This window comes from Chionomys nivalis, chromosome 16, assembly GCF_950005125.1.
Source record: "Chionomys nivalis chromosome 16, mChiNiv1.1, whole genome shotgun sequence".
NCBI lineage: Eukaryota > Metazoa > Chordata > Mammalia > Rodentia > Cricetidae > Chionomys > Chionomys nivalis.
This window is the reverse complement of record NC_080101.1, coordinates 8,166,302-8,310,480: the sequence shown is the minus strand read 5'-3', so window position 1 is coordinate 8,310,480 and position 144,179 is coordinate 8,166,302. Positions and strand designations below refer to the sequence as shown.

Below are 144,179 nucleotides of genomic sequence, written 5' to 3'. Positions count from 1 at the left end.
TCTCTCTCTGTGTGTGTGTGTGTGTGTGTGTTATACATGCTACAACCATATTCAAGAGACTCAGTGGAAATGTGGTCATGTTAAACAGTATTCTTGTGATTGCCACATCATCTCAATCGCAAGAGCACTGCTCCTGTGAGGTATGTCTTCTTGGGTCTTCTTTTGGGTCTCACTTCTGAATGTTTTGCCCCTGCCCATGCTTAGTTTCGCACTCCAGCTCCGCCTCAATCACCAGTGCATATCCAGTCTCCCTGGAAACCCTTCACCGTCCCCTCCCTTTCCTCATTTCGCTATTCTTTGCATAACTTTGTTGTCTCACTTATCAAATATCATTCTCTTGAGTTTCTTCCAAAGCATAATTTTAGATACTTAAGGCCTAGTAATGTAACTCCCACAGGAGTACTTCACGACCTCGCAATAGCATATAAATGACTCTTAAAACCAAGCTAAGTGTGTTCTTTCTCATGGTCTGTCAATGCTAAAAATATAAATCCATCATATGCATAAAACATAGCATAAAACTTAAATCATAAAAAAACTTAAATCATTGTTTTCTAATAGAATTTTCTTTTACTTGTGAAGAAATTGCACACAAGGCCCTAGATTTACCTAAACAACCAATCACAATCAAAAAGTTCACTGGCTCATTCAGGTGCCAAAATCATCCATCAGTAACTATCAGAGGTTGAAATATTACTTAAATAAAGAAATAAGTGATTCCATCTGTGCTTCCAAAGATTACATCATCTTTAACCAAGCCACACAAGCTGTTATATGACTGAATTGATACCAAGAGATTTTATTTTATTTTTTTTTTCTCATTGAAAGTACATAGAATTTTCTAAAATCCGTAGGCTGGGCTATCTACAAGAAATCCTTACAAAAGTAAAAAATAAAGTCCAAACGCATTTTTAACAAAAATGGAATAGTGATTCTCTTGCAAGATGTTAAGGGAGGCTTCACTCGAGAGTCTCCTGGGTGACTTCAGCTAAAGGCTTTGGTATAAGAGGATTTAAAATAACAGGAAATGAAACTGTCCAAGAAGAGCATATAGCTCAGGTCACCAGGAAGGGGTGGGACTTTGTGCCTATCTCTCTCCTCCACATGGAGCAGGGAACTTAGACCTCTTCTCTTTCTCTAGGTCTTATACATGCTGACACAACTGCCGTGCATTCACATGTGCGACTGGTCTAGTGTGTCCAGCACACAGTTTCCTGGTCACCTACTGCCTCAGCCTGTTCCACTGTTTCTACCCCTTCTTCCACAATGATCCTAGAGGTCTGAGAATTCCATGGTCTCTTATTCTCTGCCCACCAACCAGCTGTGGGTCTCTGACTTTATAGACTTCTAGGACAGAAAGAAGCTTCTCAGATGACATCTGAGAGCTGCATTAATCTACAGATACAATAAGTAACTAGGAGTCAGTTTAACATTGTGGCCACTTAGCAGAGTGGTAGTTTCTCTCAGCAACAAGTTCATGGCCCTGAAAATATCATCAAGCACAGGTTTCATCTTGTAGAGCAGGTCTTGAATCCAATCAGAAAGTGGTTGATCACTTCCCTGACATTTGTGCTTCTGTTTGCGGGTGGGTAAGTCTTGCTGGGCTTGGCCTACTAACAGCTCTGAGAGTTCGCAACTGGGAAAGCTGATGATTACTTTCCCCCCTCTGAGAGCAAGCGTAGCACCTTCCCGCCCAAACGTTGGACACCAGATAAAGGAGTAAGTCACAAAACAACCCCACACCAGTTTGGAATTATGATTAATAAAAGGGCTATTTATTTAAAGGGAAAAACTTACAAAAATTAAAAAAAAACTTTTGCAACAGTAAAGTTTTAACTAGTCTATATAAAATTCTTTCGATTTTTTTCTGTGCTTAAAATTTATAAAAATAAAATGTTTGGAGGATAGTTTTTTCTTTCTGTGTGGCTTTGTTCTTTTCTTATGTTTTGATTCTAGTTTGTGCATCTTCAAGATCAAGCTGATCCTGTAAGTTCTATCCAGATCATAGTTATGTGAGCTAATTCATCTCTTCACGTCTCATCTTTACACTCAAACATAACCTTTCACATTTATGGTGTAATAGTCAAATAAATCTTAGCTTCCATTTTAATTGAGAAGACTTCCAAGGATTCCCAACTGTTCTGATGTCTCCTCTTCCATGTAAGAATGGCCCTAAACCCCAACGACTTCTTTACCAAGGTTGCCAGAGTCTCTTGATTTATGCTACTGTTTGCTTAGCCTTACAGATTTACCTAACTCTACTGTAAGTTGCAGAATTTCTGGGCTATGACTACAAGAAGTTAGTATGCTTTTAATACCTCACATTTTCATAACCTGAAGCTACACATTGCTGTGGACATGTGGCCTCAGACTGTGTCTGATTTGTGGGAGCAGCTTACACAGCATATAATCAATAAATGCTCATTGAGTTGATGATTTTCATTTCAAATTGAATTGTTTAAAAATTATAAATTAGACATCAAAAATAATATTAACATTTGAGATTTAGTTATCATGACAAATTGTGAGTTATATCATAGTCTAATTTACACACCAAAAAATTTAGGCTTAATGAAGCTAAATAAATTTCCCAAGGTCAGACATCTGTCAAACAGTAGATTTGAGTCTCAAACAGATAGTTCTTTGATTCTAGAATTCACATTACCATAAAAATTATTAAAATGAACTAAAAATGAATGGACTGAATAAATGAATAATTAAGATTTAAATCAAAGCTAATGCTTTCAAATGCCTTAGTAACAACTTCCAAAGAATATGTTTTTATTCTGTATGTTTAATTGAGCAAAAATGTTTCCAGCAAATTTCAGACTCAGGGAAAATATATTGACTATATAAAGAATTCATAATTGGTGTGGGAAGTCCATCTGTATATGTGTTGTTTTTATTGGTTAATAAATAAAGAAACTGCTTTGAGTCTATAGCAGGGCAGAACAGAATTAGGTGGGGAAAACTAAACTGAATGTTAGGAGAAAGAAGGCAGAGTCAGAGGGATGCCATGTAGATGCCGCCAGGGACAGAAGTGCCAGAACCTTGCCAGTAAGCCATGCCATGTGGCAATACACAGATTAATAGAAATGGGTTAAATTAAGATTTAAGAGCTAGCCAATAAGAAGTTAGAGCTAATAGGCCAAGCAGTGATTTAATTAATACAGTTTCTGTGTGGTTATTTCAAGGATGAGCAGCTGGGACCAAACAAGCAACCACTTAGTACATATAATGATAATCCCACAGATTCAAGGAGAATGACCACTGACCCAATTCATGACAACTTAACTAAAGAAAGCAACTAATTAAAGCAAGCAATTAATTAAAGCGAGCTTTTTTTATTCATGTGCACAGGCCATCTTTCCCTAAAGGTGGGGTTAAAAAAATTCAGCATTGGATTTGGTTAAGATAAAGGTTTTTATAGTTCAGAAGCAGGGCTTTCCAAATGGGAGATTTGGCAGACAAACAGTAGAGTTATAGAAGTAGGACATAAACATAGCAAATTAGTCATAACAACCTCCTAAAACAAAGACATGTTTGCAAGGTAGTTATAATAAGGTGGTCATAACAAGATAGACATAATCGCTTTTTTAAAACAAAGACATGATTGGCGTTTTCTAGAACAGGCAGAACAGAACAATTTCTAGTTCAGGCTGCAGGTGGAGTATGGCCCAATCCATGAAAAACAGATTTAATCATAAACAGGCATGAATCTAGTTTAATTTTATCTCATTAGGCTTTCACACCTAAGATGTAGGCATGCTGGCTTATCATTCCTTCCTTGACTTATGTTTCCCTGTCAAATCCTTGATAGAATCTTAGCATTCTTTATCTAGGAGAAAACTAAAGTTCAATGGATCAAAAGAGTCATGTCCTATGTTAGAGATTTAGTCCATTATCGTCATGGTGAGAAGCATGGCAGTGTACAGACAGACATGGTGCTAGAGAAGGAGCTGAGAGGTCTGCATCATGTTCTGCATGCAGTGGGAGGAGACTAAGTACTGCACACTGAGCATAATTTGAGCATGCAAGACCTCAGAGCCTGTCCCCACACTGATATACTTCCTTCAAAAAGGCCACACCCCCTAATAGTGCCACTTTCTCTAGACCAAGCTTTCAAATACATGAGTCTCTTGGGGCCATTCCTGTTCAAAGCACCACAGGCCCTATAATCTTGGTATGCTAATAAATACTATAGATAGCCAGTTTGTTCCCTTTGACACAGATTTTCCTTTTGATCTAATATTCCAGCTTTCTGTTGAGGATAAGGACCAATGTATTCCCTTCTGTAACTGCTTCTCTGCTGAATTAGGATGTGGTTGGTAGGTCACAGGAAGGCTGGAACGTTAGCCGAAAGCTGGGAGTGGTTAGGGCAACGGGTTGCCACTAAGAGTGGACATTTATGTCATGGAAATCTTCTTTTCATTAAACATTTTAAAAGTCATACTCAGCAGATCACTGAAAGGTTTTGAGGACCATCTATCAAGTATACTTGATTTTAAATAAACATTACTTGTTTTTAATTATATGCTACTAATGTTAACATTCTATTCCAGAGGTCATCAAGTTCTTCAGGTACCACAAGTGCCCACATCCACTGACCAATATATGCACAACCATGATGGAGCACAGAGGATGCTGTGTTCCAATGCTATGTGTGCATCTTCTTCTAAACCTGGGGTCTGAGTTTTTTTCAATCACTAATGTATCTCCAGCATGTTCACACATAGAAAATATTTGCCTAATATAAAAAACAAATGCATGATTGTGGCATGATTCAAACAGTGGAGTCAAAGTAGTTGAAACCACTGATCATCCAGTTAGTCCCGTGCTCAGCAACCCAGGTTTGCAAGAATGGGGCCTTTAGGAGATATTCTTACTTTGAAGTGATGCTGTCAACCTGATGTATGGTTTAGAATCATTTTTACTTCAGAAAAGAAAAACCTGACAATACTCATTTTGATAAAATGTTTTATCCTTAGTGAAATGTCCTTCAAATAGTTTCTTGCCCCAAGATTCATATTTCATATTGATATTCATGTTTTCCAAACAACACCCAACTTGAAACAAAGCAAGGATTTGTATGGTCACATAGAACAATAGGCTGCTTCCTGTTCTCAGTCCTCAGGAATGGCATTCATGGTTCAGCTTGGGAAACCTAAGACCTTTTGCAGCATTTAGGCATTTACCTGAGGAATAACTGGGGTGGCAAAGGTGGCCTCGCACAGTGGACAACATTGGCACTCATCTCTGCTGCCCACTTTCCCTTACCCTCTTTTCTCCTTTTTATGCCATTCTCTTCTCCCTTGCTGTGTATAAAGTGTGCAAGGAATGTTCTACACACATTCCTCTGCATGTATAGGCTGAGTTACAAATAAAGTAACATGGAGAAAGCTCCCTAGTCTATTCTAACCCTTAGAAAAGCAACACTTTCATAGTTAAGATATGCTAAGGAGATGTGTAAAATGCCAGTACTAAAGTCTGTAAAAGAAGAATTGAAAATGTATTATTTTGTAATTACCTGAGACATGGCAAGGACCCTTCTAAAGTAAACAATTTCAAAGAAAATTCTTAAAGCAATTGCTCTTTTTCTTTTCTTTCTTGCCATCTTTTTTCTTTTTTAAAAAAGCACACTTACTAAATCAAAAGGATTCTACAAAAATGCTCCCAAGTAGCAAGATACCCAGGAAAATGTCCATCTGCAAGGTGATCAGAGTAAAGTGTCTCTTTCTTTAAGACAGCCCCACTGCACCAGGTTAAAGGTTGTCTGTAGGTGCCCTGGCAAGCCTCGCTCCCCTACAGAATCAGCACATCTCCCTAATCCATATTCAGGATTTTCAAAAATGGTAATTTCTCAGGCATATGAGAGTCTGCAATGTACTTTGTGCAATGAAATAAAACGTGTTTTTAATATTTGGCCAGGACTTAAATCCTCAAGAGCCAAGATTTCAGAACAAATATTTCCACATTAATTGAAAATTTTATTGTCAAATATATTTCATGGTTTATTCATGTGGAGTAGCAATTCTTGTCTCCCCCATTCATTCCAATGATTTCATGGAGAAGCCAGAGGCTATTTTAGAAATCGGGGTGACATTGAAAATCAGGGTGACACTGTTTTTCTCACATGCAAAAATAATCTCTTCCTTGATATGGAATATCTCCTCTACTGAGTGACCTGGCAAACAATAATGCTCTTCTGCCTAGTCCACAGAACAGCGAGGAAAATTCACAAAGATTTAACGTGTGAATCAGCTATATAAGCTGTAAAGAATTCAATTAATATTATAGATTGCTATCATTATTATTCATCAAAATAAGACTCGGGCTTTAAGGATTCATAGAGTCCTAAGAAGGAAATTAATTTAAAGTGGAGAAAGAAACAGAGAGTCAGAGACAGGCAGCCAGATGGATACACACACACACAGAGAGAGAGAGAGAGAGAGAGAGAGAGAGAGAGAGAGAGAGAGAGAGAGAGAGAGAGAGAGACTTCAGTTAAGGTATGATTATGGGATCCAATAGCATGTGTTCAAATATAGCTTCATGCATTGTTGTCTGTTTATTTTTTCAAAGTTAATTAAAACATAAGACTTAATACCTTTAACCTCCAAAATATGGAACACGAGGATATTTTTATCTGATATTCCTATTACTCAGTCATTCTTAAGTTTGCCACACAGTAAATGCTTATTTATTAGTGGTTGTTATTTCAATTCAGCGTGAGTCCACCCAAGGAAGGTTTCATCTTTTTCATGCATGTATTTAACATTCTTTACACAACTGCTTACTGTTAGGCTCTGTTCTATCCATGGAGTACACAGCACAGAGGCTAGACAATGTGTCTGCTCCCTAGACAACAAGCAAGCAATGGAAGTCACTTCAAGAAGAGACTAGTGTCCCCAAGAAACAGAGCAGAGTCACACAGAGCTGGATCATGGAGAGCTAAGAACATCTGTGTGTGCCTACCAGCATGCAAAGCTGTGAGAGAAGGAATTGGGGCCAAGAAATAACTCTTGAAGTGTAAATGGATAGATAGATAGATAGATAGATAGATAGATAGATAGATAGATAGATAAATAAATAAATAAATATATTGCATTATCTGTAACCAATAACCAAGATGTGGAAGCAACCTAAACACCCATTGAATGATGAACGGATGGATAGAGGATGTGCTGAAGAAACAGACAATGGGTAGTATCTTTTTCTTTGCTTTGTTTGTTTGTTTGTTTGTGTGCATGTGTTATCCTTGTGCACACACACATTATGTGCAGTTGCACTCATCCATAAATGAACATGTGGCAGCCAGAGTCCAGTGTTTGGTGTCTTCCTCTACCCCTCTGCACCTTATTTTTATATAGGGTTTCTCACTGAACCTGGAGCTCTGTCTTGACTTGGTTGGGCAGGATGCTCCTCCAGCACTGGATCACGGATATACAGGTGTAGATCTTCAAGCTTGCTCACCAAGCAATTTACCCACTGAGCTGTCTCCTCACCCCTTATGCCGTCCTCAAAAATAGGCAGGGGAGTTTGAAAAAGGTGAAAGGATTCAATCTTAAGGACATTACACTAAGCGAAATAAGCCAGTCACATGAAGGCAGATACCACTCTATATGAAGCATGTAAAATCATCAAACTCAGAGAGACAGCTTATAACAAAGAGCTGATTGCAAAGGACTGGGGGGTAGCCTTTATCCTTCTTTAGTTGAAGGCAGAAAATGCCATTTAAAATAACACACACACACACACACACACGAGGTTTGCCTTTAATGTATTATAGGTACTGGTTTTAAAATACATTGCATGTTCTCATGTGTCTTAGCCCCACCAAAAAATTGATATAAATAGGTAAACTAATAGTGATCTGTTTTTCCCCTTAAAGTTATGCTCTTACTTTTTACATTTATTTGAGGTTTTATATTTTCTCCTCCCTCCACCCATCCCAGATCCTGCCCACCTCCTGATCCACTCAACTTTATGTGACACCTACGGGCATCTCTCCTAGTTTGCCACTTGGCATTGGCGGGGACCTTGCTGTACTGTAGCAGTTTTAAATCTCTATGAACAACAGGTGCCCTTGCTATCTTCTGGCTAGTGTTTGGAGTTTATTTGGGGGATTTGTATAAAGCACATATCCAGCTGCCCCTTCCTTGAGGAACACTAAACTGAAATGCCCGTTAAAGCCATTCTTTTTTAATATTGCCACCAGACTTACAGTAGTAATAATACACCAATTTTTAAAATCTTTAAGTCAAAATGGTTGCTTTGCTGAAACTGGACAAGAATGGTCCTGTAGCTTTCCACTGTGCAGTCAAGGACTGAACTCGACGGAATTTCCGAGATGTCTTCGCCTGTTAAGACGGGAGGTCTTAACGCATGCAGGACAGTTTCGCTGAAGGCCTCGGCTCTTCTGAACCGGTGTGGTGTTGTTTCCTTTGGGGAGCTAAGGTCTGTCTGGAGATTTTTCATCCTCTGAGCTTCCCTGCCTGCTCTGTGGGAAGGACCTGCTGTATCAGTCAACCAGACTTGCTCGGCAAAGCCGGGCGATGAACATCCTCTGGTGGCCACAGCGGGGATTGCCAGTGTCTGGACCACGCCAGCTTCCAGCCAAGAGAAGACAGCCACGGGCTTCCCTCTGCTCTCCGTCTCCCCATGGGGCTTCTCGCCTCTGTTTTCTTGCTCAGAGGTAATCTGAGCACTGGACAAGGCGGGTCTGTTTTAGAGAGAGGCAAAGGCTCACGGGAGATGCCTCTTCCCAAACTTTAAAGAGGCTCAGATCACTTCGTGTTGACAGTTTGTCTAAAGAAGGCTGATGGAGACAATGGCAGGTTTAGAAACTGCAAGATGGGCTGCTTTCCTGGAAGTGCAGTCTTCAGGGCCTTGCTCCAAATCCATAAACCACACAGAAACACTTTGGGATGTCTTATTCCGAGGGATGGAGGACTGACCGTCGATTTTAAGACTCGGTAAACAGCAATCAGCTTTCTGCGATGGGAAGGCTGACGTGTCGGTTACAAATTAATTAAGCCTTTGTGACAAACCTGTGAATTAAATGTGAATCAGTATTCATTCATGCCAGTGACAAGCACTGTTGGAAGCGGGCCTCCTCCACAGGCCACATGTTCTTTCTGTTTTATTACATACCCCAGAATGAATTAAATCTAATGAGGCTGGCTTCTGTCGCTAATTTCTTTAATGATTGTGATTAATGTGAAGTTTAAAGGAGGCGACATATGAATATCTGTTGGATGTTATGCTAATTATAACATTTTAAAGTCACCTGGCTTCCAGAGACATCGGCTACAGGAATTATGACTTGGCAAATGCTTCCTTTAGGGTGTAAGGAAGGTAAATACGTGCACGCTTTCTGGATGACAACCGTAAAGTTAAGACCACAACTGTTTGAATACAGTAATACTATAATAGAGAAAGGAGTATCCTGAACCTTATTTGGAACTAAGTAGATGAACAGCACTTTGCCTGAGACAACAAACCCTCTCTACCCCTTACCTTTTTAACTAGTTGGTAGAGTCTTAAATTGCAAGAAAACCAAAGCCAAAGTGCCCCCATGAAGCATAGAGCAATATATGCTAAAAAGCACAGGGAAGCTCCCAATGCTCGAGGAGGGCTGAAGAACCCTGCTAGGGAAAGTCAAGTAGATGTACTAATAGTGCCCAGTGCTCCCCATCTTGATGCAAGGGGGGGAAGCAGTGATCGCTCAGGCTTCCCTCTGGGCAGAGCAGGTACCCAAACCACTGCCCCATCTTGGGGAGGTACACCTTGGCACAGGAGAAGAGAAGCATGTTTGTAAAGACAGATTGGATGAAGGACAGGACAGCAGATGCTGGATAGCCAGAAGGAATGACAGCTAACCATCACCTAGTCCTTGGCCTCCTGGCCATCCACTCACTTGATCATCAATTAGAAGCAATAGGAACTGTGGACCAGGTAACTTAATTTAAAATCCTTTTTGTGTAGACTTCAAATGTTTTTTACTCTTTTGATTTTTGTGTTTCCAAATCTTCCGTTTTGTTTCTGACACTTAAGTGGTACATGTCTTCTGAGGAGCTGGACACAATTTATAACTTGGGCTTGCTTTATTTTTCAGATATCCGCCAGAAATGGTAAGACTGAAATAACCTGGGAAAAACAATTATTAATTTCTACATGTCTGAAATCATACTTGTTTGCAGTAGGACAATGGTTTTTGTACTTTGAAAAGATTTGTCACTTGTATTTTAATAAAACACTGATTGGCCAATAGCCAGGCAAGAAGTATAGGCAGGGCAACCAGGCAGAAAGTAGAGGTGGGGTGATGAGAACAGGAGAATTCTGGGAAGAGAATAGAGTCAGTCTGTAATCATCACCCAGATGCAGAGGAAGCAAGATGAGTATGAGGAAAAAGGTACCAAGCCACGCAGCTAACATAGGCAAGAATAATGGATCAATTTAAGATGTAAGAATTAGTTAATAAAAAGCCTGAGCTAATAGGACAACCAGTTTATAATTAATATAGACCTCTATGTATTTCTTTGAGACTGAATGGCTGCAGGACTATGTGGGACAAAAACCTCGGTCAACACTTGTTACTCTCAGTACCACTTGCCAAAATGTATCAGTGAGCCTGATAATAACACACATCGATATCAGCGGTTATGGTTTACTTCAATTTTACTAGCTAACTGTTTTTCTAATTAAATAATAAAATATTTATATGTCCAAAAATCTTGAATACACTGTAAGGATATGAAGGTGAAGCTGCAAAATTTCTTACCTGTAGGGGCCCACAGTCTGACACTACAGGGGTATAACTGCAAGACCAAATATGACACAGTCAATAAGCAAAAATAGAAGAGGGACAGAGGGAAGGCAAATCTGTGTGCAAGATTATAATTGCAGAAACACTGAAGAAACCCCACAGATCTTGTATTTGGTAGGAAAACTTTCCTAATTATGTCCTCCGTGTGTTCACTGTCAATCACCCTTAAACATTACAAATAAGATGGGATTCTTTATTCCAGTAGATTCCAGGCTTTAGTTTGCACACAGATGCTTAAAGAGCTAACAAATACGCTATGGTTCCCCAGGTCCTAGCACCTTGTTCAGGGGCTACATTTGAACGTGTGCTCGATGTGATTTTGATGTTAGTCCTTAGCCGATATTTGGGAACTATTATTTAGACATCAATATTGTTCAGTGTTATCCAAAGATGTTTACCCTTTAAATGTTGCTGAAGTGATGGGATAAGCACTCAGAAGGATTCTGAACACTTTACAGCAATGATGCTTTTTCTCCCAAAAGCAGTCAAGCACCTGTACAATGACACCAGTGAACATACAAGCCACTCCTTGAGAAGCAGAAGAGTTGACATAAAAGACTCAAAGGAGACAAATATAGATTTCTTTCACTTCTTTGCATGGTACCTTATCACCACTAAATCAGAAAAGTTATCTCATTTGATGGCATTGGTTTTCTTTCAATAAATCATGCTGCCTATAGCTCAGTTATTTTTATTGAAAATTCATTATAGACCATAAAAATGAATTCCTAGAGTTAATGATCTAAAAATTACCATGAATTGAAGTATAGACATTTATTTCAATTAAATAATGTCACAATATTTAGCTTACCTCCAGTAGTTACCACCATAAAGCTAATCAATGGCATAATTTATACTGAAGAACAATTTGAGTAATTTAATAGACTGTATTTAATTCTAGTCATTAGATGAAACTGAAAATTCATATTAATATAAATACATCATGTGCTCTATTATTCTTTAATATGTTTATCTAATATTATATTACATATTATACTATTAACAAACAAAACTATCAAAAAAAACATTCCTTTTTTACCAAAGAACCTCAGAGAATATTGAAAAAGTTCAAGTTCCCTGGGCAAAATCTTCATTTTCTAAATAAACTCATAAAAATTATAGACTTTAAATTTAAATTTATTTATTTATGCTTATTAAATAAATCCCATTATATATATGTATACACACACACATATATATGTCTCTTTTGATGTCAATCAGGTCTTGCTTAAATATCATTTAACGTGTCCAAAATAAAAGTGAAAAGCAGATCTGTGAGTCCAAGTCCATGAATCATGTAACACTTCCTGTTTCAAAACTTCTCTTCCTCAATGATGAAACATCACCAAGTATCATGATAAAAATATCTATCTGTTACTGTTTGAGTCCAGGATGTCCCCCAAAGCCCACAAGCTAAAGACTTAGTCCTCAACTTGGTGCCATCAGGGGGTGCTGAAACCTATGGGAAGAACCCTACTGAAAAGCCTCGGAGCAGTGGGGCATCCTTGAAGAGGATCCCATTCTTTCTCCCTCTCTCATACCAGCCATGATCTGAATAGTCTCCTCCTACCACAAGCTCCGCCATGATGGAAGGCATACTACAAGCCTACAAGCCACAGAACTAACCGACCATAGGCTGTTAGCTATAAAACTATGAGCAAAATAAACCTCTCCTCTTTCTAAGTTGTCACAAGTGTTTTGTTGCAGTAAAGAAACAATAATATGAACCTCTTAAATGTTACTAATATAATAGTATTTTAATGTTATGATTTTCCCCAAATTACAACCCAGTAAAGCTGTGGGGGGAAAAATCAGACAATCCTACATTGAAGGCATGCGAATATTTCTGACTGTTGCTTGAGCTATCCACTTCATTCAAAACAAGGGAAGGCTTGTTCTTTAACTCTGGACTTAAGGTTTTTCCAGAAGAGAAAACCAAGTTAACACCACATTAAGAAATGGTTTGGCTGGAAGAGATCACTGTACATGCAAGTCTGCAGTGCTACGTGATCCAGGTTCACTGTACAATACACCACAGTATGTGTCTGAAGCATAGGTCTGTTCTGTTCTGCTAGCATTGAAAATTTAGATAGATACATAGTGTTTTGTGCCGTTTTGTAAATATATGCTAACTACCTACTATATGAGAAGTTACTATGGGCATTTCAATCTCTTAAAAGTAATGTCCTAAGATACAAATATAGGTGCTATGAAAATATTATTTAATCAAGAGGGAATATTCATGATAGGACCCACAGCACAGTATTTATACATATTTTTTATCTTTATTTTATGCCTAAAATCTTCAGGAGCTTATTCAGAATAGACAGATTCAGAAGGCATATAAGATTTTATTTCAGGTTTATAGCACCCCAGAGTACTAATGAGGAAAATGACAGTACCAAAGCAACATCAAAGAAAAGCCCTGTCTGAAGGATGCTATGTACCCCTGCTTGCCAAGGCTAAGCTACAGCTTGGGGTTTCCAGATGTTCTAGTGGCTTCCAGGCACTGGAACTATCATGAAAGTCAGAGTGAGCCAATGTTGGAGTCATAAGGGAACACTTTTAAAGTATCTATTATGATTGTGCTCAAAGAAATATCTTTGTAAATCAAAAGAAATTGAATGTTAGAAAAGAAGCACAAACCCTGAATAAGAACCAAAGACAAATTTTACAGCTGAAAAATGGAGTGCTAGAACTGGATATATTATTGAATATACTAAAAATAAGAATAAAAGCAACAAAAAATATTGCTTTCTCAATCTGAAAAAAAGAAAACAATTTTTTTATGAAGAGAACTTCTAAGAATGAAACACATTTTCCAAAGATCCGACACATTGGCACATGTAGTAAGATAATAGCAGAGGGGAGAAAAAAAAGCAGGAAATATTGACAAAAAAATCCCTCTCGGATTTTATAGAAATCACATAGGTGTGTATATACGTGTATGTTCAGGTATAGACTCAACAACCTCAACTACCAAGATAAATTCAGGAAATCAATATCCAACCCAACAAATCAAAATCAAATTAGTAAAAGGGTTACAAAAACGATAATCATGAAAAAAGCCAGAAACAGAGCCTGTGACAGAGGAGCAGTGACTGGGAGGGCCACCTAATTCTTATGTGGAAGACCATGGAAGTCTGCAAAACACTGAGCAAAAGAAAGATTTCTTCAAACCCCATCCATAATGTATCTGTATTTGCTCATTTGTTCTGACAAAGGTATTAAGGCAACATGAAGTGTTAACTCTGGGGGAAAACTGGGTAAGAATTTCAAAGAAACATATATATTTTCCTTAAATATTCTGCAAACTGAACACAGTTCTATATTTGATCTTGGCCAAAAGTTGGAGAAGCTATGAACATGATACTAAAATGATTTTTTTAAAAAGGGGGTGATAACTCAGGAGAAAAATTGCAAGATATAAACGAAGGATTAATATCAGTGTTAGCCTACAGATTCTTGGTTTTTAAAATTTATTTGAAAACTAGTGAAGCATGAAAAGCATCCAGATAGGCTGGAACATGTATAAAGTTCCAGTGAACAGGGACTGACTTGAAAGCTGAGAACTGATGAATGAGGCACAATGTTGACCTCCCAGCCAATGTGTCAGCAAATTAGAAACTGACCCCACTGGTCAGAACTAGAGAGTCCACACTGTCTGCGCTGCTGGCAAGGCTGACAGCGCAGTCTCTGCTGGAACCTCGTGAGTACTATACATTGAAATCATGCATGCTGACACTCAGCTATCTAAATGCTGTTCATCTCAGCCACTCTGGGCACCGGGAACACCCATTGTTGCACCGTCTGTTATAAGGAAAATTATACTATGCATACGTTTACAAATAGGGCAATTATTACAGGTGAGATACTGTGATATATGTGTGCACTACATACATACAATTGGTAGAATAGTGAGTATTGCATTAAAATGAGGAAAATTTATACATGCTAACATGGTCAATCCCCCAAGCATTCTTAGAGGAAAGAAATACAAGCTGTAACACAGTAAGTTTCTTCTTAATGCTTTAAAAAATAAAGAGGAAAAATACCGCAAAATCATTATGTGAACCAAAACATTTGTAAATATATGCGGTGATTTTTAAATAAAAATTAAATATGTAAATATACCACCAATTGTTATGTGCATGCATATTACGTAGAAAGTAATATGGATTGTAAGTACCACCTTGACAGCAGTAAGTAAACTCAAAGGCAGACAGTGAGTCAAGTTTTCTGATGCAGGAGGTTGAGTGACTGGCTGGCCCTTTAATATGTCAGCTGTCTTTTGAAGGGTAAATATACCCACCGTGGATGATTTCACGGCTCCAAACATTCCCAAAAATGTAACGCTCTCTCCAAAGCCTTACCCTTCCCTGTGTCTAGTCTATCTTCTTTCTTAAGTTGTATAGTTAAAATTTAAATGTGAAAATATCTAAATGATCCAAGGACACTCCAGAGGCAAAAATCAAAACATCATATTAAAGCATTTAAATCGCAAATAGTTCTCTAGAATCACCTAAAATATCTAAGTTAGCAAATGCCTGGCTAAGGTATTTGGATGATGGATAGTGTCTCCCTGACAATAGGTATAAATGATCTTAAAATAACTTGAAATGAATGCCTTATCTACTTCATCATAAGTTTCCTGGTCCCCAAATGAAGGGTGAGATTATTAAGGATACGGAATTAATTTTCTACCCTTGTGCAACAAATGAGCCCACACTTGGCAACTTGACACCATATGAATATATTATCTTTCGGTTCTGTAATTCACCAGTCTGAAATGGGTCTCACTGTGAAGCTGGAGAATAAGGCAGTGAGTGAGGTCCAAAGGCCTCACACAAAGGCTGTGTAATTAACATATGAAAGAAACCAGTTGGCAAAGAAGACTAGACTCTCCCATCCAAAGGCAGACAAGTAACAGTTAAGAGCATGCAGGAAAGCCTGCATTATGCAAATGATGCGTAAAAGTCCCAGACCTTTACAGAGCAGGCGCCATAACACTTTTAGCCTTCTTCCTACTTCAGCCCACTTCTCCCTCGAACGTGCCCGCGTTCTGAACCATCCATCCCTGCATCTACTGCAGCCCACATATCTCTGTCCAGAACCATGTCTGGGACTCAACAATTCGGAAATTCATGTACGTGCATACCCACTGAATCCCAATATCTGCCAAAGGTCCAGTGAGTAAAATCATGACACCAGGAGAATTACATTTCTTTCTGGCAGTTTTTGGGGGAGAATTCACTACTTCTCCATCTTCTAGAAGCTTCTCATATTCCTCTGTAGCCCTTTTTCCCTTGTTCAGCGCCAGAGCGGTGAACAGAGTAGGGTACCCCTCCATAGCTATATTTGAGATAGAATTTCCAAAGGAGCTTCTAAGCGCAAAGCTCATTCAATGCCTACTTGTTAACCTTCTCGCACGGCAGAGAGAAGACATGATGTTTACATGTGTAAGGACCAAAGGCAGGACGAGGCTATGACAACGGCAACCATGAGAACTGTTAAGTGTACTCAGAATGAACCAGGGAAAGAAGGCTGTGACTGGAGGTGCCCATCTGCTTTCAGGTCCCAGAGTGAGAGAGGAAGAAACACGGCCTTCAAGCATGACAAGCAGGATTCCCGAAGGCTGATCAAGAAAGGGAAAACAAAACAGTATTCCTTCCACAGAGTGGCAGGGTTCAGCATCTAAGAGGGCCTCTTGATCCTCCAGAAGCCAGTTACCACCCCCGTTAGCAGCTCACAACAGCCTGTAACTACTGTCCCAGGGGACTCAACACACATATTGAACAAAAAAAAAAATCTTTTTTTAAAGAAATTCTATAGATTTTAATTTTTATTGTAATTTTATGTGTATTAGTATTTTTTGCATGTATGCCTGTGTACCATGTGTGTGCCTCATACCCACAGAGACCAGCAGAGGGTGTCAGATCCCCTGGAATTGGTGTAACAGTTGTGAGCCACCATGTGGGTGCTGTGAACCCCAACCCAGGTCCTCTGGAAGAGCAGTCAGTGCTCTTAACCACTGAACCATCAATCCAGCCCTTAATGATGAGTCAACTGATTCAAACACCATAATAAAACTTAATCAAATTGATTAGACTCTTCCAAAACTCATTTGGAATCATAATGTTTGGTTAAAGTACTCAAAGAATTCCAAGTTAGTTGATTTTTAACCTGCCAAACAGGCCAGATCAAAAACTCCTGGAGTCAAAACAAGCACAACTTTGAGGCTCAGAACTCACCTAGTCCCCCGGTTCCTGAAATGTGGCTGCAGGTGAAATACCATCAAAATCCATACCAGGTCTTCTGTAGACAAAAATTCTATAAGGCCGTGGTGTCTAATAATCCCGTGTCCAGTATGGCTAAAGAGAGATGTCAGGTAACAAGGGAATAAAAAAAAAATCAGACACACAGAAAAGCTGGGTGGGGTGGATTGTACTCTTTGATGAAGAAACCTCAGTAGCCTTAATTTCTGTGTGTTTATCAGGATTAAAGAGAGAGGCCGGGTAACTACATACAGTGAACAAGTAGGCAGAATATGGCATACAGCAGCATCAAGGAGACAGACTTAGTAAATGAAGTAGAAGCAGGCTCCACATGGAAGCAGTCGTCTGACCATAAATAACTAGAGAAAAGAAAGCTTTAGTTTCTCTCTATGGTAGCCCAAAATATGATACATCTTGATATATTAATGAAAGAAAATTTTGTTTCTACTTGTACTGTCTCTGTTTTGTTTTGTTTTTTCCTAACAGAACGTCTTTAAGGAGAATGTAATTTGATGGGCTACAGAGCTGGAAAATAGGACAGAAGGTAACAGATTCAAAATAATTTTAATTCTCCTATGTAAGTATATTCTGCTTTTCTATCTAAATCCTGGGTATGATGTTTGTTCCCTGAGGTGAAGAAGAAATATATCTGGTGGTTCATTTACAAAGAGACAGTATTTTCTTCTGTGTTTCAAAAGAAATACATTTGAAGTAAGCTGATATGTATATTATTTGAGTAATGTTGTATATTCAATTCTGGAAGCATTTGGGGAGAAATAGTGTAATTCAAAGTCTCATTTTCCCCAACAGAACAATTTTATGATGAGATGGCTAACTGGAAAATGTTCATGCTAAGATACAATAAAGCTGAAGACAGCAAACTAGGATTGCAGTCTGGGCAGCAATGGAAGGAAGGAGGAAAGAGGGCTTCTTATGACCTACTGCGAGGTGGATTTCTCTTCTTAGTGGAATGAATATCAAATTCAAGGAGACACAGTTATAAGTTCTTAGACAAATATTATATTTCTATGCTCAATGACTAATATGCACATTTTAAAGGTAACTTTTAATATCTATTTTCTCTTATCTGAGGCTTTCAGTGGCATCAGAAGGAAGTCACAACAGAGCTCAAGACAATGTCACTGCAGTCAGCCACTGAATCTGGGAGATGTCAGCAATGTAATCAGGACAAATCACACAAAAAATCTGTACGGTTGTGCTTGTGAAAAAAAAGTGTTGTTGTTGTCCCGTAGTGGCACTTATATTATGTAAAGTAGTAGAAATAAAGAGACATCACACTTAGAACCACTTGAAAAGCAAACAAGTGTGGTTTTTAAATTCAAGCATATGGACATATTGATGAAAAAGTTTAAAGTTTACAGTAAAAATGTTAATATGTTGAACATTATATATAGACTTTTCTAGAGGCTTTAATGTTTAGCATGGAGCATAAAGAGTAAACAGAATATTTGCTAAAATCATTTTACTCAAATATGCAAAAGCCAAAACTATAAATGCCTAGTCCAAAGGTAGCTATTAGATCAAGGTAATTTCCTCAAGTTAAAAAATTTAATGATGTAAATAAATAAAAGTCACTCTGTATATACGTATCTCAACAAAACATTTGGAGCTCATTAATTTATAGCTCACTAATCATTTCGATAAAACTATAGTACCATTCAGCTTATAAGAAGCATGAAAATGCCGGGCGGTGGTGGCACACGCCTTTAATCCCAGCACTCAGGAGGCAGAGGCAGGCGGATCTCTGTGAGTTCGAGACCAGCCTGGTCTACAAGAGCTAGTTCCAGGACAGGCTCCAAAACCACAGAGAAACCATGTCTTGAAAAACCAAAAAAAATAAATAAATAAAAATATTGAAGAGATGATTACACCGGCTCTAATTTCTTATCCAGTGAGGGCAGAGGTAACCCAGGGCACAGAAAAATAGGAGTCTATGTAAAAGAATCAGAAGAAACCCTCACAAATTCTGCAGAATGAGCAGTTGCATGGTAGACTGCAAAACAACTCAAATTATTAACCTCGGAGGCAAAAGGAAAGCTTCAAATTCTCATTGATAAAATAGAAAGTGCTGAAAAGTAGAACCGGTGAGTTGGAGACCGTCCAAACATAAGGTGTAAAGTAGAAAATACAATAACTAAAATTAAGAGCTAAGTGGAACAGTTTAAACTACAACCAATTGAAAACCGCAAGATGTTTTATTAGGTAAGACTAGCTAAATGAAGTGTGGAGATGTGGAGAACCGAGAAGCTAATTAACATGTTGTTTTTTTTTTTTTTTAAATAAAAAGCAAAGACAGGCACATTGTGGTAAGAGCACATGACACAGCAGAACTGCCAACCTTACAGCTAGCTGGAAGAGGAGGGAACAACCAGCCTGCAATCATCTCAAAGGAGCACGTGCGTGCACATACACACACACACACACACACACACACACGAGGTTCGAGGGACTATGCACAAGCACACTCCTCCCTATCTCCCACTATGACTTAAAGAACTCTCAGGTAGTCCCACCCCTGACAGCATTTGTCTTGAAAAACCTCAACACTTGGGCCCATGGAGCCACTGGCAGTCTGCTCCACAGCCAGCTGCGGGGGTACACGTGTTGCCTAGCATTAAGAGGCAGCGAGAAGGTGGTGCCAAGTATGAGGCCAGCCTGGACTACACACTGTTATTCAAAACAAACAATAATAACAATATCAGCAAAACCTTCACACTATAGCATGTGCTTGTGAATACTAATTAATACAAACAACAAAATGTAAAAAATGCATGCATACCTGTACTTACAGTTGTAAAAGGGCAAAAAATTAAAACATATTTGCAAAAGAACCCATGAATAAAATGTTAACTATAAATGGCACATTTGAGTGACAGCTGAATAAACAAAAGTAAGAAAGATAGTTTCTCTTCATCTACAAATGTCTCTATTTTCCTTTATTTTTAACAATCTATTGATTATAGAACTTTGGCACCGATTTCTCAGATGTAAATGCTTCCATGAGACCACATAATAACGGTATCTCTAAAATTTTTACTTGGCCATTCTACCTTCTTTCTTCATTATTAAACCAATAGATTCACTCTTTTGAAATTATAAGTCTATTAGCAGCAGTGATTAACTTCCATTACCAAGGAAGGGTAAATTACTGCTGTAAGATGAAGGTAGAGGACTGTTCAGAATGAAAGGCATATGCCAGGACGTCAACTTCATATTGCTACAAGAAAATAGTTGAGACAAGTAACATAAGAAGAAAGCGTTGTTTAATTTACCACGTAGCCAATCAAGCCAAAGATTGCCGAGGCTCTAGATGAAAATGGCAGGGATGCATGGTAGGATGGAATGGCCTATCATCATAAGCCAGGAAACAGAGAATGCATCCAGGGTTCCACAGTCCCCTTCAGGGGTACACCCACAAAGAATTAAAATCTCTCCACATGGTCCCCTCCCTTAGAGGTTCTCAGCACCTCTCCATACTGCCAACTGGGGAACCACACCTTTACGATAGACCTTTGGAACTTGCCATCTGTGCCAACGTAATGACTTTCAGTGTTTTCAAAATTATAGCAGTAACTAGAATGGCCTCCAACCATCTGGGACTAAATCAATATTTATTCCCCAAATAAAGAACTGGCGAGGTTCCAACTGAAAGAGAAAGAAGAGGTACACAGTTGGAGAAAGACGTGAGCTTTAGCCACATGACCATCCAGGGAATTCACTGAGGCTGCAACAGTCTCCGAACTTCCTCTTTGTGTGTGCCTGTGTTTATCTCTCAGCCTAGCCACCCTCTTCCCAAAACACGTTATTAGAGGTTAACAAGTTTTACCTTTGTCTTAGTCATTGTCCTATTTCTGGGAAAAGACACCATGCCCAAGGGAACTCTTATAAAAGAAAACATTTAACTGGGAGCTTGTTCACAGCTCCAGAGGGAAACCCCTTATGATCATGACAAGGAGTGAGCCAACACTTAGCCTGGATTGAGCTTCTGAAAACTTAAAACCTTCCCTGGTAACCAAGGCTTCAAATCCATGAGCCGATGGGAGTCATTCTCCTTCAAACCATCATAACCCTTAAGTAGCAATGTATCCAGCGAGCCCATGACTAAGTTTGGGAAGGAATAACTATGTTAATAGGTATAATGATGGTGGATATTGTGTGTTGTTTTTTTATTGAAGGAATGCGGTTTCTTTCATGTTAATCAATCACATGTTTTGCTACTGTGTCAATGAGCACATTTAGCAGCTGAGTATTCATGGGGGGGTAGTTGCTGTGGGACAATGGTCTTGTACTCTGTAAAGATTTGTCACTTGTACTGGTATAATAAAATGCTAATTGGCCAGTAGCCAGGCAGGAAGTATAGGCAGGGCAACCAGAACAGGAGAATTCTGGGAAGAGGAAAGGCTCAGTCTGCAGTCATCACCCCGGCACAGAGGAAGCAAGATGAGAATGCCTCACTGATAAAAGACCTCTGTGTGTTTCTTTGGGACTGAACAGCTGTGGGACTGGGTGGGGCACAAATCTCTGTCAACAAATGGCACCAACGTGGACAACTGCATCCATATAAAACCTGAGAGAGCTTGGGAAGTAATTCTAGACACAAAAGAATAGAGGTAAGCCTGGCTTCTTGGTAGCAGCATTTTCTTGAGTGGCTCCATTTGAAGAGGAAGGAAGGAAGGAAGGAAGGAAGGAAGGAAGGAAGGAAGGAAGGAAGGAAGGAAGGAAGGAAGGAAGGAAGGAAGGAAGGGAAAGAAGGGAAGGAGGGAAGGAGAGAGAGAAAGAAAGAAAGAAAGAAAGAAAGAAAGAAAGAAAGAAAGAAAGAAAGAAAGAAAGAAAGAAAGCCTTTAATCTATTATAACTTTTAAAATAAAAAGGATTTTTTTTTTAACTGTGCTTTCAGAGTGGGGGTAAAAAGACAAACCAGAAAAGCATGAACATGGACTGGAACTTGTGTGTATTCTCTGACAGAAGGATTTCCCCAGTGTCCGTCAATGGAGAGTTTATATTTAAGCCGCCTGAGATTCTACCCAGGCTCCAGGATTCCATCCTGCCTCACTACAAAAGGGAAGGGAGGCCAGATCTTTTCTTATCATCTAGGATTCCTGGGGGAAGATTGAGGCGTCATTTCTGGCTTTGAGGTACATGTGTGGCTTTCATTAGCATTAATGGGAGCACTTCACATAGAAAGAACACACTCCAGGTTTTTAAATGTTTGAATGATGATCTACACAAAGCCGGAAGAGCCTTTCTGATTTCTGCAGCTATGCTCCCAGTGGCCGCACTTGGATTATGCAGCACAGTAGGTTGCCCTTTAAGAGGCTCCATCCATCCAGTCACTTCAGAATGCTGGGGCAGAGGACAGTTCTGGAAATGCCTCAGCCGGCACTGACTGTCGCTCCAGCATGGAGGGGGAAAGCTTTCAGGCAGCCCTCTTGTTCGAACCTTTTTTGTGACAAGAGAGACTCTGCTAATTGAAAAAGCGACTTGAGGCTCTGTCTTCTTGACTGGTAGCTTCAAAGCAAAAGCAAAATAACAGTCCTGCTCTTGTGTCTGTAAAGAGAAAACCCACTGAACTATGTGGACCCAACAAGTTGGTCTGGTCTGAGTAGACGTCTCTCCTATATTTAACCACACACAGAAAAAAGAATTAATCTCTCTTTCTCTTTCTCTCTGTCTCTGTCTCTCTGTCTCTCTGTCTCTGTCTCTCTCTCTGTCTCTCTCTCTCTCTCTCTCTGTGTGAGAGAGAGAGAGCTTTCATATTTATGTGTGTGCACACATAAAGACACCAAACCTTGACACGTCATTGGCAGGTGCTATTCACCTTGGCTTTTGCCAAAGGGTCTCCCATGGGCCAGGGTCTCATCCATCAAGCTGAGATGGCTAAGCAGTGATCCCCAGGGATCTACTCATCTGTACCTTTCTAGTGATGGGGTTATGAGTGTGCACCTTCAGCGATGGGGTTCTGAGTGTGCTCACACAGTCAGCTTGTTCCAGAGCAGAGCTTTTTTCAGCCTATGGTTCTCAGCCTTTGGGACTGAACGAGCCTTTTGCAGGGCTCACATAGCCTGCATATCAGATATTTACAATATGATTCATAACAGTAGCAAAACTATAGTTATGAAGTAGCAATAAAATAATTTTGCTGTTGGTATAGGGAACCTCAAAGTCAGCTCAATACACCCCAAGACCAAGTTCTCAGCACAAATGAGATTTATTTCCCACAAAGGGACAGAGGACAGAGATAAGGAACAAAGATAGAAGACAAATAAAGTCAGGGGCAGGAACAAGGTAGAGAGGGAAAGGGTTCTGTCCAGGGGGATTTGGGGGGACTGCCTCTAGACAGAGAGGAGACAGACCTGGCTCATAGGAAAATGGCAGTTTATAAAGGTAAAGGGGGAATCCTGTGTTAGGATGAGGTATTTAATTTTAATTGGACATGTTAATTAGGTGAGGCAAAGGGGGCTTTTGTTTGCCAGACTTCAGTACTTTGATAGCTGAACCTTGGTAGTCAACCTCAGGAGAAGGATGTGGCCAAAGAAGGGAATAGTCCTTAGGATGTACCTTTAGGAATATAATCTAACCATTTTTAACAAGGCAGAAGGCATTGGGGAGACAGGCAAGGCCTGCCAGAGCCCTGTTTGCCAGGCCCAGGCTGGCTAGAGTCGCTTCAGCTGGGGGTCACCCCGACAGGAGGAATTAATTATGTTAAAGGGTTGCAGCATTAGGAAGGCTGAGAACAACCTCTGGAGAGGGATCTGGGAGTCAGACTCGGCTCTTATGTTTGCAAGGCAAACTCTTTACCCACTAAGCCTTCTTCCCAGCCCCCAAATGTGGGTCAGGTGAAGGTGGAGGCCTGGGCAACTGTGGGAAGCTAAGGGAGCACAAAGGAGGCACTGGGTGTGTTACAGCTGACCCATGCATCCTCTTAGGAAACACTCTTAGAACCCAGAACCAATGTCAGCCACAGGACACCCACTTTCAGTCAAGACGACACTCCCATCCTGAGTGCTTGACCAGCAGTGACCCTGTTCCTGCTGGCTGAAAGGAGGGAGATGAGGTTTCAAGACAGTCTTGAAGGCTGTGAAATTGCTGGGTAGTTTTCATATTAGAAATATTCTTATCATAAAAGCATGGATTCAACATTGATTTATAAGAAAAGATGAGGAATGGGGATATCAGCACCCACATGAACAGACAAATATTGCTTTACATTCCCAACATACACAACTGGAGCTTGTGTGTCCTAATAAAGTCAGTGCATGAAGGAAGAGTCTGTTGCAGGGGTGAAAAGGTAATCCTTACCTTGCTGGAGCTTAAACTCTACCTGAGAAGGCCAAACAAGCAGATTCAGATTAAAAATTAGCAAATAACTCTCCCACACAAAGAAAACTGCTCCTTCATCTACTCCTTATGTACATCGCTAACCAGGCTCAGATGCCAGCTCCTAGGTGGGTGTGGAATGGGCACCTGTAGAACCCGGTGAGTTGGGCATTCCCTCTACACACCAACCTGGCTGAGAGACGGGACTTCCCAACACTGGTTTCCACCATTCCGATCCACCCCTAATAAAATGCAGACCCCATCTCCAGATATCCACTGAGGTCAATGTTGCAGGCCTTGCTGCTGCTGTTTGGGCTCCACAGCTGTACCTTCTTGTGCCTTCTTCGGCCTCCAGGGTCTCCACTGCCTGTCACAGCAGCAGCTACTCAAGTGCTCCATTGTTAACAAATGTGTCCCTTATCTGTGCCAATAGAGTGGAGGTTTAACAGCTCAGCGTTCAAAGTGCCCTGTCTTCCTTGTGCCTCTCCACACTCTTCCTAGGCATGGTTGGAATCAGATAACAGGGTTTACTCATCCTCAATGTTAAGTGGGCAGCCTCCCCTGCCGCATCTTTTCTCTTGGTATTCTCATATCTGGATCCTTCCACCTCATCTTTCACGATGTCTCCTTTCTTTAACTTGCAAGTTCTAGGCCACAGCCTCTAAAAAGCCTCCCATGCCTCAAAATGGTCGTTTGCTTGAACATGAAGTTTGTTCTACTCACATGGCTTTAAGAAAACAACCTGGATTATAATGGGGTGTGCTGAGAACAAGGAGTGGATTCTTGTGAGTGTGTTTGCACATGAGTGTGTGGGTGAGGAGTATGCCTCTGTGTGCTCCTGTCTGTGGAGCCCAGAGTTGATGTTGGATTCCTAAATGGCTCGCCACCTTACATTTTGAGACAGGTTCTCTCACTGAAACCGAAGCTTACAGATTTGACTAGACTGGCCTTCCAACACGCCCTTCTGTGTCTCCAACACTAAAGATTGCAGGCACATCCTCTTGGTTTTTATGTGAGTTCTATGAATCCAAACTCAGGTCCTTAAGCTTGCGTGTTAGGGGTTCATTGACTTTAGCATCAATACAGCAATTGAAACATAATCAGAACTCAATGATCATTTGCTGAATAAATTAATGATAGCACTGTATTCATGCCCTGCCCTTCCAAGGAGATGTCAGAACACTAACTGAACCATTTAGCATCCAGCAATAGAAGCGGGTTTGACATTGGTAGCCCTTCCCACACCATGCATCTTCACTGACGATGTAGCCTTTTTGTTGTCCAACAACCCCTCCACTGGATGACACAAATCTGCATTCTAAAGCATAAATCCGTGTCAGCCTGTGCACATGTTAAATAAAGGCAACAGCAAGATATATGGCATGTACTGGGTTAAGATCATCATAAAGTTTTTCTGGCCCCAAACATCATGCAAACCAAATTGTATCCCGTTTTTTGTTTCAGTACAATTATAAGAGCATCTCAGGGAGCAGGAAGACCTCCTGTCAATCATAGAGCCCCACCCAGGAGCCTGCTCTTCAGAAATTTCTGCATCTCTAAAAATAGGACAATACATCCATCCCATGTAAAATAATGTGGCATTGTCCAGCAGGGTGGGATTAATTAGTAATGCCCAGGGGACAGAATTGAAGGGACAAATGGGAGCGTGAGCTAACGCTTATTTTCTAGATCACCTCTTACAAACCAGCATCCTGTCCAAAGAGGAACTTGTCCTGTGCAAGGAAATGAGACTTTTAATCCCTAGGTGACCATTAAGCCTCCTTGTCATTTAGTCCTGAACTCGGTGTGCTGCTGCAAAGAACCCTACCCATTTCCTCACCCTGCAGTTCAGTCATTAAGTAATTGTTGAGTGTTTCAAAGGCAGGGAAAACAGTCTAAAGTCTAGATAAAACAAAACTTCAGACTTGAACATTAGAAAACGATCTCCAGCCTCTGTTCATATGCATTAAAATACCGTTTGCTTCGTCTGTCCACATTCTCCTGCTAGAGTGTTTTAGGGGAGATCTTCGAGAAGGTTTTTAGTGTCGTGTGTTTGGTGACTGAAAAGCAACTGGAATATCTCCCTCTGCTAGGGTTGGGGGCGGACACACTGGTCTGCACACAGGAAGGTGGAGGAGATAGTCTAAGGGTACTTGCTTTAGTAGCTCAGTCAGTATGAAGATCTAACTTCTCAATGGAGATGGGAGGAACTTGGTGTCACTCACCTGGTCCTAAGAGGTGCCTCATAGACATGGGTGGTGATGAGCCAGCACACAAGAACTGGATGTGCCTCTCCAGAGGAATCACAAGCAACAAAACTGACACTTGGTGAGCAGAGAGTCCCCTAGCCATACAAAGAAAGACCCTGAGAGAATCGTGTATGCTCCCACGCCATAGTGGCTGGTGGCACTTCCTTTGTGACAGAAAACTGAGGTACTTTTCATTATAAAAAGTTTTTTATGTGTATATAATAGATATGACTTTATTTACCATCAAAAATGACACATGATTCCTCTCTCTCTCTCTTTCTCTCTCTCTCTCTCTCTCTCTCTCTCTCTCTCTCTCTCTCCTTTTTTAATGCTTATGTCATCCCATTTCCTTATTTGTGGAAGTCTCAGAACCTCCAGGGAGTCCCTCTGCCTGAAGCTTTCCAAACATTCAAGGTTCAGTCCATAAGGAATCCGGGCGTCACTTCAGTGTCCTTGCTCCCAGGTCATAGAATGACTCACATGTACAGTGAAGGTGGGAGTAGGACCACAGACCCTGGTGGGATTCTGTCCGAATATGCCACACCAGTCTGACTCCGTGACAGTCTCGGGCCCCGAGTCAGCCAGGTCCCGCCTGCATGGTGCACTGCCTTGTTGGTGCCCCTCCCAAATACTGGACTCCCATGGGTCTCCCTTGAGCCAGCAGACTTGGTCAATATCCTCAGCTCCCTCGTTGCAGAAGTTCATTACGCAAAGGGTTTGAATTCCTTCCCACAACTGTCTTGCCAGAGGAAAGGGAGCTTTGATTAGTGTCCCAAGACATCCGTTCTACCTCCCTCTACCCAAGGACAGCACAGGTACCTCCATTTGTGTCTTTAAAAGACTTAATCATGAGAGAAACTGTGCTTTTAAATGATTTGCTTCACTCATAGAAGACTCAGGCACAGAACTGTGGTCCTTATACTGCACAACCAGCATGTGACCTCCTGAACCCAGACCTGCTGATTCCAAGTGTTCGGTTGTGACCCAGACACCTGCTAGAAGAGGGTAGCTTTCTTGATTACCATAAAGAGACCAACTATATGACTTAAATATTTTTTTTCTATAACAGTTTGACACAGTTTTTTAAATTTCTTGGAGCCAAATTTGAATAGAACATAGGAAAATTTCCATTGAGGTTGGCTGAATTCCAATATAATTTGAAAGCAATTAAATTTTATCCAAGAAATTGTTCAGTACTTAGAAATGAGCCAGGTCAAAAGAAAGTAGAACAAGAGTATCAAGAAGACGTAGGACTTGGGACCATCTCTAAAACTTTCCTGAGTTCGACCAAACCACTGACTGCAGTTTCAGTGGTGAAAAATGTCTCACCTTTCAGAAACAGAATTTTCTTCCAACCCTGAAACAGCATTTCCAAATGGACTTGCCTGTATAGCCCGAGAGTTCAGCCCTGAGGATCCCACATTCAAGCATCTGCATGGGACACAGGATGAGATGTCGCACTTAAAATTCTTTCTTCTATTTTGTTTCTTTCTTAAAAATGTTTGAAGGTCAGCCACAACTCCACCTCGCTACATTAATGAATGGCACGTGTGGTGCCATCCAAAATGCTGAAGGACGTGATGCTAGACAGAAAGGACAACATAAAAACTGACAATAGAGACGTGGTGCACAGCCGTAAAGCCCCATCTCACTGTTGCTGAGCAACATCTCCTCTTTTCCATATTTCAAGATAGTATCTATTCAATTAATATAGGTTACTTCTGTCACTTAAATGTTTGCTATATTGCTATATCCCAAGAGAAGTGTGTGCACAAAATTCTCAAGAAAATAAATTTTCTGAGCGCCAATTTTTGTAAGTACCTTCTTGGGGTTACATTGCTGTAGTTAAGCCTTGAAAATCATTAATCATTCCTTACCAATTAACCACGTCTAATTAACTACTTAAAATAGAGAAATAAAGTGGAGAAATAAGATTTCAGAGTAATTACTGCAATAAGGTAATAACTGAGATTACTCCAAATTTCTTTTCATTTTAATAAACAGTCCCTTTTATTTTATGCATGTTAATTACACAGATTAACAAGTTAATTCTGACACTGTTGTACCTGCAGATAAAGGATTTGGATCATGTTCACCCCTTTTTTACCCTTTCACCTCCAACTATCTTCTTCCCCTTCTACATTCCAAGATGCTTCCTTGACTCATGTCCTTCCTCCTGGCCCCAGATGCCACAGATGAAAGAATCAATCATGGGACACTTCTCTTTGGAAGGCCCACCTTATTGTGCTTAACATGGTGGTCTTCAATTCCAGTCATTTTCAGGCAAATGGAAAAACTTTATTCTTCTTTGTGACTGAATAAAACTGCAGTGTGCATATATACTCCCTCTTCTCATGCATCCCTTCATAACGATATTTGAAGAAGACTTTTTAAAATGTGCTTACTCATTTGAAAAAATTCAAAGGGGAATTGCTCACATAATATTTAAAATAATTTACTATATTAAATCATAGAAAAATATATCCACAATAGCCATGTGAGACTTTTGGACTTAAAACAAAACCCCAGAAAGTGTTGTATTTAACAAAATCTCCATCATTCTATTTTGCCAATAAAGACTCAGGAGTTGGCCAGGCAGTGGTGGAGCACGCCTTTAATCCCAGCACTCAGGAGGCAGAGACAGGCAGATCTCTGAGTTCGAGGCCAGCCTGGTCTACAAGAGCTAGTTCCAGGGCAGGTACCAAAAACTAGAGAGAAACCCTGTCTTGAAAATCAAAAAAAAAAAAAAACAAAAAAACAAAACAGACTCAGGAGCCATATACTAGGGTGAGAGCCTGCTAGCTCAGAAAGGCAAAGAAAGCACCCGACTGACCTCCCTCCTCAGCGGACATCTCTGAAGCCTGCCCTCCTTCTCCTATGCCTTCTAAAAAATGTATAAAAAACCCCAAACTCCACTGGAATATCTCTCCCTTCTACTTCCTGTTCATCTCTCTCTTCACACTTCTAAATGACAATTAGGTTCAACATAAAAGTGCAAATTGGAGAGAATACATTGAAGTGAGTGAACACGTACAAGTATCATTTCAGGATCTATAACCGCTGCTGAAAATGCTCAAGGGAAACTCACTACAGTAAATGTCCTGATTTAAAACAGAAAAATCTCAAACAAATAGCTTGATCTTAGCCCTTAAGATAATGGAAGGAGCAGAGCTTAAGTCCACAGTAAGCATCAGGTAACGAAGGAAAATAAAGATTACGACAAAAGCACAATAGAGACAAACATCAAAATCAAACTTGGGTTCTTTGGAAGAATGAAGAGCTTTGATGAGCATCGGATAGACTGAGCACCACACAAGGGTTCAGTGGTGGTGGCACTTGCTGCCAAGCCTGACGACCCAAGATCGATCCCTCCCCAGAATCCACACGGTGGAAAGAGGGAGTACGTTCATCAAAGTTGTTCCACATGCGTGCTGTGACATGCACATACCCACACACGTGCAATCACACGCTTGTTTTCCAAGTGCACGACTGACATTATTTTGGCTGACAAACCTTCTGAGATCAGTATCCCCTCACACACCAGTAAGTTCATGAATGACCACAAGTCAGATGTGAAAGCTCTATCAGAGGCACTTCAGTTTGTGGCCCTTACTCTAAACCTCCAGATGAGTGAAATTCACCATATACTCCAGGTTAACACCCACCTACACTTCTGCCCCAGAAGGCCCCCTCCAGCTGCAGCTCCCATGGCGTAACTTTTGATTTTCTTCCCCACTCACCATCAGAGTAATATAGATCTGATAACATTTACTGACAGTTTTATTGATGAACAAATTAGACTTTCAAATCCATTTATACAAACACGCAAGTGTTTCTATTCTGAATCAGTGGCAATTAGAGCTTGAAGGCGTTCTTTATACATGAAAATTGGTTGGGCTTAGTGGCACACACCTTTAATTCCAGCAGAGTCAGGTGGCTCTCTGTGAGTTTAAGGCCAGTCTGATTGACGCAGGACAGTCAAGACTAGACAGTGAGAACTTTTCTCAAAATAAATAAATAAATTAAAAAAGAGAAAGAAAGAATATAAAGAGTATTAAGCCATGGAAACTAATCTTAAGTGATCATTTAAAAAGTACTCAGAAAATCAATTTGGTTGCTTTATGAAATTTTTACCTTGCTCTATAGGATAAGCATGAGACAGCTAGATATCACTCTGGAAGTCAATTATATGAGTTTTTGTCATGATATTTTCCACTTTATACATTGTGGGGTCAGATGGGTAGAGACTGCAGGAAGTATGAGACATAAAAACCAAGAACTCAAGTTCAAGTCCGTCCTGTTGGAGTGGAGACGCTGATGCCTATGCATGATTGTGTTCCAGGCACTGATCTACCAAAGAAGCGCCAGGGGTGCTATTTGACTGAAGCATGAAAGCCTTTAGATCCAGTCCATTAACTATGACATCGCTGCAGCTATGGCTGAACGCGTCTCATAGTGCCAGCCTGGGCAATGCAAAGGTTTAGACTGCAGGGTTGTTCTGTTTGTTTGTTGATTTAACCTATACTTTGCCATTTCGATTTTAGCAAGTACTAAAAGCTGCAAAAAGAAAGTATCCGGGGCCTCTCTGTGCCATGGGAGGCCCTGCGTGGGGCTACTCTGCTGTGCCTACTGAGCCTTCTCATCTCCCACTTTCCTCAGGACCATGGCTCTAGTCTTCCTTCTTGCCTGGGACTCTACATTCAAGCAAAGTCTTCGTTGTTTCTGTTTTCTGGGAGGCCTCTTGTACTGTTTTACTTGTATTGTTTCCATTAATGCAGCCTCTACCCAACAGATCTAAAACCTCTGAAGAGGACCTTATTCTACCTATCACCAACAAATCCCTCTGAACGAGACTGTTAGTGAAGGCCTTTGTTTTTTCAAGAAGTATAACCACCAAAAACATTTATTTCTTTTTTTTTTTTTTTTTTTTTTTTTTTTTTTTGGTTTTTCGAGACAGGGTTTCTCTGTGGTTTTGGAGCCTGTCCTGGAACTAGCTCTTGTAGACCAGGCTGGTCTCGAACTCACAGAGATCCGCCTGCCTCTGCCTCCCGCGTGCTGGGATTAAAGGCGTGCGCCACCACCGCCCGGCAAACATTTATTTCTTAAGTTCTTGCTTTCTGTCAGTATCTCTCCTGCTGCACACCATTCTGTCACATTGAACTATGACTTAAGATGTGATTAACGGACAGCCACTCTTAAAAACAGGATATGGTCCACCCTATCTTACCTCAACACAGAAGTGCAATCTATAGAATAAAGTATTCTGAAGACATACAAAATGTACAAACTAAATTAATATAGTATACCATTGAATTCTATTTCAATTATGGAAAACGAAGCTATCGCTGTGCCCATCTTTCTTCCTATTTATCTCTTAAGCTATCCTTAACTTCGTAGAAGCCATAGTTTCAGATATGTTCCAGCTATATTAGATTCAAATAATTTCTTTAAAAATAATGTATAAAGTATTTCTGTATTAATTCCAAAATTGTTTTCTGTAATAAACCAGTTTGATATTAAATTTGGTGTGATTGTTAGAAAAAACACACAAGATAATTTTTACGACTCCTTCATGTTATATTTTGAAGTTCTAGGTTGTTGTAGACCAAAACTTTTATTTTATTTTCACAAATGACACTAGGTTGGGGATGGGCATGTTTTTTAATACAGACAGGAAATGAACAACTTGGCTCTAGAAACGTGGAGGGTTTCTTCTGTCTCATATTGATATATGGCACAGTCATATTAATAGGTCTGCAAACTACGTTCATTCTTTCTACACATAAGCAAGAAGCAGTATGTGCAAAAGTCTGAATACCAGAAGCTGTGGCGTGTGCGCACACACACTGAGTGTCTTTACATTGAATAGTCACTTCTACTAGTTCATAACAGCGTGTATGCAGACAATGGTCACAGATGTCCATCAAAGCTGGAGCAGCTGAAGAAGATGCAGGTTGGAGGGTTAAAACGAAGTTGCCACTCAGGAGTCTCCACTCCTCATCCAAAGGCTCCATGGGACCACTGTCTTCCTCCTTCAGGCAAGAGAATGAAGTAGTCAGATCATGAATACCTTCCACAGCACACAGCCTTTCTAGCCTCCAAACACTAAACATGACAGAAAGTAAGAATTTTCAAGTATCGTCACAAATCTCTAAAATATCTTTGTAATTTTCCACCATAATTTTACTGCTGTGTCAGAAATGAGTACAATGTCACAGCCGCAGACACTGTCAACCAAATTAATATTTGGGCTATATTATAAGTGAAATACTTACATGCCAGGTCTAACAAATAAAAATGAAGCTTTAAATTGCTATCAGTTTTATATGCAATCACAGCTGGATAATAACCACTTCCTTTTGGTCCAAAAGCGTCTTAAAGGTCCTACTGATTACACAGTTAAATGTAGACTAACATATGGCACATTGTTTTTGTGGTTCCCCAATGTGGTGAATAAACATGGCCCCCACAGGTTCACATGTTTGAATATTTGGTTCCCAGTTGGGAGAACTCTTTGGGAAGCATTAGGAGGTGTGTGGAGGTGTGCCAGTGGGGACAGGCTTTGAGGTTTTAAAAGCCCAGGCCATTCCCAGGACCTCTCTGCCACATGGCTGTGTCTTAAGATGTAAGATCTTAGCTACTGCTCCAGTGCTATGCCAGCCTGACTTCTGCCATGCTCCCCACTACGATGATGTAGGCCCAGAATGCTACCTGACCGAAAGCAAATGCTCCAAGGAAGAGTGCACATGCGCTTGTATGCACACTGCACACACATGTGTCTGTACACACGTAGGTATGGTAAAAATGATAGCAGCAGGGCTTCCTATTTTACTTTTGTATTTCTGTGAAAATTACACTGAGGCCATTTAACCAATTAAATAAGTAAGTGTTTACTATGAAGACTGCCTGTCTTTCATCTCTCTCACATGTCAGCAACTTTCTAATCAATTCTTTCCGCGGATGATTTTATGAACATCACATGGTCCTAAGCACACCCTCCAATTTGCTTAGGTATTAGGTGTTGTCTGTCCCAGTGGCATGGGACGATCTGAAGTTCTTTCCCCTAGTCAGTCCCTCCACGCCCCCCCACATCATCCAAGACAAGTGTATCAATCCTAACTACCATCCCACCCTGCAAATATATTTATCCTGTAATTTTGGTTGAATCAATTATTTATATTACAATAATGACAAATAATATTCAGAATGAAACTATGGATTTCACTTAACTCTTTTTCTTTCTTGCATGTTGTTTGATCTGAGTTAAATGAGAATCTTAGAATTTTTCATAATTAATTCAATTACTACCTACCAATTATCCTACTTGTTCAAGAAGTGAAGACATATCTTGTGGCTTGGCAGAGTGGAAAACACCTTTAATCCAGCACTTATGAGACCATAGGCAGGTCTCCTTGAGTTCAAGGCCAGTCTGGCCTACATAGCAAGTTCAAATCCTGCCAGGCTATACAGTGAGCCCCTGTCTTTGCATTTGCATCTCTGCAGAAACCTCTTTAGAAGCTCATATCCAATTCAGCCACATCTGCACTGACTAGCGTCTGTATCTGGGATCCCACTCCACTGCTATCCTTGGCGTTTCCCTTGTGGGTCAGCTGGGAAGTAGACTGTCTTTTTGACACTGCACTAGAGACTGGGTGGGGAGGAAGAGACCAGAGACAGTGAGTTCTCAGGAAGTGGCCCCTCCACCCTATTTTAGTGAGGCAGCCTAATTCCCTATTATCAACTGTTTTTAGTCCTCTCCACAAGGTAAGTACTTCCAGGCATCTTCCAGTTAAAGTGTACTTGCTTCTCAAACAGCATTCATCCAACACAGACAGCACTGGCTTCTTTGCCTTCCAACGTCCAGAAACATCTGTTGCAAATTTCCCTGACTCTGAGAGCCCATCACAGAAATATCTGTGCCGCCGTGTGCTTCCAGCTTCTAAGGTACTTTGTCCTCTTGCTTTCTCGTCCTTGCGAGTTTGTACATTTAACAAAGTTCCCTTTTCTGTTATTTTAATATGATTTGTGTTAAAGACAAAATTGTCAATGCTCAATCAGTGATCGGGACTGGTGACAAACATTCCTTTTGATGCATTCTGTGTATTTTCCTAAACTCTTTCTGAGAACCATGTCATCGGGTCATCAGAACATGAATCTGTTTGATAAAACAATCTAAAGAAAGGACAAATTAACAGAGGTAATCAGCCTCCCATTCTCCTCTCTGGGATGTCTTCCAAGTGCCCATTTGTCTAAATATAAACAGGAAAGCTTAAAAGTAGAGGGAATTTTCTGTTCTGCAGTGAGTATTATTCACAACAATAACCTTGAAGCATGGCCACATTCTAAAGAGTCTGTTAAATCACCAATTCTTTTTAATATAATTATAACAGATGTTATCTTTCATATGCCTATTTTGAACCTTAATTTGTCTTCTATGGAGGGACCCCAGGGAATGCATTCAATTCAGATCCCTTTAGAGAATTTCCTGAAAAGCTGCCAACCATACAAGCGCACGTGTGCGCGCATCCTGCCCCTCAGAGACTGCAAAGGTCAGAGGCTGATGTCAGGGACAAGAAATCTAATTCTGCTAACTTGACTATCTACTACAGTATCCCTTTGAAACACATGAGCATGGCCTACAGAATCAACTAAGCAGAACTCATAGGGGCTCACGGAGCCTGAACTGACAACCAGGAAGCCTATAGGAGTCTGAGCTAGGTACTCTGCATAGATATAATGATCATGTAGCTTGATGTCCTTGTGGAACGATGTCGGCAATTACAATAAAGTAGTCCCACACTAGTTCAGAATGGAGTATAATAAAGGACTCTTTATTTAGAGGTAGACTCACAGATCAGCAGTCCTCTGCATGAGCGGTGAACAGGAACCCAAGCCTCTATGTCTGCATATGTAGTACCCAAGACCACACCCAAAGTGGGCCATCATCTCAAAGGCCATTGGCTGAAGGAGTTCCCCCAGCAGAACTCCTCACAGGGAGTGGTGGCTATCTCTGACTCTTCTGCCTGCTTTTGGGACCCTTTTCCTCCTGCTTGTCTCATCCAGCTTTGATATCATTGTAACTCGTTAAGTCACGTGTGGTTGATACTCTTGGGAAACGGAAGAGGAGTGGATCTGGGGAAGAGGGGAAGAGGGGATGGGTCTGGGAGAAAAGGAGGGGAGAAACTGCATGGGAGTGTAACATATGAGGGAAGAATGAACAAACAAACAATAACAGTCACATGGGCTAGAGATGGCTCAGCACTCAACGGCACTGGCTCTTGCAGAGGACCTGGGTTTTCTTCCAGCGCTCAGAACATGGTGGCTCACAACCATTCCAAACTTCAGTTCAGGGAATCCAAATTCCTCTCCTGACATCCAAAGTATCAGGGACACACATAATACACACAGAGACATGGAGGCTAAACACTCAAGCACATACAATGAAAGCAAAAAAAAAAAAAACTTTAACTTAAAAAAAGTAAATAAAAAAAATATTGATGTGCTAAGAATGACAACTCTTTTTAAACTGGGCTGGCCGTTTCCCAGGTTCTTGGGGTGGGCTGGCCATTTTCACAGGCACTAGAGGCACACCCTTGGGGTGGGTTGACCATTTTCCCAGGCACTAATGGTGCCTCACTGGGGCAGGTTGCACAAGTTCCCTTACCTCTGACTTAGCTGTGAACCCCTGCCTTAGCCTTAGGCTGAAAGCTACTGAAGACAGCTCAGAACAGTCACACACAAAAGAAAGAGGCAGAAATTCAATGTGATTCAATTATAACCAATGGCACGTAACAAGTTACTTACTATTCCCACATAGTCACTATTTCCAGAAAGGAAAACAAAGAAACACCAAAGAAGAGAAAGGGAGAGAAACCAGGAGCAACAGTTGTTCTCGAATATTCCAAGGAAAGATAAGAGAGACGCCTCTGGGCTTAGAGATCCAAGCATCAGAAATAAGTACAGCAGACACCACAGTGAACTACTTAAAGTTCATAGAAGCACTCATTGGTGCAATGAGGGAAGAATTATTCAAATTAGAAATACATCAAATTGTTACTATTGACAAATGCTACTATGGTTTAGCTAGAAAACTCAAACAACTGAAAATCATTGGAGCTATATGAAAAGGCCATTAGAAAAGCAGGGACCAGCCTAACACATTACGTTTCCCACAAAACATTAATCAATATGAAAATAAAATGGAAAAAGAGATTGGCCAATACGGACCACCACAGCCACCACAGCAACAGCAGTACTTGTGCTTCGTGAATGCTAACCGTCTGCTTGACATCACCTCACAAGTCCTTGAACAGCTCTGGGAACTTAAAACACCTGCTGTCTCCACTTCAGTTATGAGGAAGCAAAGGCTGAATGACAACTGACAATTTGCCCAAATTGAAGACCCAGGGAGGGTCGGCATCCGCTACCACTGTGTTTACTATCAAGCCACACCCCAGTTGGCTCTGCCCAAATATGCCACCCAGAGTAACTTCAAGGAAGGGACAAAAATATATGAAATACAGTCTTAAAATACATGAATGACATAAAAATTATAGTAACTGTACTAAACAAATATCTACCCATTGGCCCTCAATATTGTAAAGAAACAAACTCCCTTCACTGATTATGCAACACAAATCACACATTATAGTGATATTCTTCCCTTCCTTTTTCTCGTTGTAGTTTGTTACTTCTATTCTTCTGCTGAAATGATTCCCTAGTTTATCTGGAAATCTTAAACATGTGAGAACAGCCAGAATAGACTGGTAAGGAGTCTTGTCCACACTAATGTCACAAGCACTGTGCTTAGTGACATCACTAGACAAAACAAGGGAACAGAACAGAGAGTCAGGAATGAGCCAAGGACCACAGAACTTGGGGCAATCAAAATAGTCATCCTTGTGCAGATTGGCAATGATTAGAATTTCCTGAGGACTCTCGTAAAAGTAAAAGGGAACCAGAGCTAGACTTGTGGCTAGCTGGGGCATGAACTGACACAACTCTTGAGGACAGTAATGTTTTTTCAGAGTTAAAATAAAACTCTGATAACTGCATTACTAAGAGTATTTTAAGAAAATTCATCACTAACTAACCCATAGTGTAGTTGATTATAGAACACTGAAAATGACCAAAGTATAAATAAGTTTCATAACAGTTAAAAGTAGCATGCCAGAGATGGAGAGATTACATGGTGGTCAACTTCCAAAGGATCTGCATTTAGTTCCAAGTACCCACTGGGCAGCCCACGAACAGCCTTCACTCCAGTTCCAGGGGAATTCAACAGTGAACACCAGGAATGCACATGGTACACACATACATGCAGGTAAAACACTCACGCACTCACATATAAAAAAATAAATAAATAAATCTTTAAAATTTCAAAAAATGACCTATACTTGACAAACACTTAACAGTATGACCTACAAGAAGACATAGCATCAAGTCAGCAGATGGCATACACGGAATAACTCCATATGGATCACCACATACATGTAAATACAGATGCATACATAGATTGAATGCACACAACTAATGTTCCTGACGTACATCTCCTGCAGAACAAATGATGTTAAACAGGGAGATCCCATTTTCTCATTGTAGCCTCCCCACCGGCCTTCTTACGAGGGAAAAAGAAGTTTAAGTCTGTCACGGCCACGCCAACGGACTCATGCTACCCTCCCTTACATGCTGTATGGCCTCCACCCACGCCAGGACACCTGGGACTGGTTATGGCTGTTGCAGGCCGTGGAGTTCCAGAGAGGTGTGCCCCGGCTTCATTGAGTGCTGTGTCGCTTGAAATTTTCACCACGAATATTTAACAATTGTATTTGGAGACATGGAAACAGAAAGCAACAAAATGTTAGGTTAACTGTTACAGCCCAGACTGGGGAGGAAAAGGGCTGAACCAAAGGTGGAGGCGGACTGGATGGCAAAACCTCGTTCTATACAATATTCACATGGTGGGCATATGTGACTTAGTTACCCTCAGGGGAATTAGCAATGTGCCCCATAAAGTAAAAGCACACACATTCTCCCCACCTCTTCACACAATCTCATTCCCAGGGCATTATCTAAAAGGGGTGAGGAAGCAGAGTTGCAGTTAAATAGCCCACAGCCAGGAGCTAAACCTACAGGCAGCTGAATGGTTTTACTGATTGTAACCTCTTAAGGGAAGCTGCTCAGTGCTTCTCTGTTTGTTTGTTGTTGATGTTTTGTTTTGTTCTGTTTATTGTCTCTAAAATAAAGGCAAGAGCATAGGGCTCTCCATCACTCGCGAGCATCTCCACCGAAACTTTTACCCACTCTGTAGGAACCTTACTGCTTAATAGTCTCCACATTATTCTGCACTGGGGTTAGGAAACACTCAACTTAGCTTGTAAAATTATTCACGAGTAAACCTATGTGCTATTGTGACACTTTCTCAATCTCAATTAGCACTCAACTAATTAACCAAGCCATTTTATACACGACAGCGAGTCCCATTTTTCTGCCTTCTTCCATCCTCCCTGGTGTGTTGTAAGGGTGATTGAGTGTCTAATTACTTCTTCATTGAAAGCTCATATTCTTCATTTTTCACCAGCTCAGGCTTAATTCTTTTAGTCCCAAAATCAAAGTCAACGAAATGAAGTTGAACTGGGATTTGGGCAGCTATTATAAGAAAGGGTTGTTTGCACTCTGTTCTCTTGTAAGTGAAGGTGGGTTTTTGCCTTATTTCTTATGTAAATATTTCAGGTACCAAAATGTCCCATGAATGTGCCACTAATTTTGATTATTAGCAATATTTTTATTCTTATTTCCTTTCTTTAGCTTTACAGTAACTTTGTTGCTGTGATCCACTAATTATATTCATTCTTTAGTGGGAAAAAAATGACATTAAAGAGACATGGTAGGCTCTTGGAAATTCAGGCCTGCAAAAAAAAAAAAAAAAAATCACTGCTGCTTTTCCGCAGCGCACAGGTATAGGAATCTTTGCATGTCAACAGGGGGATGATGTGAATCTAAGAACACTTCAAATACAGCCATTTATGTCCATCAGAAATCGGTATTTACCAAGAACACCACCATCCAGAGGGCATCCCAGCAGTGAGCAGTAGGCACAGTACTGCATGAAGATGATGGGCTGTACCCGTGGATATTATGCTGGTGTAAAGGCTGAAGGAGGTATCCGCAGGAAGCACAGCCTTGTTCTTTTCTACGCATGGCGAGTAACCATTTGGACTGTTAGTCAAGGACCTCCAGGCAAAAGACTAGGTTAGAAGAGAGTGTCTTAAGATCCAGTTCGGGACCGAGATCTTCAGATGTCACTGAAAGCATCCTTTATTCTGTAGACACACACTGAAGATCTTAGGTTCCTGATGAAACCCATCGCAGAATGAATGATGAGAACTCAGAGAACACAGACCACTCGCAGGGTTTGTCTAAGAAGCACGGAACGGAAAATAGATTTACCTGAAGTTGTCACAGCCTCACAATTCTAGTAATTTATTTTGAGGAGCTCTTATCTTTTGGCATATTTCTCGACAGGAGAAATCTCTGTATAATCATAATAAATATGTCAGAGTCTGTCAAAAGTACTAAGTAGAGAGTGCTGTAGTTGTTATGAGAATAACTAACTGGAATGTTTAAGTAAAATTAAAATAGCCAGAGAGTTAAGCAGACCTATGCGTATATACTATTTAAATTTTTTTCCCTAAAACTTAACAGTTAAAAGCAATCATCTGTCTCTGGTTCTATTCCCATTAAAAAGGTAGATGGCTGCTTTGCCTTGGGAGAATCATGTCAGCATCTAGTTTCCTCTAGCAAGATTTCTCCTATGCATACTTGAACAGTCTCAATGGTCATGTCCTCTCCCCCACCAACCACCCAGTTCCTACAGGGTTGATATCAGAAAGTAGAGCCTTGGAGGGGAGGTTAGATCTGGAGAAAGAACCCACGTGACTGGGACTCAATTAGATCATAGAGACAGAGCCCATGCGGCTGGCATGAGCTCACTCTTGAAAGGGACTCCTCAAACCTACGGAGCGCCTTCTGTGTGTAAGAAGGGATTGTTCTCTGCGCAGGAAAGGAGCCCTACCAGGTAGTCTTTTGTCTCCTTGTCTTGAGATAAGTCTCCAACTCTAAGGAAGCCGTTTCTGTTGTTGAGAAGCTAAGCCCACTTCTGAGATTTTGTCACAGAGGCCCAAGTAGAAGACACTTATTGAGCCTTTCCCACCTTCAGGAGAGGACTTCTCCCCCTAAACAGAGTGAGTCCCTCTTCCCTGATACTGAGTCATTTCTCGTTTACCCTGAGACTTCAGGCTTGCGACCTTTAGGTTATGAGCCTTGGCCTTTGATGGCTGAGCTGTCCCTCAAGTCCTGAGACGTCAGGTTTCTCAAGTACCCTGTGCTTGTAAGCAATATGCTATATAGTATTAGGAAGCAGAGCATTGGAGGGATAGGGGTTAGTGCCCTTAACTTGGGCCTTATCCTCTACATAAATGACGAAAATACTGTCAAAGTAAATCAGGGGCTCAACCACTTAGACCTCTTTCTCTACTTCCTCAGTAACGGCTAACACCAGCCAACATAGTACTCGCTAATCAGATCCATTTTCCAAAGCCCATTTCAAAAGTCTCCTTAGTTAACAGCTAGAACATTAATGTCACATGATAATGTTACCTTTCATTATGGACTGCAACAGAGAGTAGGAAACCCAGCCCCACCAAGGGTAGGCATTAGCAGGCAGACCCATTACCTTTCCCACCGCACTCCCGGGAGAGTTCAGAATCATTACCACTCTCCCGACAGCGACTGCCAACCAGCTGGAGCTGACAGGAGTCTGAGTGCGGTCTGTTGTCTGTGTCTCTGTCCTCAGCAGCTTGATGAGGGCGGCGCACAGCAGCTGTACGGAAGCGGATGCTGACTTTGCAGGTGCTGGCGACAGATATGGAGAGATATGGAGCTACTAAAGGACCCTGAAAGCTACCAGAAGGGAAACATACAGAAACAGATGACAAGTTTGTAAGTGGGCAAGGTGAGGCAGCCAGGTCTACACGGCCCACCTTTGAAGAGGAGCCAGCAGAGGGCCAGGCCACGATAAAGGGATGGTGAGTGCAATTCCTGAAGCCACTTTCACCCTAGTGAAAAGAGCACACCCTAGACCTGCCCTTCCTTTCCGAGTGCCCACGTCTGCTAGCTCTGCTAAGAGTCACCCCTTCAGGTCTTCCAGAACCACAAAGAATGCTTTGGGTTCCCATACACATACTGTCACTGTTCTCCGGCTAAACCTTTGCAGGGCTGTTTCCTACAGTAGACTGTCTTGACATAGTAAAGATTCTTGGAAGTCTTGCAGAAAGAAAACCAGCCTAAGGCAGTTACAAATGGAACTGATACGTCGGTGGAATAGATGAAGAATAACAATTACTGCTAGCCATATTATTAGAAGACAGAAATTAACTAAAGTTAAATGAATAAGGACCTGAACTCCAGTAAGTACAGAGAGCTAGTAAGACCAGTTTACTTGGGAAAGACTTGATGGAGGAAAACTGTGGTCCCTCAAGTACAAACCGCATTTAAATAGTCAGAAGCCAGTAGAATACTCGGGACTTCTCACTGGAAAATTCCTGGTCATGGAGGTGGGGTAGAGGACAGCCTAGCCTTTCCTATAGACATTTAACCTTGCTCAGGAGCAGACTAAGTCGTAAAGAGCCAATCTGACATACTAGGAAATTCTCTCTGTGTTCTTTTTCTAATTGAGAAAAATTTTTAAGCAAATTAACTAATTCTATATTGCTTATGTTGTGGAATATTTAACTATCACTTTGCCTGCCTAAGGCACCTGGTTGATCTAATAAAAAGCTGAATGGCCGATAGCTAAGTGGGGCTAGAGGGCAGAGAAAATAAGTAGGAGGAGGAATTTAGGCTTGGGGGAGACAGAGAGAGAGACAGCAGTTAAAGAAAGACCTGAGGCAAATGTAGATTACTAGGAACAGGTAAATTAAGTTATAAGAGCTAGTGGGACAAGAAGAAAGTGGGACAAAGCCCAGCTTTCATAGTTAATAAGACATCTCCATGTCATTATATGGGAGCTGACTGGCAGAACAGAGAAGAGTTTGACTACAGACTATATTTTCCCTCAAAGCTTTCACTCAGAATGAAACATTAGTGTGGAAATGGCTTTCTATGTGGTGGTGCTTCTACAGTGCACTCTGCTACAAGAAGCAGAAAATAAGAGAAAACATCTTCTTAAACTCATGAATAAAGAGCATGCTATTTCTGTACTCATTTTTGGCAACTTCCCCCAATTTTATTTTTAGCTTTTACCTTTCTAGCTGGAGACTTACTATGAAACCTTATTGACTTGGACCCTCCTCACCTCCCTGCTGCCTTAGCCATGATAAATTGTTGAGACAGAAGCAGGTATGTCCACCACACAGGCACAGAAGTCAAAGGCACCCAAGAGGTCAGCTGGGATAAGCTTGTGCAGCCAGCATCAACGACACTCAGGAACTGAGAGGGTTCTAGCCCACCACACCTCCAAAAGCCTTATCTAGGCTCTGATCTACATATCTATAGGAAGAGGCTGCCTTACCTAGAAGTAAATTCTTCCCCCAGCTGATGTATGTCCTCTTAGCTGCCTAATTAAAGCCATGTTTATGTCAACATACATCCTTTGAGCAAAGAGCAACAGACACACAGAACATATTTAGACCACATACACCGGCCACAGCCATGATGACTTTCTTCTGAAAACATTCTTAGGTGTTAAAAATTATGAAATTGACTATATTTCAGGGATCAGAACATACAGTCGACAGCACATTGGTTCTTGGCTGCAAAATCTTTCTTTACTTCTTCTTAAACCACCTCTTCTATACATTCTCAGGTGAGAAAAAAATAAATCACTTCAGAATTTTCATCCACAACAAATTGTTAACATTTCTAAAATATAAAAAGGCAAAGGGACACATTTCAATGCAGGAATTGCTTGCATAGTGCAGGAATCCTGAAGAGAGCCAATATAGTCCTGATATTTTTTACTCTCGGGCGAATAATAATTTTATATCACATAATCAAAACCTAAGAGATGGTTTCGGCATTTCTGGTATTTGAGCATTTTCCTGAAATCATCCTGTAAACTTTTTTTTCTATTTCATTCTGAGGGAATTCTATAGGACCCAGGGACTAGGAAACAGTCCTGTCTGTGAGGTGCTTGATCTTCTTGCTAATGTTGGACACCGTGTTGTGGTTCAAGTCCAAGTGCTGCTGGCTGAAAACCTACCCTTCAGCTTTTCATTCACACTGGAGAGATAATGGGTAGGCTACCACAGTGTGACACTCCTCACCTTCCTCACACAGACCTTCTTTTCCCATAATGCTCTGTGTTTCTCTAGCCTAGAATTCTTTGGGGTTCCAAGAGAAAACAGATAAGAAATTTCCTCATCAAAGATAAGAAGGCAAAATCATGAACTGCAAAAGTACATGTTGGGAAAAGTTCAACACAGTCAAGGATGACTTCAAAGATTGGAAAGAAAAATGGCAACAATTCTGACAAAGGATTATTCTGGGATGTTTGCTGGTCCTTCTTTATTTTTCTGTTTGTTGTTGCTGCTTTTGCTTTTAAGGAGGGAGAATAAAGTTATTTAAAGAAACATGTATAATTAATGCTTGCAGAAAGCAAAGCATTGATTTATTGCAGTTAGTGAAAACCTGTGCATGGACTAATATTGTATGAGTCTTGGGTGAGCTGCTCTGTGGCCAGTCCAAATAGCTTCTACACTGAGCTAAAAGTTAACAAAACAGGCAAATATTATGTACTAATATTATAATACAAGGCATTATGTGTGAACTGGATCACAAACCTATTTATTTCTGTTATTAAGACTTGGCTTTCCTGAATCCTATTTTTAAAAAATCAAAGATTAATTAAAATAGGAGAGATGGTTCAGCAAATAACTTTCTGATTTTCCAGAGGACTTATGTTTGGTTTCCCGCACCCGCACCTGCACCAGAATGCCTACACGCTCCTGTAATGGCAGTTCCTGGAAATCTGATGCCATCTTCTGGATTCCATGGGTTCCATGCACATATGTGGCATGCGCTCACACATACATATAAATAAAAAGTAAATATTCTTTAAAACTCCAATAAACAATGGACCTCTTAATCGCAATTGTCCCCCTGAAATGTGAGCCAGAGCTGCTGAACCAGAGAATTCCTGGCGCCTCAGTGAGTTACGTGCTAATTCCATAAACAACTACCAAATCCTAATTCACACTTATTAAATGCTAATATTAAAAGGTCTCAGATTCCTCTTGGGAATAATAATTCCTCTTATCAAGGCGCTCCAGATGTCCAGAATTGTCACATTTTTAAAACCTGTCATTTTAATTCCAAAACTAAAGCTATTTCCAAAAGCACCACTGAAATAAATCTAAATTATTTTAAACATTTTTAAGAGAACAACTACCATGGAATTTACCCCCCCTTTAGTTCCAAGAGCCTAAATGAAACATTCATGCATTAAATTCAAAGGCTGACTGTCAAATAACTTCACTTTAATAAAAATTTGAATTACATGCCTTAGGGCATTATTAAATATCAAATAAAAAGAACATAGCCATAAATCTGATTTCCCAATATAATTTTATGTAGAATTATGAATACATTTGTATTATACATTTCAAGACAAAGGGATAAAATATATTCATAAAAGGACAAAATCAGAATTAGAAATTTTGAAGGATTTTCCCCTTTGAAAAAAGATATGTCAATTGTAATGAGTTTAAAAACCTAGAAAATGTAAACATCACTTTTTTGTCAAATAATTAAGGATCTGGAATACACATAATCTCATAAACAGTATGAGATTTCTGTGTCTGTTTATGAGAAAGGTAGACAGAGGGACAAAGGACACACAGAGAATAGTGATGATTGTTTAGATACTTAAAAGTAACTCTGGTCTAGACAAGGTATGAATCAAACATCTAAGGCAATATTCTGTCACTGAAAGTGTCATTTACAGATAATTATATTCACAAAAGAATGCTAACTATGATCTGGAAAACCTCTTAAGTTGCTACTCACTCTCCCTCCCCCTGCCCTTGCACCTCTCTATGACTCTCTTAGGGAGCCTCTCCATATGGTCCCATCCTCTCCTCCACTGGGGTCTTAGCCACTCGTACCCTCCTGACTACTACCCTACTCCTAATTTAAAAACAAAATCCAGGCACAAACAGATCCAGTCTATAAATCTGAACTTCCTTCTTCCTTCCTCTTGGAGCACACAAAACACCTACTCTGAACGAAACTGGTCTCTGCGTGTGCTCAGGGTTGTGCCCTTCCCAAGTCTTCATATTAAGATCTGTCCACAAGAACAAACTGCTCAGCTGCACATGCTGCTCCTTGGCCACACACGCAGACAAGTTCTGGTATTTCTTGTGCTCAACGTAAAGTCTATCCAAGCATCCTGCCTCACCCAACCCAGCTGATCATGATAAATCTATAAGGTGTGTCTGTATAAAATGCCACAGTGACTACTGCTAAGCTGTGCACTTGATAGGTGGACAGCTCTTTTAGGGAGATCTACAAAGCAAGGCGGTGATAGTGGCTGAAAGAACTGCAGCTTCCCTTCTGAGGGGACTGAATGGAGAAACTACTGGGTAGCCATTTGTAAAGTTAAAAACACCTATTTGAAAAGTGTCCAGGGTGTGGGACCTGCAGCATGACCCCCCTATTAACTTCAGTCGTGGCAACAGGTTCCTCTATTACCAAACCACTCACACCGCCAGGGTGGAGACAGCTTTGAATTCAGCCCAGGTGCTGCTAAGAAAAAGGAGTCTCCCGTTCAAGCTGTGTGCATCAACGTTTCAGCTTCACTGTCTCAGAAATGGATTGCTTTAGGCAACGAATGGCCTGACGCTCCTGTCTTTTGATTAACTACAGTGTAAAACCCCATGTAAGATTTCACAAACAGAGAAATAATCCCTCTGATATATTTGAATGCCTTATATATCCTTCCTCTATGCCAAATAATTCTATATTTGACACAGACTAATTTTCTGATGCTTAATTATGACTTTCAACTTGACCGGATTGGGAAATAGCCAGGAGATGAGTAGAACTCACCACTGGGTGTGCGTGTGAGGTGTCGGCAGACAGCTAGACCATGGGGGCTCAGACCTAGCCAATAGATTAAGCCCTCGGTAGATTCATAATATGATAACTTTGATGGAGAAAGAAAGAGCTGGAGGAAGCAGATGACTCGAGAATATCATTTGGGCTGTATCCTGTCCTGACCTCTTTCTGAATCTTCTGTATGTGTACTTCCTGTCTCCCATGAAGGTCCTCTATCCCAAGGCTCCAGTACCATCATGTTCTGCCCAAAAAGAAAGAGAGGGGTGATGTGGGATGTCTCTCTGTATGCTCTGAATATGTTTTATTACCATTGGATAATAAAGAAGCTGATTTGGCCAACAGCCAGACAGAATAGAGCCAGGTGGGAAATCCAAGAAGAGATAGAGGGAGTCAGAAGGTAGGGTCTGGAAGATCCCAGCAGCTGCTGGGGTAGCAAGATGTGAGGTAACAAGCCATGAGCCTCATGGTGATATATAGAATAACAGAAATGGGTTGGTTTAAGTTGTAAGAGGTAGTTAGTAATAAGCCTGAGTAAATAGGCAAAACAGTTTATAATTAATATTAAGCCTCAAAGTGGTTATTTGGGAACTGGTGGGTGGGAGAAAAACCTCGAGTTACAGAGGAACAACCATGGACTGAACTCTTTGAAACTCTAAAACAGTTGTTCCTGTCAGATATTTGTTCTAAGGAATGAGAACACTAGCCAGTGCATCTCCGCATCTCTACCCCTGAAATTTTAGCAACCTTCCTACCAGCCCACTACAATGACAGACAGGTATCTCTTTTCCAATGTGCTCCAACTCCAACTCCATCTTCCTGGTCCCCAAACAACCTCCTCCAGCTTTCTTGTTGTTACACAATGGCATCCTACCCATGGTTTCCTAAGGCCCAAACCTCAACATTTAACTGGCAATTCCATTTCCCACCTCCCTCACCCAGTTCATCACGGATAGCACCTACAATTTCTATTTCTCATGCATTACGTACTCTCTATCACTAATGCTTCTAATCTAAGGTACAGGACTCCATGTCTTTCATTTTGGCAACCCAACAGATTTCTATCTTTTAATCCTGCTCTAGTCCACTTTAATTCGATCTATTCAATTTCTTCCTAGAGTGAGCTATTAAAAAGAGACATGGGGCCGGGAGGTGGTGGCGCATGCCTTTAATACCAGCACTCGGGAGGCAGAGGCAAGCGGATCTCTTTGAGTTCGAGGCCAGCCTGGTCAACAAAGTGAGTTCCAGGACAGGTTCCAAAAATACACAGAGAGACCCTGTCTTTAAAAAAAATTCAAAAGAGAGAGAGAAAAGAGAAGGGGGGAGGGAGGGAGGGAGGGAGGGAGGGAAGGAGGGAGGGAGGGAGGGAGGAAGGGAAGGAGGGAGGGAGGGAGGGAATATAAAGTCAGTCCCCTTAGTCAAAGTCTGCGCAGGTTCATGATATGTTCACAATAATGCAAAGATACCTTAGTGTGACTGATTGACCGGTAACATCTGCCGCTCGGGTCTTAGCTACTTCACCCTTTATTTCTATACTCTGTATGTACCAGACTTTCCTACAGGGACCTCAATGCACCCTCCTTCACAGCAAGTGCCTTGAGGCCCTTGCAAAAAGATATTTCTCTTCCTAGAACTTCCTTTGGTATGCCCTTAGTCCTTTCCATTCACATAATGCATTGTATTTTTTAAAGAAAATATTGCATGAAATGAAAAGGACCACCTGAATTGTCACAAATAGAACGTGAAAATGCATCATAAATGTATTAAAATGAGGTATATTCCAGCAGTCTACAGTGACCTCGGGATGCTGGGTTAAGGTAACTCTTGTCTAATCTCACATACCCCGATGCAGATGGGCTTGACCACAGTCTCTCTGGCTACTGAAATGCAGCTCGAATGACTCTGTCACTCAGGGGCTGGGTAGGTCGGAAATTGTCCCCCAGGATCCCATCGCAGCCTTCTACAAGTTCTGCCCCCTTCACGTGTGTCCTCAGCCTTCGGAACTCTTCTATCTGGAATGAGAAACAAGAGAAAGGAGGTCAGTCACGAACCACACGTTATCAGGTTTGGAGCTTCAGGAACAACTTTTAAAAATATACACAGATGACAGGACAAACGAGAAAATGAACGGTGAACTTCAAAACGAGGAATGCAGAGCTGCAGACAGCTCAGCCATCAAGAATGAATGCTGCCCTTGCTGAGGACTCGAGTTTAGTGCCCAGCACTTACATCAGGCAGCTCACACCCGCCTGAAAGTCCAGCTCCAGGGATCTGTCACCCACTTCTGGCCTGCAGAGGTACTGTACTCACAGTGCGCGTGTGAGCACACACACACACACATGCACTCACACACATACACACATGCACACACATACACATGAGCTCACACACACATACACATGCGCACGTGCATGCACACACGCACACACTCACATACACACGCACAAGCACATGTGCACACGCACATACATGCATGCATACATGCACTTTAAAGTAACAATAAATTAAACAATTTTAAACCAGGAAAACAGATTTAGTTGTTCCATACCTAAGGATATGAGACAAGGCTGTTAAAAGAAGAGAACAGGAACAGGAATCCGGGTAACTCCAAATCTGTAGAAACCTACTGGATTTGTGAATGTGAAAATCCTACCACACAAAATTTTTGTGTCAGATTAAAGCAAGCAAACAGAAAAGGTGAACAAAGAAGGAAATGTTAAAATTTTCTCAAGCACATTCTTAGCGAGCATGCTCGGATGCCACTGTGTCAGTGCAGGTTAGTTGGTGGAGGTCCTGCAAGAATTCACAGACTCCTAGACTGTCTTTGATAGTCATCTGACAGAGGGTTACAGTTCCTAGAATATATAAAGAATTCTCTAAAAAATCTAAACATTGGGAAACTAAGAAATTTGCCTTGCAGTTGTTTATTAATAAACTCTGGAGGTGGAGGCAGGCATATCTCTGTGAGCTGGAGGGCAGACTGGTCTACAGAGTGAGTTCCAGGACAGACAGGGCTACACAGAGAAACATCTCAAAAAAAGAAAAAAAAAGAAAAGAAAAGAAAAAAATAGAAGAGAGAGGGGGGAGGGAGGGAGGGAGGGAGGGAGGGAGGGAGGGAGGGAGGGAGGGAGGGAGGGAGGAAAAAATGAAGGGAGGGGAGGGGAGGGGAGGGGAGGGAAGGGAAGAAAGAAAGAAAGAAAGAAAGAAAGAAAGAAAGAAAGAAAGAAAGAAAGAAAGAAAGAAAGAAAGAACTGAAGGAAGGAAGGAAAAGAGAGGAAAGACACTAATTTGAAAGTGGCCTACAGGAACCGGAGACACTGCTCAGCAGTTAAGAGTGCAAACTGTTCCTACAGAGGATGTAGTTTAGTCCCTAACACCCACATGGTTCAAAACCATCAGTAATTCCAACCCTCTTCTGGCCTCTGAGGGCATCTGCACCCAAATGCACATACCACACACAGACACACACCCACACATGAACACACACACACACAATTTAAATATAAACTAAAGTCATTTTTAAGATGGGCTATGAACTAAGCAAAGAATTCTAAAGTGTGTGTGTATGCGTGTGTGTGTAAGAAACACCTTAAGAAGCAATATCCTTAAGCCTCAACATCCTTAGCCATCAAGGAAATGCAGATTAAAACCACTTTAAGATTCCATCTCTCCCAACTTAGAATGGCCATACTGCCATCATCAATAGTGGAAACAATAACAAATACTAATGTGGATACAGCAGAAGGGAATTCTTGTGCACTGTTGGGAAGCTGTAACCTAGTGCAGCCACTTTGGAAATAAATCTGGAGGTTTAAAAAAAAAAAACTAGAAAAAGAACTACCAAAAGACCAAGCTACACCACTCCTGGGCACAAACTCAAAGAACTTTAGATCCTCCTACAGACACCAGTGCACATTCATGTTCATGCATGCTCTATGCATAATAGCTAGGAAACAGAATCATACCCCATGCCCATCGACCAATGACTGAGGAAGAAAACCGTGCTGCATAGACACAATGAAATATTACTCCTGCAATGAAACTGGAAAGCTTGTACTAAGTGAGGTAACACACCCAGAAAGAGACAAGAGGAGGCTGGGTAGGCTAGTTGTGGTCGTTTGAATGTAAGTGGCACTATAATCTCATAGGAAGTGGCACTATTAGGTGGGGTGGCTTTGTCAAAGTGAGTATGAACTTGTTGGAGAAAGTGTATCACTGTGGGGGTGGGCCTTGAGGTTTCCTATGCTTCAGACACTGCCTAGTGTCTCAGTCAACTTCCTGTTGCCTGCAAGATGTAGGACTTTCAGCTACTCCAGCATTATATCTGCCTATATGCCCCCATGCTTCCTGCCACAATGATAATAAACTGAATCTCTGAAACTGTAAGTGAGCCTCCTCAATTAAATGCTTCCCTTATAAGAGCTGCTGTGGTCACTCTGTCTCTTCAACAGCAATAAAAACCATAAGACACTAACATAAACTAATTGATGAAAAGGTCTTATGAAAACACGCTAGTTAATAAGCGAATTCCAAAATACAACTCTAAAAGAAATGAATTCAAATGGAGGCATTTTAAGTGAGGCGGACCTGGCCAATTCCAAAGGATATGGGTTATTCAACAAAAATTGAGGGGCAGGGCATGGGGCACCTCCCTACAAGTTATTGGTCAGGAAGGCCTCCATAAGGATATTGTAAATGCCCCTCGATGCCCAGGAGAACTGCAAGGTAAGACCTTATGGTTGAAAGCACCACATTCTAGGACTGCAGGCCAGAGAGACATCAACCTCAAACTGTGCAGGAAACCTCCAGGCTCAGTTGCACACTCACAGTGCTGATGATGCACACGGCTGAGGGTAAAAAGATGCTACTGTTCTCACAGAGCAGGGGAGGCTGAAAGCTCCGATACTGACCAGCCAGGAAGGAGGTACCCACGGGTGTCACAGTGGCAGAACTGGCACAGAGTAACTAACACAGAAATCAAAGCAGAGGCACATAATCGCTCAAGGTGCTGAAAGGAAGTGACAGGGTGCTCAGCCCTGCGAGGGACATCTTTAGCAAACTCCCGGCCCTACCCAGGCTCGAGGAGCAGCACAGAATGGGAGACGGAGAGAATGTAAGAGCTGGAAGATGGCGAGGAGAGCTGTGAAATGCTGTCTTCTAGACATGCCAAGGCTTTCGCATATATGAACCACAGTAACTGTGGTTTCCCACACAGGCAGATGTAAGATCAAGCCATCCAATATGTTTGGGGACTGTTCCCAGTCTCTTTACCTTACTGGGGTGCTACTGGCCATTGTTAACAGCTCAGGAAGGGAGAATCACTCTCCTTTGAGGGTACCACATGGGTAGGTTCCCCATGCACATGTGAGTAGTAATTGCACTTATTAGGTTATCACAGAAGAGGAGGAGGCAGAAGAAGAGGAAGAGGAAATGAAGAGGTGTCAGGGGTGAGTGGTATAGGACGATATGTATATGACTCTATTCCATCATATACATGTATGAAATAGTAATCAATGAATAAATCATTATTTTATTCATCAAAAGACTGCCCCTGCCCCTTATCTAGCCCTCTGGAGAACACAGGGGCAAAGGATGTCTGCAGCTCTCCAAATGTCTAAGACAGTTTCTTATCTTAGCAATTCCCCAGCCCGTCTCCCATCTCCAATACTTTCTCCAGATCTTATGACTTGCCTGTAAAACGTGGAGCGGTTCCCAGGTTTCTGAGGACCTTGCTCTGCCTTGTCAAGTTTGAGCCTTCTAAGCATCTGTAGTCTACCAGGTGTGAACGCAAGAAGAATTTAAGAAGCAAGCAGAAATAATCCTGCTTTCCCCAAGGTCACTCCACCTATTACCTGGGTAACCCGCAGCTTCTGTCAGTTCACTAAAATACTACCCAGCATTGTAAATCGGGCATGCCTCTTCCTTTTCAGAGGAGGACACTGGGGCTAGAGAAGCAAAGAAAATCTCCAAATTAGCTATTGCCCCAAATCTCACTGTCCAAATCCACCTGGCTCTTGCTGGTTCCACAACAGCCTCATTAAAAGTTCTGGTCGGATTGATAAAACTGTGCTCTGCACATCCGTCTACTCAGCATCTATGTATCAGAAGACTGTGGCTACAAAGGTCTGCAACACAAGAATTCTGTCTTCCTTGAAGATATGCAATGCAGGAGGTCAACTAATACAGGACTTCACACTAAAAGACTTAGAAAGGGCCAGGAAATCTCTAAATGACAGCCAAGCGCTGTGCATGCATTCTCCTAAATCCCACAGCATGCTAATTCCATCCACTCCCATGTGCGTTGGAACACAGAGCTGGGGAACATCAAATGACGGGCTAGAGGAGCAGCCTGGTTACAAAGACAACTCTTAGTGTTTTATTTTTCCGTGACTCCAAATACTAATTGACCTAAGGGAGGAAAGGGTGGCCCGGCTGGCACTGCCCTGCTGATTTGCTTTTCCACTCTGCCTACATACAATGCTTGCATAGCGGCGCCAGCCAGGGAAGCAAGGCGCTATTAAATCAACAGGTTTTCACTAGACCCTCTCAGGGTCTTACACACTGTCCTCTGTTTGAGACAACTGAAAGCTTCCTGGAACTGCAGCTTCGTGAGAATTCTCTACATTCGATTTGTTCCTAGGGTGAAAATGGGAAGTCGCTGGGCTGCACAGAATCCTGCGCTGTTTCAAAGAGAATACAGTGGTGATGAGCGGGCTTGCATCCAGATGGCTGTCATACTTTCTTGGTTCTGCTACCTGGAACCTAAATGACCAAATGACATCACCTCTTTATGCCCCAGTTTCCCCTGTGTGATAGAGATGACAATGGTGGCAATAACACAAAGGTGACATAAATGGCATAAGAAGAAGAACCCACGCACAACTCCTCAGCACAGCTTCAGCAGTGCCCCCACTGGCCAGCCGAACACTGTGCAACTTCTTTATACGTCAAACCTTGACCATTTGGAGATAAATCTTTAGTGGACATTGATAGCAAATCAATCTGGTAGGACAGGTTAAAGCCCTGCCTCTCAGCATTCACTTCAAACTATATGAAAAAAAAAATGTGCCAAAGTTCATGACCCATGGGGAGGGCCGGGGAGAAGCAGTGTGGTCTAGAAACTTAACGGCCTAAGCACATCACAGGAACTCTGCCATTTTTCACTGCGTTTGAAACTTATTTTAAAACTTGATTAGTTTTTATATTTTTTCCTAAGCTGAAGACGCATCCTTCAAGACCAGGGCCTCAGCCTGGAGCACGTTCTGTGAAAACAACTTCTGGAGAGACGATCTAGCCAAATGGCAGCCTCCATCACTACCCTCTACAGAAAACTACTCACAAGGATGTTTCTCCCTGATCACAGTGACACTTTGAAGATTTCAAACATCAGCTGAGATGGAAGAGAAGCTCATCTTCCGAAAACATCATTTTTCTGAACTAACCACCCCTCGAAATCCTTTATCGGTTTAAATGGTTTCCAGTGCATGCGGAATCAGCCCACGCCAGAACGAGGGGCTGTGATGAAAGAGCGAAATAATGTTTCACAATAAAAGTCTTCAATCATCCAGAGAGCAGGCATTAGAGACAGCCATAGTGCAAGGAAACCATACGGATCCATAAGGCTACTCCACTGAAACATGCAATTCAATTTTAAATACGCTAACTCCTAAAATGCATTGGTAAATTGAAGTGGAGGAAAAGAGGAGCATGGAGAGAACCAGAGACACGAGTAGACATCCTGCACCCTGCAGGAAGCCATGCCATCTCCTGAAGCCATATGTGCAACCCAACTGGTCTAACACATCTCTTCAACCACACAGACTCACGAACCAGACTGTCGACTAAAGCCCAGCGCTAAAGCTGTTTCTTTCTGAGTGCACTCAAGAGGCTAATTCTCACGTTTTGCAGCTAGAGGCAAATTCTCTTACAGGAGATGCCAAGTTCCAGTGGTTCTCCAATCTCACAGGCTTATTTTGATTTCTATTTCCTGTGTCATCCTGCTTAAAAAAAAAATAGCACAAAATATTGAAGTCAGTGCCTTCCACTAACTCACCCACCATGGGAATTTTAGTATTTTGGGGTGCACTGGTTGGTACTGTGTGTCAACTTGACACAAGCTAGAGTCATTAAAGAAGAAGCAGCCTCAGCTGAGGAGATGCCTCCTTGAGATCCTGCTGTAAGGCTTTTTCTCATTTAGAGATCAATGGGGGAGGGTGCAGCCCATGGTGGGTGGTGCCATCCCTCGGCTGGTGGTCCTGGGGTCTATAAGAAAGCAGGCTGAGCAAGCCAGGGGAAGCGAGCCAGTAAGCAGCATCCCTCCAAAGCCTCTGCATCAGCTCCTGACTCCAGGTTCCAGCCCTGTCTGAGCTCCTGTCCTGACTTCCTGCAATGATGGACAATGATCAGCAAGTACAAGCCAAATGAACCCTTTTCTCCCCAATTTCCTTTATGGTCATTTATGGTGTTTCATTACAGCAATAGAAACCCTAATTAAAGATCGTGTTTGGGCCACCAATAGCATCTGAGTGTAGATGTCTCTGCAAGGTCCTGACTTCAGTCCCTGTGGTTCCATGCACAGATGAGGCAAGAAATCAGACACCGGAAGGCACTGTTAGGTCTCACTTACACGTGAATGTAAAACAGAAGTCACAGAAGCAGAGGGTAGCGTGGAAGTTACCAAAAGCTTGTAGGGAGTAGAAATGGGAAAGAGAAGGCCAACTATCCAAAGTCTCAGTTTTATAAAGAAAGGGGGTTCTGGGGATATACAATACAGCACAGCTCTTACTGCTAACAACATTGTGTTGTGCCTTAAAAGTATTAAAGAGTTAGATCTTAGGCCGGACGATGGTGGCGCACGCCTTTAATCCCAGCACTCAGGAGGCAGAGGCAGGCGGATCTCTGTGAGTTCGAGACCAGCCTGGTCTACAGAGCTAGTTCCAGGACAGGCTCAAAAGCCACAGAGAAACCCTGTCTCGAAAAACCAAAAAAAAAAAAAAAGTTAGGTCTTAAATTAAGTGCTCCCACAAAGAACAGATATTAAGATACTACTAGTAAGGCCATGAAGGAAATGTTGGAGGCTACTTTCCTGTCGCTGGGAAGACACCAGGACCAAGGCTACTTATAGCAGAGTTTATCAGGGGCTGTGGTGGTTTAAATGAGAATGGCCCAAACAGGTTCACATGTTTGACGGCCTCGATCCCAGTTAGTAGAAATGTCTGGGAAGGAGTAGAAGGAGTGGCCTTCTTGGAGAAAGTGTATCACTGGGGATGAGCTTTTGGAATTCCCAGCTGTTTCTTTCTCTGTTTCCTCCTGCTTTCAGATAAGGACCCACGTTCTCAACTGCTGCTCTATTGCCATGCCCGCCTGCTCCCCGCTCCCTGACTCTAAGGCCCCAGTAAATTCATTCTTCTATAAGATGCTCCGGTCATAGTGTTTCACAGTGGTAGGAGAGTAACTAAGAGAAAGGGGATGAACATGTCCACTGCCCTCCTGGTGCCAGAGGCTTCATGGCTATGTAGGAAGTTAAGGTCTACCAGGCGGAGAGATGAGTCAACCTGGAGTCTGCCTGGTGCTGCCAGAGGTCCTGATTATGCCAGGGTGATTTCTATTTACTCTGCAGAAAGTAACTTTTAAAATACAGACCATAAGTGAACATGAGTTTTGTTCATCCTTGGCTGATCCATTGCTTTCCCTGCCTCACAATATTCAACTTTTCCCTGAAAGCTCTGACTGACCTAACAGGAACTAAAACATAAAACAGACATTTTCCCTTTACAGGAAGAAGATTTGAACTCAGGACTCGACTCTGAAGGACACCAAGGCACATACTCACCTGCATCTGGGATATAGTTAAAGGGTATCGGAATAATATCCAGGTAACACCTTCGCTGCAAGGCGGGATGGTAAGAGAGCCTTCGTAGACCCAGTAATCCCGCAGAAGAGGGTCTGTGCAAACACAGGGGCCAGTTAGAAGGGGCAAGCTGCTTAAGATGCCAGCAATGAAGTCCAAAATGCAGTCTGTCACTTCTCAGGTGGGTGAGAGCCTCACATGCAGAGTCTTAAACTACCATTTGCGAAGACAATAATCAATGAAAAACATCATATTTACAGAAATTTCTATCAGTGGCTCACTAGACATATCTATCAAGGTTAATATAGTAAGGAAACTATTACCCATTTTTTACATTAGTTGTTCACAGCTGATATCTATTGAACTATGTGTCAAGTACTATGTAGAGGAGTATAAATCAATTTATTGAGTCTTCACAGCAACGAAATGAGACACATTAGCCCTATTTTATATAGGGAAACCGAGTTACAGAATGTTAGTAATTTGTCCAAGATAATACAAAACCGGCAGAGGATTTGAACCCAGGCAGTCTGCTTTCAAAGGCTGTGTTTTTAAACATCCTGCTCAAGCTATCTCTACACTGCTCCTTCCGCAGCATGGTACTAAAATCCTAATGTGATAAGAAAAAAAAGTCACAGATCTGAACTCCTTGGCATTGCCTAAGAGGAATTCAGGATTAACTATACCAAAGTAGGTATTCAATCTATGAGGGAAACTAGCTTGTGGCAGAGCAGGTAAGTGTAGGAGGATGATACAATGTATCAATCAATTTGGTTTTCTTTGAAATACTATGGAACAGCACACAATTTAAATAGAGAAACGTTTATTAAAAAGAACACCTTGAACTACAAGTTATATTCAGAGTGTTTTGTGTCTAATTATTACCTGTGCATAAATACGATTAGAGCATTTAAATCATGATGCTGTAAGGAAATGACCTTATAAAATTTGATAGAAAGCTGATTTCATTCTGGTAGCCTGGTAGTCTTAGAAGTATGTCAGTTACTCGATAGCCATGGGTCCTTTACACTGAGGTGGCAACTTCACACTTTACAAATGATGTCACTGAGAATGTTCTCTTCAGAATAAGGTAGCTGTGGCGAGGGTTTCCTAACATTCGAAAGGTTTCCTGCCTTATCAACAGTGATCTGAAACTACACCTGCTATAGAGAAGAGAAACTACAAAGCTGCCTCACTAACTAATAATGTGCAGTTTATTAACTAATAATGTGTGGCCACGGGCACCCTAAGATAAACCATGTGCAGTGACACGGTTAAAGGACATTTCAGGCCACCAGAGACAGGCTTACCTGGTAATAAAGTGTTGGGATTGAAGCAGGGTATTGTTTTGGATTTTCCCTGAAAAAGGAAAAGCAACTCAGGACATGTTAATGCAAAATTGTATAAATTTTTGAGTAAAAATTATTAAAACTAAAGAGCTACACTAAAGTCTTTCGTGATGATCTCATCATGTCCCAAAATTACTGAGTAGCCACTTTTCCCACTGGAGTGAGATCAGTCGGATCCAATAAAACACACCTGCTCTGAGTCGATGGCTGCTTGCTTTTGAATTTAAATTTTTCTTATAATGCCTGGTGTAGAATGTACAGCTGGTGCCTAGCAGACCCACAGAAACATTTTTACTAAAACACACGCCATAGGAAAAGTTGGCAGAGAAAGCATGTTCCTCACCTTCGAGTCTCAGCAGGGTCAGGCTTCTCAAAGCCTTGATACCCTAACTTCAGGACAAGCCATTGGCTGCCTTCTGGAGACGGCCTCTGAACCTTTGGAGTATCCCCACCCTTGGTAAGATGTTTTCATATACCTGACGCCTTGGGCCATGCCACATTTGAGGAGAACTCCTGTGGTTTTCAACCTGGCCCTTGGAGGCTGCTACACTAGTGTGAGCCAGTATGTGTAGCCCAGAAATGGATGGATGCCTTGTTTGACTCAGTGATAGAAATGACAGCAGGGTTGAAGATGCCAAGCGAAATGAATGAGGCAGTTCACACTTAAATGACCAGTCCCTGACATCAAGGGCCTTGAGAGCTCCCTAGTTCACAATATACTGGGATTACTGGGGGCCCAGAAGGAACATCAGTAAGATTGCTCCAGGTCCCCCTAGACTTCAGCCCACGTCCCTTTCCCAGTACCACACTGTAATAAACCACAATTGTTAACTCTAGCATTTATTCAGAGTCCCGTACATCCCTTCTAGAGATTTATCAAGGCTAGAGACGGCTGCTGGGAACTCACATAGAACTTCTAACTAATGGCTTACCTTATACTGGATGTCCTGGAGTATCTCAGTCACAGCCTTCAAGCCAACATGCTCCTTCCCTATCTGAAATACATAAAGCACAAACCACAAACAAAGCATTTTGAATGCTTAGCTTTTATCCAAAATAACTACCAGACACAAGGCTCCAGTCTACCTGAATGGCCTTCTTGGGAAGGAGTGACCTTTCTGTTAATGGTCAGGTCAATAACTAAAGGTAACTGAAGTTTTAAAAGCCTGTGCAACCTCATCTTGCTACAGATATTTATAACTGGTGTCGTATGCAAATATAAAAGCATAAATGGAGCCGGGCGGTGGTGGCGCACGCCTTTAATCCCAGCACTTGGGAGGCAGAGGCAGGCGGATCTCTGAGTTCGAGGCCAGCCTGGTCTACAAGAGCTAGTTCCGGGACAGGCACCAAAGCTACAGAGAAACCCTGCCTCCAAAAACCAAAAAAAAAAAAAAAAAAAAAAAAGCATAAATGGTTGCTATAGAAAAATGCCATAAGTAACTCCAAATTAAAGTGATGAAATAGGCATCTAAACTCTTGTCTGGTTTTTGTTTGTTGGTTGGTTGGTTGGTTTATTTGTTTGTTTGAAGACAGGCTCTCTCTAACTAGCCCTGGCTTGAAATCTGGTATGTAGGTCAGGCTAGCCTCAGACATTAGCCTGCTTCTGCCTCTGCCTCCTGGGTGCTAGGATTAAAGACAGGCACCAGCATGCCCAGATTTTTCATTTCTATTTATTTACATACTTTGCCTTGTATTCTTGCCTTTGACATTTAGAGAGTTAGGTCATAAATACTTCATCAAAGTTGAAATTTTTCATTAACTCATAAGTGGATGTAATGCTTCATATGTCAAAGTTATCAAAATTAAAACATCTCTTGATTACTGGTTATCACTGTTCAATAACTTCTTCATTCTTAGTAAAATAAGACTTTTTGAAAGATTTCTAATTTAAATATATATTTATGTATATATATTTATACATTTATATACCATATAACAGATAATTGCATTTTATACATTATAATTATTAATGTATAGCTAAATATTAAAATATATGGTATAATTATATATATTTATGTGTGTTGTATATGATTATATATAATATATGTACTATATATATTTTAAAACTGATACTTGAAATATGTTTTCTGACACTTAGTGTCTTGTCTTTGTAAATGTTTGGTGCCACCTGATTTTGAACTGCTTCCAGTGCACTGTAACAATGGAGAGGAAGAGCAGACATTATCTCAGCTAGACAGGCACTGCCACGCGAGGTGTTTCCTGTGTGCGCGCGTCTGCAGAATGACCTGTAAGGAGCTAATGTAGCTATCAGCACACACACCCTGTTTATCCCAATGTTGACAATGAAATGTGCAGGAGAAAGAAACAATGAACCCAAGAATGGCCAATCAGCTCCATGTCATAAAAAGAAAAAAAAATCCTGAGACAGGCTCTAAAAACAGAAAATAAAATTTCTAAGGTTTAAAGAGCAAAAGCTGACATCTCAACCAGAAACCTCCTTTGGTCTCGAGGAGAAGTGGACCTTCCTCACTCTCAATGGTTTCACCTGGAGGTAGCTCTTGCAGGCATGACTGAGTGGTCTGATCAGTTTTCTCTTCCTGAACCTCCTGTCAGACCCTAAGCACTGAGGAGTCCACATCAGAACAACGGAAAGCCGCACAGCACAGTGGTCCAGCCGTGAGCTCTCCTGCTGCCCTGACCGGCTCAGCTCCTCGCCCTGACGCTGCCATATTCAGCTCCTGAAACGGCTGCTTTCCTTAACCTCTTTTCCTCCTTCCTGTCATTTTGAAATTTTCAACTCCAAGAGGCCACTCTTTCTGACCAAGCTTTTATACCCACCCAGCCTCCGGTCCTCTGGCTGTTAGCAGCCAACATACTCGGCCCCTTCATTCATCCTTTCTCGTTAAATTGAATGACATCTTTCAGTCCACTCTCAGGTCTTCCATCCCTTTATCCCCCTAAATCACCCGCTCTTCAATTGATCATCACGACAATCTGCCAGACTTTCCTTTGCTCCTGTGTAAATAGAGAATAATCCCGCACGTGCTGTCCCACCTAATCCAGGCCATCCAGCCTTCGGTGGGTTTGTCTCATTGACTATTATCTCTCTCGCCTGGCTGTTTCAAAGGCAAACCCTGCACTCAGGTCCCTCTTACTTTACAATGTGCTTTACAAGTTTCGAAAGGCTGATGGGCACCAAACATGAGTATCCCCAACTTCCCGCCTCTCTTCACCTGAGAGAGTAGCTGCTCTATACAAGGCTTTGTATCAAAGACGCCAAGGGAGAGGTCCTCTGCCCCACACCGGCCCTTCTCCTCGTAGATGCTTCTGCATTAATCCTCCAGCCTCCTTTCTGTATTTTCAGACTGCACTAGCTCATCATGCGCAGAAGGAAAGTATCAGACCTCAGATCTCAAAACTTGCCACCTGCTTTTGCTCCTTTAGCCCTTCCTTGTCCGAGCCAAGCTTTTAGAATCAAGTCAGCAAGCGGCACCCCACTTCCTCCTCTGGTGTCCATGGCTGAGGCCAGCGCTCCAGCCTGGGGTATTGAGAATTCCTTTATTCCCTGCTTCACCCAAAGCTCCTCAGCCACTCCTTACTCGGTGAGAGTTCACTCTCACAGGTTAGGTAACTCTTTCCTGAGAAAAATCAATTTTTGCACAGCCACCTGCATCTTTCCTCACACCAATGGATAGAGGTGAGGACAACTGTGTGTGTTCTGGAGCTTTCCGTGGCCACAAGCTTGTTCCAGGGGCTAGTCCCAGGAGGCTAGGTTTGCAATTCAGCCCCCCACCCCCACCCCGTAGTCCTCAGACCACTACACATGGAGGATCCGACAGTGGGAACATTAAATGATCATACCTAATTCAATTCACAAACCCACTGTGTACCAAGTCTAAAGTGGAGCTCCCCTGTTCTCATGTCCCCACACACGATGACTTGCTTGTGTTCCTCTGTTTATGATCCTTATTCTTACTCCTAAATGACGGCACAAAGCCTTCCACTGCCTCAACTTTGCCTGCTTGATGCTCCACTCACATTTCCAGGTTACAGAAAAGAGAGGACTTTTTAAAGTTAATTCTTCAATACACTAAAATTAAAAGCATTCTGCCAATAATTTCTGATTCTTTTCTGCCTATATAATAGTTGCAAAACTAAACAAGTGTAGCTTCGTGCCTACGTAAGCATAAAGTAGAGAGCGGGAAGAGAATTCAATTTAAATTGCAAAGATTTGCTTTAAATCAGCCCATGGGCCTCAAGTGTTCTTCTTCTGAGACGCAAGAAATTGCTAAAATTCCCAAGGACCAAGTTTCTACTTTATAGCTCAGGGGTTCCATTGTATGCGTCTGCTAAAACATTGAGCATTTTCTGTCATCACAGCTCAGTGCCCAGCTTAGATTGCTAAGTCTGCCATGGCCTTTGCCAGTCTTATTTTATCATTGCTTTCTACAAAGCATTTCAAATCATCTTTGAGCAAAAATTATTAATAACAAAAAGACAAGGTGATTGTATTATTATTATTTCTTAGATTTTTTTTTAGAAAGTCTGGATCTAAGAGAGAGAGAAACTCTGAATTCTTTTTTCCTGAATAAAATGAATTCTGACTTCAGAAGACATTGTCTAACTTGTTTCTCCAAAGGCCCCAAATACCATTCTGAAGAAAATAACAAAAAAGTGAAGTGTTTTATAAAAGAAAATCTTATGAAGGGTTAAATTATCAGTGTTTATCTGTGTTTCATTTGAACTCCAAGTAATAAAATTGTGATTAAATAATTTGACCAAATGACTTCAAGAAAGCGTCTCTAAGCCATGTGCCCTCACAGCAGGACCATTTACCTGAACAAACAGGGCGATGATGGCGATGCCGTGGGGCTTCCCAACCGCCTCGTCGATGCTGCCGAACAGCGTGGAATTCCAGTGGATCAGATGGAGCTGAAGAGAGAACACAGCGTCACTTAGCATCCACCTCCGAAAACCAGGCACTCAGAATCTCCACGGTGTCCAGTATAGAAGAACCACAGTCAGTCAAAATAGACTACTACCCCAAGCAAAGTTCTCTGTAAGAGTCTCCCTCCTTCTGTCCAGCTCAGGGAGACTCAAAGTTCCACACCTGATGAGCTGTCATTCTCCAAATCCAGGCTGTGGATGGCAAGGGAGCAAAACCACAGGTCTAGACAAATGGTTGCTCATTGGAAGGATGGAGGCAGGGTGTGTGCACCTAGTGGTAGAGAGGTAGGCAGAGAGATAAATAGCCGAAGTGTAAACCCTAGCACCAACAGAGAGGGGAGATTGGATTGTGACCTCCATATAAAAAACCTAAAAAGCCATTCTCAAAATCTGACAGATTATTTCAATTACCTGAGAATATCCAGAAACAGCAAACTGCTGGGAGGAGGGGAATGTATTTTTAGAAAAAGGCCATTTCTTCAACGACAGATACAATCTTATCTGTGAGGTAGGGGAGGTGTGGAGGAACTGGGAGGAATAGAGGGAGAAGAAACTAAAATAATGATAGATCGTATGAAAAAAAGAATCTGTTTTCAATAAATGAAAAAAATAAAGCTGACCACTAGAGGGAGGCAGCAGAATCAGCATTGGAATCAGCAACCGGAGGCCAGGCTGCGAAGACAGACTCACCAGGACTGCAACGGTCCAGTGTGACCAATCAAGGCATCGCCTTTCTCAGCCTCCTATTCTCAATTAACAACATGCCGAATCATTCTAAGCTTTCTCCTGTGGCTGCAACAATGGCTGTCAAAAGCAGCCCCGTGGTACAGATAAGAGGCCGTGGCTCTTGTTCGATCGATAAAGCTCCGAGCCCTCCCTCCAGCAGAAGGAAATCTTTATCCATCACATAACAGAATTTAAAGGTTGTCTTCTTCTCATAAAATACCATGGGGAACTTTTTTTCCAGAAACAAAACATTCATCCCCTTTTTAAAAGCATGACTTTTTGTTTTCTGCCTGTTTGGGGGTCTGACGTCTACTTTGGCTTGCTGTTCTTCCCAGCTCAGTCAGTCATTGCTTGTACCTGCCCTCCAGGGGCCTGGGCACATTTTTCTAAACACAGTAATAGCTTTAAGGGGCCACTCTGTGCACAGTTAACGGTGACTGTTGCAAAAAGAGCCCTGTACACAGAGGGGGCAGAGCGGGGCCTTTTAGTAAAGGAGCCTTACAAACTCCAGCCGCACTGACAGTAGGTGTCTTGATACGTAATGAAGATGGCACGTGCCTTTGTGTTCTCCCTCCCAGTAACCTTTAACTACAACGTAATTCTGATAAAAAAACATCAGGCAAAACATCTGGCCAGGGTATCTCAGGACGGTCGAGACCATCAAGAAGAATGTAAGAACGTGGTCCAGGCGAGAGGAGGCAGAGACCACCAGAGCAGAGTAATAAGGTGTCGCAAACTGGAGTCTGAGACATAAGGAACTTCCATAAAAATTAAGGAAAACCAGAATGAAATGCAGACTTCATGAAGGATCAGTGTTAGCATAATAATTCTAACAAATGAATGCTGATAGGTGAAAATTGCTATGAGTCACATAGAAAACTTTTATATTACCTTCACAATTTCTCTGCAAATCTCAAATTGTTGTAACAATGGTGATTCTTCTTTCCCTTGAAGGAAAATAAGGGAGACACTAGCGTTTCGGCCCACCCGACATAAAATGGGCAGCAGCTGTCTGTGGTCCCCACATGGCTAGCACAATAAAACAAAACAAAAGTAGCAAGAGAATCTCTGCAACCTATTCTCCTTGGTCCTCCTGGGTCTCCACCCATCGCCAAATATACTCATAATCACATGTACTGGAATTGGTAGGGTACACGATTTTGTTCATAACCTTGTCTGTCTAATTCACCTGAGGTAAGCAAGCTTGACCTAGCTGCAACCATTTCTGAGTTGCAACCACCATGCCTGCCCGAGTAGCCACCATTTTCCTGCACCATTATCTCCAGTTTATTGGCATATGGTTCTATGACCAGACCCTGGCATTGCCACCACCAGGAAGGTGCCCGATAGCTCTACTGCCACTTGAAGTAAACCAAGTAACCACAACATGGAAGAAGCCAGCGTCCATGACCACCGTCTAGGCCCCCTCCCTCTTACCTGAGTGTAATGCAATTTTAGTTAGTCTTATTAAATAAAAACCTGGATGATGAAAACTGAACAATCAGAGAAGGAGGAGCAGTCAGCCATTACATTTCTTCTCCAAATGCTCAGACCAAATAGGCAAGATCCTGTCTCTACAAATCCTCAGACTGAATGCGCCGAGCTCCTGTCTCCTCCTGCCTTATATTCCTCTCTCCACCCAACCATATCGCTTCCTGTCTCCACCTTTTAGAGCTGGGATTAAAGACATGCAGCTACCAAGTACTGGGATTAAAGGTGTGAGCCATCACTGTCTGGCTCTGTTTCTGTTTTAGACGGGATCAATCTCATGTAGCTCAGGGTGGTCTTGAACTCACAGAAATCTGTCTGCCTCTGTCTCCTGAGTGCTGGGATCAAAGATGTATGACACCACCACCTGACCTCTATGGCTAACTAGTCGCTTAGCTCTGCACTCTGATCTTCAGGCAAGCTTTATTTGTTAGATCACAAACAAAATATCACATTAATCACAAGCCATGGAGATCCACCAGTTTGTCGCCCATTTTTGGCCACACTTTCATCTCTGAGTCCTCGGGTGCTTTATAATACTCTAGCTGCCTGATTCTTCAGCCTCCAGGCTTCTTCCGCCTCTGGCAGCCAGGTTTTCTCATGGGATTTTCCCAGAACACTCCCCTTTCCTGTCTTGTAACCACAGCACAGTCTGTTCGCATCTCAAAGGCTTGATTTATTCCGATTATGTCTGCTCTCCCCAGCCCTTCCTTTATTCCTACCGTTTTCACAGTTCTTCCTTAGAAGAATGTTGGAAGAGGGGCTAGAAGGAAAGGGGGTCAGACTGCGAGGTGCTTTAGATTTTGTCACGATTCTAATGTGGAAACACCAGGCCAGCATATGATTACATTGGTAACATGATGCTACTGAGAAGCAATCGAATTTTTCCAACAACCTCTTTTCTTCGAGGGCCTTTCTTGCAGTGGGGCGAATGCACCAGAGGCTGGAATACAAGCAAGGTGGGACCATGGGAACTACAGCTGAAAAACTGCAATAGGGCTATGTGCTGGTAGCTTTGGGTGGGAAGAGAAGTAGGGCATGAGTCAAGGCTTTGCTGTGTAAGCCAGGCTAGCATAGTACTTACTACAGAGCCCAGGCTAGCCTCAAATTCACAGCAACTCTCCCTCCTCAGCTCCGGAGGCTGAGATTACAGCAGGCATGCACTACCATGCCCAGCTTTTGGTATAGTTGCTTTTATGAGTTAGGTTGTTATAGAGCGAAGCTATAGAGCTCATTTTGGCCAAACAGCAGTCCAAATGCTGTTGGGAAGGTGTTTTGTAGCTCTGATTACTACTTAAATTAACAGACATTGAGAAAACCTAGTTACCCTCCGTAGCATTGGTGAGCCTTATCCACTGAGTTGAATGCCATGAGACCAAATACTTAAGTCCCTAAAAAGAAAAGAATCCTGCCTCCAGGACAAGACAAAATTCTACAACAGTTTCTCACTAAACCTCCAACTACAATGCCAATTTCTGCAAAAAATTTCTTACCTCCAACTTGCCCTGGGGATTTGGGTCTCGCCACCCCTCTGTCACAGAGACCAACTCCATAATTTAAAACGCCTGCTGTCTCCCTCCTTTCTTCCCTCTTCTTCCTCCCTTCTCCTTCACCCCACCCTTTCTTACTCCTTCAGTTTGCCTGAAGAAAAGAGAGTGATGCAGGTTGTACAAGCCAAAGAAGAAGAGAGAGCAGTGGGGATTACATCTGAAGAAGAGTAGCAGTGGGAGGATGAGGAGAAGGCCTGGTGGCTAAATGGGCATCACAGCAAATCTAGGACTGAACAGAAGGACGGGGAGGGGCAAGCAAAGCTCCCACGACAGACAGCATCCTCAGCTCTGCTCCTACTGGTTTTTATCACACGCCTCTTCAGTCAGTTTCTGCCACACACCACAGAACACACAATGCATACAGTACTCTTTCTCATCATGGTATCTTTTCCATATTTACCTGTAGTCAAAAAAAAATCTGAGCAGAAATTATTACCACAGTCATTGCTATAATTTAACCTTTTAATTGTTAGTTATTGTTACTCTATACTGTGTCCAATTCATAAATCCCTCTATCATTGGTATTTATGTATATTAGAAGACAGTTCATACACACAGGGTTAGAAAGATCCAGTTTCAGTCATCTACTAGAGGTCTTGGAACCAATACCCCCAGATAAGGAGAGGAGACTTCGTTAACGTGATCATGCATAAATACAATCTTTATAGAACGGGCACATATTGTTCTAATGGAGGTAGTTCAACAAAGGACTCTAGACGCAAATGGATTTGAATTAAAGTCTACACACCAAGGCTGTAGTGATGAAGCAACTCGAAAGGGAGGTGCAGCCACGTTTCCCCCATTGTCTTCTGAGAGGTCCAAGCAGACAGCTATCGTGAGTGGAAGGGCCTTGGTAGATAAACTTCAAAGGCAGACATGGAGACAAGTGCAGGCTTGCTGGGGGCGTGTCTGAGGACTCCAAGGGCAGCAGGGAAAGACTGCAATCTGCATGCCTGCATCTCTGAGCTCTCAGAAGCAAGGGGCTCTGGCAGACCTCAGCCAGGAATCACAGGCTGACTCTCCTTTCAGCCCCGCAACCGCAGCAGCCCTGTGAGCTTCAGAAGTCACCTCTGCCTTTGAGCGTCAGGTCCTCTGCAAGCTAAGGAGCACTGTACTTCATAAGCCTGGTTTATTCCCTGCTCTGCCCCCCGTGCTCACACCCCCTCTATGCCCATCCTGTTTTGCTGGCATTAGCACTGCTTATGTGTAGCCAGTGAGGGCACTGAAGCAGGGAGTTCTGGGGGTGGAGGGCAGCTTTCCCGCTTACAGCACTGCTTACTGCTCCTAAGAACTAGTTGTCACTGTTACTGTATCTGCGGCAGGGCTTCAGATGGCCCACTGTGCGGAGTCACCTAACTCCTTCAAAGGACACTGGAATAAAGCTGACCCCCACCCTGTCAGGAGCCGTGTCCCCCCAAAATTTACAGGAAGCACCGCTGCGAGGAGCTTTTGCAGAGGGCTTCACTTTCCAATTGTATTGAGAATAGTCTTATTGAGCAAGCCTATCTCACACCCTATCTCACACCCAAATTAACTGTTAATAGAGAGCCTCTGTTAAGGGAACCTGCCTCACATTCCAAACTATCTAGGCAACTAGGTGTGTCACCTTGTGACTTCCCGACCAAGGAATCGTGACCTGACCCATCGTAACCCCTCGGACTACGTGACGAGCGTGATGAGCGTGGAACCACGTGGCAAGACCCCATGCCCCAGCCCCCCAAGCTCCCCATCCAGGGGCTATATAAGCTGTAACCATGACCCTAATAAACGGAGGCTTTGACAACATAAGCAGAGCCTCCTTTCTCTCATCAGCCTGTGTCTTTTAGGTGGTGCCTCTCCGTGACCCTGGAATAACTGGCCAGCCAGGCGGGTTACAAACCCTAGACAGAGTAACCCGTCGAGGCGGCTACAGTGGCGCCCGAACCAGTGACTCGGAGCACGGTTAACTTCCCGGACGACGATGCGCAGTCCCGGGACAACAACAAGAAATAGAAGATTCTGCAGCTGTAGAACTCGGACAGATCTGCAGGATAAGGTAGGCGCAGGTTCGCTGTCGTCCCACAAGACATGGGCCATTCGCTTTCAAAGGAAGAGAAATTCATAAAGGAATTTAAACAATCACTCAGGGTGAGAGGAGTAAGAGTAAAAAAAAGAGATTTAGTTGCATTTTTTTGTTTTATAGATGAAATATGCCCCTGGTTAGTTTTAACAGGCCCAGAAATACACCCTGTTCTCCGTGTCTTCCTTAGTCAGCCAAAAAGGACTCCGCAGCCACTGCCCTATGCTCTGACTGCTCCCGATAGCTTGCCTTTGATTCAGAAATTGTTCAATACAAAGCCGCCCTTAAGGCCCAGATAGAAGGTCTCAAACAAGTTCTTACATTGTAGCATGAACTCTCAGACCTTTCCTCTCAGATTCAGGACTTACAATTCACTATGGAAAAAGGCAGGATTTTAGACAAACGGGCAAACGGAGCTAGACAAGCGAAAGCTGCTAAACTCCACCCTGATTCCACAGAAGACACCCTAGGGCTAGAAAGCCTGTGTCTTAGCCGCCTGCCATGTGGAGTGGAGGCTGCCAGACAGTTTGCTTTAAGGAGGTCTGGACTCAGAAAGTTACAACTTCAGGACAATAAAAGGAGATAAATGTGCTTCTTTTCCATTCTAAAATTTTGCTTCTTGGTCAAAAATCTTTAGTTTGTAGGCATATAAATTTATATCTAAGGTAGATTAATTTCAGTACTGTGGTTCTGTAGAAAAGTTTTGTAATCAAAGACTGTGATACATTCAGAGGATTTTTAAAATTGTTTAGGATATCTTGAATTTTTATTTCTTTCTTATAAAGTTGAGGATTGTTCTTTCGAGTTCTGTAAAAAGTTTTGCTATAATTTTAATGTACATTTGCATTAATTTTGTATGTGAGTTTTGTGAGAAATGTTGCTATAATTTTTAATGGACATTTACACTAAATCTGTAGACTGCTTTCAGTGAAATGGTCATTTTTGCTGTTTTCTTCTACTTTGCCAAGAAAATAGGAGATCTTTATTTTCTAATGTCTTAAATTTTTTCTTAAAAGAGTTAAAGTTTTTATCATACAAGTTTTTTCATTTGTACGCCCACTCTTGGGTGGGAGTCGTATTGTCTCAGCTTGTGGTCCTTTCCTGCTTCCAGGTGTTGCTTGAGGGTAGACTGCTGAGACTCAGGACTCAGGCCTCTCACTAAATTTATCGAGGGCCAGAGTTATACTCTAACAAGTGATAATGGTTAAAAATAAAAAACATTTTTGCCTTCACAATCAGAGGTAACAGGACCCAAAAACTTCTATCCTGCTTGCTTGGAGTTACTCCAAGATATTTTATGGTATTCATGGATATTTAAAAGGATGATGTCTCATTTATCCTAGGTGTAAAAGAGATACACTTGGGTTATTTTCAGATTTTGGCTATGATAAAGTAGTTCTGCTATAAACATAGCTGAGCACATGTTTTTATGGTCAAAAAAAACTTTTGTATTTAGGCCCAACAGGGGTATTGATAAGTTTTAAGGTAGATATTTGCCTAATTTTAAAAAAATGGCCGTAATGAGGGACTCCCAATGCTGGGGAGACTCTCACTCAGGTCTCGGGAGGGCACAGCCCCCCCAGTGACTTGCAGGAGACTGTCCTTGCTGCAATCGCATGAGGCCCATGACCCACGTGGGGGAAGAGTTTGGCCTCTAGTGACCTGTAGAGGAAATTTTTAGAAAAAAGACCACAGCCCTGTGGTCCAGGAGGGTCATAAAAATTCCAAAAATCCAGGGATGGTCACAGGGGGACAGCTCCCTGCCTCTCGGGACCACTCCCAGGGTAATCAGCTCGTTCCTAAAACAGTACAGTGATAATCACAGGGGGAAAACTCCCTGTTTCAGGATTGTTATCAGGATTGCAATCTGGTTTTGTCTTCAGCTGGTTCCTAGGGCAGGGTTGCTGAACAGGCTAGCCCTAGATTTTTGATTCTTCTCTTCCTGCTGGAGAAGTCTGGATTTATCCAGGTCTTTCAATACTGTGTATGATCCAAAAGTGACTGCCAGTTTACACCTCCAATGCAAGTATGCACTTCCAGCAATGAAGTTTTTTCTTTACCCACATTTTCTTAAGCATAAATTGTTAATAATAATTTTTAATCTTGGTCATTTTTACAAGGATAAAATAAAATTTCAGAGTTTTAATTTACATTTCTCTGATGGCTAAAGGATATTATGTTTAAACATTTTTTTAAACTGTCTCTCAGTCATTTTTAGGTTCGTCTGTTGAGAGTTTTCAGTTTAGGTTTGTAACAAATATTTTTATTGGATTAAATTTTTAATAACTAATTTTCTGAGTTCTTCATATATTTTTAAAATGGGTTTATGATAAGTAAGGATCTTTTCCCACTCTATAGTCTTGTTATACAAAAGTTTCTCAATTCAGGAGATATAATTTATGGTTTTTCCAAATGTTTGTGCCACTGAGGCTATGTTTGAGATGTGGCAAAGTGTACTTCAAAAAATTTTTCTCTGTGAGGTTCAACATAATTTTTATATGCTGAGGCCTTTGGCTCATTTAAACTTAAGTTTTATACATGGAAATGGATATGGATCTATTTTTATTCTTCTACATGGTGGTGTCTAATGAGGCCAATATCATTAGTTAAAATGCTTCCTTTTTTCATTTTCCTATCTGTGGGACAGACTTGCAACTTAAGAGAATAGCTTATAAGCTTTTAGATATTCAATGGTTAAAGCTCTAGTTATAATATTCTTATAGGAGACCTTGAGCTGCTAGGTAAAATTCTTACAAAAAATAGTTTCCAATAGAGAGCTTAGAAAGCTGCCAAACAGGTACTCAAACAGGTAAAATATAAATCAACAGGTACAGTATATTAATTATAATACAGCTATGGCAAGTATGTATATTAAATATAAAACTTGTTCTACAACAGTTTTATAAAAAATGCTGTTTATGGCTAAACCTTCTCAGTTTTGTCAGTTAAGATATGAAATTCTTAATTTAGAACAGTAGCCTGTCTAATACAAAAGGGCAGGATAAAATCTGGGAGATGGTTTAACAGAATATTGACTATGATCAATGTTTCTTATACTAAACAATAGATTCATCGATAATTTTAAGATCGATTCCTGGACAATTGCCTTTGCTCAATTCAAAGGCCAAAACAAAAATCTTTTCCCAGATGATCATTGCTACGATTCACACACCTGTATTTTGCTAATGTTATAGCTAAAAATCCCTTAAAGGATTTTATGCTAAATTTTACAAATGGCTCTTCCAATGGAAAAACTGCACATATGGCTAATAATTAATAAAAAAAAATTATGGAGCGTACCAAGGCTCCTTAAAAACAACTTATAACAGTTACACAAAGCAACTTATTACAGTTGCACACAGCAACTTATAACAGTTGCACACAGATCCTGATGCAAACGGATCTAACATGATGACACCAAGCTAACCTTTACTAAGGCAAGGTAAAAAGGCCCTTGCAATGCATTATGAAAAAACCCGACCTATATATATTTGGGGTCGAGGAGATGTTTATGCTTTTTTCACAGAAAGAAAATATAAAAGCTAAACCTGATGTCGTGGCTGCAGACACCCCACAGAGGACTTCCCAGAGGAGATTGGAGAGGAATGCTTGGTCCGGTCGGTCTTCTCTGCCCCCAAGGAGGAGTGCCTGATAACAGAACCTGCTACGCCACTCTGCAGGACATCATGCTGCCTTTAGAGAGTCCAGGGAGACTGCTGAGATAATTGCCAGGATGTGCTTCAGATAGCTGACTCCAGCTCACCTCACCCAGGAAGCCCACCTGCCCTGAAGCACAAATGTTGAACTGCTTCTGCAGTCTGCATTCTGTTTGCTTTGCAGCTGAGGTGTAGACTAAACATTTGACTGTTTTAAACTTTGGGACACAAAAAACTCATTTTAATTAAAATACTAACCCCTCTTTACTTAAGAAGGGGGAAGATTGGGGTTTTGACTATTGTTCAGAGACTGGAACTGGTGGTATTTGATAACAACAATGTCTGTCAATGTATGTATTCTTACTGGAATTGACCTAATGATGTTTGTAACTGCTTATAGATGTTGGAAAAGGTTTGACACATGCTGTAAAATGTTTAGGTTTAATGCATATGTTAAAAATTTTAGATTTTGATCCCTTTACACTGCCCTAATTTTTGGCAGGCAGCACTCGTAATCTTATTGTGGAGTAGGCATTTAGGAAGGAGGATATACCTTAGGCCGGACTAAAGGTGAATACTGGGTTTGGAAAACGCCCTTTCTTCTGGTCTGGAGGATGGAGCTATTGGTGCCAAAAATTATATTATTATATCTTTTATTTGAGGAGCTCCTCACAGTCTTTTCATTAATGAAAGATACAGGGGCCCAATGACGGGAATTAGTGTGGACCCTCGCCTGAACAGCACACCATACAGAGGTTGTAGAAACCGGCTCAACATGGCATGGTGCCAGGCACGAGGAGCGCCCTCCACATGGCCTAAGACAGGGTGCCCTGTGGTCAAAGATCTGCTTACTTTAGGTCTTGCTAGATACCCTTTATTTCAGGAGCTCCAGGGACGGGCAACTTATGGCAGGACATCCCCCAACCTAAGACAGGGTCCTGGGAACCCGAGGACGGGTAAGGGGGAAAAAAAGGACCTGGTCCCCACTCGGCGTAAGACTCATAAGGCACCCCTCTGTTCCCAGGAGAGGTAAATTGCTCCACCATCCGGGAGGAGGGTCCCTTCCTTGTCCCAGTCCCTTCTCATTTAGACCTGACACCGGGGTTAGACTCTGACCTGGTGCCCTCCACTTGATAGATGCCTGCTTTTATAAAAGGAAGGGGGATATGTCAGGAGCCGTGTCCCCCCAAAATTTACAGGAAGCACCGCTGCGAGGAGCTTTTGCAGAGGGCTTCACTTTCCAATTGTATTGAGAATAGTCTTATTGAGCAAGCCTATCTCACACCCTATCTCACACCCAAATTAACTGTTAATAGAGAGCCTCTGTTAAGGGAACCTGCCTCACATTCCAAACTATCTAGGCAACTAGGTGTGTCACCTTGTGACTTCCCGACCAAGGAATCGTGACCTGACCCATCGTAACCCCTCGGACTACGTGACGAGCGTGATGAGCGTGGAACCACGTGGCAAGACCCCATGCCCCAGCCCCCCAAGCTCCCCATCCAGGGGCTATATAAGCTGTAACCATGACCCTAATAAACGGAGGCTTTGACAACATAAGCAGAGCCTCCTTTCTCTCATCAGCCTGTGTCTTTTAGGTGGTGCCTCTCCGTGACCCTGGAATAACTGGCCAGCCAGGCGGGTTACAAACCCTAGACAGAGTAACCCGTCGAGGCGGCTACACCACCCCGTGATGGAGGAGTTACTTTCATTTAATAAAGAAACTGCCTTGGCCCATTTATAGGCCAGCCCTTAGGTGGGTGGAGTAAACAGACAGAATGCTGGGAGAAAGAAGCCGAGTCAGTGAGTCGCCATGATTCTCCCACTCCAGACAGACGCAGGTTAAGATCTTTCCTGGTAAGCCAGCTCATGGGGCTACACAGAATATTAGAAATGGGTTAGATCAATATGTAAGAGCTAGCCAATAAGAGGCTGGAACTAATGGGCCAGGCAGTGTTCAAAAGAATACAGTTTCCGTGTAATTATTTCGGGGCATAAGCTAGCCATGCAGGCGGCTGGGTGCCAGGGACGCAGCCCCGCTCCTCCTATTACAACAACCCCAGGCCAGGACCCAGCTGTTGCTGGTCTACGAGGAACCCGGACAGGCTTTGCTTTGAAAATAGATGGTACAGTGGGTAGTCAAGGGTTACCTTGTACAGGCGGAACCCAAACTCTTACTGTGGCCGCCAAACACCCTCAAGTGGGTCAAAGGTTTTGCTTGCTTGTAGCATGGGTGTGTTAGAGCAGCAGAGAACAGTTTCTCTGACAAAGAAACCCAGCCTTCCTCACTCTTTACAACTCTTTTCCCGCCCACGAGACCTCAGTGAGAGTCAAACGCTAAAATGATCCACCCTAGCAGAAGTGCCTGGTGAGCAGGTTGCTGTCCTAAGACATCAGACCGACTTACAGACTGTGTAACTCACCCTCCTCGAGTGCCAGAGCCAAGACTTGATGGAGTTTTCACTACAAGGTTCACGGACGCTAATTTCCTATAATTGACTGTGTGACTTTACCATTAGTCCCTGGGAAACGTGAATCTTCATATACTTAAGTCTCAGCAGCCGATAAATGTGTCCAAAGTCTTGAAACTCTGACACTCCATAGTCATATAGTCATTTGTTTGGCACTGAGGAAAAGGTTTCAAGATTCCATGGAAGCTTAACAGAAAACTATCTTCAAGATAAACAGGTTTATTATTAACAGAAATAACATGACAGTGTTAAACCGCAGAAGAGTGAATCACTACAATGGAAAAAGTCATAAACTCTGAAAGACTCTATGACCCACCAGTACCCTGGGCACTCCCGTGAGTTTGCTGAAGTCTCCTATCAGCAAACGCTTAATGGCATTTCCTTTCAGAGGTTTCCACGTTTCCACGAGCAGAACAGTTCTAGCTCTGACACCAGTTCTTTTCAGAGGTCCGCTCTGGCTGACTCCGGCACAATGCCGCATCTCCCAGGTCTCAGACAGCAGCCCTTATCTCCACTCACCGACGCCTTTCCTGCCCCCCGCCCACTGGCGTTACAGAGGCCCACTGACCTCTCTGGAGCCCAGCCTTCACATCCCCTCTACTCAGAGTCTCTCATTTCCTCTATTTCCTACTCCAATCTGGCACAGATGTCCCTAATCCCTTTCTTCCCCACTTAAGGATCTAATGCTCAGTGCCAGAGTGACCCATATTCCCAAGGACTTCTCTGCTCTAGTTCCCTTCCTCCCGCCTAGCCTTTCTCAACCCTGGGAATCCTCTCTCTACCCTCCGGCTTCCCTGGATGTGATAGAAAAAATGGACTGGAGAAGGAGGTGAGCAGTGAGGCAAGAGTGTAGGGGGACAGACGAGATGAGAATCGAAACTCACAGATACAAGAGACAAGGAAGAAAGAGCGGAGAGCTAAGATCCCCCCACACACACACCAATATGCCATCAAAAGTAGGATGGGCTCAGTTTTAGAACGTGGTGCCCCGTTCTAGACCTCTGACACGAAACTAGAGCCACTGGAGAATGGAGACTACAGGTAGGGAGACACACGGGTTATGGTCTGGAGATGCCCCAAAAGCTCGCGTGCTGAGGGCCAATAGGAGTGCTATTTAGGGAGGTGGTTAGAAACTATAGAGGGTGGAACCTAGATGATGGAAGTGGGTCACCAGGACATGGCACTGAGGATTACACCTCATCCCCCTCTCCTTCCCACGCACACACTACTTCCTGGCCACCACAGAGTAAAGAGCCTTCTCTCAGAAGCTCCTGCTGCTGGGATATCCAGTCCAAGCATATACTATCAGACAGCCATGGAATAAGCTTTTCAGAACCAGGACCCAGGCCTCTGAAAGCCACAATTCAAAATAAATCTTGCCTTAGGCTGCTTTTCTTGGGTATCTCATCACAGCAATGGCATAACACACCTTTAATCTCAGCACTTGGGAGGCAAAGGCAGATAGATCTCTGTGAGTTCGAGGCCAGCCTGGTCTACAGAGCTAGTTCCAGGACAGTTAGAGCTACACAAAAACCCTGTCTCGATAAACCAAAAAAAAAAAAAAAAAATTCTCAATCTCAGCTTAAGCATCATTCTGCCTGTGGGCCTGAAATAAAGACGTGACAGAAACAAGGCCTGACCTTGGGAAATGATAAGATGAGAAAACAGGTCTATCAAATAAGTTTCTGCAGGAACTCGAAAAGTCCAGACTTCTTTCAGCACAAATGAGAAAAGATTTTCCCAGAAGGAAGCAGCCAAGTATCATGTCAGGGCTTCAAGAGCTGCAAAGAACGGGATTGGAGAGAGGGGAGGGCTGCACATGCTTTTCCTTCTGTTCTTTCTTTCTTTCTTTCTTTCTTTCTTTCCTTTTAGCATTATGTAGAAGCAGTTCAGGCAGGTCAAAGACAGAGGCAGAATGTGAAGGCGCCTATCAAAATGAGGCAAGGCCATTCGTCCTCGGAGGTGGGCGGGGCTGTCAGAAGTCAGACACTAAAAAGGAGCCACTGTGAGAGCTATCCGACGGTAACAGAAATCAGGAAAACCAGCACTCCTGGATTTAAGCACAATTCTCTCCGACTTTCAGTCTTCCTGCCTCTTCTTTTAATAGTTCGGGGGAAGGCCTAAGGGCACCACACAGGCCGCTGTGAGTTTCCATAATCACATTCATTCATGGCGACCTCTGAACTCAGATGCAATTGATTCTGAAAGAGACCCTCCTCCCCATCTGTGCTTACGAAGCGTCTGAGCTAGATAACCACAGCAGACTCCAGAGGACTCCAGCATCAGGTCCTGCCGTGTTTCCTGGGTTTGTTCAGCTGTTTTCCTTGATGCCAGAGGAAGCCAGCTATTCAGTGAGGTGGTGTCAAGCAGGAAGCATGTCAGACTCGGAAGCTGAGTGTCTCACTTTCCTGTTCTTTACTAAGAAAGTTCTTTTAGAAACATGCATCTTCAAAGCATCTGCAAGAGCCAGTGTCTTGTTTTGTTTTTTCATGGTGCCAGGGATCAAACCCAAGGCCTTGTACACACTAGGCATACAGAGATAAGATTCATAAAGAATGAAACAATATCCCTATGATATCAAAGATTGAAAGACAAAAAGGTATTGAGTTTTAACATGACTAAGGTAACCGTTTAGAGTGTTAAATAGAAGGGTTTCTCCCTAGTCACTCCAGTCCGTGAGCTCATTGGCAATTAAGGTGGATTTAGTGCAGAACTCTGAGACTCGCTACTCAGACATGATGTGGCTGCTCTCCGAGAAGTACATCTCAAGATGTAGACAGATGTCTTGGTGACACGTGGATCAGAGAGTGCATTACTGGGAATTCGCTCTCAGCCTGACATCCCTTGTCGTTGCTGCCTAAACCTGATTAGGAACCATGTCACATGGGGAAAAGAGGAACAGGGTGCTGTGTTTACCAATGACAGTAACAAAACGGTATTTGTAGTATTCCTTGGGGTAAGACTCTACCGGTTCAAAGGCACCCAATTGTCTGTGTGATTTATAAAACGACTTTTCCTTTGGAGCAGTGTTCTTTCCTCGCTGAACACTGGCTTCCTTTTGTTTCCCTGTAAGGGTCTCTATCCGGTGCAAAGAGAAGTTTCTTTAATGAAGGGTAAGAGCTACACTTATTTGTGCGTGTGAAAATAAGTATTTATAATGCAGTTAAAGATGATGGTTATTTAGTACAGTGGCAGCAGTAAGCTTCCCTCCAAGTTTCTATACTCATACTTTGCCTAATAATTTCATTACTCAGAACAATATTTTAGATCCAATTATAATAGACAAACTATTTACAATTAAATGAATTTATCTGGTAATGCTGAAAAGAGACAGCACTTCACTTTAATTCTCACTTTATCTACAAGGGACTCATCTGGTAATACAGTATTCTCGGGGCTTTTTCAATTGGGATTATCCAAACCAAAAATCAGCATCATTTTATTAGAAGTGAGAAAAGCATACCCTGCAGGGGAGACAGAATGAGAGTCTCATCTCATCCATTACCTTAGTAGCTTTGGGCAACTTATTTAATGCTCCTTGACCTGATTATTCAGTTGAAAAATAGAAAGAAAAACATGCATACAATGGACCAAATAAGATCTGCCATGTGTCTGATTCATAGACAGTCTTCAGAAACGTTAACAGGACTCCCGCCATCCCCTGGGAATTGCAGTGGAATGCATTATTGCATTAACCTCATGCTCACAAGACAATGCATGGGCATAAGACTGTCCAACGATATAACCCCCTGTCTTCAGACTATTGTGAGGAGTGAACTTTGACAGGCTCAACAAACACATGCATACACAGCAACACACGTAATAAAATTCTACCCAAATCATCCCCTGAGTAGTTAGCTGTCTTTCCCCCTTCCAACCACAGGAAAATGAAGGAGGCCCTAAGCTGAAGACAAAAGGCTCCGGATAAACACACGTGTATGCTTTTCTCACAAAGTACTTCCTTATTTATGTACGTTTTGTAACTCACTTTAAAATCAAAACATGCTAATCCAACTTGAGAGAGTTGCTCAAGAGAGGGGCACAAAGAGCTATTCTTCAACCAGCTCCCTGTGAACCACGTTGTTGGTTTGAATGAAAGGGGAGGGCACTCCTGAGATCTGCTAAGACTCCCATGGTGCTAGAGACGACTCGATGTTATCAAACAATTGTAAAGGGTATTTTATAAAACTGGAGCTTAAGAAACGACTGCTCCAAACAGAGACCAGATCCTGTCCAGTGTTATGAGAATCTACAGTATCAGGTTGCTTGACTAAAGTGGAATTTGAACAGAAACAGTCAGAGTTCAAAATCAAACAAAATGGTCACCTGAACACAGGAAAGAGATCAATGCGTAAGAGCCAGAATTCAGATAAGAAGCTTCACTTACACTTTCCGGCACAAAACTTATATTTTATGTAGCTTATGTTGATCTGGGGAAACATTTCTAGACACTATACCTTATTCACAATCTGAGAATTATCATCATGGTGGAGATGCAGCTGAGCCACAGAGTGCTTACCTAGCATGTAAAGGGCATTGTCAGCACCCCAGAAAGCAAAGATAATAGAAAAATAAATAAATAAACAAATTTGCTGGGTGTGGTAGTACCTATATGGGTGTGAAATCCTATAGGACCAGCACGAGAGGGGAGGACAGACTGCGCTACTCAGACAGACACAGTCTCAACAAAACAAAGAGCAAACATGACAAAAGTGCTTAAAGTATCCCTAGGGCTTGTATGGATCTAGATAGGGTCATCCCGTGTCATCACAGCTGTTTGTGTGGTACATACATTGTACTTGCCATCTTTATTATCTTAGCTGTGCAGATCATTCTCATGAAATATGCATTAATTTTAATAACAAACGCAAAGGAAAGAACATGTGGTTGTCTATAAGATGACAAAGAAGTTGCATCATTAATAATATCATTTCCTCCAAGGACTCAAGCTCAAAACTCAACTCATGAGAAGTATCACATACATGCTTACTGGGCATCAAGCCAAGACTGACTCAGGCTATTTGGTCAGTCTTTATACTATCTTTTTCTGATTTCTCCAAGACAGAAGGTCTGGGGAGAAGGGCAGTGTAGTTTGCCATAAATCTCAGCATCCCCGGGAACTCAGCACTCACCCAATCACTGAGCAAAACCTGTACACTCAAGTCAGTCCCCACCCTGTATGGAAAACTCAGGCTGGAATCAAGAAGCAAAACTCTAGCTCCCCAAAAGTTTTTAGCTTTCCCTAGACCAGGACCATAAATACTGTAGATTCTAATCATTTTAAGTAAAATTCTATATTGCTTGACACAAAACTGGTTTTCACTTCGAAGTCAAAACCATGTCCATTAAATTTTTGGTATAGGCAACTGTAGGAGACTTAGGAAAGCTAATGCTTCCCAGAGCGCTGCTCTCAGTCCATAGTCTTTATGGTCTTCTCCTTTTTATATATGAAAATATGGAAGTGATGAGACCTCCTTCTACCGGTGCATGACAAAACATGGATATCAATGTTGGAAAGTTCCATAGATAATGGAAGTAGATAAAGAAGTAGAGACTTCAGAAGCAGCAATCAACAGCAGCAAGTGGTGGCAATTTCAGGGAACAAAGCTAGCAAGAGAAATACCTTCAAAACAACATCACCAGATAAGATGTGTGGTAGGTGTTGCCTAGGAAACCAAAGGAGAAATACACATTCTCCTGTGGAGATCAATAAATTAAGACACTTGGACCAAAACAGGGAGAGAGCATTCTAAAGCCAAACTTCCCACTTGGCAGTGTGAATTAAATGTGATTAACAATCGATAATAAATGCAATTAATAACAAATAAAATTAATAGTGTTGAATTAATCAATACTTACATGGAGAGTTTATAGTTAAGACTCCAATTATAAGCAGCTTAGCAAAGATTCACACATGTTTATGTCTTCACCTTCTGCGTAGTCAAGGGCATCTTTATCAATACACCATGGGGCCAGGACCTCCTGTTATTATTCTCTGTGCAATTTGAAAGTGGGCAGAACTAAAAGCACTGTAGACAGTTCCAAGATAAAAATGACACCACTGTTAAAACCCACGAACTCGCTCTCTAGTTCCTTACATCATCTCCCTACTGTAGTAACTCAATGTTTTCAACTATGCAACAAACATCCCCAACTCCAAAATGCTACAAAATCCAAACCTTTTTCAAAACTAATATGACATCATAAGTAGAAAACTCCACACTGTGGAGCTCCGTTTCATGTATATTATAAACACACTAACAATTCACCGTTAAGCCATATGTGCAGGGTTTATAGGGAATGCATATGAATCTCCTATTCAGACTTGAATCAACCCCATCATATCTCACTGTTACAAGCATTTATTCCAAAACTATGAATCAGAAGTACTTCTGGTGCCCAGGATTTGGGATTAGGGTTATTCAGTCTGAAGGATTCCATTATTTCTTTACTCATTTCAATAATATTTCATTATTCATGTCTCATAGCTCGGCAGCTTCCCAATGGCTAGCTCTAATCTGCCTTGTCTATGTATGTCTTCTTTCATATCTTTCACAGCTCCCTCTTCTTCCCTCCTCCTTGCCCCGTTCCCAGTTCACCACCCTAGTCTCACCGTGACAATCTCCTTCCTTAAATATGCCTATACCTCCTGGTCTCCTAAAGAGACTAGAGTCTAATTCCTAGGCCGGAGTCAGGGTCTTCCGAACCCAACTCCAGGATATTTAGTGCCCTTTCCTACCCTGGAAAAAGCCCAGAATTTCTGCCCAAAATAATGCTGCTTCTTCTCCCAGAAACAACTTTCACAGCCTTGATTATCCAGTAAATTCCAACTCCATTATAAAAACCCAGTTCCAGAATCCATCCTCTTCTAGTTTTCTCTGAGCCTCGCAGAAACCCATTTTTCCACAATCTGTATTCCTCTTTACTGCCCACATCCCAAAAGCCTTCGCCAGACGAGCAGTCATTGTGGCTAGGTCTGCCACCCTGTGGAGAACAAGCACTTCTTTGCCTCCTGGACATTTGTCATCCAGGACAACCCCAAGCACAGCCATGCACACACAGCCATCACTTCCTCAACCTGTCCTGGGTTGCTCTACAACGTCGTTTAACATCAGTCAGGTGTGGAATACATTTCTTTATTAGTCACTGCAAACAAAAACTGTCTTCTTACGTTTCGTATTTCTCATGGTGTGCTGCTTTGAACACAGACACAAACATTTCTTCACCAAATACATCAGCTGCTCCCCCATCTCCTTTCCTAATAGATCCAAGCATCAAAAACACTATTCTCTTTCCTTGCTGCTCCAGTTTGTCTCTGCCATCTTGGCAGTAGCTCTGTAGACCAGGCTAGCCTAGAATCCAGAGATCCACCTGCCTCTGCCTCCCAAGTGCTGGGATTAAAGGTGTGCAACACCACCACCCAGCCCCACCTCTTTCAAAAGGGTGAGATAGTGAACTTGGGAACTTATAGGATGAGTGGAGAAATCTGAGGAATTGCTTCCCTGTTCCTGGTTTCTATAGTGAGAGATTTCTTTTCCCTAAACAAAGCCAGCCTTTACTCCTCCAATACAAACTGTTCCTTCCTCATCCTTTTTTTTTTTTTTAAGCTTATGTGAAATTTGAGCTACTCTTAGGAAGTTAACAAATTAGCCATATCTGGGCTACCCCCTCCCTCCTGCACAGGCACAGCTGCCTAGCCCTCTCCCCTCCCTTTCCTGCCTCATACTGTGCTGTCTCCAGTGTTTCCACCCACAGCAAAGGTGACAGTTTACAGTCCATCTGAGAATTCTCATAGCACCCTGTTTCCTAACAGTTCAAAGAGCAGCCTGGGGAGACAGGATCTCTCCCTTGGGTCTCCTGGCTAAACTCGCCAATGTAGAGATCTTAAGAAATATTCCAGGGAAATACACTATTTCTGGAGCCTATAAAACAGTTCCGCTGAATAAACCATACAACTTGTTAGGTTGGGTTCAGAGAATTTACTTGCTGTGGGGTCTCCAAAACGGGATGAATAGGAAAGGCCTCCCAATAGATGGTCTTAAATATCTTCCGTTCATCATTAAAATTTACATTTAACTTAAAACTCTAGTTTCTACCTTCTTGATCATTTGGAGCTTCTGAAAAACAGAGTAACTCGACAGCATTTCCATCGAATACACCTAACTATGCTCATGGAATGTTTTCAGGAAACATAGGGTAAATACCAGACCATACTTAATAACAACATCTTCTACCATCATAGGAGAAACCGAGTAGATGGTATTTGCAATGCTTACACTGTTATTATTGACATGATCCTGTTTATACTCATGGGTGTATGGCCTTGTGCACGTACCTATGGAGGCCAGAGGTCAACACTGGGTACCTCCATTAGTCACTCTCCACTACATTTTTTAAGACAAGTCTTTGCACTGAATTGATGAGCTCCAGGAATCCACTTATCTCTGTGGTCCTGCACTGAGGTTAGGGACACAGGCTACCACTGTGTATTGAGAGTCCAAATTCGGTCCTCTTCCTTACAAGACACGTATTCTAACCACTGAGCCATCTCTGTGGCCCCTACACTAGTAGGTTTTTACTTCTCTGTTTCACATTGTCAGGGACAACTGTATTTTATGTGTATCAATGAGGAAATTAAGTTAAACAACTATGTGGAAACCGAACAACCACACAATAAACTAGAGTCAGTATGTAGCTTTTTCTGCTTTACACCACTCAACAGGTCCTGCTGCCTCCTGGGAAGTCACTCCCCCACCATCACCACCACCAAAATTTGCCTTTCTATGTGATAATATTGAAATTGGGTGCTGTTACAGGCTTCTGGAGAGATCTACTGCTGTGCAGAGCCTTGTAACACTAAAAGAAAAAAATGTTTAATCACATCTAAGAATTAGCGAAAAATTCAATTATCCTAGAACCATCACTGTAGCTTCTTCTGTTTTCCTTTTTCACAGTTCGAAACACAGAATCTGTGTGATGCCAGGCTCTCTGCCACTGTGCCACACACCCAGGACCCAAACTAAAGCACCAAAACCCAAACCAACACTAGCATGTTGGTCAGACAAAGGATATTGCAAGGTTAGAAAGCGTCTAACATCCTCTCACTCCCCAGTAGCTTTTAATACTGTCAGGTCATTATCTTCCCCAGATCAAGGTTTATTCCACTATAAAACAGCTCACTGTTGGAACGTCGTTCAGGAATGGAGTCATGTAAGGAGAATTCAGAGTGTTTTCGAGAAAACTCCAAGAAAACAAGAGAATTGAGACCTCAGTTTCCTCAAAACATGGGATTGCTCTTGGAACGTGTTTTCAGGCTCCTCCCAGGTGTAGTAGATAGGAGTGAGTTTATTTCAGATTTCTCATCATTTTTTGCTCTTGTAAATGTTTACAATATACTATATGCTTCTGTGGAAAAACATGGTCTTGTCATGTGTGACTTGTCTCTGTGATTGTTATGAATACAGCTTGAACACAAGAGAAATTTACTCATCTGACCTTTTTAACTCTCAGAGTATAAACTGTCTGAGGCTCTGAATATAGTTGGCTATTACATGAGATTTTAGTCCACTTCATTTATCGGCTCTACTCTCCCAGGCCCCACCGTCTTTAGAATAGTGATGGTTAAAAATGGAAATTCTATTTCTTATGTATGCATAATAATTGTAATCAAAAAGACATCAGAAAAGTGGGCCTTAGAAAGAGATACTGATTAGAGCCTAGCCGTTGGAGTATAAATACCAGTGTATGCAACTGAAGAGGAAGAAGAAGGTAGAAAGATCAAATAAAGACTTTCTACTTTTTTCTCCACACATCCCCTCTGGATGTCTTATTTGTGGTAACTACAAAGATTTTATCTTCACAACCACTGAGGTCCATCACCCCTGATATTCTCCCATCTCTTTCCAGTCATAGGACTGAGAGAAGGGTTGACTCTTTCAACCTCTGAGCTAAATTCCTGCCCACTACATGGGAATGTGGAACCTGGAATCAGCTCAGCTTACCAGCTTATCCAAGACTGAAGAGCTTAGACGGAACCAAGGGTCTCTCATGCCTGTCAGACTGCCCACGGTTCCTAGATGAACCTCCTTTCTTAGTTCTTCCCCTTAGGGCTTTCTCTCCTAAATCTCACCGGTTCTGACTTTGCTAGATTACTGAAAGTAATTCATCCCACAGCAGTGTGCCTGGGTTATGTCAGGCACAAAGTCTTTCATACACTAGCTGATGCTCTGCATGGTCAGCAAACATCAATCACTCAGATGATATTTACATTCTCATGCCTTCAAAGGGTCTTCTCGTTAACTTCTAAGGGTCAGGATTTGCATATTGTAGGGATGGCTAAGAGGGCGAGGTCCTTTCTAAGTCGTGTGTGTGTGTGTGTGTGTGTGTGTGTGTGTGTGTGTGTGTACACATATCCAAATACTCTACTAGTTTATATCTAAATATTCTCCCTTTTAGGACAAAAGTGGGGAGGACACAAATCACATACATTGCATGCATTATGTGAAAAGCTACAAGCTTCATGGTACATTCATCACCATCTCCCCATCATTGAGTCGCCTATACAGTAGGTTTTGAAATGTATTTTCAGCTAGATGGAGGGACAGATGATGGATGGATGGATGGATGGATGGATGGATGGATGGATGGATGGAATGCACAAAGACATGTAAGATTAGAGACAGCTGCTCAGTTCCAGACTAAATACTAAAATCAGTGTTTATCATCTGAAAGCATGCTGAGATGAGACATAATTCATTACAGAGCATTAGTCGGTTAGAACTCAAGTGTACAACTACCCATGCATTAATTACATCCCATGACTATTATTGGTCTACACTGACTTGCTTTGTATCATAAAGTCAGTCAGAACACAAATGCTTCTTCCAGATGTCGCTTGACAAAACAACCTTCTGCGTACCTTCCAGCAGTGATGGAGAGGGAACGGCTTACAGATGGAAAAATCAAAGGAAACGTTCAAGCTGGCGGTCAGACTGGGAGGAAGGGCGGGAACCTCACAGTGCAGTGCAACCACAAGAACATTTCTATTTGCTCAACATCGCAACTTTATCGTCTATTTAGTAATCTGGTAGGTCTCCACACACACACATAATAAACGAGAAGGTACACAGGCTGGACCAAAGCAGAGGCCATGGTTTCCATGGAATGAACAGGCAAGGGCTTGGCAGAATTCAGGAAACATAATTTCGTTTGTTGCTGGGTTTCCCAGCTGTGACCACTAGCGAGACAGTGGTCAGTTTAGCCAGGGGGCTCAATGTGCAAGTCCCATGAGGATACCAGACTGCCAACTAATATTGAGAGTATTCAGAGACAAGATCTTATTTCTCATTGAAAACAATAAAACTTTATTGACATGATAAAGCTAAAGAGAGAAGCTGGATATGAAGATTGCAGAAGTTCTCTTAGTGTCATTTTTTTATACTTTATTGTTTTAAATTGAGCTATACATTTTTTGCTTCTGCCCTTCCCTCCTCCCCGCTCCTATTCTATCTTCCCCCTGCTCCCCATGTTCCTGCAGCAGTCTTAATTCCTCTGAATGGCAGCTCTTCTTTCCCCCAAAGCAACCTCAGTCAGTTGTACCAAGGCTGCATTTCATGGTAGACACCCCACTTTCCTGAAAAGAAAGGGGGATGCAGGACATCTGCAGGGCTGGCACATGTCTGAGAGTGGAGGGGCAGGAGGGCCGGACTCTTGAGAAGTAAAGATCCCTACTCTGCAGGAAAATTTCCTTCCTTACCTCACTCAGCAGCCCATATACCGCTAAAATGCTTATTCATCAGCCTTATCGGAGAATCCAAGCAAGAGCTGCTCCTTAAATACAGCCTAAATAAAGAGCAGGGCCTATATCCCAACAGTGGCCTACCACCAGAGGCATTCTTAAACCAGAGCCTTTCCAGCCCAGAGTGCTAGTCTGTGCAGAATCAGTGCCCACCCCCAGGAATGCCCCTGCGTCTGGAGAGCGAGGAGCGAAACAGAGTGAAAGGAGCTTGTTAAATGCTTAACCTGAATCCACCACGGTGATCCACACCTGCAACGCCAGAGCTCAGGCACCTGAGGCAGGTCAAGGTCAGAGTGGGCTATTTACGTTGCCTCAAAAGGAAAAGTGGTTGTAGGCAGGACATGGAGCAAAAACAAAACAGTTGTAGGATGTGGCTAAATCAGGCTAGAAGTGAGCTAGTAGCTTTCAAAGATCCTGAAGGTGTGACACAGACACCCGGGGAGGAGAAAGGCATCAATGGTCGTGCACAACTGGGAACCCTACAAACTATAATACTAACATGCCAGACAGGGTGTGCCATCCCGTGTAACAAAGCCACAGCTGTTACAGAGGACACTAAGGTCGCTGGCTGGATTTGAGGCCTGCCCCACAGGAAGGAATCCATGCCTAGTACCACAAACCTGGTCAAAACCCCATACCTAAAGAGATAGAGACCTACGGGACTAACTTACAACTTGTGCGTAGCCAGACGCGCACACCATATCCTAAACACCTATGTTAAAACGCAAAGGCTGCTCTCAGTCCTAACAGAGAAGCCTCTCTCTGAATGGTGGTGAAGGCAGAGACTCGTGACTGGCATGAATGCTGAAAATAAGTGGGAGAGCACTAACTAGCCTATCAGGCAGATGCTGTGTTCCTTGCCTAGAACCACAAAAAAGAAAAAAGAGGGGGAAAGAGGAAGACGAGAAAAGAGAAGGAGAGAAGAAGAAAGAGGAAGGAGAGAAAAGGAAGAAGAAGACAAGAAAAAATGCACAGCATCCCCGGGAGAAAACTGAAAACTCTTCTTGTGTTTAAAGAATGCCTGGTCCTTCACCTTTTTCCATTCTGCTGGCTACATTTTCACAGTGGAGGTGTTGTGCTCTTAGTGGCTGTTCAGCACCAGAGATGAGTATAGAGTTATCTTAAGCAAACACTCATTTGTCATCTCATTACAGACCCTGGAATGTTCTCCCACTGGGCATCCTCTCTCTTTCTCTGCCACCACACCAGGAGAGCCGTCTCCTTAAGAGCCAGCTCCTTGTCCATAGCCTTTATTTTATTTTAAGGTTGTTAATTTTTATTCTTAATTGTGTGCGTGTGTGCACGTGCGCATGCGTGTGTGCACTGGCAATGGAGGTCAGAAGAGGGAGGATCTGGAGTTAAAAGTAGCTGAAATTCATCTGACATGGGTGCTCGGGAACCGAACTTGGGCCCTCTGTGAGATTAGCGGGTGCTTTTAGACACAGAGCCATCTCTCTGGGCTCTCTATCCTTTGCTTCTAAGGGCTGCGGTGCAGCAGGCTTCCTCTAAATCCTGTGAGACTGCAGCTCTCACACACCAATAGAATACAGTCCACGCCAATGACAGGCAACTGATGTAAGTGTTTTCCCTGGGATTACATCAGGATAATCTAGGATAACAAAGAATACAAACACCACTCCTTAATGGTGCTGGAAAAAATAAAGTCAGTAATTCCATTATCCCAAATATAAATATCTCTACAGAAGCAAAGCCTCGCTGCCAGAATTTAATCTTCACTAAAAAATAAACTGTTTCCTGTGCTTAATGGGACGGAGCAGTTAAAACACCACCAAGTAACTACACCTACCTCACCACTAGGTCAGGAAATTCTATCTGACTGCCCAGAAAGGGCACAGACCGCTAACCCCAAAGTATGACAAAACCTCCCCAAGGCTGTGAACTGTGTGACAAGCAGAATCCTGCCTGCAGTTCGAGCTGCTCCATTACACCCATCTCCCCCCGCACCCCTGCCTTTGAGGACTGGTTAGAACCCCAACAGGAGGGCAGAGCTTGCCCCTCCTGCCCTCTGACCTGCTCCCTGTCTCCCACCGCTAGGCACAACATCTCCCTTCCTCTTTGGTGTTGTATGGGCACACTCTTCTTTCTCACGTTTGCTCAGGACAGGACAGAAGCCTGAGGTGATGTGAAATGCTTTTTTAAAACAGTCGAAATGAGAGAATGTCTCTATGCCTTGGAGGGAAAAAAAAAAATACAAAAAGAGCCAAGAGCAAGGAAGTACATGGAACCTTCCTCAGCAGAATTGTGATGCCACCGTCTCTTCCTGGAGTCCTGGCGCCCTCTTCATACAATACGCTGCCATTCAGGGTTTCCCTCCATCCTTAAAGCATTTCCCTTTTAAAGCTTGGCTTCTTTTGAATGAAACGGGTATCTTGAGCTTCTGAGGGGATTTTTAAGTAATTATTAAGAAAATGCTGAAAAACATTCCAGTGTAATCCTGTCCAGTCCACATATGATGTATATAAAATTAGACAGTGGTGATTTTGATTCGTGGAGGCTGATCCACACACGGCATCTGGCCAGAAATGGGTTCATCCTTACTATGATGACCATCCAAAGTGTGGATGGCGGAAAAAGAAGCCTAGTATTGCAGTAAACCTCAAAGCAGTTCTTTCTCAAGAAGATGTTAGATGATTTGTACTCTGTAATGTCTGCCAGGTATCCGAATCAGAAAAGCCACTAGACAATTGTCTGTATGATTCTACATGGAGGTGAAGATGAGGCCTGATGTAGTTAAGGTGTAAAGACTTAGAAACTAATTAAAACAACAGGGAGGGAGAAAGGACAGAGGGAGGGAGGAAGGGAGGAAGGAAAAGAGGGAGGGAGGGAGGGAGGGAGGGAGGAAAAGAGGGAGGGAGGGAGGGAGGGAGGGAGGGAGGGAGGGAGGGAGGGAGGGAGGGAGGGAGGTTGGTTTTAGATTCCAATGAACATCTGTTTCTTGGGGAGAACTAAGATTCCTTATGAAAAGAAAGACAAAAAAAGTCCTGCACCAACAGCGATATCCCATCATCTCACGAACTTTTATGATGAACCTGGCAAGAGGTACATGAGAAGAGGCAGCATTGGAATGAATAGGAGACCTTGTCCTCAAAATACCATAGTGAAAGAAGTCAGTGGACTAGACATGAGCGAATCCACAGGGTGAGCACATGACAGGAAACCATCAAGTCCCCTAGGAGATTAGAACAGGATGATGAATTCCACCCAGGCAGGCCAGGAACCCAGAAAAGGTACAATAGGAAATATGATACTTTAACTGGGTATTAAAGAATGTATGTGAATTCATGAATTGCTGTAGGGAGTACTTCAGACGTGTGTCCGTGCCTGCGTACTTACGTACATGCGTGTGTGCGTGCGTGTGTGTGCGCATCCTCTATGACCTGAGGCGGCACAGGTGATGATGAACGTACACAGTGGGCCTAATCAGCTGCCCCCAGCTGACTTTTCTTAGGCACTCCTTCATCACAGCACAAATATGAAATTCCAGAGTTACACATCTACTTTCAAAAATAAGCATTTTCAGTCAATTGCCGAATTCTTTACTAAGTAATGAGATTTTTACAGGATTATTAGTCTTACCTCCATGGGAAAAGCTTTGAAATTAACTGTGTGCTCAGAACCACGCTGGTTTTCTCTTCCCCAGTGAAATCTGACTTCATACAGTTCAAACTCATGTCCCTGAGGCAACGGTCCTCCTGACAGAACTGAAGAGAGAAAATGACACGGCTGAATGATGTCACAAGATTTACACACGAGAGGCATTTTGATTATGCTGTTGTTATTGTCCCAAGAAGCTCCCCTGGGCTCTAAAGACTGAATTTGCAAAGTCAAAATGAGAACCATACAGAGGCAAATTTCAGCCTCCAGGTCTCACTCACTTACGCTTGCCATTCAGATAGGACCTTGGTCATAGTGTGGATGTTTTAAGTTTTTATTTCAGTCAGGACTAGATAAGGAAATAAATCCTTCTTGAGACTTTTAAAAAAAGATTTATTTTAAATTATGCACCGGTGTGTCAGATCCCCTAGAGCTAGAGTTACAATCAGTTACTAGCCACCTAGTAACTAGCCACTTGGTGCTGGGAACCAAGTTCGGGTCCTTTGCAGGAATAGGACTGCTGTAACCAGTGAGTCATCTGCCTGGTTCCTTACTGTGACTTTTAAGCTGGGCACTGATCAAGAGACAAGAATACGGTTAGGGGAAATCTGCTCTCTGCCGTAGATCGATCAATGAACTAAGCCACATCTTAGGGTCATCCTCTAGCATTAGGAGACTTAAATCAGAGAAAAGGTCTAAGCTGATAAAATTATACAAGAAGAATTAATATTAATACAGCCAACAAGGGCTCTGGCTAAGAATAGTCGCTGCTCTTGCAGAGAATCCCAGTTTGGTTTCCAGCACCCCTATGAGGCGGCTCACAACCTGCAATAACTCCCTTAGAAAAATGTAGAGCTCAATAAAATAAAGAGAGAGAGAAGGGGAGGAAGGGAGGGAGGGAGATAGGGAGGGAGGGAGGGAGGGAGGGAGGGAGGGAGGGAGGGAGGGAGGGAGGGAGGGAGGGAACAAAATTCTGAATTTAGTTTGAGGTGCCACATAAATGTACTTCCTATCTATGCCTTAAGATTGACTGTTCATACACCAAAGTAAATCATCACTCTGACTCCACCCAGTGAGATCCTCTGCAGATACTACACTGCCTGTCTACAAATGTTGCTTATGAGGAAAACAGTTAACTCAGCAGGTTGTTTCCACATCACACTACATTCTGGGCCCTGATTCTTTGGCACTGCTTGGCAGATTCCTTGTTGGGATGGCATAGATTTGAATGAAATTACAATGAAGCAACAAAGTGCTGACTCTGATGACATGTCGCATTTCCCCATAGTGACAGAGTTGGGAAGAGAAGCTGAAACTAGTTGATGCTGTTACTACAGGTCCCCATTTCTTATCTGCACTTTACCAAACCTTGCCATGATGCTTAAGAGATGTAGAAAGAGCTCCCAAAGGAATGCTCTACAAAATCAGAGAATCATGTGACAAATTGATGAACAAACATTTACCTAACGCTTTCTAAGCCTCATAATCCTTTGATGAAAACAAATTTACCATGTAATTCAAAAGCAGTGACTAGAGAAGAATTCCTTTACAATATATTTGAACTGAACACACATTTTGAGTGGAGTGACCACAGGGTAGATAGAGCGAAAGGATCTGATCTCAGCAGTAGCCAGGTACTCCCAGTGCAGGCAGCCAGACATCACCAGTGCAGGCAGAAATCCCCAGTATAGCCAGGCATCCCCAGTGCAGGCAGACACCCCCAGTGCAGCCAGACACCCCCAGTGCTGCCAGGCATCCCCAGTGCAGCCAGGCACTGCTGTGGACTATTCCTTTACACTGTGAGAATATATGTTGCTATGATTGGTTTAATAAACAAGTTGACTAGCCAATAGCTGAACAGAATAAAGTTAGTCAGGAAAGCCAAACTGAGAATGATGGGATTGAGAAAGGGCGGAGTCAGGAGTTGCCAGCCAGATGCGAGGGAGTAGGAGATGAACATGCCATGCACATGTTCCAGCACAAATAAGGAATATGGGCTAACTTACAATGTAAGAGCTGGTTAGTAATAAGCCTGAGCTGTTGGCCAAACATTTGTAATTAATATTAAGTCTCAGAGTGGATATTTAGGACCAGGAAGTGGGGACAGGAAATTTCCACCTACAAGGCACCCAGTGCAGACAGACATCTCCAGTGAAGCCAGGCTTCCCAGGTACCTAAACAATGTTCCCAATAAGAAGTATCAGAGACAGTGAAGACAGCATTTGCACAGTAGGAAAACACCCAGCTAAGGCCAAGGGAGAACCAGGTAGCATACACAGAATCATTGAAGACTTTCTGGAATGACGGCCAAGCTGAACCTTGAAGAATATGCTAATATTCTATATTCTAATAGAAAACCTCAGCCAATGCAGGAAGAGGAGCCTGGGAAAGGCTCAAGATACCAAGGAGTTCACATATGTTCTGAGAAAACTGTAAGTCACCAGTGATGGACAGAGGCTCTACACTGGGCAGGTAAGATTAGGAATGACCAGATAGCCTAAAATTAGATTGAGAACTATAAAAGACCCAGAAGTAAACATTTCTAATTAAAATTGCTGTAAGACATTACAGTAGGTAGCACAGATGAGCCAGAGAGACTAGCAGTTTCTCTTATACTGATGACCAAGTAAAAATATCCTCACTGAGCACAGGGGGGCATGCACCTGTAATTCCAGTACTCAGAGGCAGAAGCAGGAAGATGGAGAACTGAAGTCCAACCTGGACTGATAGCAAGAATACATTTCATAAAACCAGTATTTACCCTTTGTAGTCAGACGGAGCTCGGGCAATGCCACACACCTGGGTACCAGACTGCCCTCACTAGAAACTCATCCTGATCTGTAGTCACTGTCATTCAATCACAAACTGAAAATACTGAGTTTAAAAATCCAAGCAAATAGATTTCCTCCCCATAATTTTTATTCTAATATGTGTTAATAACTTTTATATAATTATTATATAGTGCTAATTTTGTACCGTGCCTAATTTATAAGATAAACTTTATCATGAGTAAATATAACAAGAAGAACAATGTAGAAAGAGTTTAGCACCCACCATGGGGTCTGAGAACCTAGCTACTGACAATAAATGAGAACTAATGTCATTATATTTTAATAGTTATGCTATTTTTTCATATCATTCTAAATATGTTCAGTTTCCTTTAGTCTGTACACATCAGACGTGAAGATTCATGCCATTCATCAGTCCTGATAGGAAAGCAAGTAATATACGTGACAGCTTTAGATAACTTCTTCAACTCAAGGAGATGATGGGGCGAGGGGCCTGGTCACTGGAGGATGTGAAAATGGGCCACACTCCAGGCTCGGTGGAAATGTGCCAGATGTAGAGACAGACGGTGCCAGGACCTGAGCCATGGTCCAGTCTCAAGGTCTCCACGCCTGCCCGTCCGTCTCTATCCATTCCCTCCTCTCCCTACTCCACACACTCACTAATCACTAGAGTTCCGCAGTCTACAGCTCGATACAGCCCTGTGGCAGCCCTACTTTTCCGCTGGATACCGAAATAGCCTCAGTCTCGGGTCAGCACTGAATTTAACCAGATCCTTCTTTCTCCTTCATCCCAACTCATCCTGTGCTACTGTGTTAATTTTCCCAGGTCAACCTGCTGCTTGAGACTCCTCTCAGGGAGGAGTCTTTAAACTCCGTTCATGGTCCCTCAAGGCTGTGTTCTTACACATCCTCAGTCTTGTGGTTCCCATTAACCCCTACAGCACAAATACATCTTCCGGGCATGCTACACGAGTTGTCATGCCTTGTCCTAGCATCTCCACATTTCCTCTATATCCTTGGATTTTTTTTTTCAGCTCTCTGCTCCCTATATCACCAACCTATAAGCATATTTACCCTTGATGACTTCAAAGCCTACTTTCTCCCCAAACCCTTCTCTAATAATTTCCCTTCAATATTGAACAATCTCCCTTCAACAGCTCTGCCTCAGACTGACATTTACTACACCCAAAGCATAGGAGATAGAAACATAACATTGCCAACTGCATTCTGCCAGCCAGAGGAAACCAAGGAGCAAGTGAGTTTGCTGCACAGCCGCACCTCCCGCTTCTCCTGACACATCAGACTTCCGGCAGACCAGCCATGCCCCGTCCAGGCCCTCCCCTTCTCACACCACAGGTAGGTCATATAGCCAGTACCTGTTTCCAGTCCTTTATTCTCCTAGCTGAGAGTGTCTCGAGTTTATACTGCTGAGGTAAACAACCAGCAAGTGTTGAGAGGTGACAGACAGGACTTGTAGGGAGATGAAGGAGCACATGTGTCATGCTGTGGAAGACTAGCTGAAGATGGGTGACATTTGTTTATGCTGTGGAACACTTGCTTAATGATACAAAGATGTGTTGTATTCTTTCACGCTGCACTTGTTTAACTCTGTGAAGTTGTGATACTTTGCCTGTCTAAAATACCCTGATTGATCTAACAAAGAGCTCAGCTAGCTAGGCAGGAGAAAGGACAGGCAGGGCTGGCAGGCAGAGAGAATAAACAGGAGGAGAAATCTGGGAGGAAGAAAGGGAAGAGAGAGAAAAGAAGGAGAGGAGGACATCAGGGGCCAGCCACCCAGCTGCACAGCAAGCCACGGAGAAAGGGTGAAGAAATGCGTATAGACTAGAGAAAGATAAAAGCCCAGAGGCAAAAGGTAGATGGGATAATTTAGGTTAAGAAAAGCTGGCTAGAAACAAGCCCAGCTACGGCTGGGCATTCATAAGTAAGGAAACGTCTCCATGTGTGTAATTATTTGGGAGCTAGGTGGTACCCCCCCAAAGAGGGAGGAAAAAAACCAATGACAGCGTCAGAAAGGAAAAATACCACCTACCTCACAGAATGACAGCAGCATTCCAAAGGACACCCGTGAAAGCCTGATACATTTGCTCTCTGTAGGTCCCGAACTCTGAGCTGGACATATTGGTGAAGCCATAGAACTTTCTGGCTTTAGGAATGGCTCACGTGAAGCATGTCTTCCTCAGCAAGGACTGACTTTCCTCCCCTGGATTGTTCAAGAGGAGGCTGTCCCAACCCGCCAAGGGATATGCAACATAGGGCCAGTCTGTTGATGGAAACAGCCCAAAACAAAGCAGCACACAGTCTCTCCACTATAGTGTCTATGTGACAGGAGCCTTGAGGAGGAAGCTAGACAGCCCAGTACGCTAAAGAAGAAATAAAGAACTGGCAGGGAGAAGGCAGTCAAAACTAAAACAACCCTCAGATAACTGTCGGAGACCAGCCAAAGCATTTCCACACACCGCACTTCAAGCCCAGCAGAGCTGGAATCTGACAGGCTTTTACAGTTCCCACTGGAGAGAGCATGTGGGAAGGTCAGCAGCGGCCTCAGCCTGAGAAAGTCTCAGCAAAGCCTCACGGTCGGGAGGCTAGGAGCTGAGTTCAAGAAATGCCTCAAGTTCACTGTGAGGCAGTGACCGTGTACAGGAACTGTGTCAGCAAGACAACCATGTTAAACAATGAAATTATACTACAAAAGTGGTGTCATCATTTGGGGCAATTCTTTGTGAGTTGAGTTTTGTTTTTTTGTTTGTTTGTTTGTTTGTTTTTTACAATAAAAACATGAAAAAAGTGTTTATGGCCACAGGTATCCTCAGAGGAACTAAGATCACAACAGCCGGTAACAAAACCTCAGCCTTAGTCCCTAAAACAAGACCACGGCACTTATCCTATGAACATTGCTTTTTACCTTAAAATGATAACTTGTGGGCCAGCAAAATGATTCATCAGGTAAAAGCACGTTCTGCAAAGCCTGATAACCTGAATTTGATCCCAAGAACCCCTGTAAACGCGGAAGGAGATGTAGGGCCATAAAATTGCCCTCTGACCTCCCTATTCATGAACCCTCAAAACACACACACACACACACACAATAACAAAAATAATCATTCAAACAACAAGTTTTTTAGAAGCATGTGAGTGGGATATGACACTCATGGCTACAATCCTAGCTTGTAGGAGACAGAGGCAGGAGGATTCCCGGGACTTCAAAACCCACTCCAACACACAGTGATTTTCAGGCCAGCCTTGGATAACTTACTGAGATCCTATCCCAAAAGCAAAACAAAAGCAGAAAAATGAATAAAGAAATGGATGAGATGTGAAAGACATCACACTGTTATCAGGGAACACGTCCCTCCCCAGCGGCTCCCTTCCCTCCTCAAGCCTCGTGACACAAAAAGGACTGTGCCAGGCAGGATGGCTGAGGGGAGAATGTAAAAGCACAGAGAGAAGCCAAAGCAACCAAGGGAGCTGCTGGCTGGCCAGACATTCTGATCTAGTAAAACAGAGGCAACAGCAGAGACGCCCCCTGGAGGCACACCCGCAGCAGGACGTGGCCCACTGAAGCCAGTTCCAAGTGCATTCTGCCCCAAAGAATGGAAATAGTGCTCCCTTTACTCTCTGCAGCCTGAGGACCACCACCACGAGGTGCAGTCTACGCAGTGAAGCCCGTTCTTCTTGGGTGCTGCATCTGCCCACACCCCGAGCTGAGACTTGCCAGATTCTAAAACTGGAAGACTGAAACTCCCTTTAGTGGTTTGAAAGAAAGTGGCCCCCAAATGGAGTGATCTTAGTGAGAGGTGTGGCCTTGTTGGAGGAAGTGTGTCACTGTAGGGGTGAGCTTTGAGGTCTTCTCTGTTCAAGCTACTCCCAGTGAGATAAACTGCTTCCTGTTTGCCTGTGCAAGATGAAGAACTCTCAGCTACCTCTCCATCTCCATGTCTGCCTGCATGCTGCCATGTGGCCATCATGATGGTAATGGCCTGAACCTCTGAACTGTAAGCTACCCCAAATTAAATGTTTTCCTTTATAAGAGCTGGTGTTTCTTCACAGCAGAAGAAATGCTAACTAAGACACTCCTATTATTATAAAACACATTTTATCATAGCAGCCAAAAGGAAAAGGACACCAGGGCAGACTCGGAACTGGTGGGCATTGGGTGTGCCTGGATGTGGGTGGAGGCACAGAGAAGGAGAGTGCAAACAGGAAATGAAGGTCTCTTAAAAGAGTGGTTCACTCTGCACCCCCACTCTCCATAATCAGACAGCTGCCTTTATGGTCCTTGGCAGATGGACAGAGAATAGGAACATAGCATATGGTGGCACTCTCTTGGCTGTTGCAACAGTTAGAATGCAAACATCCACACGTGGGCCAGCTCTCCCCACCTACCCACCCACTGTGCCTCAAAAGAGCAGAAGCAACAAGCAGGTACGTTCTGAGGACGCTGAGCCAACCTCCGCCAACCTCCAGAGCTATCTCTCCCACACAACCAGGTCAATGTCTGCTTCCATTACTGACCATGCGACCAGACTGAAGCGTCTCCCACCATGAACTGAGCTTCTAGACTGCATTTTAGGGCCATTCTTAAGTAGCAGCAGAGAGCGGGTTCACTAGGTGTTTGACAGGAACCTCCAAGAGGAAAAGATAGAGCTGAGTTGATAGCAGGAGCCCAGAATAAACAGGAAGCCAGGAAGAAGGCTCCAGAGAAGAACGAAGGAAGATCTCGTTTTCATGAAACACTGAACGGTAAATTCAAAGGAAATGAATTCAAAAATCAGTAGCAGTTTTTTGGAAACTGAAAGTGTGAGAGCAGAAATTGAAAGTGTGTGTGTGTTGGCTTTTCAGTGTCAGCACGGACGGACAGGGAGGGACAGCTCCCAGGGTAGCAGAAAGGACAAGAAGGAAGGGAGGATGACTTGGTGGCTTTGATGTCCTGAGACGGCACTGTCATCTGTCAGCATTAAAGGTGAATTCCTGTAAGGTAACTTTAAAAATAAGTAAACAAAAATACAGTAACTTCAGGGTGGTGGGGGGAGATTCCATAAAGGAAATAGAAACAGTAGGTGCGAGGTCACAGCAATAATGTTTTGAGTTTAATTTTAATAACTATAATTTAGGCACATGGGGCGAAACCAGAACAGGAGAGGCTTATAAGACCCACCTCCCCTTCCACAGCAGGGAGCCTGCAGAACACTTAAATAGCAGAACAAATAACATAAAGGTGGTATTAAGAATAAAAGAGAAACCATTTTAAAAGGTTCAGCCCTGAAAAGAAACACCTAGGTAATGCAAAACCAGCAGGTTGTATTTATATATTTAGGAATATATATGTATGTACATTTACATACATGTATATGACAACAATTAATTTTAAAATGGTCATGAGTTTGAAAGAAAGCCAGAAAAGGTATATGTGAGGGTTTAGGGAAAGGAAGGAAAAATGATGTGATTATATTATAATTTCAAAAAACAAAATAGTAATTCTTAAAGGTTCAAAGTGGTTGTTACTAGAGAAAAACAGAAATTGTAGGTGGGATGAGATAAGCTGTAGCTAGAAGTAGAGAATGTGCAGAAATAGCCAACTGTTCAAATTATGTCTGCAGTCAATTTTGATAAAGAAAAAACTCCATTAAATGGATTATAGTGTTCAGCATTTAAAGAAGCTGAAATATCCCAGGAAACAGTAATACACTAATCAAGACCCTTTTTTTTCAGTTACTTGTCTCTTTGGTAAGTGTTCACTAAGTAGATGAGGCTAGCCTGGAGTCACAGAGATCAACCTTCCTCAGTCTCTGGAGTGCTGGGATTAAAGGTGTGCACCACCACACACGGCACCGATTAACTTGTAGGTTTGTTCAAATATTGTATGGGAGAGATTACGGCAGTGACAGAAAGAGAATGGGACACGTGAGGGAGAAAAGTCCCCAAGGGAGTGGAGGACGAAGCCAGGATCATGACAGAAGTACAGACAGCTCTTCCTGCCCATCACTCCGGAGTGGAAGTCAGAGGAGGAAACGGGCAGAGGAGCGTACAAAGTACACAGTAATGCAAAATATACAAGGACCAGAGGGTGAACAACTCTGAAACATTCTGATTTCGGCTCAAAGTTCAGTGTGTGAACTTGGTAAAAATCATAGACAAAAGACAGACTGTCCTTCAGGAGCTGTTCCCTCCTTGATTAAACTCACAAGAGCTTCGAAGATACATGCTCTCTCTCACAGGTTCCGAATAAAGTTCTTAAACAGGAGTTAGAGGAAGGAATCCGCACCTTCCTTGTCTAATGACAGACCTGAAGGTTTTATGGTTTAAAATACCTAGTCTATCAATTTGGAATTAATGCAAGCACAGCCCATCTGTGAAGCACTTCAACATTCACCACACTCTGATTCTTTCGAGGAGGAAAACAGCCATTACTTCCCTTGGAAAACACAACATTAATGCTTATTTTTCTAATCTGCTTTCATCTCTCCTACATTTAAGCTGAAAAACCAATTTCCCTGAAAATTTAATTTTTCAACAAAACACTTCAGATTCATTTCAACTAGGTTCAAGAAGAAGGGGGTGGGAATTAAAAATAGAACAAAGAGCTTGGTTTCCATTTAAATATCTGGTTGGATTCAGAGGATGCTCTTAACTGTCCTTCAAATGATGTCCTTAAAATCCTCTATTAACTGTCATAAATAGAGAAGGGAAACTCACTTTGAAAAGCTTATATTAAATATGGGCGACATTAAAAAGTAAATTCTGATCTTTGGTTTCATAAACTAGTAAAACAAGGAAGTGTGATTAAATGATTTTGGCTAATCGATAATTTAGAACAAAATGCACAGCAGAAAAAACTCAAATAAGCACGCCTGTAAACATGCTCTCCTCACAGTTCAATGTTTGCTCAAGCAACAGAGGCGGCTCCAGGCACAGCGCTGGGAGAACGGCCAGCTGAGACAGCCATCACTTCTCCTCTGAGCCCTCCACAGCTATTTCTTGATTCTCAGAAAATGTAAAGAGCTATGAAACTAGAAAGGGCATTGGTGCCCCCTTTGAAACCTATAAGTTAAATCAGAGATTGTCCACTTGCTCACAAGAGCATAGAAACATGCTTCCCCAAATACCTGATTTTGACTTCAGGATAACTTGAATGGTGTGCCCGTCGTTGGTGACTTCACAGTCTCGGCAGACCACGTAGTTTGGAGACAGGCGGACATCCAGCAGCGTGGGATCGTACCTGGCTTCTCTGGAGTTTAGGTTGATAGGAGACTGGTACTCCCCGTTAGCATCGGGAAACACCAAGCCCCACTCAACACCTGATGAGAGAATGACAAAAATTGACAATAGGCTTTTTTTTTAGTTAATAACAGTAAAATATAACATAAAAACTCATAATCCTTGACATCATAGCTATGGCTACCATCTGTATATAAATGAAATGAGAGAAATGTGTATGAGTTTTTACATTCATAACGTGAGTGATCTGTTGTTAAATACAATACCACACACAAAATCCTTCACTGTGTTTATATCTGTGCACACAGATGACTTGATTTGGGGATTTGGGGAACTTAAGTCATCTTTAAGTGATTAGAAACAATACCACAGATATTTACTCTGCTTATCAGTTCAATTATGTGCGATACTTAGAAAATATCAGCAACGCTCAACATGCTAAGGAGGAACACTTGTTTAAAAAACACAGTGTCCCATACATATATTTGTGCTTTTCTTTTCCATGCACGCAGTAAACATGGGCATTGATGGCAATTAGGAGCCCTGGGATTTCAGGGAGAGATTCAGGAAACTGCTTTTAAAGTCACCAAGAGCCCTGACCCAGCTTGCAATTCCGGACGCATTTGGTTGTACCTCCCCAAGACTATAAAGCAACTGGGTTTCAGGTCTGCTGGGGTCTGGGCTGCTGGGGCACAGCTGGTGCGAACCGCAGTCAGGCAGTCTGGAAGGGGAAGGTGCGGGACCGCATCACGACAGCAGCCCCGTCGCGATCCTACCTTCCTCGTAACCCCACTCCACGCCCTCCTCTTCCTCCTCCTCGTCTTCCTCCTTCTCGGGGAAGGCGACTGCATCCTCGATGAAGCTCAGGTCAGCCATGGGCAGCTGTGAGACCCGGGTGCGACCGGCGCGGGGCTGGGGGCCGCGCGGAGCGTGGCAGTCCCCGCGAGCACTAGCAGCGGCGAATCGGACGCGGGCTCGCGCGTTTTAAGGCCGGTGGGGGCGTGTCTGGCCCGAGGACCCGCCCCCGACTTACACCCCCAACACACGAACACACGGAGAGAGCAGCCAGCGAAAGAGGAGCTGGGGCTGCTGCTCCCCAGGAAACCTGCTGCGCCCAAGCCCTAGGAGCCCTTCCAGAAGCCGCGGGACCCCAAGACCAGCCTGGCCCGGGGCGCTTACTTTACTCCAGGCAGTTCCCTAAAAAGAGCGGATGGGTGGCCTTGCTTTGGGAGGGGGTTTGAAGACCGCAAACTCAACAAGATTGGGCAAGACGGTTTATTCTCCATCATTTACCCCGTAAGTTTTGTTGGGCTTGGTTTTGTGAGAGAAGGTCTCAAGGAAAAACAGTCTGGCCTCAAACTCCTCCCTGTGGAGAAAGGAATGACCTTGAACTACACAGGCCTCGTGTTTGCAAACACCGGGATTGCACTGCACCACGGGCCTGGGGAGCTGTCCTGGGAGCTAGTTTTACTTTTTAACTCGTCCTTAGAGCACAGGGAAAATGAGTATAGAATTGTTTTCCCCAAGAAACTCTTACAAACATTTTCAGAAAAAAAAAAAAAAAGGAAAATTTAGCATCAAGAAGTAGGTATAGTTTGGAAGGTTTTTACTAAATGTATTTCAAAGACATTGAAATGGGGAGTTTGGTCCACTTTCTAAGTCTGGGGTACTGCTTCTGACTCACCTTACTGCATACACAGCTCCCAAGTGCTTCGTGAAATCGTGCAAATAATGAAATGCACACATTACAAAACAAACAGGAACTTTCCCCGATCCAAAGAGGTCAAGCCGTCACCTCTGAAACATGTTTCCCAACCCTGGGCTAATGCTTCAGTCCTGAGTTCCTGCCCTGTTCAGTAACTCCTAAGCTCATATTTCTTTTTCTTTTTTTTTAAGCTCATATTTCTTAGGAGATATATTTGCATAATAAGCTCAGCTTCAGACCTGGAGTACAATTTACCTTTTATATACCCTGTGCGAGCAGATTAATGGACTGTGGTTCCTAGATCATAACATCTATATGCTTGCCAGTTCCTCAAACAGGATGGAGGTGATTAATTGGGGAACTTTAAGGTGCTGGGTTCCTATCCTTCACAGCCGGCCGGAACCTTAACTTTAAAAAAAAAAAAATACATTGCCGTCTGTTACCTACATCTTCAGAAAGCAGATGGAGTCTAAGGAGAAGCAATCAGGAGTTGGCTTTAATCGACCACTTTCCGGGAAGTGAAAAGTGCTGACCAGCTTCAGCACTGACATAACCTGTGGATTTCAAGCTTGTCATTTCTTTTCCTTAGCACAAAGGCTGTACAACTGGCTTCCCCAGCCAGAGGACAGAGAAATCAGACCCCCAATTCTCCCTGTGCTCTCGGCCTCCCCACATATTTAGTGGTATTGTATCTTCTACCTTGAGAAGCCCCAGGCAGGCTTCTTAAGGTAGCCTACAGCAGCCCACTCTCCCATAAGCATTGGCGAAAGCATCAGCCAGTTTCTACTGATGTTCCTCTAGAAGGAAATTTGCATTTCTTTCTCACCTTACCTAAACTCTTTCTCACAAGACTGGATTTGTTTTGAGTTTCTTGTATATATTTACACATTCATCAAATGTCAAAGCTTATGAAGTTCATGCAAAGTCTATACAAGGACTCTCAAATAAAATCCCTGGGTTATCCTGAACTCATCATCAATAGTCCCCTTTGCCTCCCAAATGAGCGTAGATGTGACATTGTGGCCCGTTGTGTGACCATGAACTGCACTGCATTTAGAGTACATGAACACGGAAGTGTTTACCAAATCAAATGACAGCTGGCTCTCCTTGACAGCTGAGTTTTCATGAGTAAAGAGTGTGCCATGTTTACAAGAGATAGGTGGAAAGTTTGCATAGTTAATATTAAAGTTTGCAGCTAATAGAGTCTCATACAGTAACAAGGCAATACTACTCAAAAATGTGGCTGCTTGTGAGACAAGCACGCACTTGACCTATATTTGTTCTTCTGCATTTTCAACCTCTTTTGTATAATGTATCTCCTACAAGCAAACAAGCAGCACCTCCCGCTACCTATGAGCCATTCTGCTCTGCAACCAAATATTCAATTACCATTCTTAATTGCTTTGAGACTGTGTACTTCACACACTGCTAATTATCAACACTTTAAGACCTCTCCATGGGTCCCCTGCTGTGTTACCACCAAAGATGGCATTCCTAGTTCTAGATATTATGAAGTTCTGCCACCAGAAAATCTAAATGCAAATCAAAGATACAGGACAATTCTTGAACAGACAAAATAGAACAAGGACTACCAAACCCAATGTCAGAACCTAAAAATATCTATGCTTCATATTATGAACGGAAGTGTCTCCTGAGGACTTGGGGTCCCTCTTAAGCTAATATCGTATTAGAGTTTAAACTGCCATTATTTGATCACACCGTGTTTGCACTGAGGTCAAACCATATCATCAGAACAATTTCTTAAAACTAAGATCTGTATAACTTACTGTCCTTTGATATAAACAGAGATCTCTGAAAGAGACAATCTCCACTGGAGGTCAGAGAGCAGAGAAAGCAGGATCGCTTCTCAGAGTTCTGTGTTTTCGCATCCCCCTAACCGATCCTTCTCATCCTTGTCTACCCTCGTCTCTTGATGGTCCTCTTCCACCTCCCAAATAGTCTCTCCTTCTGCGTCCATGCCACCTATATTCCACTACAGTCCCTGCTGCCTCCTGTTCCTTGTCCTTAAGTCTCTTCCTGTCCCTAATATGCCCCTTTGTACTTTCAGGTCCTGTGTATTTATGTATGTCTGTTTGTGTGTGCACATGCGTATATAAATTTAGCTCTGCACTTCACATATAAGAGAAAATGTTTATCTTTCTGAGTCTGGCATATGCGGTGTAAAATAATGAGCTCTGATTTTGTCCATGTTTCATTTTTCCTGCAGGTGTCATAATTTCATTCTTCCTTGTAGCTGACTGAAATTCCATTATGTGTAGGTACATTTTCTCCATCCATTTATTTGTTGGTGGACATCAAGTCTGGTCCACTTCCTAGATGTTGTGCTATTCACAGCTATTGCTATCAGCAGTAATAACCAAGCCGGCGCAAGTACCTCTGTGGTCTGCCAGCTTAGATTCTTTCCGGTGTGCACCAAGAACTGGTACAGCTGGATCATATGGTAGCGACATTTTTAGATTTTCTTGAGAATTATCCACACTGACTTTCCTAGTGGGTATACTATTCCCATCAACTGTGTGTAAGTTTTCCTCCCTACAACAGACATAGATATGAGGGGTGTGTAATTGTATCGTGGCACTGGGAGGCAGAGGCAGGCAGATCCCCAGGACTTGCTGCCCAGTCACCCTAGCCCACTTGACAAACTGTAGGCCACTGAGAGACCCTGCCTCAAAAACAATATAGATGGCTCCAGAGGAATGACACCCCAAGTTATCTCTGGCTTCCTGCATTCACTGCACACACACACACACACACACACAGAGAGAGAGAGAGAGAGAGAGAGAGAGAGAGAGAGAGAGAGAGGTGGGGGTCATCTTTCCCCACCCCACCTACATTTGTTATGTGCTGTATTGGGGACAGTCATTCCAACAGCAAGACAGACTTTCCAAAAGTTTAATTTGCAATTCCCTGGTAGCTAAGGAGGCTGAATATTTTCTCAGACTTTCATTCGGCCACTTGTGTTTCTCCTTCGAGAGCTTTCCAGGCACTTCATTAACACATTTATTGCAGTGTTTGATTTTCAGAGCTGTTTATGGATTTAGCTATCTAGAGAGCAATCCTCTGCCAAATGTATAGCTGGCAATGTTCTCTCCCGTTCTGTAGTGAGTCCCTTCACTCTGTGGACTGTTCCTTTGTTGCCCAGAGACTTCTCACTTGCACTCCTCTTTGCTAATCCATGGGATCATTTCCTACGCTTCTTCAGAAAGTCTTGCCGGTCTTCTTCACAAAGTTTCTGCCCATTCCTATCTCTTCAAATAATTTCCCTGGGTTCTCCTCTAGCATTTTCAGAGTTTCAGGTTTACCTTAAGATCTTTGACACATTCGGAACTGAATTTTGTGCCTGGTGGAAGATGGGAAGCTAGTTCCATTCTTCTACATGGGGCTAGCCACTTAATAACAAATTAATATGGCTAGAAAAGATGAAGCCTCTTTAATTTTTTATTCTATGTGTATGGATGTTTTATATGCGTGGTTTTGCCTGGTGTCTACAAAAGCCAGAAGAGAGCGTCATTTCCCCTGAAACTGGAGTTATATAGACAATTGTGAGGGTTAAGAACCAAACCTGCTTCCTCTGAAGGAGACCTGGTGTTCTGAACTGCTGGGCCATCTCTCCAGCTTCGCGTGCTCCTTTCTTCAGAAGTCTGGGGAGTTGTTACGTAGTTCTACCATCATTTTGTTCTGCATTCCACTACTCCTCAAAGTAACCAACCAAGAAAGGCATTGCTTCATCCCAGGACCATGAAATGAAGACAACCCAGAATAGGAATCACCCCTATTTCTGAGGACACAGCAGCATGTTGGGGCTCCCTCGCCCACTCTAGCACCATGAGGATTCCTGTTGCAGCTGGGATGTTTAAGATCATCTCTCTGATGAAGTATACCATTACAGCACCCAGAACGTCTCTGGGAAGCCTGTCAAACAAACGCCTCAGTACAGGAGCAGGGTGCCTTTCCCCAATGTTCCTGTAATACACACGACGGCCAATCTTTATTGACAACTTGGATGGGTTAATAAATGCCTAGGAGATCAATATAGCACAACGGCGGCGGTGCCTGAGAAGAGACTGTTGGGCCATGAGGGCTTTGACCTAAAGAATGGATTAATCCTTGGATGAGTTCATAATAAGATAGCATCTTCGAGAGATTTTTGAAAGGTGGGGGCTCTTTGAAGAGAGCCATCGTTGGGGCAATGTTCTTAGGGACCATGTACCTCTCTGTCCCCGACCTGCCCCCTTCGCAGTGTTTCCCTTCCCTAGTGATGTGACACATTCTACCTCTCCTGCCAGGCAGATCAAAGTTTTAAAAGTGTTTCCATCAGATATTCGGTCATAGCAACAAGAAAAATGGCTCACAAAACCTGCACAGATCTCTAACCCTGAAACATTCTGTATTAAATATTTATTTCTTGATCTTCTCCTCCAACATACAGTGAGCTTCCCATGCTTTATTCCTCTGGGTAGCCCTCACATAGCACATGGCATGTGCTTAGAAATTAGTCTCCTTATGTCGCCAACCGCAGAATGTCCTGATTGACCTTTGTCTTAGGGCAATAAACTTCCCGCTACCAAGGTGAAAGCTTTCGGAGATCAGAAGGCTCAAAAAAAAAAAAAAAACCAAGGTGTGATCAGGTTTACCTGATGGCAGGTGTGCCAACTGGGGTTTAATCAAGGAAGTGACATGTGACCTCGCTTGGAAGATAAATAAGAACTCTGTTACCCACAGAAGGACTCACAGGAACTCAGAAGAACATTCTAATTCCAATTCTAAGGGAAAATACACAATAAAAAACAAGCACAAAATCCAGGGTAGATTCACTTTTCTCGTCAAGTTTATTTATTTTTTTCCTATTGTTCTAAAGACAGGGGAAAGAATTACCTATTTAGCCAGTTTAATTTTTAACGTTTTTAAATGCCTTAAAACAAGTTTATGCCTTGGCTAACCAACTATAGGGCTCAAAATTCACTGGGACCTCTTGAATCTAAAGAAAATATGCCATCGTTAAATGAGAATGTCTCCTCATGGCGCCACACCTTCAGTTCCTGAAGCGGTTTGGACACGGCTCTGCCCTCAAGGTGAAGCCATGCCTGTTATTAGAAAGCAACAGGTCAGATCAGAAGGAAATAACCATTTAAGTACTGTAAACTTCACAACTCAGATTGACGTGCCCTAATTCCAAGCCAGGCACAGGGAAAGAGAAGGCAGAGGCGCAGCTGGAGAGCACATAAACCTCCAGCTGGAAGATACTGCGCTAAGGATGTGAGCAGAAAATCGTCCATCTCTTCCTGCCCACCTACATTCCCAGCCCGCTCACTCATGGCAATGCTTGTTTCAAGCCACCTCGCTTCGGTTTATTATCCAGCATAGATTAGAGTGACAGCCATGGATGCTCTAGCAGAAGTTGTTCAGGGCAGGAAAGACGCTTTGCAGCTTCTTCAGACTGGTCCAGAGAAAGCGAGACCTGGTGCTGAGAGAAGGCCAGCATTGGAGAAATCATCTGGCACAAATTCAAACCGTTTCCTCTACTTTGGTACCTAAATAAAACATACAACAAGAAACAATTCTTTACAATGTCTTATGCAATTGTTTTGTCAGACTGAGACTTGAGGAAAAAAGCCCGTATTGAAACAAGAAAGAAAAATTTACAAAAACAAACAAAAAAAAAAAACGAAAAGAAAGTTCTCCAAGCAAAGTTCCCACACTCTCTGAAGGCTGGAAGCTAGGTATTGCCTAAGATAAGATCTGTCCTGGTTTCACTGTTCTTCAGCATATCTGTGTCCCGTGGGAATATGTCTGTTGAGTAGTTTATAGAGACGTGCGCTTGTTAAATACACACACGTAACAACAGCAGCAACAACAAAAAGAACAGCAACAACCAAAACAATAGCAGTCCCTCATGTACCACAACACCATGCCAAGCACCTTCGTCAGATCATTTGCTTTTACTCTTGAAAGGTTCAAAAATATGGTTCTGTATTCTTATGAGAATACCATGGCTCAGCCTTGGTCACCAGCAGAAACATAGACCATGAATGATCTGAGGTGGGAGAGGAGCATAACGAGAAACAGCAGGCCAAAACAAGACTGAAATCTAACCCAGCAAATACACATCTCACAGCTCCATACCCAGCATCTGGATCTCTTAATGATGCCAGCTGGGATCCCTAGTTTTAGATAGCCCTCACTCTTAGTTCTCCTATGGACACAGCTTCTCTTTCAGGCTGGCTCCTTTCCATGGAGACCCTGTTCCTAAGTCAATGTCCTGTACCCTGGCATCTTCATTCAGCATCCCATGGGTACATTACCACTGGGGCTTCCCCTTCAGAACTTGAGGCGATGCACTTTCAGGGTTCCTTGGAAGGAATCAAAGCCAACTGCCCATCGTCTGGCCTTTGTCAGACCCCAACACTGTGGCCTTGGCACAAAGCTTCCACAGCCCTCTCTCTCACTCTTGGCTGCAAAACCAGTTCTGTTGCCAACCTGAGATGAGGTCTGGCCCCTTCTGCCACAGCTGTATTGTATTCCGTGTGCCCGGCAGCTGAACCTGGGGAAACATTTTCCTGGGCAGTTGCTTTGGAGCCGGAAATGACTTCAGTGGCATCCTCTCAGTCATCCCATCTTCTTCCAAGTGAACTGGCATCTTTAGAGGCTGGAGCATTCATATGTGGGGTCTTATGTTCAAAGCACCTGTCCTGCGGTTCAGTATAGAATGTGAGGTTCCCCTTAACTGTGCTGAGCCCTTTAGCAGTGGCAGCATCTCTCTGCGCACTCTCCTCGCCCACAACTTTGTTTGCTCATTCTTTTCTACTCAAACTGAACAACTCATGCTTTTCTATAAACCTGGATAAACGCAGAAAGCCATCTTGTACCTGAGTGCTACGCTTCTCTCTTGGGCTTGAAACTTTCTCTACCGTACAAGCTGGTAGACCACTTTGAATTCAGCCTCACTCACACTGTCAGGACACTGACAGGACACTATAGGGGACTCGCCAGATGCACCACGCAAGGCTTTCTAAGGCAAGACTAATCCCATACTCAGTCAGCGTTCTGACTTTCTACACTCTCACCAGAATGGCCCATTAAACTCACCTGTAAACTTTTAGGTTTTCTCCAACCCACGGTTCCAAAGATTTCCACAGTCTCAATCCCAGTTGCCTACAAACCACAAGGCCAGGGTTACCACAGCAGCAGCCCCTCTACTGGGTACCAGGTTTCTATACAAGGTGGTTATAAAACCCATCAAGCTGGCAATGAAGATTAACCAGCACCCTACATGTTATTTGAAAATTCTACTTATGTACAGAAAGGGGAATCCGTGGCTGGAATCCTCTCCTAAAGAGATAAGTTCCCAACCCAGCTCTGCTCTGTAAGCATGTCTATGGATCTCTGTTTGCTCCACATCTGTCTTCTCCAGGGTCTTTCTGGGCCTGCTTGTTTTAGCCGATTCTCTAGACCTGATATCTTGAAAACATCAAAACCTGGAGCGCTGTGCAATAGTTAGCATGGAGAAGGTCATTCGGACATCTGGTCTCCCTCTTCAGGCTTGTCTTGCTCAGACCAGCAACCCAGAGTTCCATCTTTTGCTAGATTTCAACTTCCTTTTTCATTGGCAGGTAACTTATCTATTACTCATTATGGATTCTGGGTGTAATATTATTGCACCATTACTTCATAGCAATGTGACGCAAAAGTAGCTCTTTAATAGCTGAAAAAATGAAACCTGGAGGACTACGTGCTTTGGCCATGGTCACACAGCTAACACAGAGAGGAACTGAGACATCAGTGCAGTTCTGACCAGCTCAGAGCCAGAACTCATTCCACACCCTCTCCTTGCTTCTCAGCTCAGAGTGAGGAGGTGTTAACCACCGTCGTACGGAAAGATGATTCATAGCATCATTTGCTTTCCATTCATTCACATTTGCTAGCAGATCTCAAAGAGATAGCAATGAAGTGCCTCGTTAGCAATGGAAAATGCCTCTCCTCCAAAACGGAAAGCATTCAAAATGTTTTATGTTAAATATTTCTGTTCGCTAAAGAGGTTGTGTAATGAGGAGGAACCAGGGACACTAACAAAATCCAAAAGACAGTAATACGCATTTGGAACGCTAATGGCACTCAGCATGTTTATACACTGATCGGAAGTCCTTGATTAGGCTTTCCTGGGTGTTATTAGCAAAATTATCAATGATGGAAGAGAGAGTCAAGTGTGCTGCTGAGCTGGTCTGCAGCACCCGTAAGACCGGCATCACTACTTTCAACCAGGGCCAGGAAACATATGACATGATAGCCTGCAACTCCCTGACCAATGCAGAGAAGAAAACTGAAAAACACCAAAACTAATACAGGAAAGACTTTATACAAAATAATTGTCAAGTGCTAAAAATTATTTAAAGAGGACTTCTTCAAAATAAATCATACTTCAAAGATCAGGCAGAACTACATCTTAAACATGTTTTATTGTCGGAGTAGGGGTGCACACCTTTAATCCCAGCTCTGGGAGGGCAGAGGCAGGCAAATTTTGAAGTTTGAGGCCAGCCTAATCTACAAAGTGAGTTCCAGGAATACTAGGGCCCTCCTACGTAAGTCAATAATCAAAAAAATGTCATCTAGGCAGGCTAGTCTGATAGAAGCAATTTCTCAGTTGCGGCCATCTCTTCACAGAGACCTTAGTTTGTGAAAAAAAAAAAAAAGCTAGTCAGCACAGACCCTCATAGACAATATCATCCAAACATTTGGGATTCCATGAGGAGTAGGATCTGTCTTTGTTCTTGAAGAGTCACAGCCATGAAAATAGCATGCCAGCACTTAGAACGTCTCAAGGGAGGACCACAAGAAACCATCTTGGAAACAGTGCTAGGAACAGTAGAAGGCATCCCAGAGCTGGCAGGCTGTAGGGTTTCATAAAGAGCGACTGCTTGATGATATTTAGAATCACTGTAGGTACAAATCTGTGGACACGCCTATGGAGAGTTTTCTAGAGTGGATTAACTGGGATTGAAAGACCTGCTCTAAATGTGCTCTAGAATCTCGGACCACATGAAAAGAAGAAAAGGAGCTGGATAGCAGCATTCTCTCCCTGTTTGCTAACCAGTTGCCTGAAGCTCCTGCTGCCCTCAAACTCTGAGCCAAAACACCTCCATTTGTCTTTAAGATGCATTGGTCAGGGATTTTATTATAGCAACAAAAAAGTAACTAATACAGTTTCTGCTGTGATCCCAAATAGGGCTTGCAAACACAGTTAAAGTCTCCTAGTTCCCAGAAAGTAAAACCACTGGAAGGATCCCACGGACAGTGTTCAGCTTTGCACTGAGAGAATCCCTGGGTCTTTCCCCCCATTTCCTGTTACTTTTCTTGATAGAAGATATACTGAAGATACATTTTTCATGTGTGCAGTGTATGCATGCTCACACATGTGGGGGGTGCCTGTGCATGTGTATGAGCATATATGTAGAACCCAGAGATTGAAATAAAGTGTCATCCTCAATCTCTCCTAATTAAATTTATATTTACATATGCACTCTCAAAACATCATGCATGGAGAGGGCAGAGGACAACTTCCAGCACTGTTTTATTTTTCTAGTTATGGGTTTTGTCACAAGCATCTTTACCAACTGAGCCATCTTGATGGCCCTACCTTGCTTTTTGAGACAACCGTTCTCACTGAATGGAAGGCACACTGATTAGCTAGCCCACTAGCCAGTGAACTCTGGTAATCACTTGTCTCTGCCTGTGATGGTTTGAAAGAAAATGCCCCCAAAGGGAGTGGCGCTATCGGAAGATGTGGCTTTGCTGGAACAAGTGTAACATTGTGGGAGGAAGTGTGTTGCTGTGGGCATGGACGTTGAGGTCTCCTTTGCTCAAGTTATTCTCGGTGTGGTGCACAGTTCAGGTCCTGTTGTCTGTGGGTCAAAATGTAGAACTCTCAGTGCCTTCTCCAGCACCGTGTCTGCCTGTATACCTCCTGCCCCGATGATAATGGACCAAACCTCTGAACTGTAAGCCAGACCACCACAATTAAATGTTCTCCTTTCTGAGTTGCCATGGTCATGGTGTCTCTGCACAACAATAGAAACGCTAAGACACTGCCCATACCCCCCTGCCAGCACTGGTGTTGCAAACATGGACAGCCGCTGGCAATTGTTTGTGTGGATGCTGGAGATCTGAACGCAGGTCCTTGAGCTTGAATGGAAATCATCTATCCCCCAAGGCCCAGGTCCTTCCACTTTAAAGGCAGTGCTCAGAGTAGGCACGAGGTATGCAGACGTGTGGTTTTGGTTGATGGGCATCCAATGGCTGAACAAGGATCAAGTCTGTTTTTAATGCTGGAATTATTTTCCAGTTTACACATTTTTTTTTTCTGGTTGAAATGCCCACCCTAGGATTTTGGCAAAGTTAAAGTTTTTTCTCTTCTCGTTGATGCTGGTGCTTTTAACTTCCAATACACCTTCTTTGTGTTCCCAGAGGGAACTCAGCAACAGGTCGCTATAGCTGTAGTTGCCCCAGGCGTTCATAACCCAGTGACAGCACCAAGCATTACCAGTAATGACCAGCAATGTAATTTACCATCTGTTTTTCTATAAGCTTAGTGCTTTATTAATATATTTAAGTAACCTATACAACACAGATTCATGCCCTTCAATGAAGAAATTATAAGGTGGATTAATTCTTAAAGTCATCACAACTTGAAAAAATCTGGTATGTTATTTCTGTCTAGAAAAAAATTCCAGTTCATTGTGTGACCCAAAAAAATGGATGAAATTAATTTAGGCAAAAAAAAAAAGTTATTGGGAAAGAAGTCTTAAGGTGTTATAAATACTATACTAAATAATTATTGTATTAGTCAGGATTATCTAGAGTAACAAAACTTATAGAATTAATCTTCCCCTGTATATAGAAAGGGTATTTATTAGAATGGCTTATAGGCTGTGATCCAGGTAATCAAATAATGGCTGCCAACAAACAGAGGGTTTAAGAACCCAGTAGTTGCTCAGTCCACAAGGCTAGATGACTCAGCTGGTCTTCAGAGTATGCCAGAATCCCAAAGAAGTAGGCTGTAGTGCCAGTGAATGAACGGACTTGCTGGTGAGGCGAGAGCAGGCAGGCAAAGGGCAAAAGCTTCTTTCTCCCACGTCCTTATGTAGGCTTCTGGCAGGAGGCATGGCCCAGGCTAGAGGTGAGTTTTCCTGCCTAAAAAGATCTGGGTTAAAGGTGTATCTTCCCACCTCACAGATCCGGGTTAGAAGTGGATCCTTTCACTTCGAATAAAGAAAAAAATCCCTCACATGTGCCCCTCCATTTGGGGGTTTTAATTAATTCCAGATGTAATCAGATTGGCAAGCAAGATGAGCCATCACAATCACCAATCCCTGATTATGAAAGAGCATCCTGGTGGACCAAGGTCAGATGGCCAAATAGTCCAATCTTGCAAAAAACTACAAACAGAATCTCCAAATCACTTTGGTCTTTAGAATAATTTTTTAAAATGAATTAGTGTTAATTTTAGGCCATGGGGAAGAGAGCAAAGATTACAGTTTTAAAAAGCTCTTCCGTATGATGTCAACATATAATAGATATAAGGTCACTGAACACAGCAAACCTCAATTAAACCTTCCAGAAAATGTCCCCAGTTTCTTCAGCGATGTCACAAAGTTCAAAAGCTTTAGAAAGTGGTATGAAGCTTATAAAAGGGATGCCCAGTCAGGGAAGGGTTAAGCAGGACCCGGAAGCATGAGTCTCGGGCACCAGATATTGATGTACTTATTTGCACAATCCTCAGCCCAGCTCTCCGGAGGAGAGTCTTCCTTTTAAGCACGAGGAAATGGAGACAGGTGAGAGCTGATGTAGCGTATTCAGCATGAGAGAGAGGACAAGGAGGACAAGTAGCAATGCTAGAAAATCCACAAGATCTGCTAACTCCAAAGCCAGTGTGGCATGCAGTAAACAGAGAGTAACCATTGTGACTCCAGAAACATGCTGAAATGACCAAGCCATAGACTTAGCTAGGGCTTCAACAGTGGCACTGCACTTGCCTGACAAGAACAACTTGGGGATTCTGTCAGAAGGAAGAAAGGAAATTAAAGTTAAGTAAGTATCTGCTGTTAACAGTGAGTGAACAAGTTAAAAATAAAAATCTGTTTCTCAAAAGAGACTCTGAATTTCAACACATCTTAGAGCCATACAGAAACACACAGTAGAGTAACAGGAGGCTAGCTGATTATAACCCTGGATGCTAAAATCGCCTAAGGGATCCCCCTCCATCCTTTTCTTCTCATCTTGAAAGTGCAACAGTCTCAGAACTCCCATGTTCTCCGCACTGGCTCTTGTCTCAATTGGCCTGAACCCATCTCTCTATAACTCCAACACTGAATACTCTCTGGTCCCCAGACAGACACTGTTGTACCCAGGGACAAGCATGGTGCACGGTGTTCATCAGCCCAGAGGCAGAACCCCTGCCATTCCTCTTCCTGTTTCCTGCACAGCTACCTTAGCCTTGTATTGTCTGTAGAGTATCACCTCTCCCTATAGACCATGGTTCTCAGTCTTCCCACTGCTGTGACCCTTAACTCTAGTTCCTCATCTTTTGGTGACCCCTAACCATAATATTATTTTTGTTGATATTTCATAACTGTAATTTTGCTTTTGTTATGAGCTGTAGCACAAATGTCTGTGCTTTCCAACGGTCTGAGGTACTCTCTGTGAAAGGAGTCACAGCCCACAGGTTGAGAACACTGATATAGGGCCTTCCTTGACTCCCATATAAGCATTTGCTGTTGTTCTTAAAGTGATTGCATCATTCTCCATGCACTAGCAACTGAATATGAATTCAATGTTCATCATTAAATGCCCAAGTCTTGGTAAAAGTCATGTTCATGGTAGTATCTCCAAACATACTTACTGACAAAGTCATATGAAGACACACCAATCTTTTAGAAAAATAATAGTAGCATCTTGGGGACTGATTCAAGATGAAGATTCTATGTCTGCTGAGATTCTTTTTGGGAGATTTCAAACAAAATAAGTGAAACATGATGTTTAATATTATGTATATATTTTTCATATTCTTTAGATGTTTCTTTCTTCCCTTCTTTCTTATGGTATGTTTACGACGGGGTCTCACTATGTAAGCCCTGGTTGTCCTGGAACTCACCATGTAGACCAGGCTGGCCTTGAAGTCACGGAGATCTGCTTGCCTCTGTCTCGGAAGTGCTGGGATTAAAGCGATGAGTCTCTATATGGCTATTCTATATATTCTAAAGTACAAAGCCACATGCTTTATTAATTTTTGGTGGGTATATATGTGGGGGGATTGAGTCAGACCTAAATGAATTCTGTTGTTCTCTTTTGTGTGAGTTCCAGAACCTAACTCAGGTTGTTTGATTTGCCCAGCAAATGCTTTTACCCACTGAGAATTTTATCAGTCCCACATAGTCTCATCCTTAAATGGTATCCATGGACCACAATGGATCTAGATCCCACTTTTGTATGGAAAAAAAATCATCGTAAAATATCAACACGTGTGAAACTTCCTACATTTTCTGCGTTGCATCATCATTTCTCGTCCTCACTGGGAAGTTCTCCAGCATGGAGGGCCTTCCCTGCCGGAACAGAAGCCTGACGAGAGCCGTGTGTTCCTGACTTGCACACATCCGAGCCATCTGCATTTGGAGCTGATGGAAACCGTGCGCCCTGGTGATGACTGTGAGTCAGTGTCCTCGCTTATTCTCCAGCTGTCCTGCTTGTGCTCCTTCATGTCCCATGAGGAAGAGACTTTGTTTCTTGGTTACATGAAAATAAAGATCTGTCTTTCTGTGCATCTCCTGAAAAGAAACTTTTGTTTTCCTGGCCACCGAAGTGTCCAATCCTGTCTCCCTTTCCAGTAGACTTAAAGGTGACTTCATTCTTCTGGACCTTTTTGCATTTCCCTTCTCATAACAGTTTAGATAGTAAGAGATGATTTTTACAGTCAGTAGAGAAAAATGTGTGTTTTGATAGCATAACTTGAAAAGGAATCTCTTTTCACTAGAGACAGATGCTCAATTATATACCCAATGATAAATATTAATGTAAAACCCTGACTAAAATCTCCAGCTCCTGTGTGTTAGTCTTTCACCGTGTAACACGGTGTCTGAGGTAACCACAGCTCCTGTGGGTCAGTCTTCCACCATGTAACACGGTGTCTGAGGTAACCACAGCTCCTGTGGGTCAGTCTTCCACCATGTAACACGGTGTCTGAGGTAACTCACCAGCTCCTGTATGTCAGCTCCCCACTCTGCCTCTGTAACAGAGTGTCTGAGGTAACCACAGCTCCTGTGGGTCAGTCTTCCACCATGTAACACAGCGTCTGAGGTAACTCACCAGGAGGAGAGGCTTACCTTGGCTCATAGTTACAGAATACCCGTGGTCACTTGCTCCTTTACTTTGGGCCTCCGGCAAGGCATAAGGTAACGGTGTAGTATAGCAGAGCTGCTCACCTCACAGAGGACAGGAAATTGTGGAGCAGAATGCTCACAGGTCAGGCAGCCAAAGAGAGAAAGGAAGGATCTGGACTTCCAGTGCCATTTTCATTTCTCTTCCTTCCCTCCTTACCCACTCTCTTTTCTTCCTTCCCTCCTTCCTCCCTGCTTCCTTCCTTTCTCCCCTCCTTTCTTCCCTCCCTCCCTCCCCCTCTCCTTTCTTTATTTTGTTGTTGTTGTTTTGATAATTTTGAGGCAGGGTTTCTCTGTGTAGTTTTGGCTGTCTTAGAACTTGCTCTGTAAACCAAGCTGGCCTCGAACTCACAAAGATCTGCCTGCCTTTGCCTCCCAAGTGCTAGGATAAAAGACATGAGTCACCCCCTCATCCCTCACACTGGTTTCATTTTTCTTCCTTCTTTTTTTTCCAGCACCATTTCACCATTTTCAAAAACAGGTGAAGTCACTTCTTTCCCCTAGTCCCTACCATCTCTTGGCACCAATGCTCACTGCCACCGGAGACATTCATTGTGAGACTCTGGGGACACTTCAGATCCAAATTATTACATCCCATTCTGGATCCAAAGTCTTCTACTCATTTCATAATGCAAGATGCATTCATTCCACCTGCAAGAATGCCCCAGTCTTACCTGTCTTCGTACTGCTGAAAAGTCCCAAGTCCAGGTAAACTCCTAACTGTGAGTCCTTGTAAAACATCAGGAATACACAGTGCAGGATAAACACTCTTTTCCCAGAAAATGGGAAATTGGAAGATGGCAAGTGGGAACTGGACCCATGCAAGCACAAACTCATCAAGGCAAGCCTAGCAGAACTCTACATGTGGCATAGCGGGCACATGGTGGCAGGAGCCCTTCTCTCCAACCTTGCTAGCTGCAGCCCATCATCAACTTAATGCTGATACAGCGAACACCTAAGTAGATCTACATTAGGAAAAGGAAGAGTTTGTTTAGGCTCGTGGTCTCAGCCCATGGCCACTTTGCCACGCACCGCTTGTCCAAAGCCACAGCGCCTAAAACTCAGACAGCGGCTCTGCAGCTCCTCTGGCCCAAGCCTGTGACTTTTCCATTATTTTCCTGACGACCCAAATAGAACCTAGGACCCTGTACATGAGATATAAGTGCTCTACAACTGAGCTACATTCCTAACCAGAAACTTCTCAAGTTCAAATAAAGAAGGGGACCAAACTGAAACAGCAGTTTCTTGTTGGAATTATGAGTTCAGTAGTTAAAGATCCGTATTTCAACTTACACATGACATGTGGTGTCTTCTCAATAAAGACAAGGTATACAGAAAAGAAATTTATCCTTAAGTATTATTTCTGTGATCAACATCTTTTAAAATTTTATCTTGAAACACATTGTACACACCTGCATTTCCAGCACACAGGAAGCTGAGGAGAGAAGGACACAAGTTCTAGACCAGCCTGGACTATATAGCAAGACTTGGCCTCAATATAAATAAGGTTTTTCTTAGAGCTTCCTCGCTGGTGAGTCTTAACAGAAACAAAAGTGAATGGATGCAGATTAAAACAAAGTCACTTTTCATTACCCACTCAGCAAATATTGTCTGGACACTACAATGCCCTAGGGCCACGTGGTGTCCCAGGCAGACACCCTCTCGACAGCCGAGAATCTCACTCCCTCCCCGACAAGCCCAAATGACCTCTGTTAACCCCGCAGAAGCTGTGACTTCAGCCCAGCCACCTTAGTCTGCTCCAAGCCACATGCAAAAAGGAAAGGCTGTCCTCTCCTGCTCCCGCGGGCCCAGCATTAATCACACTCTGCCTTCCCAGAACTCAGGGGACAGTCAGGCATTGTAGCTAGAAGCCAGCCACAGAAGCAGCATTTAACTGAGATCAGGCTTGCCCCTGACGCCGGATTCTCTTCGATCATTTACAAAACACATCTCAGGCTGTGTTTCATGGGCTGTGGGCTTGCTGTTACGGGAAAGGTTTGTGTCCAGAACAAACTAAATCAACTTCATTTGGGGGCCACCTTTTTCCTGTCTCCTACTTGCTGCTGAGAGTCGTTTTGAAAAGAAAGACAATTAACAGCTGTAAAGCTTAAGCAATCATTTTTTCCCCTCTTCACGCTTAATCTCCAACATCTAAGTTCAAGGACACACAGGGAGAGTCTGCGCTCCGCTAAATTAGTAACTAGCGGAAGTCCCTTGATAAATTAAAAAGACATGAATTAATAGGATCGTTCTGCGAGGTTGAGACCTGAAGCGCCTCGGAGGCAAAGTTAACTTAGGGTGACCTAGTTATGGTTATAATGAGAGGCTGTAGAGGACAACATTCCCAACGGAATTGGGAAAATTAGAAAGCTGTGCAGTAATGGTGACCCACATATAAACCATAGCTGACACTGAGTGCTAGCTGACCAGAGGCCACCATGTAAACCTATTTACAAAGTTGTGCTCCTAAAAGCTGCCCTGTGGTCTCTAAGCAGGTACCATGGCACGCTCACGCATATTCCCAAGTGCACACACAGGCACCAACATAGTAGCGGGAGGTAGGAGAGGGCTTCTTAAAAGCGAGGAGAAAGGAAACGCAACGAGGGTTAAGCAGGACTGGCAAAGGGAAGTCTGTAGGGCTCTCCTAGAATTCAGTGTGTGTTTGAGTTAGATGTGATGCATGGCTCAAATCCCAGCTGTTGGGAGGCTTTGATGGGAGGCCACAAATTTGAGAGCAGTCTCAACTACAAGGGGAGATCTTGTCTCAAAGGAGAAAAAAGAACCGAAAATGGAAGAGAGAAGAAGGGGGAGGCAGAAGAAAAGATTGGAAATGGGAAAGAGAAAAACTTTGCACAGGCGTGGAAAATCCCCAGTGTGGATTTCCTGTCCTTGCAGTGCAGGTCAGAAGCCTGGATGGTTCTGAAGGTATAATACAGCTACAAAGGCGGTGGACACATCAGGAGCAAGCAGCAGCCTTACAGTGAAATGAACCAAATTTTAACTCAGAAAAAATAGCTGGTTTATGTCAGTGAAAAGACCTATTTTGGAGAAAGCTTTCCCTGCGTCTGTGCCATAGCTGTGGTGGTTTACACTGAGAAGGCCCAAGATTTCCTGTCACTTCACATCAGCAGTTTCTGAGCCTGGGAACAGAGCTTCACTGTGCTGGGGAAGGTGGGACCTGGCCACACACACGCCATTCGTTTGAAACACTCCCAAGTTCCATTTGTGCACTGCGATGTCTGTGTTAAAACATTCTGCCAACACAGGCCTCAAATCCTGACAAGTTTATTACAAATTAGAAAATTAGAAAACCACAAGTATAGACTTGACATATTTCCAATTTATTTGGCTTAACATTTAATAATTTTCGGTTCTCTCCAGTCCTTCATTGTTCCATGGTGTCCAGCAGAAATACAAAAATAAAACTGCATTGGACTGCACAGCGCTTTCCAGAAATCCCTGTGCCCACTAGAAACATCTCCTGTGTGCCTTCATTGAATCGGGCACCAGTTTAGGGCAGACAGACTACTCCTCCATAGAAGTTTGGACCCTACTATATAACCTATCCAGTAATCTTCCCTGGGACTTTTGAAGCCTTTAGAGACAGTATCTGGGAGAGAAAGAGTTACAGCCTCAATGACAAGGCTGGTACTGTCTTCTTGGAATCTGGAGAACAATACACTAAATAAAATGAGTCAGACGAGCAAATGCTGCATGACCTACTGTGAGCCTGGAAATGGACAAATTTACCTTTGCAGAATCAGAGAGCAGAATGGAAGTTAGGAGAGGTGGCCAGGGCAGCAATGGGTCAAAAAGTACAAATCCGTCAGAAGAACATGCTAGTCAAAGTTCTGATACCTGAATCAATCAAATAACAAGGAGACAAGGCTTATTCGGGTCATTTTCAGAGATTTCAGTTCAGAGTCACTTGGTTTTGGTGCCTTGGACATGGGGGTGTCATAATGTGTCCAGTTGGGAGCACATGGCAAAGGAGGAGTTTCACCTCACAGAAGCCTGGAGGCAAAGAGAGAAGAGAGTCAAGGGCCAATATCTTCTGCAGTAGCCTGCTCCCAATGACCTAACTCCCTCCCACCAGGCCCAACCTCTTAACGGCTCCACCGCCTCCTGGTAGAGCTGGAAGCTGGAGACCAAATAAATCTTCAGCATGGAAGATCTGAAGAAACAATCAATACTCAAACTGCAGCAAAGATGAATGCATTCTAGAGACCAGAAATAGTATATTATGTACTTGGAATTTGCTAAAGAGAAGGAGAAAGAGAGAGAGAGCGATCTATATTAATTCAGGCATGGACACCATTTCACACTGCACATGCATATCCAAACATGATGTTATTTACATCAAATGTGTAGTTTTATTTATCAGAGAAATTACAAGTTCGTGGGGAAAAGGGGGCACTGTTACCCAGGGACCCTGAGCTGTTTGAACAACAGTGTAGCAAGAGGAAACCCTCTGAACAGAAAGTCTGAGGAGAGGGGACGGATACGCTTGCCTTAGCCTGAGGTCTAGAGAGACTGGCTACTAAATAGGCTTCATTATCATACCTGGGTATGGTGAACTCAGTCACCGGCAAGCTTAGCAAGGCAAGACTGGTCACATGTCCGCAGAGGGGGACACAGCAGGAGCATGGCAGGAAGAAAGCAAGAAAGCGGCTCACCAACCAGGTAGAAGACACTGCAGTGAGGGACATGGGCAAATATGTTTCTGGGCATCCTGGGTAGAGGACACGAGCAAAGAACGCGAGGGGACAATACTGAATAGGCGGGATGTCATCAGGTCACAGTAAAGGGAAAGCAAGAAGAGGAACTTGTGGTCTGGGCCAATCTTATCGCACTGATGCACCTGCTTGTCTGGGTGGGGTTGCTCAAACCTTGACGTGGGGAGACATGCTGTGGTATCAGCAAAGTATAGAATTTCTCAAATATGTTATTTAGTACATGCTGAAGCCAGCAGCGGCCAGGAATGGGATGTTGAGGATGAGGAAGGAAAGTGCACAGAGACATATCCTGGAGAAGATGGAAGCACGCACAGCATTCTTCTCTGCAGGCGGTATTTAAGGTAGTAGCCTTCGCTTAGTGGGTCTTGGTGAGCAGAAGTCTAAAGAAATGGCCCAGGCCTGTTTACCCACCATGGCCTCTGTGATCACGGGTTTCTCATGTTCATCAGCCCGAAGGTGATACTATCGATTACATAATTTTGTTTCCCAAACTCATGTTTCAGTATGAGTCTCACTACAGTAAGAGGTAGTGGATCTCTCAGAGGTAAATAGGTCATGGGGGCCCCGCCTTTCTTTATCAAGAGATGAATGTAGTTCCCATGAGAGTGAGTTCCTTATCTTGAGAGTAAAATGTTTGAAATCGATTCCAACTTCCTTGGCTTTCTCTCTGGTTTCTCTCTCACCTTATCAACTCTGTCATTTATCCCAGGTTGTCTTTCTGCTCCTCTGTCCCTCCTGCAGCGGCAAAGAGTCCTCGCTGAGAGCTGGACAAATGCTGGTGCATACACTGTTAGAGAAACCAAGCCCCCTTTTTAAGTTACAATTCTTATTCCATTAAAAATATCACCCAAGCCGGGCAGAAGTGGTGCACGCCTTTAATCCCAGAACTCGGAGGCAGAGGCAGGCGGATCTGTGAATTCGAGGCCAACCTGGTCTACAAGAGCTAGTTCCAGGACAGGCTCCAAAGCTACAGAGAAGCCCTGTCTCGAAAAAAAGAGAGAAAAAAGCACTCAAACCCTATGGATGCTCAAGTGTAGAAGACTCCCCTGTTCTGGGCTCCCATCTCCTTCTTGGGTTGGCCATATGGTGCCTTGGAGCTGGGACATTGTACAGGGCTTTTTCCTGGTACCTGGATCAGTGAGCATTTCCACCCAGCTACCACCGCAGTGGTCCTATGGCTCCTGTGGTGTACATACAAACAGGAAGGGACATCTCCTCTGTCAGCCCTGCTTAGCATAGTGAACCTCACTAGAGCACCGCATTCCCATTAACAGGTTCTGCGACCCAAGCTGAGTCCAGCAGCCATCACCCTCAATGGACGTGGTGGTGCCTCGGAAGGTTGCTCCACTGAACGTCCCAGGGAAGCACAAACTAACAGCACAAATGAGAAGTACAGGACCCAGAACCTGGACAAGAAGGCACAGGGCGTCTCTAACACAGACAGTCAGAGATCAGGCCAATGAGGTAGGAGTGCCCAGCATTATCCATCACATGGAACAACACACTCTGGAAGGCCTCCGCCCTGAGTGTCCAGCAGGGATCACTACGCATGGTTGGCTGTGTCAATTACCATGGCTCACTTCGTGGGGTAAAGATGAAAATATAGGTGGTCATGATGATACCTCAGGTATAGGTTGTAGGGGAAGACCAGCCAATCACCTTGCTTGAAGGGTGGGGTCCCCTACGGTTATTTTTTACTTATAAATATTGTGGGTGTGCTCCCCGCCTTCCTTCTGCTTTCCTGTTCTCCGCAGGAACCTCGGTTCTGTAAATCCTTTCCTTATTAAAGCTGAATATATATATATATATATTTTTTTTTTTTTTTTGGTTTTTCGAGACAGGGTTTCTCTGCGGGTTTGGAGCCTGTCCTGGAACTAGCTCTTGTAGACCAGGCTGGCCTCGAACTCCCAGAGATCCGCCTGCCTCTGCCTCCCGAGTGCTGGGATTAAAGGCGTGCGCCACCACCGCCCGGCTAAAGCTGAATATTCTATAATAATTTCTGTCTGTCATTCATTTACGTCATAACAATAGGTCAGGGACAAGAAGAGGAAGTACATGAGCCTAGGATGCCCATGGTCCAGCCAGGGTATTAAGTAGCAATTGAGGCTGATCCATGCCCAGGTCAAGCTAATAAGGTGTTGGAACCAAAGATGAAACTGTCAGAAGAGGAGAATGAGTTTCCAGGAGAGCAGGACAGGGTCTCCCCAGGACCACATGAAAATGCATCAAAGATCCAGAGAACCAAACACACAGCAGTGATAAAAAAAAAAAAAAAAAAAAAAAACACCACAATTAAGATTGTGCCAGTACCAACATCTATGCACCATGACTCGGGGATTAGGTGTATGTGTGTAAGTCTGAGTGGGACCTTGTCAACTCCTCTTAGGGGCTCTCATACTAACACACACACACACACACACACCTGGTGTTACCTACATAAGACCTAGTGTCTGTCCCCAGCCATATCCTCCACTTTGAAGCCAGTGATGTAACCTATAATGGCGTGGGACTGGCAACACAGATGTGCTAAACAACCAATTCTGCCAGGTGTGCCAGGAAGAGTTTTCAATCAGGGTGGTACAGTGGTGAACTAACTCTGATCTCTCCAACCTCCAGGTCAAGGGGAAAGGCCAGAACTCAGTTCCGCTAATAAAGGAAGGCCCTGGGGTCCCTAGGGATTGGAAGAGACGACCCCAACCTTAAGATACTTCCAATTATACCTGTCAGCCACATAGCCAAACACAGGTGGAACTGGAGATAGACACTCTCTCTGGTCCTATCTGTGAGGGAAGGAGGCTGGAGAAAGAATAGGGAAACACATGAATCTCACTGTGAAGGGGAAATAGAAAAGACATCACAGGTAGAAGGTGGTGGAGTCTGGATAGGCGAGTGGGCATGGGAACAGGAAGGATCAGGTAGGTGAGGATGGAGGGAGAGAGTACCAGGAGAGACAACGGAAATGGAGGGGGCATCTCTGGGATGAGCTAGAAACCTAGTGCAATGGAAACTGCCAGGATCTATAGGGATGACCCCAGCTAAGACGCCTATCCATGGGAGAGATGGAGCCTGAGCCGGCCGTCTCCTGTTACCAGGCAAGACTTTCTGTGGAGGAACTGGAACTCTAACTCAGTCACATAATCTTCCACCTACGATTTGCCTGCCTACAAGATGTGCTGGGGTAAAGACAGGGCAGAAACTATGGAGGTGGCCAACCAATGACTGATCCATCTTGAGACCCATACCGTGAGAGGGAGCCCATCTCTGACACTGCAGGGCAATGACCCACAGACTGGACAGCCCAGAGACCTATGGTAGAACTAAACATGACTGGCAATTTTAGAAAGTCAATGAAATGATTCCTAACAACATTCTGCTATCCTCGCAGATTGGTGCCTAGCCCAATGGTCATCACAGAAGCTTCACCCTGCAACTTACAGAAACAGATGCAGATACCTAAACATTAGGCAGATCTCAGGGAATCCTGTGGAAGAAGGGAAGAAAGGATTATAATAGCCAGAGTGGTCAAGAACACCACAAGAAAAACCACACAATCAACTAACCTGGGCTCAGAGGCGCTCACAGAGACTGAACCAACAACCAGGGAGCCTGCATGGGACTGCCCCAGGCCCTGTGCACCTATGGTACAGTTGTATAATTTGGTCTTCTTGTGGTCTTCTTTTGTTGTTGTTTTTGGTTTGTTTTTTTGAGACAGGGCTTCTCTGAGTAACACACCTAGCTATCCTGAAACTACCTCTTGTAGACCAGGATGGCTACCAACTCACAGAGATCTGCCTGCCTCTGCCTCCCGAGTGCTGGGATTAAAGGCGCGCCACTACTACCCAGTTTGTGGGACTTCTATCAGTGGGATCAGGGGCTGTCTCTCAGTCTGTTACCTGCCTTTGAGACCCCCTCCTTTCTGCTGGCTGCCTTTCCAGCCTTAATGGGAGAAGTGATGCCAAGTCTTACTGCAACTTGACATGCCATGATGGGCTGACCTACATGGGAGGCCTGTCCTTTTCCCAAGAGAAAGAAGGAGGTGTGGAAGGGGGCGGGAATCAGGGGAGACTGGGGAACAGGAAGAGAGGAGGGAGGGGAAACTGTGATCAGGCTGGAAAATAACTAATTAATTTTTAAAGACAAAAAAAATAATTAACTAAAATGTATCCTAGTCCACAGTAGAAAAGGAAGATGTAAAATATAATATAAATACAAAGTTAGATGTGAGAAAAAGGAGGAAGAGAAACAGAGGGAGGGAGGGAGGGAGGGAGGGAGGGAGGGAGGGAGGGAGGGAGGGAGGGAGGGAGGGAGGGAGGGGAAGGGAACAAAAGGAAGGAAGGCAAGGCAAGAAAGGAAGGAGGGAGGGAGGGAGAAAGGGAGGAAGGAAGGAAAGAAGGAAGGAAGGAAGGAAGGAAGGAAGGAAGGAAGGAAGGAAGGAAGGAAGGAAGGAAGGAACTTATCCCGGAGTTCTGGTCTTCCTGTACAATGTTTATTATCTTACTGAGTTTTAGTTGCTGTGCTGTGCAAGGTAATCTCGGTAACAGCTGAGCTTTCTTTTGTCCAGCTGTGGTGCTGAGCTATTTCCTCCTGTAGATGAAGGAGCCAGTGAGCTCTGTCCTCCGAAAGAGAAGCTCCTGGTGCACCAATATAGACTAAAGTTATGAAGAGCAAATAACAGACAGAATGAAAATGCGCACACATGGAGCCTTTTCTTTATAATGGGTACTGTATATACTCAGAGCTCCCCCAAGAGATCAAAGAAATTGGTTTTTGAAAGTTCGCTCCCGTAAGCAAAATTGAAGACAAACACCCATGGCGTGGTTCCTGGCATGAAGTAGCTGCTGCTTGTGACCTAATGATAAATAAAAACAGGTAGAACATGGAGAACACCTTCAGGCGTTTCCTGTCTTGTAGAGGAGATGCTTTTTGCCTAGGAAGAGATCTGAAATCTAAGTGGTAACTGCTTGAACGTGTGAGGATCAGATGTAGTTACCTTGTTTATTATACAAATCTGTGCTTCCCTGCTGCCTACTGAAATTATCTGGCACAGTGAGAACAAAGCACACCACAAAACCACTTAAGAGTTTTCTAGAGACACACGTACAGGCCTGGGGAAGTCAGTGTGGAGAAAAAGAGCTCGAAGATGGCAAGCCTGTCCTGGAACTAGCTCTTGTAGATCAGGCTGGCCTCGAACTCACAGAGATCTGCCTGTCTTTGCCTCCTGAGTGCTGAGATTAAAGGCATGCACCATCACCCAGCTGACAGTCACCTCTTTTAAAAGCTACCTAGTGCATGAGTGGGGGGGCTGTGCACACAAGGGCTTACATTGCTGTGTCATATGTAGGTGACCAACCATGCCACACGTAGGTCACACAGGGCCTTTTAAGGTTCCCGGGGCAGCTAAGTATTTTGCCTGAATGCTTGTCTGCACATACGTGGCCCTGGAATCCCGAAATGCCTGCCAGCACTGTGTGGTTGGAATCATAACACCTACAAACAAGAATAACTTTAAATTTAAGCACATATGTTCTTCTTACTTCTAAAAAAGTGAGGTACAGAAACATTTCTATCGTAAACCAGCATAAATTTGCTAAAATGAACAACCAAAAAGTCTTAACAAAAGAAGACCCTAGTTGGTCATTTCAATAGTACTCAGCCATGTCGAAATTCTCTCCCTGCACTAGCAGGGAAGTTGGTGAGATATAAGGAGCGATGGCGAGAAGGAACGCATCTTCACAAGCACCCTGCCTCGTTACATGACAACAGTCATATTAATTAACAACCCTTGGCCAATTCAAGCAACTGAATTCCAGAAAAAAGTTACCCCTCTAGTCTCCGTTCTCATTTTTCCCACATGCCTCTTAACTACCAAGTAAGTATTCCTCTCCCCAAACATCACAATGGCCTGGAAATTCATGATGGAAGTCATTCTGCTATTGTTAAGAGTATTCTGTGGGCCTGGAGAGATGGCTCAGCGGCTAAGAGCAGAAGACCCAGGTTCAATTCCCAACAACCACATGGCAGCTCACAACCATGTATGTAACTCCAGTTCCAGGGAATCCAGCACCCTCTTCTGGCCTTCAAGGACAGCAGACACACAATTCACATATCTACATGCAAACAAACATTCCTACACATAAACTAAAAGCAAATCTTTTCTTAAGTATTTTCTTTTTTGTGGTGCTACTTTGGTGGGAATAGAGAGGAGATATGATCAAGATACATTGTATACAGGAATGAACTGTTCAAAACAAATTGATAAAAGATACATTTCAAAAACTTGAAATATTCTTAACAGTGATAACACATGTTATCATCATCTTACGGGAAATTTGTTTATCAGGTCATTCTTGTCTATGACAGGGTAGCTAAGGAGGAAGCAGGGGCAACAGGAAGTGAAGAAAATGTACAAGAAGAGGAAATGTTGGTCTCAGTCACAATAACCACCTAAAAACAAATCTATATGAGATTCTTACACATTTTATGATGAAACTACGTTGATGATATTTTACTATTTATTAAGTAGCATTAAATGCTGGAGAGTGATGGTTCACGCCTATCATAGCAACACTCAAACACGCCTATCATAGCAACACTCAAGAGGCAGGCGTAGAAGAATCACAAGATCAAAGCTGGCCTGGGCTACGCAGTGAGACTTTTTTCTAAAGAGTAGTAAATAATAGCACTAATTTCATCTAAAGTATAACACTGAAATTTTTTTTAAGTTTAACCAGGTATAGTGGTTCACAGCTCTGATCCCATAAGTTGGGATGCTGGGAGGTTCATGGATTTGAGGCTTACCTGGGCAAGACAGTGAAGCCATTTCAATATATATACACACACACACATACACAAACACACACACATGGACACATGCACACACACACACACGTACATACTGTACCAACCATAGGAGAGAATGACAAAAGAGAAAGCACTCCTTCAGGTTGAAAGGTGCCTCATATGAGAGACACAACTGTCAAATTGTGATACTCCTCTGATTTTACATTTCTCAGTAATCTACAACTGCTATGTGTTCATTTTATACTCACACAAAAACATTTCTAAACCCAGTGAAACACTGGAGCGTACAGATGTTTGCTGAGGTTCAGGGCTCCAGGGGAACAAAGACTTGGCAAATTAAAATGCATGTGTACCAACTTTGTGTTAAGCAGAGCTGTAGGCTGTTACTAACCCCACTGTGTTTCTCGAGATTATATTTCAGTTTGCTAAGTGATTGAGAGCAGGAAAGTTTGTCCAGGAAGCTGTGGTTGAATTGCTAGGGAGCTGAAGTAAGGAGCTGAGCAATGGGTTTTTGTTCAAGGAATAAAATGTAGACAACAACCAAGTGTCATGGAGACATGAGCTTAAAATCCCTGGGAATAAGAACCAACAAGCGCTGACATTCCCCCTGTTTCGTTATTCTGCCCATGCCTCTGGGTGCTGCGGGCACCTGCACCCTGTTGGCTGGGGTGAGTGGAGGATTCAGCAATTGAGAAAGCCAAATGCCCAGAGTCAAGGGGCAGCCCCAGACCCCATGCTGCAGTGACAACCAGGAAAGGAAACATTTAAGCTTTAGGAAAAAGAATGTTCAGAATTCAAATAGTCGAGGCAGACAATGCAAACACCGGGAGATTATAGAAAAGAGAATGGGGGTAGTTTTAGATCATTTTTATTTTGAGAGAAAGTCTCACTGTGTAGTCCTGGCTGGCCTAGAACTCATATGCAGACCAGGCAGGCCACAAACACTTAGAGACCACTCTGTCCCTGCCTCCCCAGTATTGGAATTAGAGGCGTGCACCACCCTACCCAGCCTTGGTGAGGTTCTTAGAAGCCACAGAGCACTGAGCTCATTATACTGAACAGTGTGGACCTCACTTGGATTCAGAAATCCTTAAGCACATGGCCCTAAATTTCAGCTTCCGGTCTACAGCATGCAAGTGCCACCCAGGTCCCTCTATGCAGCAGGCTTCTAAACTTGCAAGAAATACTGAATTATCAAAGAGTTAACTATTAGTGTAGGATCAGGGCCCTGTGTGCCTTTGTGCAGATTCTCATAGTCACCTTGTCAATATAAAATCTCGGTCCGTGACTGTCTTTGTTGAAAACTACTGGACTGAGCTGGAAAAACAGCTCCATGAGAGAGCACTCACCTGGTATGTACAAGATCCCAAGTCCAACCCCTAACAGAACAAACAATGAGATCAACTATGCTGTGCTTAGTAGACACTGTGGATTCTTTAACATTGATCTTGCAGTCATTAGTGTTATAGCTCCTGTCTGCATCCTGGTTATCTAAGACATCACACACCTCACAGCTTCGTACTCTAGGGAATGGTAGCTGGACCTTCACCACTGCATTTAACAGCCGTGTTAGACAGCAAAAATCACTACCATAAAGCACAAAGACCCAAAAGTGTGCAGCTACATCATAAATAGGACACTTGCTCATAGTATAAGTCTGAAAGGGGAAAGCAGGGTACCTCTTTGTCTCACGTCAGCTGGGGATATACACTTGGGTGACTTAAACCATCTTCTGCTCTACATGAGTCCAAGAGTGAGTGAAGAAAATGGTCCCCAGTTTTGACTTTGGGGTTACAAATATAAATAAATAGGTGGCTTTGCAAATTCATAAGCCTTGAGCAGCGAGAGCTGGTGGTAATGAATAAATGTCCCTTAATAACTCACTGTGGCAATAAATACAACAGCCGTGATGTGCATTTAACAAAGCATGTGGTACATAGGTTCCAGACGTGCTGAATAGGAATTGTTTTCTTTTGCATGTTCTTTGGAGTCCTACCAAGCTGCGAACTACATGTTATAGATATTGCCAGATATTTTAAATGAAAAATCCAGAAAGACGATTGTAAAAGCAAACTAATCATTTTTGACCAAAACATTTTCATTTACACTGTAAAATCCACTTAAAATACAAGGATCTCTATGTTTTCTGTAACCGGTTATTGAGGTAAGCGCAAAGACCACTAGGAGGTGCGGATGCTGTGGGCGGGGACAACACGTTGGTTGCATTGCAATGAAGATAGTCACCCATCCTCCAGCCCTGAACAGAGATCTTTCTCCGTGAAATACTAGCAGGGCACATCAAGGGTGCCTCCGTGTGAGTGTGTGTTGACTTGAAGAAGCACCTGGCTTTTTTTTAACTTTGTGTAATAGTAAACACAAGGATCATTTCTATTTGGAATAGAATCTCTTTGTTAGAGAGTAAATATTTGATGGTTATGTAAGGTGCTATAAACACATTTTCAGAGACATTTTCTAGGAAGTCTGTTCTCTGCCCAAGGCAAATAGATTGAGATAATGTTCAAAGTCATGCCCTCCTGGATGTGACGGTGGGGCCATTTCCTCCTCCCTCATCCTGAGTGTGACAGAGGTCATTTCCTCCTCCCTCATCCTGAGTGTGACAGAGGTCATTTCCTCCTCCCTCATCCTGAGTGTGACAGAGGTCATTTCCTCCTCCCTCATCCCGAGTGTGACAGAGGTCATTTCCTCCTCCCTCATCCTGAGTGTGACAGAGGTCATTTCCTCCTCCCTCATCCTGAGTGTGACAGGGAGGTCATTTCCTCCTCTCTCATCCTGAGTGTGACAGAGGTCATTTCCTCCTCCCTTATCCTGAGTGTGACAGTGGGGTCATTTCCTCCTCCCTCACCCTGAATGTGACAGAGGTCATTTCCTCCTCTCTCATCCTGAGTGTGACAGGGAGGTCATTTCCTCCTCTCTCATCCTGAGTGTGACAGAGGTCATTTCCTCCTCCCGCATCCTGAGTGTAACAGGGAGGTCATTTCTGGTAGGGACCTTTGGTACCTGTGTTTTAAGGCCTCTTTAAACTCCCAAATTTTGCTTTTCTTGCCTCTGTGTTGTTGCTGCTTTAGACAAGATCCTGCTATGTGTCCCAAGCTTACTTTACGCTCACAGTCCTTTGGTGTCAACCTTCTGTACGGTGAGTTTACAGGCGTGTGTCGCCATTTCTTTTATGTTCTTTGGCACATTCAAACCCACAATGTTATAAAAAAGGCACATGTCAACTACAGACAAAATGGAAATATTGTTTCTTTATCAATGGCTATTTTTAAAATCTCGTTCCCATCCAAATGAAATTTGATGCAGCTCCTAGGAGAGCAATGTGAGTGAACTCGAGAAGAATATATCAAAGCAATCAGGCTTAGCTGCCAAGCTCTAAATGTTTGAATTCCAAACAACGAGCAATGTGGAAATGAATTCAAGAGATGTCTGTGGCATTGGTGGAATGATCATACAGAAGTGCAAAAATATTATCTGTTTCTGGAGGAATTTGTCTTCCTCTTGCCACAGTTGTCAATAAGGAATGGCTGAAATTCTGTGGCTGGGAACACTGGGAAAATTAAACTTTATAGTTCTTTCCTTTTCCTTCTAACCTAAGCTGAGTGCTCTTTTGTGGAAAATGACTTTCTTTAATTCCAGATTTTTTATATATATAAAATAAAGCATTCTTCTATATAGTAAAAGCCAAAGCTCTCAGGCAAACCTCCATTTACTGTGCTGGTTTTTTATAGCTTTTTACTCTGCCGTCACACCGCATGCAGCTGTTCCATCCAATACCAGAGTGTGTAATATTGTGAAATTTTGCCACGTTGTATAATTTCAAAGAGGCAAACATAGAAAATCATGGAACTTGTCTCTAACTCAAACTCGTCTTATGAAGCTGATATTGAGACAACTGAATCATCTAATAGGGAAAGGAGTGTGAGAACTCTCACTGTCTGCGAGGTGTGTTGTGCCTGCTGAAGATAAAGGTACAAGCTACTGGACCCTCCAGTGAAAACTATTACAGACAGCATGCCTCAAGCCTCCGTTACCCAACTTCACAGCCGAATCAATCAATACACCTGCACTTCAGTGGTCACCTGGTGTCTGTGGTTTCCCTTTCCAGAGCTGAGGTCCGTGTGCCCAGTCACAGCTCCGTGAGCCTCTTTCTGATGTGTCATTTAGAAAATCAGTGATGACCCCTACCTCTGTCACCCACCTCACTTTACTCCACCATGCAGGCATTGTGTCATTAAACCCCACATCAGTGTGTGATCCCGAGAGAGCAAGAACACATTCACATAACTTGCTGAGGCTAAGTGGGAGGTGTACAGCATCCTTTAGAGAGGGACCACATCCATGTAACTTGCCAAGGCAATGCAGGAGAGACTTCCTTATATTTACTTCTGAGTTTTAGGTAAACATGATAAATGGAGACTACTATGTCTTTAGTAGATAACAATTCAAAGTCAGAAAGAATTGAGGTGGAAGTGGAGGAAGTCCTGAGACAAGCCCACAGTGATGCCAAGGACCCAATGCCTCAGACCCATGGCAATGGCAAAGCCTCGTCCAGGTCAGACTCAGGGAAAGCCTTTCATGCAAAGTCTTTCTCTAACCAAATCTGAGTGTGTACAAATGATAAACCAATGTGCAAAATCTAGCAGCTACAGCTTCCTCCTCTGAACTGCCTGCAGCCTGAGACTGCTCCTCTGCAGAGACCTGCTACTGACACCCGCTAAACCACCCCCTGCATTCGCGTGTGCAAAAGAAATGAGCTGAGTTCCCAGGCTGCAGGGACATCTCCCCACAGGGACCACAGTCCACCCCATCCCAGCTTCTCTATACCTGTGTCTGTGTGGCCATCCTTCCTTCCTTCCCTGTCACCCCAGTTAACTCAATCCCTGAGCAATGAAGGGCATGGCAGCAGGGGTAGAATATCAGGATAAATTTACTAGAAGAATATGAGAAATGGTGGGGAACACACAGAGGCATTTGTCACTAACATTGGGGTCCTCAAGAGCATGATAACTTCTGGGCACACAGGACTGTTAGGAATTTCTAAATATGAACATGAATGTGTCTTTTTGTGGTACTCTCAGTGGAAAGGGAATGCCACTTCTTCCTCACCAAAGCTTGGGACTCTCAGTGGAAAGGGAATGCCACGTTCTCCTCGCCGGTGCTTGGGGAAATCCCTACACAATTTTTCCCACTCACAACTTGATATGTGTTTAAAACAACACGTATTAAAAAGCCTGTGGGCCATCAAGGATGATACAGATCCCAACTCCCCCTTCCTCTCTTCCCTTCCCTTGTTATCTCTCCCCACGCTTGCAGAGTTCTTCTTGCTTCACTTGCCCTGCTCCAACCAGCAAGAGAAAACACATGTTCTATTTTAATTCCCCTCCACACACTAATTCTGTGTCTAAAAATTAAACAACTCAATGAAGGAAAACAAATCACATGAACAAGAACTATCTCCAAATGAGTAAGATGTGATGTGACCGGAGCTGTTGAACCACTTGTAGAAATCTCCTCTTTAATCCTAGCTAATTAATCCTGCCTGAACTTCATGTGCTTGCTGTGTCCTTTTGTAAAATCCCTTGCAAGGGCTCATCACATGTTTTTAAAGTCATTGTAAACAGAAGCGTGCACCCAGGGCTTACAACAGTGTGAGCCTCTGAAACGTGGCATGGGAAGGGACTGATGCTTGTCCACCACTGAATAGGTGTGTAGCCTGGGGAGGAGACATTGGGATTCTTCAAGGCCCTATAGTTAAGAGGGGCTGCCCAGAGTTGAACTTGGCCTCCCCAATCGCAACCCCATGTTCACTTTAACACATTATCCTGCTTCTAAGGGGTGGTTGTTAATCAGCAAGTCTCTTCATTTCAATGAGAGTCCAGCATATTACATGTATGTATGTATGTATGTATGTATGTATGTATGTATGTATGCAGGTATCTATGGTATGGTATGGTATGGTATGGTATGGTATGGTATGGTATGGTATGGCCCATATTACTGCACACAAGTGAAGGTCAGAAGATAACTTGTAAGGGGAGTTAGTTCTCACCTTTGACATGTAGGTTCTGGAAAGCAGACTCAACTGGGCACGGAGGCAAGTGCCTTTATCTGATGGGCCATCTTGGGCCATTTTGTTGTCTCAGCACCTAATTTTATTTCTTTTTCAGTATTTACCTTATGTGTATGAACGTTTGCCTGCATGTGTGTATTGCACTGCTTTTGTGCCTGGTGCATGCAGATGACAGAAGAGGGCATCAGATCCCCTGAAACTGGAGTTACAGATGCTTGCGTCCTGCCGTGGGGAATAGAGCGCTGGTCTTCTGGAAGGTCAGTCAGTGCTCTTAGCTCCTTTGCTGTCTCCCCAGTGTAGAACATCTACTTTTAAACCAACGCAGCTACAGATAAGTGTGTGGAAGTCTTACCCAAACAGTTGGAAATAGAGAAGTAGGTAAGTGTCATGAATCAGGATGCCCTAAACAAACACCAGGTGTAGGGTTAAAGATCTACGCTCATGTCCAGGTTTGAAAACCTATCAAAACCCACCAATCCCTAAGCTCAAAATCCTACCAATCCCTGGGTTTAGCTTGAAATTTCCACCCTGGAATTAGCATGCGCCTTAGATGGGAACCTAATGTCAAATGGCAGTAGAGCTGCTACCGGCCACAGCAAGAAAGCAGCCCATATATCTAATCCTCCTTCTGAAGTTAGAGGCTGCTCATCCATTTCCCAGCCACCCAGACCTGAAATAATCACACAGAAACTATAGCAATTGCAATACTGTTTGGCCAATGGCTTAAGTATATTTCTAGCTAGATCTTACATATTATATTAACCCATTTTTATTATTTTATATTTTACCACGAGGCTCATGGCCATGACAAGGTTCCAGGGCATTTGTCTCCTTCGGCAGCTACATGGGATCTCTTTGACTCTGCCTACTCTCTCTCTCTCTCTCTCTCTCTCTCTCTCTCTATATATATATATATATATATATATATATATATATCTTTTCCAGCCTGGCTATATTTTGAATCTATATTGGGACAGAGAGTACCCAGAGGGTAGATGTGTCTAATATCTAAAACCTAAGTGGGTAGTGAAGGGTCATATGGAAAAAACAAAACAAAACAAAAAATAACGAATACCAGTCTTCTAAACTTGTTTGACTAAGGACACAAGAAAACAAAAGAATAAACATGCAAACATATGGCATGGTTAATGTTTAAGCTAAGTCCGGAAGCAAGCAGGAATGTTTTGATGGTGAAGATTGGTCCCAGTGCCTTGGGCAAACTAAGCGCATGCTCTTTCACTGAGCTGCACCCCATGACTCTCAAGTAGGAGTTTTTCCTTTTATTTAAAATAGATTTTTTTCCTCACATAATATATCTTGATTACCATTTCCCCTTTCTTACTCCTCCCATTTCCTCCCCTCTCCACTTTCCCATCCAGTTCTACCTGCTTTCTTTCTTTAATTACAAAACAAACAAACTTATGGATAATAATAACAACGATAATAAGGGAAACAAAAACTAACACATCAGAATAGGACAAAACAGACAAACAGAAGGAAAGGAGACCAAGAAAAGACACAAGAAACAAATATATATGCATAGACACACTCCGAAATCACATAAAAACACTAATCTGGAAGCTGTATTATATATGCAAAGGACCTGAAGGACAAAAAGAGAGAAATAAAATAAACTATATGAGTAAAATGAAAGTAAAAATAAAAATAATATGGTAGAATGTTTTAAAAATAAGGGGAGGGGGCCTAACATGCCATTATCAGACAAAGACCCTCCAAAGATGACACTGAATTTGCTTTCTGTTGGCCATCTAGAGCTGGGCATGCCACCTAGCCTTAGGAGTAATTTCTTTCCCCAGTGAGAGGCCCTTGGAGAAAACATTTCATTTTCATTTGCAAGTGGTAATCAATTGGAGATTGATTCTGGGCTATGGATGGGGCCATGTGCCCCCTTCTCACCTCAGCTTGAGGACCTCATCTGATGCAGACCTATGTATGCTGCCTCGGTCTCTGTGAGTTCATATGAGGGTTGATCCTGTTGATTTAAAGGGCTCTGTTTTCCTGGTGTCTTCCATCCCCTCTGGCTCTTGCACTCTTTCTGCCTCCTCTTCTGCAGGGTTCTCTGAGTCACAGAAAAGCTTTTCAGTTTCACGAAATCCCATTTTTAATTGTCAATCGTGATGCCTGTTCTGATGATGTTCTATTAAGAAAGTCTTCTCCTGTGCCATTGTGTTCAAGGCTATTCCCTACTTTCTTCTATCATGTTTGGTGTATCTAGTTTTATGTTGGGATCTTTGATCCATTTGGAGTTGAGCTTTGTGTAGGGTGATAAATATCTTCTATCAGGTTTAGTGTATCTAGTTTTATGTTGAAAGCTTTGATCCATTTGGAGTTGAGCTTTGTATAGGGTGATAAATATCAATCTATTTTGGTTCTTCTACATGCTGCCAACTAGTTGACCAGCACCATTTGTTGAACATGTTGTCTTTTTCCCAGTGTGTATTTTTAGCTTCTTTATCAAAAATCAGGTGTTCATGAGTGTATGGATTTATGTCTGAAATTTCAACTCAATTCCTTTGATCGACATGTCTATTTCTGTTCCTATAACATGCTGGTTTTATTATTACAGTACTATAGTACAATTGGAGGTCATCAATGATGATACTGCCAGAAGTTCTTTTATTATTCAGGATTATTTTGGCTATCTTGGTTTTTTTTTGTGTGTGTGTTCCAATATGAAGCTGAAAATTGTCCTTTCAAAATCTGTGAAGAATTGTTTTGTAATTTTTATGTAGATTTATTGAATCTGTGTATTGCTTTTGATAGGATGGCCATTTTTCATTTTTACCATGTCAATCCAACCACTCTATGAATATGGGAAATCTTTCCATCTTCTATTATCTTCTTCAACGTATTTTTCAATATCATAAAGTTTTTGTCATACAAGTCTTTCACTTTCTTGGTTGGAGATACATCCAAAGTATTTTATTTGATTTGATGCTATTATGAAAGGGGTTATTTCTCTTTCTTTCTTTCTTTCTTTCTTTCTTTCTTTCTCAGTCCATTATTTGCCATTTGTATATAGGAAAGCTACTGACTTTTGTGAGTTAATTTTCTACTGAGCTGCATTGCTGAAAGTGTTTCTCAGCTGTAGGAGTTTCCTAGTGGAGTTTTTAGGGCCACTTATATATGCTATGATATAATCTACAAATAAAGATAATTTGACTACTTCCTTTCCAATTTGTATCCCCTTGATCTCTTTCAGTTGTCTTTTTGCTACAGCTTAGACTTCAAGTACTACATTGAATAGGTGTGGAGAGAGTGGACAGCCTTGCCTTGTTCCTGATTTTAGTGGAATTGCTTTGATATTCTCTCCATTTAATTTGATGTTGGCTATAAGCTTGCTGTAAACTACCTTTATTATTTTTAGGTATGTCCCTTGTACCCCTAATCTCTCCAAGTCTTTTGCCATAAAAAGGTGTTGAATTTTGTCAAAGGTCTTTTCTGCATCTAATGAGAGGATCATGTAGTATTTTTTCTTTTAGTTTGTTTATATGATGAATTATATTTCTCAATTTTTGTATTGTGAACCATTCCTGAATCTCTAGAATGAAGCATTCTTGATCATGGTGGATGATCTTTTTGATGCCTTCTTAGATTCAGTCTATAAGTATTTATTGAGAATTTTTGCATCTGTCTACATAATAGAAATTGATCTGCAATTCTCTTTTTTTGTTGGGTCTTTATATGATTTGAGTATCAGGATAACTGATAACTGTGAACTCATTTAAAAAGGCAATGCTCCTTCTGTTTCCATTTTTTAGAATAAGAATTTTTAAAATAACACTTAAGTCAACTCATGGACCTTGTCTCGTTTGCTTGCCATTTTTGCTATAGTAATTAGGATTATCAGAAGCAGATGCTCACATCCTGCAATCCCTTGGTTATCCATCCTTCTTAAAGTGTGGACTCTTATAATCCCTTTTAGTCTTCTTTACTCTGTCTCTTGGTGATTAACTTATTAAAATAGTTGCTGTATAACTAATTGCATAAAATATAAGAATAACTAAATGCCTAAATCATACTTGTGGTCCTATCTTAAGTAGAGTGGCTGGGTCTGAGTGCGGGCTGGAGGAAGTAAATATATTTTAATGCCAACCAAACAAATGTCCTTGGGAAGGCTTTACTATCTCTCTGAGCACAGAAGTAAAGGTTAGGGGGCCTCTTAGGTTAGATCCGGAAGTCCAAATGTGGTGGGTAAAGACATCTCATTAGGTATATGTGATGCTCATAAAGACTAACCAGTGTTTGCTTTGGGTTCTTTATGAAAACCCCATGCAAAACTATCAAGTGTTTGTGTCGGTGTAGAAGCTATTTGGCTACTATGTTTATATCTCTTATGAATGCTGTGCTAATCTTTAGAGGGGTGAAGCCTGCAAGAATTAAAATTTAAGCATTTAGGAGAATTAGGGATTTTTTTGTTGTTTTCTTTTGTTCTGTTTTTCAAGACTATGGTTATTACTCAGAAGCCCAAACTTCATCTTAAAGATTTACGAACACTCTGAGCTGTACTTGGTGACTCACATCTTTAATTTTGGCACATAGGAGCAAGAGAAGGAGGATCACTACAAGTTCAAGGTCAGGACAGGCTACGTCTTAAAAAAATAAATAAATAAAAACTGTTACCAAATACAAAAAAAAAAGAAAAAAGAAGAGGAGGAAGGAGAAGGATGCAGGGGAAGGGAGGGGAGCAGAGGTAAGGGGAGAAGAGGAGAAATAGGAAGCTTTGTACTGCACACCTTCTGCCCGGTCCATGCTGTCACCTCCTTCTGCTCCTGGTACTGCATGTGTGCTTCCTCAGTGCTGCCTGGGTACCTTCTTTGTGAAGCAACAAACCATGGCCAAGAAGAAACCCAAAGAAGGAGACAAGGTTGAGTAAAGACTACCTCAATTCAACAGGGGTGGGGCAGGCTGGTTCTATGGTGCAGTTTGACATGAACAGGCAGACACCACTGAAAAACCAATGAAAAGATGTTGGGAACCACAGGGCTTATCAGTCAGACAGATCAGGCTCCAGCTTGTTGGGCAAACCAAGCAATGAAACAGATACCGGCACGACTGGAAATGAAGGTACCTGTAGGTTGCTGTGTTCCGGCAGCAGACAGGAGGAGTCTACTGTAGAAGGAGCCTGCTACTTTACTCCTGAAGTTTATACAAACTAAGACTACATTCTCCACCAGAAAGCCAAAATATATAGAAGACCAGGCAAATATCATGACAGGCTCCAAATAACTCAGGGAGGAATGAAGTCTCCCCTCCATCCAGTTTATTCAGGAGATGTCATCTACCTCCCTTCCCAGGGGGTCTGTGCATCCCTCTTAGGGTCTTCCTTGTTCCCCAGCTTCTCTGGAGCTGTAGATCGTAGTCTGGTTATCCTTTGCTTTACATCTAAGAGCCACTTATGAGTGCGTACATGCCATGTTGTCTTTCTGAGACTGGGTTACCTCACTCAGGATGGTTTTTTCTAGTTCCATCCATTTTCCTGCAAATTTTATGATGTTATATTGCTTTTTACAGCTGAGTAATACTCCACTGTGTGAATGTGCCACGTTTTACTTCTCTGTTCTTCAGTTGAGGGGCATCTAGGTTGTTTCCAGTTTCCAGATATTAAAAATCATGCTGCTGTGAACATTATTGAGCAAGTGTCCTTGTGGTATGATTGAATATCCTTTGGGTATATGCCCAGGAGTGGTATGACTGGGTGTTGGGAGGTATCAATTCCCAATTTTCTGAGAAACTGCCATACTGACTTTTAAAGTGTCTGTACCAGTAAGGGGAGAAGAAGGGAGATGAGAACATGCAGGAATGGGATGGTCGAGGGAGGAGAGGGACAAAGTGGGAGAGCAACAAAAGAGAGATCTTAATAGAGGGAGCCACTATCAGATTAGAGAGAAACCTGATGCTAGGGAAATTCCCAAGAATCCACAGGATGACCCCAGCTAAGAACCCTATCAATAGTGGAGAGGGTGCCCGAACTAGTCTTCCCCTGTAATTAGATAGGCAAATTGTTGGGGTTCAGGCTCGACAGAGTTCACATGTTCCAGGATAGGAGCATGAGGTTTAGAATTATTAAGCAAAAGGAGCAGAGATATGAGAGAAATAAACACAGAACAGCACCGAGCAGAAAGCGACTGGTTTATGTGCACGAGCCTTTTGAACTGTTTTTCCTGAACTCTGCCAGGCATGGTGGCGCACACTAATCCTAGCACTTGGGAAGTAAAGGCAGGTGGATCACTATGAGCTCGAGGGTAGCCTGGTCTACACAGTTAATTCCAGGTCAGCCAGCACTCCGTAGAGACACCCAGTCAAAAACAAACAAACAGAAACAAACAAGCAAAAACCTAAATGGCCCATGCTGTGTTCTGGTTGTCGTAATGGAGGAGGTCAGAGGGACGGCTCTGGGCCAGCGCTCCCTTCCAGCCCTAGTGGCCCGTGCATTTGGCTCTTCCCTCTCTATTTCAGGAAGAGTTATTTTGCTCTGGTTGTTTTATCAAAAGAACCCCTCAGCATAAAACTCGTTACATACCCTATGTGGGTGGAGAATTTTAATGTTTTCATCTCTCATTGTAAAACCAAGGTTAATTTTATAGCTCTTTTCTCTGTAGCTATTTCATGTATGCAGCCTGCCTGTAAGCACATTTAAGTTACTCTTTAAAACAATGTTCCTAGATTCCCCCTTCAAGTCAAGCATCTTGCTGTTTAAATTCCTTGTTTAAAAATAAAACAAATGTATTAGGATTCCAAATGACAGTGACAAAGAGTTTAAAAGAATACAAAATTAGAGCTTTTACATTCTCCAGAAAAACACTATTTTGAAAGCTGTTCATGAATATGATACGTTTAAGACAAACTTTAAACTCGAGGGGCAGGTAGAAGAATGGCAGAGAGTAAGTCAAGAACATCTCTAGGACAAGAGAAACTACTTTCTGATGGTCACCGCAGCTGTTGACTTGTCTCCAAAACCTCCAGAATCTTGATTCCTACACACAATACCAGGAAAGGAATGAGGGCTTCGCAGAGCTAAGGGTTCATGTTTCTGTGTACTGGGACTGCTCTCCCGGATGTAAAGCTCTGGTTTCATCTTGCACTTTGGATCGCCTAGAGGATTTGCAAGCCCAACTTCGAATTCTCAGTGCTTAATTCTCCCCCATAGGGGAGTGAGGGGTTCACCTTGATAGAGGTCACATGTTCTATTTTTCTACTGTCTGGCTTCCAACTGCTTGGTTCAGCAGTTTTAACTGTGGGCATCTTAGCTGTTTGTTATTTAGGGGCCTTTCTATTATCCTTTATCTTTTGCTTATTTCTCAATGAAGACAGTCAGCCAGTAAGCGTATTTTCTTTTCCATTGGGTGTTTATATTATAAAGATTATTTTCTGGAGGAAATGCATTGCATTGTGTAATATCAAATGACAAGTTTCTTAAATCTATATACAAAACAAACCACATATCTAGGACTATATTAATAATAGTGTCATCAAAATTTACATCTTATGATTTCTGAAAATCACACAGTTATGTCATCAATATGGCAAAGATTCATTGGCTCCCATTTTTTCCTGGGAATCTTCCACTTTGCTAGATGTCCACAACTGGTCTTGACTCTCCATGATTTTATAAAATCTTTAAGGTATCATCTCAAATTGGCTGGAAATTTTGTCTCGGTTTTTCATGTTTATCATAGAATAGGGTAGGGGGTGGGGCATGCTACCCAGGAAGACTCCATAACAATCAGGGACTGAGGGATGCAGGGAGAACTTGCAGCCAACAACAGTATATATATCGTATATGTATATGTATATGTATATATATATATATATATATATATTTAAATCCAGCACATGAAATCTAAGTCATATAAATATGCAACTTTCTATAGTATAGTTTCAATAATCAGTGAAACTACGGTGTTACCAAACCACAATCAATTCCCTTTACTATTTTGGTGTTATATACACACATGCACACTCACTATATTTTGGTGTTGTATACACACATGTACACACTCACTCTACAGAATTAATAAGCTGTTGGGGCATGATGCCATGGACTTGCGGTGGCTGGACCTAGACATATGGCCATACAGATATTTCAGAGGACAGGTAACTCACCATATATGAAATCTGCTTCTACCCATTGAATTTTAATTAAGGACATAACCTGTAACATTTGGTGACTTGTCAAATTCACAACACAAACTCAATGCCAGAATAATGCCAGCATCTCAGTCTTTATTTTTTTTTACTGTACCAAGGTCACAATTTGTTCAGGACCAGTGATCCAATATTTTCAATACCAGAGATAGAGCAACAACGTAATAACAAGAAAGTCGCTTGTGGCCTGGCAGTGCGTCCCTGGAAAGGTGCTGTGAGTCTTCCTAAAGAAGCTAAGGCTGCCAGAAATGACGTCACATTCTGACTGCAGCCGTCACTGAACAGGAGCCGATCATCCAGCCTCCGCCATGGCTGTTTCCCCTAGCATTCTTCTCTGAGCATATCTGAACCGTTAGGACTGCCTTGGAAATCTTGAAGGTCTAAGGAGTCAAAACAGACCAATATAGAACTCTTGCAAAGAACTCAGCTAGGAAAGGACCTTCCCAATGTCTCCAGACGTGGGAGCTGGTCTTGGTTTCTTGTTTGGTTAGTTGGTTTCTTTTTGTAAGACAGGAATTTGAAGGCATGCCAGAAGCAGAGGAACAGATGTGCGGGGGAGAGGGTAATAAAAGAAATTCTCTGTCCTCAATTCTATTCACTTGGGATTTCTCTTAAAGAAAATGTAACTTCCTACACCACTGACCTAAAAAGTACGTGTTTCATTATAGAAGCAGAGATTCTGACAAATATTTGGAATGGTGACTGACACTGAAGATAAAAACTCGGGTGATGACTGCACTGAATCACCCCGGTGCCCTCCACTCATCAGAACGCCCATCACAGCATCTGACAAACACACCACGCAGAAATGGAATCCCACGGTAGATTTGGGATTGTGGCTTCTCTAATTATGTGTGATAAGGTCTCAATATACACATTATATCACAAGCTTCTCGGTTCAGGGGGTCCACGTAGGGGGTAATGTGTCACTGTTCATAATACTAGGTCACACAATTTAACAGGCTAAGATCTTCGCTGGCATGTTGTTGCGTGTCAAAGCCAGTTCAGTTCTTCCAGCCACCAAAGGATCAAACTACAGTAACTCTGTCGTCTCCTTATCCACTCCAGCTGCCAACACGACCTGCATCCTCTGTGCAATTTATTCAGTTAAAGTGCCTTTTTTGGTTTTTGTTGTTGTTGTTGTTGTCATTGTTGTTGTTGTTTACTCTTTGGGGAGGGATCATCACCCATCTCCCAAATAAATACATGGAGACATATTCTTTCTTATGAATATCCGAGCTTAGCTTGGCTTGTTTCTAGCCAGCTTTTAACTTAAATTATCCTGTCTACCTTTGGTCTCTGGGCTTCTACCTTTCCCTATTCTGTATACCTTTCTTTCCTTCTTACTCCTTAGCTGTCTGTGTGGCTGTGTGGTTGCATGGCTGCATGGCGTTTCGAGGAAATCTGTCTGTCATTTAGTCTTTACCCCTGTTTCCTTCGAGTAGAAACAGGAACATGAGGTTATTTGTGCCGTCCAGGGAGTGAGATGATAACTACTCACTTATTTGTAAGTATTTCTCTAGTTTACAAAAATGCTGGTGGTGGCTGCGCACACCGCTAATCCCAGCACTCTGGAGGCAGAGGCACGCGGATCTCTGTGAGTTCAAGGCCAACCTCGTCTACAGAGTGAGTTCCAGGACAGCCAGGGCTGTACTGAGAAACCCTGTCTTGGGAAAATAAAAAAATGGGATCAGTAATTAGCCCACTCCTTCTGCACTTTCATCAAATGAGTGATTCACGGAGACTTGGTGAGGATCCCTGGAGACGGGCAAGGCTTGTAGCCTTCAGTCTCTTCATCTGCCAAACTGTTTGTAGACAAATCCTGTCTGCTCTCTGTTACTTAGTTCTGTTTCACCACTTGTCTACCGTGTCCCACTACACAGCACATCTTTTTACTTGTGAGGTCTTTAATCCTGTGTCTCTGAAGACACAAGTAGAAAAGG

At 42.8% G+C, this 144,179-nt stretch overlaps 1 protein-coding gene across 1 annotated transcript; it reads right to left on the bottom strand.

Moving 5' to 3' along the window:
• Window positions 1–31,643: 31,643 nt before the first annotated feature.
• Window positions 31,644–101,240, bottom strand: Ca8 (carbonic anhydrase 8). The gene is made up of 9 exons (XM_057791079.1): window positions 101,070–101,240; window positions 100,182–100,373; window positions 90,251–90,375; window positions 62,796–62,891; window positions 58,931–58,993; window positions 57,960–58,008; window positions 56,632–56,744; window positions 48,642–48,811; window positions 31,644–32,719 (listed from the first exon to the last, which is right to left on the bottom strand). The coding sequence occupies exons 1-8, from the start codon at window positions 101,167–101,169 to the stop codon at window positions 48,677–48,679; spliced, it is 873 nt and encodes a 290-aa protein (XP_057647062.1). The 5' UTR covers window positions 101,170–101,240; the 3' UTR covers window positions 31,644–32,719; window positions 48,642–48,676.
• Between the last annotated feature and the right edge of the window lie 42,939 nt (window positions 101,241–144,179).

Bases quoted from the DNA above. Each gene is read 5' to 3' on its own strand.
- Ca8 (XM_057791079.1), bottom strand. From the start codon at position 101,169: ATGGCTGACCTGAGCTTCATCGAGGATGCAGTCGCCTTCCCCGAGAAG. The intron at 62,892-90,250 runs GTAAGACTAATA...TTCTCTCTTCAG, and splicing joins TCAAAGCTTTTCCCATGGAG to CTCCATCTGATCCACTGGAA. The intron at 48,812-56,631 runs GTGAGTATGTGC...TTCTCATTCCAG, and splicing joins TAACTATATCCCAGATGCAG to ATAGAAGAGTTCCGAAGGCT.